At 45.8% G+C, this 107,832-nt stretch overlaps 2 protein-coding genes and 1 long non-coding RNA gene across 7 annotated transcripts; 2 read left to right on the forward strand and 1 right to left on the reverse strand.

The window, feature by feature from the left end:
• Nucleotides 1-1,798: 1,798 nt before the first annotated feature.
• On the reverse strand, nt 1,799-47,676 carry KIF9 (kinesin family member 9; the record flags this gene model as incomplete). Of its 3 annotated transcripts, XM_082663653.1 has the most annotated exons (21): nt 46,379-46,430; nt 42,908-43,005; nt 41,072-41,237; nt 38,875-38,981; nt 36,776-37,000; nt 30,301-30,384; nt 30,098-30,190; nt 29,187-29,334; nt 28,039-28,103; nt 25,935-26,012; nt 20,514-20,582; nt 19,571-19,675; nt 17,931-17,986; nt 17,060-17,150; nt 16,440-16,573; nt 14,687-14,878; nt 13,401-13,615; nt 10,246-10,422; nt 9,702-9,817; nt 9,185-9,289; nt 1,799-2,075 (listed from the first exon to the last, which is right to left on the reverse strand). In XM_082663653.1, exons 1-21 carry the CDS (start codon nt 46,413-46,415, stop codon nt 2,025-2,027), a joined length of 2,412 nt encoding a protein of 803 aa, XP_082519779.1. In that variant the 5' UTR covers nt 46,416-46,430. The 3 variants fall into 3 exon arrangements, with proteins under 3 accessions (XP_082519779.1, XP_082519780.1, XP_082519781.1); XM_082663654.1 differs by lacking the exon at nt 14,687-14,878 and having other exon boundaries at nt 46,397-46,430; XM_082663655.1 differs by lacking the exons at nt 1,799-2,075; nt 9,185-9,289; nt 9,702-9,817; ... (14 more) ...; nt 38,875-38,981; nt 46,379-46,430 and adding an exon at nt 47,584-47,676 and having other exon boundaries at nt 41,055-41,237.
• Nucleotides 47,677-48,033: 357 nt separating this feature from the next.
• On the forward strand, nt 48,034-102,547 carry KLHL18 (kelch like family member 18; the record flags this gene model as incomplete). Of its 3 annotated transcripts, none has more annotated exons than XM_082663659.1 (10): nt 48,034-48,187; nt 78,939-79,069; nt 82,210-82,350; nt 86,871-87,069; nt 89,268-89,428; nt 90,890-91,026; nt 92,548-92,785; nt 96,673-96,777; nt 98,381-98,492; nt 99,228-102,547. In XM_082663659.1, 10 exons carry the CDS (start codon nt 48,059-48,061, stop codon nt 99,612-99,614), a joined length of 1,740 nt encoding a protein of 579 aa, XP_082519785.1. In that variant the 3' UTR covers nt 99,615-102,547. The 3 variants fall into 3 exon arrangements, with proteins under 3 accessions (XP_082519785.1, XP_082519783.1, XP_082519784.1); XM_082663657.1 differs by having other exon boundaries at nt 48,059-48,187; nt 92,563-92,785; XM_082663658.1 differs by lacking the exon at nt 48,034-48,187 and adding an exon at nt 55,425-55,475 and having other exon boundaries at nt 92,563-92,785.
• Nucleotides 102,548-103,734: 1,187 nt separating this feature from the next.
• Nucleotides 103,735-105,934, forward strand: LOC309828694. The gene is made up of 3 exons (XR_014297345.1): nt 103,735-103,895; nt 105,229-105,255; nt 105,855-105,934. It is a non-coding gene; the product is annotated as an uncharacterized lncRNA (long non-coding RNA).
• The last annotated feature ends 1,898 nt before the right edge of the window (nt 105,935-107,832 follow it).

The raw sequence follows: 107,832 nt of genomic DNA on the forward strand, positions 1-107,832 counted from the left end.
ATGTCAGTGGGGAAATTTTTTTAGCTCACCTCTTCATCAGGTGCTACCTTTATGCAAGGGGTCCCATTTCCATCTTCCTATGAGGCATGGGCCATAGTCTTATTTCTCACACTTATGTGGGCATTAACACTCAAAAGCAACCGTCCACTCACACACCTTCTACCAGCCATAGCCGGTTCACACACTGACCACTCTGGTTTTCAACTCTCCAGCTCCTGGCAGTTTCCTTTCTTTCCTGCAAATTTAGCTTTGCATTTAAAAGAATGTTATACTTTAGACAGTATCTCTTTTTGTAGCCAGAGTGTTTTCAGGTTACCTTATCTGTCACATTGATGGAATTGGAAGTCCCTTTAGGGGTGATTGTGATGGTCAGATTAGCTCAGCAGGAACTATTTTCTAGAACAACAGGCATATTTGAGTGGATATCATGCCCCCTAGCTCCCTGTCATGTTGGAAGCATCTGCTCCTGTGAGGAGTTTGCATGGAGGGTGATCTACAGAGCACCGTTTGGCTTATTCCTGTGGCTCTGCCCACGCTGACGATTACTTGTTTCAGTTTGTGCCAGAACTGACTGAGGCGTATGTGGTGACGAATGAGCTAGAGACACATGGGACCAACTGCCATGACAGAGGCCCAGCCTGCCCTGGCCTGCAGGCCCCAGGACTGGCTGTCCAGGAATTCTGTGCAGGGATGACCAGCATGCCACATGCCATTCTAGCCAGTGACAGGGAATGAAGGGAAGGGGGACTGGTTATACCACAAATGGCTGCTTCCTGTGGCTCCAGCAGGATGATGTACTCCTGTTTACTATGTTCTATTTCCTGAGCTGCTCCAAAGACGCGGGAACCCCAAACAAGTGCTGGTAAGGGCAAGGGCAGCCAAGAAGGGAAAGAATCTGAACTCTCTAGGGCCTCCAACTCATCAGCTGGGATGATGAGCAGAGCCTGGCCATATCTGCCTGTTTGGCCACATTTAAAGGAAACATGAGGACTGACCAACAAGGCTGTGTGTACACCATAAGTGCTGATCAGTGACAGCCCCCCACGTGTCATCCAAGGGAATGAAGTCAGGGGACTTCAAAGCTGCTCCGGGAAGCCTTGGCATAGAAGGAGTCTCTGAAAGCTGTTTCAGGACCGTTGTGTATCTGCCAGGCAGTGAAGGAGAAAGGGGGTGGATAGGAGAGAGGGCAGAGACCTTAAGGAAAGCCTTCAGCTTTCTCTCTTCAACAAAACCCCCATCTGGCTGCTCATTGATGGGCTGAAGAACAGAACCATAGGGTCTTTGATTGGAAAGATGCCATTTAGTTCAACCTTCCAGCTAGTGCAGGTTCTGCAATCTCCTTGCCAGACAGCCTCCCACCATGGGGTTCTCACTGCTAACTTCATGGTAGGAATGATCTCATTTTAAGCCTCTTCTTATTTTGAGGTAAAAATCTGCCTTTCAGTCATTTCCACCTACACCGCATCCTCTCCTGGTTGCTGAGGAAGAAGCACCTCCTGCCTTCACTGGCTCAGGAACACAGAGAGGATTCCCTGCGAGAACCTACAGTCTCACCCATGAGAACCAGGGCTCCTCGGACCCAGCTCATCCCCAGGATGGCCATCCAGGAAAGGAAAGAGGCTGACCAGTGGGACAAAGGCCTGCCAGAGGGAGACTGGCTGAGCTACTTCTTCACTTTCTTACTGGAGACTCAGTTAGGACCCCACCTGTACATAGGGAAGACATCCTCCCAGATAGGAAATAAAATAAAGTTCTTGGATGAGCACTGAAAGCCGAACTAGAAAGTTATTTTATCCTGTCCCTGCATATAAGACAGTGAATCGAAACCAAAAGTGTTCTGTGAAGATATTCGAAGGTGTCCTTTGAAGGCTGTTCCTCCTGGCAGGTAGGCCATTGTGTGTTCTCTGGGCTGCGCCCAGCCTTGGAGCAGAGGGATTGGAGTCTGGGCAGGTGCTTTGGCAGTGCCTCTAGAATAGGCAGGAGTAGCTGGGGGTTTCGTCCTTCAACGCACTGTCAGTGAGTCCCTATTTTCTATGTGTCTGCTGGAGGCCCATCATGGTTTTCAAATAATTGTGCTAGACACAGAAAAGGGGAGAAAACAGAAGTTGATTAGGACATGCGGACCTAACAAGGACTCAGAAGCCACACCACTTATATCCACCCCATCATTCTTCCTGCAAATATCACTGTTTGAGGATAAGGATTCCCTTTGACTAGCCCCAGTTCTGTGAGAAATAATGTTCCATTCAATCCCTCTCATTCTTTCATCCTAAAGAAAGTGTGTAAAACTGTTTTTAAATGTTTAAAAGGAGACAGGCATGTTTCAAGGGCCCACTTGAAAGTTTCTGACAAGAAGTAGGTTCAAAAAAAGAAAAGAAAAGGGCTCTTTCTCCAGAGGGATGGGGGCCCATGTATTCCGAAGGGCCTTCCCTCTGCAAATCAACTAGATGTTCGTGAATCCTACCCTTTTAATGAACTGCTAGCCTCTTGGAAAGCATGTGGAAAAAGTAAGCTGAAACAGAATCAGTGGGCAGGGCAGTGAGCAAGAAATTCTAAAACCAACATGGAATTTGGAGGTGAATCCTAGATTCCCCACATGGTGAATCTGAACTGAAACTGAAGCTCCCACATGAAGCTGGAATTATTTTACCCCAATTTTTTATTGTGGTAAAATACACACAACATACAAATTTCCATCTTAACTATGTTTAAGTGTACAATTTAGTGGTATTAAATACATTGATAATGTTGTGCAACCATCACTATCATCTATCTCCATAACTCTTTTCATCATCCCAAACTGAAATTCCATATGCTTTGAACAATAACTCCCCGTTCCCCTCTCCCTGCAGACCCTGAAAATCACCACTATACTTTCAATCTTTATGATTTTTTTAAGTCAGTCATTTAATTTTTAAATTATTTTTTTTAAGTTTTATTGGAGTGTAGTTGATTTACAATGTTGTGTTAGTTTCAGGTGTACAGCAAAGTGATTCAATTATACATATACATATATTCATTCTTTTTTAGATTCTATTCACATATAGGTTATCCCAGAATATAGGTTGTCCCAGAATATTGAATAGAGTTCCCTGTGCTAAATAGTAAGTCTCTGTTGGTTATCTATCTTATATATTATAGTGTTGTCTGTTAATCCCAAGCTCCTGATTTATCCCTCCCTGCCACATTTCCCCTTTGGCAACCATAAGTTTGTTTTCAATATCTGTAAGCCTGTTTCTATTTTGTAAATAAGTTCATTTGTATCATTTTAAAAAATTAGATTCCACATATGAGTGACATCATATGATATTTGTCTTTCTCTGTCTGACTTACTTCACTTAGTATGATAATCTCTAGGTCACACCATGTTGCTGCAAATGGCATTATTTCATTCTTTTTTATGGCTGAGTAGTATTCCATTGTATATATGTACCACATCTTTATCCATTCCTCTGCCGATGTACATTTAGGTTGCTTCCATTTCTCTAATAATTAGTTATGTTGAGCATCTTTTCATGTGCTTTTTGGCCATCTGTATGTCTTCTTTGGAGAAACGTCTATTTAGATCTTCTGCCCATTTTTGTATTGGGTTGTCTGTTTTTTTGATATTGAGCTGCATGAGCTGGTTGTGTATTTTGGAGATTAATCCCTTGTTGGTTGCTTGACTTGCAAATATTTTCTCCCATTCTGAGGGTTGTCTTTTTGCTTTGTTTATGGTTTCCGTTTCTGTGCAAAAGCTTTTAAGTTTAATTAGATCCCATTTGTTTATTTTTGTGTTTATTTTCATTACTCTAGGAGGTGGATCAAAAAAGATCTTGCTTCAATTTATGTCAAAGGATGTTCTTCCTATGTTTTCCTCTGAGAGTTTTATAGTGTCCAGCCTTACATTTAGGTCTCCAATACATTTTGAGTTTATTTTTGTGTATGGTGTTAGGGAATGTTCTAATTTCATTCTTTTACATGTAGCTGTACAGTTTTCCCAGCACCACTTATTCTCTAGTAGGTCTGTGTCTTTATTCCCGTCTTACCCCTTCACGACCTTTTTTTTTTCTTAGATTCCATATATATGTGTTAGCATACGGTATTTGGTTTTCTTTCTGACTTACTTCACTCTGTATGACAGACTCTAGGTCCATCCACCTCACTACAAATATCTCAATTTCGTTTCTTTTTATGGCTGAGTAATATTCCATTGTATATATGTGCCACATCTTCTTTATCCATTCATCCGATGATGGACACATAGGTTGCTTCCATGTCCTGGCTATTGTAAATAGAGCTGCAATGAACATTTTGGTACATGACTCTTTTTGAATTATGGTTTTCTCAGGGTATATGCCCAGTAGTGGGATTGCTGGATCATATGGTAGTTCTATTTTTAGTTTTTTAAGGAACCTCCATACTGTTCTCCATAGTGGCTGTATCAATTTACATTCCCACCAACAGTGCAAGAGGGTTCCCTTTTCTCCACACCCTCTCTAGCATTGTTTCTAGATTTTTTGATGATGGCCATTCTGACTGGTGTGAGATGATATCTCATTGTAGTTTTGATTTGCATTTCTCTAATGATTAATGATGTTGAGCATTCTTTCATGTGTTTGTTGGCAATCTGTATATCTTCTTTGGAGAAATGTTTATTTAGGTCTTCTGCCCATTTTTGGATTGGGTTGTTTGTTTTTTTGTTATTGAGCTGCATGGGCTGCTTGTAAATCTTGGAGATTAATCCTTTGTCAGTTGCTTCATTTGCAAATATTTTCTCCCATTCTGAGGGTTGTCTTTTGGTCATGTTTGTGGTTTCCTTTGCTGTGCAAAAGGTTTTAAGTCTCGTTCGATTCCATTTGTTTATTTTTGTTTTTATTTCCATTTCTCTAGGAGTTGGGTCAAAAAGGATCTTGCTGTGATTTATGTCATAGAGTGTTCTGCCTATGTTTTCCTCTAAGAGTTTGATAGTGTCTGGCCTTACATTTAGGTTTTTAATCCATTTTGAGTTTATTTTTGTGTATGGTGTTAGGGAGTGTTCTAATTTCATACTTTTACATGTACCTGTCCAGTTTTCCCAGCACCACTTATTGAAGAGGCTGTTTATTCTCCACTCTATATTCCTGCCTCCTTTATCAAAGATAAGGTGACCATATGTGTGTGGGTTTATCTCTGGGCTTTCTATACTGTTCCATTGATATATATTTCTGTTTTTGTGCCAGTACCATACTGTCTTGATTACTGTAGCTTTGTAGTATAGTCTGAAGTCAGGCAGCCTGATTTCTCCAGCTCCGTTTTTCTTTCTCAAGACTGCTTTGGCTATTCGGGGTCTTTTGTGTTTCCATACAAATTGTAAAATTTTTTGTTCTAATTCTGTGAAAAATGCCATTGGTAATTCGATAGGGATTGCACTGAATCTGTAGAATGCTTTGGGTAGTATAGTCATTTTCACAATATTGACTCTTCCAATCCAAGAACATGGTATATCGCTCCATCTGTTTGTGTCATGTTTGATTTCTTTCATCAGTATCTTATCATTTTCTGAGTACAGGTCTTTTGCCTCCTTAGGTAGGTTTATTCCTAGGTATTTTATTCTTTTTGTTGTAATGGTAAACGGGATTGTTTCCTTAATTACTCTTTCTGATCTTTTGTTTTTACTGTATAGAAATGCAACAGATTTCTGTGTATTAATTTTGTATCCTGAAACTTTACCAGATTCATTGATGAACTCTAGTAGTTTTCTGGTAGCATCTTCAGAATTTTCTATGTATAGTCTATCTTTATGATTTCTGACTACTCTAAGTACCTCATGTAAGTGGAACCATACAGTTATTTGTCTTTCTGTGACTGGTTTATTTCACATAGTGGCTGTACCATTTTACATTCCCACCAACAGCACACAAGGGTTCCAATTACTCCACATCCTTGCCAACACTTGTTATTTTCTTTTTTTTTTTATTAGTAGCCATCCTAATGCGTGTAAGGTGGTATCTCATTGTAGTTTTGATTTGCATTTCTCTAATGATTAGTAATGTTGAACATCTTTTCATGTGTTTACTGTCCATCTGTATATCTTCTTTGGAGAAATGTCTATTCAAATCCTTTGCCCATTTTTGAATTGGATTTTGTTTTCTGGTTGTTGAGTTTTAGGAATTCTCTGTATATTCTGGATATTAATCCCTTATCAGGCTGGAATTCTTGAAGGAGTTTAAAAAGGTCCTGGGTTGGTAATGCCACATGGCAAAAGCAGGTGCAAACTCTTTCAGGAGGAAAGTAATTTCAGCTTATACATTCAGGACTCTTAGAGCTTAAGTTCAATCACATTTGTGGTCAATTGAATTTCAACAAGGGTGCCAGACAATTCAACGGAGAAAGAATCAATTTTTCAACAATTGGTACTGGGAAAACTGGATATCCACATGGAAAAGAATAAAGTTGGACCCCTGCCTCATATCATATGCCCCCTCCTCTGAGCCCAGAAGGGGTAGGCCTCTCTGTGGTCAGACAAGGAAGCTCCTGCATAGTGGTCACAGTCAAACAATGTCCGAGGCTGGGCTGCCTATGCCTACTTGACCCCACTCCATTCTCTCCCATAGAGCCCTGCCCTCCTACAGGTCTGGGCTTCCTTGATCCAGGGCTGATCTGGGCTTCCCTTCAGGGGCCAGAGTTAATAAAGCTTGATGGCCACAGCATAAGGCTAAATGGATGCCTGGATAAAGCCATCCTCTCTCCTGCTGAAGGAGTGGGCCCAGGCAACTGGGATGGGCAGGTGACCCTTCCCCAAGCCACAGCTGATTGAACCAAGAATGCACACTTAATCCAAGAAGAGTCAGTTAGGCTTCTCCCTCCAGAGAGACACAAAGTAAGTAGTCAGGTGATATTGGGCACTGGGGCTGTGAAGTCTTGGAAAATAAGGGCATGCCAGGGCCAAGGCTGGAGCTAGAAATTGAGAGGTGGGGAGGGGAGAACAGATAGATGAAGGATCAAACCTCAGGGAGAAGCTAAGGTCAGATCTGGAAGAAGAAAGGCCTGGAGGGAGAGGAGCCTGGGCCCTGCTTCCTACCAATGAGTTCTATGGCCTGCTAATCAAAGTGTGGTCTTGGACTAGCTGCATGGGCACCATCTGGGTACTTATTAAAAGTGCAGACTCTCAGATTCACCCTGGACCTGCTGCATCAGAATCTGCATTCTAACAAGACTCCTGGTGATGTATGTACACAGCGCAGGGTGAGAGGTGCTACTATGGAACCTTCAGAATCTGTGTTAACAAACCCCTTCACTCAAGCTTCTTTGAGTGGGCTTTAGCTCCTCACAGCCATCAAAGGTCAGTGAAGGTATCAGTTTAACTATAAATGTAAAGAATGAACTCAATCAGGAGAAGGGCTTTCTAACTGTAACACAAAATCCAGAAGCCAAGAAAGAGAAGACTGATACACTTGATTTCATAAAAATCAGCAAAATAACTACAAAAAAACCATAAGTAAAGCCAAAAGACAAATAGGGGGAAATATTTGCAACTCATATCATAAAGAGCTAATCTCCCCAATGTATCAAGAGTTCCTATAAATTAATAAGAAAAAGACCAACAACCAATAGAAAAATGGGCAAAAATATCAACAGGCAGTTTATAGGAAAAGAAATTAAAATGGCCCTTAAACATATGAAAAGAAGCTTGACTTTACTGATAATAAGAGAAATACAAATCAAGGCTAGACTGAGAGACCATTTTTCACCTTTCAGATTGGAAAAACCCAAAAAGCAGGATACTGCATCTTGCGGGGAGGCTGTGGGGAACTAGCATCCTGTATATGCTGCTGGGGGGTGGGGGGTGGGTGATGGATTCAGCTCTAGGCGGGCAATTCGGCACCATCTATCAAAAGTACAAATGTCGGGCTTCCCTGGTGGCGCAGTGGTTGAGAATCTGCCTGCCTATGCAGGGGACACGGGTTCGAGCCCTGGTCTGGGAGGATCCCACATGCCGCGTAGCAACTAGGCCCGTGAGCCACAACTACTGAGCCTGCGCGTCTGGAGCCTGTGCTCCGCAACAAGAGAGGCCGCGATAGTGAGAGGCCCGCACACCGCGATGAAGAGTGGCCCCCGCTTGCCACAACTAGAGAAAGCCCTCGCACAGAAACGAAAACCCAACACAGCCAAAAATAAATAAATTAATAATAATAAAAAAAAAAAGTACAAATGTCCTTTTGGCCAAGAAATTCACTCCTACAAACTTGCCTTTCACTCCTGCGTGAATTCACATTTGTACAAGGTTAATTATCACAGCAATGTTTGTCATAGTAAAGAAGTGGAACCTCCTAAAATCCCTCAATATGAGATGCATTAAATGCATTCTGATAGATCCTTGCAACGGAGTACTACTATGCAGCTGTGAAAAAGAACACAGCAGCACCAACAGGTTGAAAGGGGACGATCTTCAGGATAGACTGTTAAGTGGAAAAAGCGAGATGCAGAACAATGTGCAGGAGGAACACTAGAAATAAGTGACAGCGGTTCCTTGTCAGAGGGGACTGGTGGGAGCTGGACTGATGGGGGACTGGGTATTAGTATTTTCATGCTTTTTAATGCTTCAATTGTATCATCCTATTGAAAATGTAAATGAGTACCACAAAAATATTTTTGAAACAATGAGCTCACTTGGGCAGTCACCCCATGTGCAGCTGCCACCTGCCGTATAAGAACTGCCTCTGGGCACAGAAAAGCGCACAGCATACAGGCCTTCTGTGTTCTGGCTCCAGGCTGAGCCTCAGCAGAGCGGAGACCCTTTGTTCCAGCCCGCTCAGTGAGGAGAGTACCAGGCCATGTCTAGCTTTGCCTTGGCTGCCTGTGGTCCTCTGGTCCCCTGCCACCTGTGCACAGTGGCCTCCACAGGAGAGGTTCTCCCCAACAGGAAGTGGCCTCAGGGGAGCCCCAGGCCCTGTCCTGGCATGTTATTCACACATGGGCTGTCTTAGCACTCACCAGCCATGTCCAGGCCTGGCCGAAGTCTGTGGGACCCCTATTGGTTCCAGCCCAGCCCCAGGACTCTGGAGTTGGCAGAAGATACCCACTGACTCTGGGTGACTCTGGATTTCCCTGGGCTGGCGTATTCCTCCTCAGCCTCTCTGCAGTGGGGAGTGTAATCCTGGGTGTCCTAGTAATGAGGTCCCTGAGGCCTTGCCTTCCTGGAGACATGAATCCCCCAAGTTACCTTCTGTTCTGTCTTGACTTTGGCATTGTAGAAGGAGACAGAATCAGGGCCCTCTGGCAGCATCGTCTGCTGCAGCCGGCTGAACCTGTCCTGGTCATCTTCTCCCTACAAGAGTCCCAACACAGCACAGTCCCTTAGCCTGACGTTGTCAGGATCCACTCTGACAGGGCCTGTGGTGGGCATTAGGGCAGCCTCTCGCTGGGTCTGCAGACCTCCACCCAGGATAGCTCACAATCCCCCAGCCTCATGTTTTCCAGTGTCATCACGGACACCCTGTAACCACCACCAGGGCAAGATGAGCCACTCAAGAAGGGGTGCAGCAGCATGTGGTGGTTTCTCTGTCCTCATCCTTGATAACAGGGGAGAGACCTGTACCTGCCCACCTGCCTGGGCCAGCTGTAGGAGAGGCTGGGAGCAGCTGGTACACTGCCAAGCTTGTGGAGAGAACAGAGGACAAGGGGCACTGCCCACTGCCCTGTGCTCATCACCATCCCCACCCCTGCCCTGTGCCACTCACCAGAGACACAATCCTGCTGAGAGGCATCATGCCTGGCCGGATGCTGCCACCTGGCTTCAGTGCCGCCTGCAGGTCCTCAGGGACAAAGAAGGACTCATTGTACCAGATGTCAAATTCTGTAGGGAGACAGGGAGATGGCACTGTGAGGGTGGGGAGTCCCTGAGGAAGCAGGTCAAGGCTGTGTGTGTCTGTCTGTCTTGTGCTTGTCACAGCTCACCCTCTCTTCACTTCCTGCTCCAGGGCCTCACCCTTTCCCATCTCCATCTCCTGCCCTCAGAATCCTGGAAACACACATCTAAAGCCCTGTCCAGGGACTTCCCTGGCAGTCCAGTGGTTAAGACTCCACTGCAGGCTTTGATCCCTGCAGCGGGAACTAGGGGAACTAGGATCCCGCATGGCCCAGGGCATAGCCAAAAAAAAGTCCTGTCCAGCCCCTGCCTCTGCCAGAGAAAAGTTCTGAAGCCACTTCTAGAACTCAGACGGTAGCCCTGCCCTGTGCCTCCTGGAACCCCAGGTGGCCAGCCAACCTTCCCAAACGGCACACCCATGAGCAGGCGATGTCGACACTGATCCACCAGGCGCTGGCAGTACTGGATCTCAGCCCTGAGGTCCTGTAGGTCCTGATACTCTGTCCGGTACTGCTTCTTGAGGTCTTTAAGCTTCAAGATCAGCAGGAATTCCTCCTCATCAATGATCATCAGCCCCTTGTTCTCATACTCGCCTGCAGGGGGAAGGAAGAGGTTAGGGAATGAGGTGCCCACCTGAGGTGGTCAGAAAGAGGGGAGAGTGCTGGCAAAGCATGAAGACAGGACCTGGGAAGGGCTGGGGTGCAGCATGGAGGTGGACAAGGCATGAGAAGGCCAGGCTACTAGGATATGTCTCACAGGGAGAGGGGGCTCAGGTCAGAGGACCACACTGGCATTTTTAGGACAAACAGGAGGGGTAGGCAGAGGAAAGGGTAGAGATGGCCCACATTCCACGATTATTTTGATCTTAAACCCCACTAGCCAAAGATATCCAGTAAATACCTCTATTATACAGGTGTTTACCTTTTTTATAAATTATGTAAACAAGCTGCCGCCACTGGCTAGTACCACAAGGCAGTTGGGCAGGGTTCCTTATTAATAACAGTAGATGTAAACCCACATTTCAAATTGTCTTCTTGACGATTTCAGCATTCGCCAGCTACCTTCTTGTCAGAGAACATCAGACATCTTGTCGGATGGCTGTCAGAGGGCTCCAGGAGGAGAGGGGTCAGTCGTGCTATTAGTCATCTCCTCTACTCACTGTCTCTTTGTATGGACCTTTTCAGGTCTGTCAGTTTGAAAGGTTGTTAGGTTAAGACAAAATAACGATATCTGTGGAGCCACTCACCTGGCTGTCTACTGCTCACAGCACCTTGAAAGTTCAGCAAAGGCATCGTGTCAACACCCAGCCCGAGGACCCTTGGAGAGTGAGTCCTGTTTGTGACTGAGGTGTGTGGCCAGGGTGCACGAGGCAGTCCCCAGGCACCAGAGGAAAGCATTAGCACTTCCGCTGATGTTTACAGGGGAGAAGTGAGGCACATTAAGTGTCACTGACACCATTCATGGAGAGGCAAGGGTTCCAATTCAAGGTGTTTGCAGTGTGGTGGGGTGGGGGGGAGTGGTGTCCAGGGTAGCCCTCACCTTCAGTGCAGAGCAACCTGGTTTGCATGCTGTGGGCCTGATGTGGTCACTTTGATACAGACAAATCCGTCAGTCACAGAGTAGAGTCTTTACAGTACTCTGTTGACATGGGGAGTGACAACATCTTTTGTGCTACCCAGAGGTTCTCTGATTATCTCCACAGAAAACACTTATGAGAGCTGAACTTAAGATGATTTTTCTTTTTTTTTTTTTTTTCACAAAAGACTAATTAATGTCTCAAATTCAGTGACTGTTCTGGGCTGATAAGTGGCTGTCAGTCAAGGTACCTAGAAAATATTTTTAAAAATGAATTTACTCGATCTGTTCCCTTAAGATAAAGGTATTTTACTTGCTATTTTAACAACCAATGGGAAGAACAACTGCTTTCGGGGGGAAAGAGCAAAAATGTTTTTTGATACTGATAAAAGTTTAAATATTTTAACATATTGTTTATTTCTTCTTCAACCCATCCTTTAAAAATGTCCATTTTCAGGTATATTGAGGAGTAAGTGATATATCAGCATATATATTATTTAAAATATGTAAATATATAATAAGGGGTTGCATATTCAAAGGAGGTGTGGGGGGACTTCCCTGGTGGCACAGTGGTTAAGACTCCACGTTCCCAATGCAGGGGACCCGGGTTCCATCCCTGGTCAGGGAACTAGATCCCAAATGCGTGCTGCAACTAAGAGTTCGCATGCCACAACTAAGGAGCCCACGTGCCACAACTAAGGAGCCCTGGAGCTGCAACTAAGGAGCCCACCTGCCACAGCTAAAAACTGGTGTGGCCAAATAAATAAATATTAAAAAAAAAAAAAGGTGTAGGTAGAAGGCACAAAGAAGTGCTTGTTCGTCCTGCAAGGCCTTCACTCTAGAGGTTCTGGGTGGGGGCATGTCTGGAGCCATCATCACCCACCTTCCCCTCTGGAACAGTGTGTTAACGCTTGGTCCATAGGGTATGAGCAAAGTAGCCCCAAGAATTTGGAAATAAAGTTGCCCTCTGAGAAATAAGTGAGTAAAATGCAACCTCTGTGAGTGAGATGATCCCCCTGACCTGCAGAAAACCAAGTGCCACCTGGAGATGCCCAGGTGATCAGTGAGATCATTCAAGAAGGCTGGCCTAGCATAGGGTTGTGATTTAGCAAGGGAAAGCCCAGTAACCGGTGGTGTGCCCTGCCTGTGAACAAGAGTATGGCCTCTGAACCACCAGCCTCAGTGTTGGGATGGTTACTCATTAAAATGCAGGTTCTGGGCCCTGCTCCAGATTTCCTGAGTCAGAGCCACTGATTGCAGCCTAGGAATCTGTACTTGACCAGCCCTTCCAAATGAGTCCTCTGCTTACTCAAGCTTGAGGGTTCTTGGTGCCCATTGAAGGTATGGGCAGTGTCTGCCACTGGGACAAGGGCACCAGGTCAGGGTAACCGGGTGAGCACTCTCCCCACTCCCCACACAGGGGTCCCTGCTCGTTGAGCCTGAGGGCTTCCCACACCACCTGCCTTAAGAGACAAGACTTTGCTAGGCCAGTTTGTTGCGGGGTTGGCATGAGGAATGGTCTTAGTGACAGTGAATCACTTGGCCCCTGGTATCCACATTCTCATTCCCTCCTCAGCTTCTCATGTCTTGACCAGCACCCCTACCCCAATCAGACCACTGTGGTCAGTGAGGAGACAACACCAGGACCCATGGACCTTGTGGCGGTCGCCAGCCACCCATCTCCCTGGGGAAGTGTCTACAAGACCAACATTCTGTCCCTCCATGGGCAGAAGCACATATCAGATGGAAGGTCCAGCCCTTAGATCTGAGATAATGCAAGAAAGGGGACGTGCAGGCAGAAGCTAGCTGACAGGGAAGGACTCTGTGGTTCCCCAGGGCTGACTAGAGCCAAGTGATGACCCAGGGATGAAGCCTGCACCCCAACATCCCCTGCTGGCCCCCTTCCAACTCAGTCCTCCAGTGCCCAAGGCTGCCCCATCCCGAGCAGGATGACTCAGATCCCACTGTCCCCCAACTATCTTCCCATCACCTTTACCTTGCTTCTCTCGTAGTGACTTGTGGAAATTTAGTGCCTCCTTGGTCATGTCGATCTCCCGCTTGATGGCATTGATGCGCTGTGTGGTCTCGCTGGCCCTTTTCCTCCGCTCGTTCAAAATGGATTTGTTTTCTTTGAAGATGCGGTTGATCTCACTACCCCGTTCGTTCTTAAAGTCCTCAAAGGCCACAGGCTTGGCGGGTGGGGTGCTGGGCCTGAAGATGGAGGGGAAGGAGGAGGGAGAAATGGTGCAGCTGTCTTGGAGCCACCAGGCACTTCACCTTTCTTCCCTGGGGCTTCCGTAAGCAGGTCAGAATTCCTGGGCACCACCTACCCCAGATGGGAGCTAAACTGTGTAGGAATCATTCTCTCGTCTCTGTTTTACTGAGCACACAAGGGCACGTGACTATTGCAGAAAATGAGGAAAGTAAGGAAAAGTTACACACAAAAAAACCCCAAATACCACTCATTACCTATTGGCAACCACACTTTGGTGTATCTCCTTCATTTCTTTGATAACTGTTTTAATATTTGGAGTCATGCAATATGTATAATTTTACATCTTACTTTTTTCACAGAAGCATTCTTTCATGCTATTAAAAACTCTTTGAGAACTCTAGTTAATAAGATATAAGATGAAGTGTTACTATGGTAACATTAATGGTAGAATCAAGAGGGTGTTCACTATACAATTCTTCCAACTTCTCTGAATGTTTGGAAGTGTTCACAGGCTGGGGAAAAATTCTTCATGTACATCTTTGTACATTTCAAGGGCAGAGAAAATGATTCACTTAGTGCCCTTTCCCTAATGTCAACTATTGAAGGTGTTACCAAAATTTTTTTCTTTTGCTTTTTAAATTAATGACACAATCTTTTTGTATAAATCTTTGTCTACATCTCTAATTACTTCCTCAGGATAGATTCCTAAAAACTCAATCACTGACTCACCACAGAGAGGAACTGGGTGGCTGGAGGAATGGTCTCATACCTGAGAATTTTGTATCTTTTGAATATATTACTTATTCAAAATATGCAAATTTAATTATTCAAATAATTGCTATTTGGAGGGTCTAAAATGATTCCGTGTATAATTGTGTATCTTGGATGACTCCTGAGGTTGAACCATTTTGCACGTGTATAAGCCATCATATTTCTTCTTTTTTGGACTGTGCTCCTAGTCTTTGCCTATTACTCCCATTTTATTTCTCTTCTATCTGCAGGTGCTCTTTCCTTGTCATATGCTGATTTTGTATGATCTGGTGCAGGAGTTACTGTTAGATGGTCACCTGGGTGGGCGTAATTCCTCCTTTGGGGATTCCGAGGCAAGGGGCTCAATACTGGAGGTCTCCCGGTCCTGCAGAAGCATGTCTTTGACATCTCCATCCTTGGAGGATGGGGTCAACTGGGTCTTGGAGGTGGAAGCATCCAACTCCTTGCCACTCACAGGGCTGCTGGCACCCTCCTTTCTTGCCAAGGAGCTGGAAGGAGAAGGCAGGGAGACCCAAGGCTCAGTGTCTCTGATGCTGAGGGGAGTAATCTTGCTCAGCACTCATACACCAGAAGCCCCAGCCCACTCAGCTCCTATCTTGAACATAAACCCAGGCCAAAGGGCAAAGAGTACAACCCTAAGCCATGCAGATGGGGAGGAAGAGGAGAGAATTTCTCTCCCTTTTGTCAGAACAAGAAGTCCTCCTTCCAGCAGTCTCAGCAGGAGACACCTGGGAAAAATGGGCAGTCTCCAGTTTGGAAGCATATGGACATTTGGGGTGGGCCACAGGCTCTAAGGAGCATCATGGCTGCTGAGGTATTAGTCACACAGGCATCCCTGGGAAGGAGTAGCAGAGCCCCCACCCAGGGTGCGTCTGTCTGCAGACCAACAGTAAAGAGAGACACGTCTGACCCGCTGCTCTGATCAGTCCCCAACTTGCTCTCCCACCTCTGTCAGTGCCCACACCAGCTCCCCGGAAAGTAGCCATCCTCCCTCTCCAACTGATGGCACCCGGGGTCCTCCCTCCCAGAGAGGTACATGTGAGCAGGACTGAACTAAAGGGAGGATATACATGGCTCCTTCCACTGTTTCCTTCTCTTTTTTTCTTCTTGCAACAGGTGTGGCTTGGGGGAACCAAGCCTCGATCCATTTGTTACTGCACTAATTACCCAACGGCAGAACAGAGAGGGTGGGGGTGTGACCTCCCTTCCTGAAGAGGCAGGAGGAGGCCAGGGCATCCTCCTACCCGACTCCAATACTGCATGTGACAGTTTTCTACAATCAGCTCTGGCCCGTGTCCTTTTACAAGTGATAATGGTAACAACATATTTGTATTGAGGTCTTCCAGGGACAGGAATTGCACTTACTCACTTATCCTCAAAACCACCCCGGTGACTGATGCTATTATTGTTATTATACCCATTTTAGGGATGAGGAAACAGAGGCAGAGAGGCTCTTACACCTCACTGGGGTGACCCCCGTGGGTGAAAGAACTACTGAGCAGGGAGGTGAGCCCAGGCATTACCTCCAGAACGTGTGCTTTGTCCACCACGACACAGCACTTCCCAGGGAGGCTGGTTCATTAAGGGAACTTGACACCCTGCATCTACAAACGAGTCTTGCCTGAAAGGTGAGCTGGAGTTTTTAGGTGATATGCGTGCCAATTAGCCGGGTCACAGAAGGAACCTGGTGGTGGGAGCTGGGTTTCCACATGAAGTACCAGAGGGCGAGTGCCAGCCTGGCTTCTCACTTCCACTCTACCACACCTTAGCAATGTGACCTTGGAATGAATTCCCCTCTCTGAGCCTTGGTTTCCTCATTAGTTAAAATGGAGACATGAACTCCCACCTTGTGGAACTGCTGTGAGGATGACAGGTGACCAGCCCCAGCCTGGGCCCCACAGATGCTGCTAGTATTGGCAGGAGAGGTCTCCATTGTGACTACCCCATAACTAAGATACCGGGGGAAGGGAGGGACAGCTCATGTCCTCCCTTTCACCAGCCAAGGAGGGCCAGGTGCTGATCAGCTGGAGCAGCAGGAAGGTCACTCACCCGAGCTGCTCTTTGAACATCTTCTTGGACTTGGATTTCTTCCCGGGTCTGGTAGAGAAAGGGGCGACTCCGAGTCCGAAGCCTTGTCCGTCAGGCTCGCCCACTAGGTGGCCGTCATCATCCACGAGCCCTACCTGGACAGAGGCCAGTTGCAGGTCTATGGTTAGATTAAGGGTTCAGGCTCCCTGGGGAACCAGGTGTATATGGACCAAAGGTGGACATGTTCATCCCACACACCGAGATGTGGCTCCTGCTGATGTCACTTCAGGCTGTCCCCAGCAGAGCTGTCTTTGACCACCCCACCCAATGTCCACTTCCTACATCAACTCCTCTCATGGTCTGGTGTCTCATTCCATACGCTGAGGCTCTTGGGGCCCGTTTCCAACCTAACTCTGGGAATTGGTCTTGTTTACTACTAGCCACATCTCCATTTTATGGAGAACATTTTGAACTCATATGCGGTTTACTCCTGCCTGGGTCACCCCATGCTCATGCTGGTGTTACCTTTATCTGTCGCAACCCTAGATCTGCTTTAATGCAAGACACTCACTGTCTCTGGAAAGATCTGGGGATGGAAAAATCTGATGTGAGTCTTGTCGACAAGAGGCAATTGTGCTTACCTTCTGGACAGCAGAGATGGCTTCGAAGTCATTCTTGTCTATGAGGGTGTACTTCCTGCGCAAAGTGGATTCCACTTCCTGTTCCTGTTGGCTTGGGAGAGAGAGTGAAAGAACCCATCACAGCTGGGGCCATGCTGAACCCACTGGGCAAGCACCAACTACTGGAGTTAGAAGTCGTTTGTGTGTGGCCCCTGCGGCAGAGCCACATCCTCATCATGAACCAGATCAGACCAAAAACGCTCATTCCCCTGCTCTCCACTCCCCAGTGTGTGTACCCATTGTCCAGCCCCCAAATCTGCAGGGGCCATCTTATGTGCCAAGCACAACTGCTCTAAGATGACCTTTAACAAGGACTGTAAGCCTACCTCGGCACCATGCTTCCCCACCTGTCTGTCTCTAACAGGCCCTTCAAAATCACATACCCAGCTTCTGTGATACCATCCAGCATCAGGCAGTCAGGCTACAGGTATGTCTGTACCCAAATAAACCACAAATCCCTCCTGAGGTGGGGAGGCGGGTGTGGGGAGTATCAAAGTGTCCTGCTCCGGCCATCTTCAGGGCTGGCACTCCACAAGGACCTCCTGTCCAATTAATAAACTCAGGAAACCAGGGACCGCCTCGTCTCTGAGTAGCCCTTGAATGGAGGGTTGTCCTCCCCACTTCCCCCAGGGGAAGGGCAGGGCAGGAGGATATAAGAGCTCAGGGGCAGAGGCTGTCGGGGACACCCAGGGCCTGCCATACCCAGAGGCCTCTGATCTGGCTCCTCACACACCAGAGAGAAGGCAGTGCACTTGGAGACCGGCATCCATACCATGGGAAATGAAAATGGCAGCCTGACGTAGCAGTGGGGCGGATGGGGTGGGCCCCTTACCTCAGAACCACCCGGAACTGGTTGAACACCTCCTGGATCTGTCTGAGGTTGATTATCTGGAGGGAAGAGAACAAGGCAGAGGTTAGACCAAGGGCACCACGGGACCAAGGCTTTGTCTGTGTTAGTAGAGAAACCAGGACCCCTTGGCTAACCCGTGGACCATCTGTCTCAAGAATGGGACATCTGGGACTTCCTTGGTAGCACAGTGGTTAAGAATCCGCCTGCCAATGCAGGGGACACGGGTTTGATCCCTGGTCTGGGAAGATCCCACAGGCCACAGAGCAACTAGGCCTGTGCGCCACAACTACTGAGCCTGCACTCTAGAGCCTGCGAGCCACAACTATTGAAGCCCATGTGCCACAACTACTGAGCCTGCGCTCTAGAGCCTGCGAGCCACAACTGCTGAAGCCCATGCGCCTAGAGCCCGTGCTCCTCAACAAGAGAAGCCACCGCAATGAGAAGCCCGCACACCATGACGAAGAGTAGCCCCCGCTCACTGCAACTAGAGAAAGCCTGTGCGCAGCGACAAAGACCCAACGCAGCGAAAAGTTTAAAAAAAAAAAAAAAGAATTGGACATCTGCCAGCACCCTCTCAGGAAAGTGGCAGGCCAGCCCTCCTCAAGAACAGAGAAACACCTGATTAGTAGTTTTAAAACTATTTACCACGACTATAATAATCACCTTTTCTGAGTGAAGACCTCTATAAAATTAAAATGACTCTAGTTCTTGAGAATACTAAGAAAACATTTAAATACAATTTATTGTCCTCAGCTCTCTCCTGCTTCCAAAAGGTTCCATTACGAACCTTTCTGTGTGGGCACAGACACACTCACCTGTGGCTGGAGGAAGGCCATCAGCCTCCCTCTTGGGCCTATAGCCCACCAGCATTACCCGCGACGCCTTGGTCAGTCTGGGGCTGCCCTTACTAGGAAGACCAGAGCAGCCTGCCTCTCAGTTGTCCCAGGCTTGCCTCTGGCAGCTGCTCACAGTAACAGGTCGGGCGAGGTTCTGCCCATGAGCTCCCTGATGAGAGGTCTGCCAGCCTGTGCTATAAAAACAATGCATCTTTCCCTGTGTGGCTGCTGTCTCTTCCTCCTTGGCCCACTCCAGCATGGGCCCTGGGGGGTCTGCCTTGTAGACAACCAGCATGACCATCATCCTTTAATGCCCTCACTCTGCCTGGCACAGTGAAGCCCCTGAGGTGCTGCATCTCAGTTCATCCCAGCTCGGTTTCCCTCCCCACCACACCGTACAGGTGAGGCCACCAGAGTACACAAGCTTGAGCATTTTCCTGAGGTCACTCAGCAAGGAGACAGCTGAGCTGAGATTCGATCCAGGGTAGCCTAGCTCCAGGGTCCACACTTGTGCCCCCAGCGATGGACCACCTCCTGTGTATTCAAGGCTGTTTAAGGCTGTCAGCCACTCTGTGGGTCACCCACAGCCCTGCAACCCTAAACATGGATGCCAAGGCCCTGAGGTGGGCTAAAGGGCCCTGAGGCCGGGAGTCCAGCACCACCTACCCTACACCCCCTGTACCCTCTCAGTGTGAGGCTCCAAGGCTAGCACAGCACGCATCGGGGTGTGGCCAGGAGATGGAGGCCCGGGCCAGCTGGACACGGTGGTCCTGAGGGGCTCCTTACATCAATCTCGTCCAGCGTTCCCTCCAGGTACCTCCGCACCTGGGAGTTGATCTCGGCAATTTGAATTTCATCCATGGGGTCATAGTTAACAAGGGTACGGTTGGCCTTGGAGGAGGAAAAGGAACATGTGGTTAAGCTCCAAGCACCCAAGCCCAAGCGGGGTGGCAGGGACCATTCTGAGAACCATAGTGGGGAGGTTGGGCACAGACCCTGGCTGCCCAAGCCAGCTCCATTCCCTTCATCACCACGTCCTGGCAAGGAGGGCCTGACTCACAGGCCAGGTGTTCAGGTCATCAAGGGACAACCAGGTAGGGCGGGGAAGGAAAGGCTGCCCAACAGGGGGCCTGCTACTCCAAACAAGGGGGTTCTGCTGACTGAGTCTCAGCAGACTCTGTAGGATGAGGGCCACAGGAGGGAGGGGGCAGCCTCTGCCTTGAGGCTCCTCTGGACCATGAGCATTAGCTCAGACAGGCTACTGGAGGACTCCTGCCCCCACCCCCTACCTTCATGGCTCCCTGCTGCTGTCCCCACCCGACCATCCAGCCTTGGTCAGGGGCCACCTCTCCTGACCTTGACCCATCATGCTGTCTGCCCCTGTACCCCTGCCAGGCCTCTGGCCCCTGCCCCTCATCCCCCCACCTACTGCCTGACCATCTGACACCCCTGTCCACATCTTCTTGTTTGTCCAGCGTCCCTGCCTACCAGACATTTCTGGTCCCCCAGCACTTCTGCCCCACCCCGGAGTCTCTCTACTCGGCCCCTGACGCATCTGGCCCCCTGTCCACCCAGTCCCTCTGCCCACCGAACTGGCTCTGCTCATCCAGCATCCCTGCCCTGACCCTTTGCCCCCTCCCAACCTAGCCCTTCTGCCCACCTGGTACCCTGACCCTAGTCCCTCTGGCATTCTGGCAACCATGCCCCACCACCACCTCTAGCCCCTTACCAGGCTGTCATGGATGGCTAGTTCCTGCTTGAGCAGTGCCAGCTCCTTCTCCAGGTTCTTGACCATTCGCTGCCAGGGAAACATATTGTGGGGTGGGGGTGGGGTGAGGGGGAAAGCAGGGAGGACAGTCAGAGAAGCCACCCTGCCTCTTCCATATCAAGCCTATAATTCCCCACCCGTGCCTGGACGTCCTGGCTCTTCCAGGTAATCCATGGGGCGTGATCTCAGCATCCGGATGATTCCCTCCCCACTCCCCAACTGGGTAACTTTAGGGTTTGAGGGGGTCTCAGCAGTCCTCTGGCCTCTGCCTCTTACTGCAGAGGAGACTGAGAACAGAGTGAGCACAGGCACCCCTAGGGCCACCTCAAACCTGACTCCCAGGAGCTCCAGTCCAACAGGGTAATGGCCCTCTCAGTGCAGCCCATGCCTCCAGGATGCATTGACCCTCATCCTTCCCAACCACTACACAAAGCATTACCATTCCCCACTGATAATCAGGTGTGCCACCTCCAATTTATTGCTGCTACAAAAAATGCTGCAAAACATCTTTGCACTTACATCTTTGTGTACGAGAACACAGTGATGTATGAGCTCTATGTGATCTGTCCCATTACTTCTTTCCTCCTCTTTCCCTCCTGCTCACTCCATTCCCACCAAATGGGCACATTCCTGCCTCTGCATTGTCTGTCCCCTCTGCCTGGGACACTCTTCTCCCAGGTATTTCCATGGCTCACCTCCCTCAAGTCTTTGTTCAAAAGCTTCTAAATTAGGCGTATCTCTATCACCTCATGTAAAACTGCAATCCCCTCCCCACCCTCACACCACTCTTTTTTAAAATCTTGCTCTACTTTTCTTTCATAGAACATACCCTAGAGCAGTGTTGTCTAATAGAACTTGCTGTAATGATGAAAATGTTCTGTGTTTGTGCTGCAAGCCACATAAAGCTATTGAACACTTAAAATGTGACTGGTGGGACCAAGGAAGTGAAATTTTAATTTTATTTAATTTTACTGATTTCAGGGGACTTCCCTGGTGGTCCAGTGGTTAAGACTCCGCACTTCCACTGCAGTGGGCACGAGTTCGATCCCTGGTTGGGGAATTAGGATCCCGCATGCCGTGTAGCACAGCCAAAAAACAAATTTTGTTTTACTGATTTCAGTAGCCACATGTGAGTAGTGGCTACTGTATTGGACAGTGGAGCTCTACAAGTTACCTATTTTGGTTTTAAGAAAAATTATATATATTTAAGGTGTACAACATGATGTTTTTGTTTTTTTTTTGCGGTACGCGGGCCTCTCACTGTTGTGGCCTCTCCCGTTGCGGAGCACAGGCTCTGGATGTGCAGGCTCAGCGGCCATGGCTCACGGGCCCAGCTGCTTCACGGCATGTGGGATCTTCCCAGACCGGGGCCCGAACCCGTGTCCCCTGCATCGGCAGGTGGACTCTCAACAATTGCGCCACCAGGGAAGCCCCAACATGATGTTTTGATATACATGTACACAGTGAAATGATTACTACAGTCAAGCTAATTAACATATCCAATAATTACCTTTTTTTGTATGTGTGGTATGAGCATCTGAGATCTACTTTCATAGCAAATTTTCAGTACACAATACACTACTATTAATTATAGTCACCATGCTGTACATTAGGTCCCCAGAACTAATTCATCTTAGAACTAAAAATATGTACCCTTTGACCAACATCTCCCCATTTTTCAGCCTGCCCCCACCCCACTCCTGGTAATCACTGCTCTACTTTCTGCTTCTATGAATTTGACTTTGTTAGGTTCCACATATAAATGAGATCATGCAGTATTTTTCTTTCTGTGTCTGGCTTATTTCACTTAGCATAATGTCCTCTAGGTTCATCCATGTTGTTTTAAATAAGCAAATCTAGAAATGACTGATTTCTTATGTTTAGTATATCTATCTCTCCCACCCCCGGCAGACTGTCAGCTCTTCAAAGACAGAGATTTGTGTTTCTGTTGGTACACTGATACGTCCCAAGTGCTTCAAAAAGTGCCTGGCACATAGTAAGTACTCCAGAAATTTTAGCTGAGTGAATAAATGATACATTTCTAGAAGCAGAATTGCTTAGTCATTTTACATTTGATAGATACTGTCCTAGTGTTTTTCATATAAGAAGCACAAGGGACTTCATGCTGAGAACCTTCACTGTGAACAACAGGGCTTCCTTTAGTTGTCAAAAAATGGCCACTGGAGGGAGCCCCTGATAGCTGGTTCTCAGCACTGGTGACCAAAGCTGTGATCAGTCTGTAGCAAGGGGTCCTGGTGTCCTGGTGGCTCAGTGGCAAATCAGGGCACAAAGCCTGAACTCAAGACACATGACCAGCGTCCAGATTCTGACTCTGCCCCTCTGGGCATCCTCAAGATGGTCCTTCAGGTGGACTCCCTGTGAGGCGAACGGGAGAGGACTGGTGGCCGGCCCCTACTCATCTCCATCCCCTCCTCTCAGCTGAGGGATCTCAGCTCTAGAAAATGCACTATGCCCAGCTAGGAAAAGTCAGGCTGAGCTGCTGGGGACCTCCAGCTGGATGACTCTGTCCAGTGTGGCATGAGGAGCCAAGTTAGACCTCTGGGCCAATCTGGTGATGGTGGAAATGAGCCATCTGCTCCCATGGGTCACCAGCCTCTATGCTGCACCCTGAGAGTATGGAAGCCACTTCTCCTACTGCCTGTCAGGCTTAGTGGCCTCTAACTTGCCCTCTTCTACTGACTGGAAAGAAACTGCTTGGAAATAGGGCTGAAGCAGAAGACTCCACAGAATAGGGTCTGACAGCACCTCCTGGCTGACCAACTCCCTTATAAGAAACAGGGGCATTTTCTGGATGGAAAAAAAAATGCCTCAGAGACAGCACAAACCCATGGAAGTTCCTTGCTGGTTAGGTGTTTCCATCATAAATGTAATGAGGATCATTCAGAGAGTTCTGCTTAAGTCCACGCCAGGCTGTGAGCAGCTATCAGCCTAAGAAGTTTCCCTATTTTGACCCCACGGCAGCGTGCAGGTGTGCTTCCTCTTGGCAGAGTAGGGTACCCCAAGTCTCTCTGCTGTCTGTTTATGCCCATGGCTCACAACCCTTACACCACCTCACAGAATCACAGAATGACATAGTGGGAGGGTTGCTGGAAGTCATCAGTCCAACCTCCTAGTTCACAGATGAATATCCTGAGGCTCAGAGCCTGAGCAACTCACCACAGAGAGCTGGTAGCAGAGGTGGATCAGGAACTCAATCTCCCACCTTCCAGCCAGCCCCACCCACCAAGGAAACGCTACAGAAGCTATTCCACCCCCTTGAAAACAGGTATCAGTACTGAAGGTGGTGCTGGAAACAACCTGGGAATACTGGCTACAGTCTAGGAAAGGCAACAACCAAAATAATTTTCCAGGTCTCTCTCGAAAACTCATACATATAAAGGAAAATGTTTATCATAAAGATTATAAACACATTTGCATTTGGTGACATGGCAACTTGGCTGTCCAGGAACAACAGTGCAGATTTCAGAATAGGAATTACATTAAAATGAAAGTCCTCGCTGCCAGGTGCAACGCCCACTCAGCCAGGTTCACAGGTGGTAATGTGGTAGTCCTAAGCTAAGAGAGCACCAAATAAGAAAATAAGAAAAATAAATAAGAAAAGCATAAAAAATAATGCCATGAAACCTTGGGAAGACCACCCTAAAATCTGACTTTAACAGCATGCCACCATATCGGCTTCAGGTGTTTTTGTTTTTGTTTTTTTAAGAAATAAAGCATTTCAGATAAATGTGAAGCCCCTGGCTACCCCACTCCAAATCCATTCCCCACCCTGACATCCAGAAGGAACCTCTGCTCAGTTTGGTCTTTTCACTCCCATACATTTTATCTTTGTACACACATCTATCCACTAATGATTATCAGCATTGCTTTGTATGTTCTTATACTTGGTATAAACGAGAGATGCCACCATTCAATCCCCAAGTTGTTTTCTCACTAGAGATTATCCATGCTCGCAGCTCACTCCCTCCCTCCCTGTGCAACCTACTTAGCTACTCTTCTGTTAAAGGCTATTCATCATGTTCCTAACTTTTCACCATTACAACAAGCAGTGCAGCACCATCTTCTATAAGTCTCTTTATGTGCATATGTGAGAATGCTGCTAGACTATATACCTAGAAGTGATACTGCTGGTCTGCAGAAGTGACTATAGTGCTAGCTAACATTTCCTGAGCATTTACTCCATGACAGCACTGTGCTAAAAGATTCCTACCCATTATCTTGTTCTTCACATCTCTTTGAGAGTGAACTCTGTTACTCCTGCCTTAGAAAGAATAAGTATCTCGCTGAGGTTATACAGCTGACGAAGGAAAGAGCAGGCTGCTGAACCAGGATAGCCCAACGCAGGGGCCAGCGCTCTTAACTACTGTGCCCGTCATTCTCCAAGTGTGGTCCCAGAACAGCAGCAGCAGCAGCACCGGGGACACTCATGAGAAACTTGAATCCTCAGTCCCCACCCCAGACCGATGGAATCAGGAACTCTGGGAACGGGTGCAGTGACCTGTGGTTCAATGAGACCGCAGGGTGATTCTGATACCCACTCAAGTTTTGAGAACCACTGCTCTAAGCTCTACTTCCTCCTCAACCTCCAAACCATGGGTTAGATCCACAGAGCCCCCGGACTGTTATTTTCCTTCAGGATTTAGAATCTAGAAAGTTTAGCTGGTTTGTCATGGGTTTAGGGCATGTATATGCTCCTGTCTCCAGTAACTACGATTGCATAAGCACCTTAAAGGAAAACCAAATTGTTGGTAAATGTGTTTTTACTTTACTAGATGTTGCCAAAATGCTCTCCAAAGTGGCTGTCCATTACACTTAGACCAGAAATAAATAAGCATTGCTGTTTCTGCACATACTCACCATTGTTTCTACATTGTCAGAAAATTTCTAATTTTTGCTAGTCTGAGGGTGGAATTCCACTAAGGTTTTAACTTGCATTTCCCTGGCTAATGGTGAGGCTGATCATTCTTCTGATTGGTCAGCTGTTTGCTGAGCGGGATCGCTCAGGCTGGGAAGAAAGAGGTTCTGTAGTGACCTAACCAGATGAGTCTGAGAGATGGTCTACACTGATTTAGCTCAGAAACAATTAGCTCTAAGGACTCTCATGCAGAAGCCCAGGGGCACTCAGAGGGCTTGAAGCCCCACATATGAATTGGGTGGGGGGCCTGACCTAGCCCTTTCACCTTTGTGGCAGCCCCCAAGGGACTCTAAACACTGGCCTATCCCAGAGCAGAAAGGGACTGACCCAGGATCACATGCGTATCTTTGGTCAAGGCAGGAAGGGAAGCCAGGCTCTTGTGACCCAGGCAGCAAACCCATACACCTTCCCCACAGCGAGATACCTGCCTACAAGCCCCTTAGTACCTCAGCGTCATACTTTTCGTTGATGGCAGGCTCAGTGGTGACCAGCTTCATCCTGCTGGCAAACCGCAGTGAAGACAGCTGAAAAACAGATCAGACAGACCTCTATGTTCTTGGTCAATTACTTGTGAGTAGAGATATGTGCAAAACAGGTTAAAGGATTCCACTAGAAAACAAGTCTCCCTGCAGAGAGGAATGCTCCATGGGCCCATGGAGTGACGTCTGGGGGTCCTGCCCGAGTCCCTCTGGGGGCACAGCCAGCCAGGGGTAATTATGGCTGGGGGCCCATGGGGTGGCCACAGAAGCGGGCACTTGGGAAACAGCCCCACTGTGCTGATGTTCCATGAGGAGTGGAGGGCTGCGCCCTGGCAGTGAGGAGCAGCCAGTGGCACATGAGCTGCCAGTGAGCCCTGACATCCCAGCCTCATACTGTGCTGGGCTGACTCGGAGCCCTGAAACAGGGAAGCCAACTTGGAGGGGGGATGGGTAACCCAGAAGTAGCCTGAGGAAGGCCTGAAAGGGCTCTTCCATTGGACAGTCTTGCCTAGTAGTTAAGAGATCTGCCACCAAACAACTGACTGCACAACCTCAGACAGGTCTTGTAACTTCTCTGTAAAGTTGGGAAGACCTGCCTCATAGGGTCACTGGGAGACTTAGTGCTGAGGTATGTTATGTGCTCTGGACAGAACTGGCTCACAGAGAGCCCTCAGGAAGAGACCCCTGTCATTTTAGTTGGAGTGGCTTCTGTGTGAGGGTGAAATCAGACTCTCCTGCTGTAAGCACAGCAGCAAGTGTGGCCACGACTCCCTCATACACACATGCGTGGTCAATGCATTAAGCAACACGAATCATGATAGGAACAGTTTTAAAGTTTTAAAGCATTTGGAGAAGAGAATCATGAGCTTCTGCACCCCCAATATGCCTTTGTCCCAACCCCCGATACTCTTCCAGCAGCTCCTTAGGGCTCCTGTGGGCTCAGTCCTAATCAGAGATCCCAGGTGGTGTGGCCACAAGCCTCGGGGGACAGCAGGTACCAGGAGAGCTGCTTCCTGTGTGACCATCTCAGGGGTGGGGATAAGGGGAGAAAGGGTCTTCCACAGTCTTGGAAGACGTATTTCTTAACCAGGCAGCCAGGAGGCCCAATATTCATGACTCCTCTTGGGGTTCACTCATGCTTTGTTATGCTGTGAGACCAGTAGGTGCCTGAAGCCTTCCTCTGGGGATGCTGTCTGCACATCAGCTGGAGCTCCCCTCCCTGGCCTCCCAAGTCCCAGGGCACTGGGTATGTGGCCGGAGAACTCCCCCTGGAAGCTGGGATGGTCCCTAATGCACCAAGCTGGGAGGCCCTGCAGAAGCATCTTGCCCTGCAATGTCCCTGGAAATGACCTGTTTCACCTAGTGGATTCTCCAGATGACTGAAGCTTGCCCCAAACATCCACATTTGACCAAAATGTCTAGGGAGAGATTTCCAAACCTATCTTATTTAGGATGGGTAGGGAGGAGAGGCGGGGAGCCCCAGCCTGGGTGCCTAGCTATGTGGACTCACCTGTGTCACTGGCTCACTTCGTATTCCTGCCTCTGGTTCTCATAAGCTTCTTACCTCCCCGGGCCACCTGTTTCCTGCTGCTGGATTAATCTCCCCGAGTCACAACTCTGGCCACAGCCCTCTCCTACTAAAACCCTGTGACAGTCCCTGCCACCTGGAGTAGAATAGCCAAGGCCTCAGCATGGCCGCCAGGGCCCATCCAGCCGCTGCACCTTCTTCTTCTTCCTCTCCTTCCCGAGCTCCTCGCTGCAGCGGCAAAATACTCCTGGCATGGGCCAGAAAACACAGTCCTTGCCCCACAAAGCTGGCTCTCAGCCTTCTCTTCTCACATAGGCCCCCACACTGAGCTTGCCACCTGCCTTGCCTCTTCCTTGACATGGCTTCTGCCCCTTGGTACTTGGTATTTGGATCCTGGCTGGGCCCCCTTCAGCAATTTTGGCTCAGACTCATCCCTGGATCCCTCCACCCTTGACCATGTCTATAGCTACTGTGTCAGTTTACCCAGCCCTGGCATGCATGAGGAGGGATTCCATCCCGGTTGCACTGGCTGTCTTTACATACCGTCTCTTCTAACTGGGAGGCTTCTCCGTAGATGTTTGTCACAAGGATCATATTGCAATTTCCCCCTGCAGAAAGCAGGACACAGAAGGGCCATGAACCATGTGGGTTTTCTGCCAAGAGATTCCTTTGAGGGTGGGAGGTGGAGGGGGTGGGAGGGCTCTGAACATTTGTGTCCCTTCAAAATTCATATATTGAAGTCCTAACCCTCAATGTGATGGTATTTGGAGGTGGCGCCTGCAGGAAGTAATTAAGTACATGAAGTCATGAGGGTGGAGCCCCATGATGGGATTAATGCCCTTGTAAGAAAGGAAAAGGAGACCAGAGCCCTGTCTCCCTTTCTGATCTCTTTCTTTTCTTTCTCTCTCTCTCTCTTTGCCATGTGAAGACACAACGAGAAAGTGGCCATCTACAGGCCAGGAAGAGAGTTTTCACCAGGAGCCATTCCTGCCAGACCTTGACCTGGGACTTCCAGGTTCCAGGACTGTGAGAAATAGGTGTCTGTTGTTTAAGCCACCCAGTCCGTGATAGCTGCCTGAGACAGGGTCAGAGAGGACACATTCAAGCATGCATGAGGCTGGGAGGCAAGGGGAAGAAGAAGAGAAGCAGGAGAGGCTGTCAAATGTACCTAAAAGAGAAGCTGGGGGAAAAGCAGAGGAGAGAAGACCTGGAGTAGGGCAGAGGCCTCTAGGCCAGGGCTTTGCTTATGGGGGGGTGGGGGGGGAGCACTCAGTTAATAATCACACACCAACCACTGTGCCATTGGGCCCAATGCAAAAGCCTGGGAACACAAGGATGACAAGACACAGCCCCAGCTTCTCAGTCAGGGAAGGGAAGACGTCACCGGAGAAGCCCTCCACCTTGGTCTTCAGGGTGATGAAGGATTCTGCCAGCTGGTTCAGGGATGAGGGGAAATGAGAAGGTACTTCCGGTAGAGGCAAAAGCTTAAGCAAAGGTTCTGAGGAGTGAAGAGAATGACATGGGGGACATGAGAGGTCACTGTGCTTGATTCTGCCTTTCCAGGTGTGCCTGAGGTCACTGTGAAAAGGCTGCAGGTAAGTCCATGCCACCAGGAGGGAGCAATTCCATTATCACCAGTAACAGATATGCCAGGCCTGTCCGTCCCCACTGTGCACCAACCATACCCTCACCCAAGGAATCCTTCAGGGCGTGGGTGAGCTTGCACTGCCGGAAGGGGATGTGGTCTCGCTTCTGGTCCCCGAGGGCAATGATGGCCTGCTCCAGGAATGACAGCGACTTGTTGATGTAGGTGGCTTCCTTCAGGACTCGGCCCTCAGACTACAAACCAAAGGTCAGTTCCTCATCAGACCAAGTGGAGAGGCTGCCCCACAAAGAACACTGCAGGTCTGTGGCCAGGCCAGAGCCTCCTTCCCAGAACCAGGTCTTCTCTCTCTGTCATGGGATTGAATTGTATCCGCCTTGGGCTAATGGGAACACTCACAGGAACACTCGTGCAAATATTCTTATGAATGAATGCTCATGTGAATATGAATACTTATGTGAATATTTATATGAATACTCTCTTAAGAGTCACACTATTATGAATACACATGGGAATATTTGTGCAGATACTTGAGCAAATAATCCTGGGAATATACATTCATTCAATACACAGATACAAACATTCATACGAACGCAGGTAGGAATGCTCATCTGAATGCTCTTGTGAATACTTACGTTAATACGCTCACATGAATATTTATGTGAGATGAAAAATTCATGCAAATATTCATTGTGTGAACACTCACACTGATACATAGACGCTAATACGAGCATGGAGCATTGACTGAGCACTGACTGAGTGCCAGGTACTTTGCTAAGAATTTAGGAGCCATCATCTCATTTAATGTTTACAAAAATCCTGCCAGGTAGAAACTGCCTCTCTGTTTCACCTCTGCTAGTTCTGTCCCTCCAGCTCCACTGTGCCTAGCTCGGGATGGTGCTCACGAATGCCCAATGAGGGACGGCCCAGGTGCACAGAAACTAAGCCGGAAACAGAGCTGTGGCTTCTTGAGGAAGAACTTCCTGCTCCCCCACTTACCCTAGACTTCCCCAGCCTCTCCGAGCCTGCTAGATCCACCAAGTTAATTTTGGAAGTGATGTACTTTGCGTCTGATAAGGTCCGCGAATGGGCCTATGAAACACCCAAAAAGAGGTTAAACTGTCACAGGGAGAAGGTTCTTACTGAGCAGGCCCCATGGGAATCGACCGCCCCTCTCGGCTCTTCAAAGAGCTTGCACTTACCTCCACGTAGATTGTGAAAATGCAGTGTGACCTAGATGAGTTCTTGTTCATTGTGTGGGAGGCTATAATCCTGTTGGTCTCTCCCTGAAGAAGACGGAAAACACAGGCAACGTTTTGAAATATTAAAATAACACGGCATTTGGATCATTTTTCAATTATGCAGAAATGATATTTATATCACTGCAATCAGCCAGGCCTTCCAGGGAAATCTCATTTATAAACTAGGAGAATAGAAGACAAATTGGAGTCCAGACCTATACTTTCACTCACTGCTAGAGATGTGTGAATTTGTATAATAGCTTTCTTTCCTTTTTTTTTGGCCACGCCATGCAGCTTGCGGGATCTTAGTTCCCCGACCAGGGACTGAACCCGTGCCCTTGTGAGTGAAAGCTCCAAGTCCTCACCACTGGACCACCAGGGAATTCCCTGTATAATAGCTTTCTGAAAAGCAAAGCAGCAATAAGAATTAAGAGCCTTAGGGGCTTCCCTGGTGGCGCAGTTGTTGAGAGTCCGCCTGCCGATGCAGGGGACACGGGTTCGTGCCCCGGTCCGGGAAGATCCTACGTGCCGCAGAGCAGCTGGGCCCGTGAGCCATGGCCGCTGAGCCTGCGCGTCTGGAGCCTGTGCTCCGCAGCAGGAGAGGCCACAACAGTGAGAGGCCCGCATACCGTAAAAGAATTAAAAGCCTTAAAAATGTTCATGAATATTGAATCATAACCAACCTACATATCCAACAATTAGGGAATGGTCTAGCTGTACAATGGAATGTTATGCAGCCAGGAGAATGCTGACAAATAGTTTGTTGTTGTTGTTGTTTTTAATAAATTTATTTATTTATTTATTTTCAGCTGTGTTGGGTTTTCGTTGCTGCACACAGGCTTTCTCTAGCTGTGGTGAGTGGGGGCTACTCTTCTTTGTGGTGTGCAGACTTCTCATTACGGTGGCTTCTCTTGTTGCGGAACATGGGCCCTAGGGGAAGTGGGCTTCAGTAGTTGTGGCTCGCAGGCTCTAGAGCGCAGGCTCAGTAGTTGTGGCGCACGGGCTTAGTTGCTCCACGGCATGTGGGATCTTCCTGGACCAGGGATCAAACCCGTGTCCCCTGCCTTCGCAGGCAGATTCTTAAACACTGCGCCACCAGGGGAGCCCTCTTCAAAAATTTAAAAATAGAATTACCATATGCTCCAGCAATCCCACTTCAGAGTATTTATAAAATAAATCACGGGGATGTAATGTACAGCATGGTGACTATTAATAAGACTGTATTGCATATTTGAAAGGTTGAAAGTTGCAAAGAGAGTAGATCTTAGAAGTTCTCATCACACAGAAAAAATGTGTAACTATATACGGTGATGGATGTTAACTAGAGTTATTATGGTGACCATTTTGCAATATATACAAATATTGAATTATTATGTTGTACACCTGAAACTAATATAATGTTACAAGCCAATTATACCTCAATTTAAAAAAATGCCTGATCCCATCTGATTCTCATAACAATGTTTTGGGGTAGGTTTAAAAACAGTGTCTCCACTTTTATAGATTAGCAAACTGCAGCTTGAAGAGATTAATGATTTGCTCGACATTAAGGCTTCATAGATTGAAAGAAACCTGAATTTGAGCCCAAGTCCCCAATTCTAAGTTCTACACCTTTTGCACTGTATTACAGCCCAGAACATCAAGGGGGCCTTCCAGGAATACAATGGACTAAATATTCAGAAAACTTCCTACTGCAAAACACCTAAAGATGATAGAATATTTAAAAATTCCTTTTGAATGCATGGCTGAGACTGCAAGAAAGTAAGGCCAGTACCCAGGGCCAGACACAAAGCAGGAGCAGGAATCCAGGAACTGCAAGCTAGAACCAATGCTCTTATTGCCCTGAGGCACCTGCAGACGGATGTACTGTAAGATAGCCCTTGCTGGATCTCTTGGTGATTCTGTGAGCAATGAAATTGACATGTTATAAAGATAGAGAATATCTCCTTTTGCTCCCAAAGCCATTTGCTCTTCACATTCTGAGGGTGGTAGACCTAGAGCCACTTGTATCTTCCCTCACCTCCCTACACTCCCATCCCCCCACCCCCAAGCCATCTGTTACATTCAAAGGGTGATAAGATCTTTCTCCTTCAGAACCAAAAGCTTAACTTCCAGGTAGAGACCTTGCCCTCCTTTCCTAAGAGAGGATTTACTTACATTTCAAAAAAAAAGCACATGCTCTCTCTCATCCTCCCTTTCTGTCTCTAGCTGCACCCCCCCCACCTCTGCCCCACCCCGGGCGCTTCAATCTCTCTCTATCCTAACAGAGGGGAAGAGGAGTAAATGTACCAGCTCCTATATAAGCTCTGAGATTCGTAACTTTGGAATTCCTCTCCAATAGTACAGACACCCTCTCCCCTCTGTAGGGCTTCCCTGGTGGTGCAGGGGTTAGGAATCCGCCTGCCAATGCAGGGAACACGAGTTCGAGCCCTGGTCCAGGAAGATCCCACATGCTGCCAAGCAACTAAGCCCGTGCGCCACAACTACTGACCCTGAGCTCTAGAGCCCGCGAGTCACAACTACTGAGCCCGCGTGCCACAACTACTGAAGCCTGCGTGCCTACAGCCCCTGCTCCACAACAAGAGAAGCCACTGCAATGAGAAGCCTGCACACCGCAACGAACAGTAGCCCCCGCTCGCTGCAACTAGAGAAAGCCTGTGCACAGCAACGAAGACCCAACTCAGCCAAAAATAAATAAATAAAATAAATTCAAAAAATTTTTTTAAAATCTGATTTAAAGAGACCCTGTATTGGTAATGTTCCCTAGGCTCCTGAAAGAAAAAACTATTCTCTAAAGTAATATAGTCTCAACCCAAGCCTCAAAAAAGACCCACTGATAAAGGGCCAAGGGAGTAGAGCTTATAATCAAATTACAAAATATACTTGTTATGGTAAGGTAACATTTTATTTTGATTCATAGAACGTTTGGAAGAAATATACAGGGAGGTCCTCTCTACCTTCTACTCAGCCTCTCCCTATGATTAACATCTTGTAAAATGGTAGTACAATGTCAAAACCAAGAAACTGACACTGGTATAATCCACAGAGCTTATTCAGACTTCACCAGTTATACAACTTATTTGTGTAAGCTATACAACTTATACAACTTATTGGTATGTCTGTATGTGTGTGCATTAACTAACTATGCAAGTTGTTATTTCTAGGAAAAACGAGAGAGGAAATATAAATATGAACGAATATATAACTTCCAAACTAGTAAAGAGGGAAACAAATATAATAAAAAAATATCCAATGAAAAAGAAGGCAAAACAGTTAAGAAAAATAAATGGGAAAAAGAACACACAGTCAAACGACAGATTTAAACCCAGATATTTCAGAAACTACGTTAAGTGCAAACAGAATGAAATGCTTCAGTTAAAAGATAAAGACTGGGGCTTCCCTGGTGGCACAGTGGTTGAGAGTCCGCCTGCCGATACAGGGGACACGGGTTCGTGCCCCCATCTGGGAAGATCCCACATGCCGCAGAGTGGCTGGGCCCGTGAGCCATGGCTGCTGAGCCTGCGCGTCCGGAGCCTGTGCTCCGCAATGGGAGAGGCCACAACAGTGAGAGGCCCGCGTACCGCAAAAAAAAAAAAAAAAAAAAAAGATAAAGACTGTCAGAGTACATTTTTAAAAATCCTCTCATATGCTCTTTACACGAAAAGCCAAAACAAGAAATTTATACACATTCAACTAACCTAAACGTAAGAATTTTTGTTCATCAAATAACACATCAAGAGAAAAAAAAGTCACAGGAAATAGAAAACATTGTAATACACACAACTGAAAAAAGAACTAGTTTTCAGAATATATGAAGAATTTATACAAACAAATAAGAGCGAAAAAAAGACATCTGTAAAGAAAATAAACAAAAGACATGAACAGGGAAATCCAAATGGTCAATAAACACAAAGTAAGGTCCTTAATCTCACTGGTAATCAGGTAAATGTAAACCAATGAGTGGGACCACAGCGGGAAACACTATACACCAGCCAGATTGGTCAAGATTTTAGGGTCAGAATAATGGGAATTCTGATAACGTGTTGTGGGAGTATACCATTATGGAAAATAGTTGGTATCATTTAAGAAAGCTTAAGACACACTCTGTATGACTCAGCAATTACAGTTCTTGATTTTACCTAGAGAAATTCATGCTTATGTGCCCCAGATATACATACAAGAATGTTGCTAGTTCTTGCTCCTAGTGGCCATGTCTGAAATACACCCAATCTAGGAAAACCCAACTGTCCATCAGAAGTAGAATGGATAACTAAATTGTAGTATGTTCACACAATGTAATATGATGAAAGTGAAAAATATACAGTAACATCAGATGAATTACACATAAAAAGTAGATAAAAGGTAAAAGAAATAAGACAGAATTCATCCTACATGATTCCTTGTATATAAATTTCCAAAAAAGTAACTTATGCTGCTTGAGAATACATAGGTAGGATGCTCCAGGTGGTAAAGCTATAAAGAAGACCAAGGAAATGATTACCATACAAGTCAGAAGAGTGCTTACTTCTAAGGGTATGAATAAATAATTATTCATGATTAAAAAAACTCTTGGGCTTCCCTGGTGGCGCAGTGGTTGAGAGTCCGCCTACCGATGCAGGGGACACGGGTTCGTGCCCCGGTCCAGGAAGATCCCACATGCCGCGGAGCGGCTGGGCCCGTGAGCCATGGCCGCTGAGCCTGCGCGTCCGGAGCCTGTGCTCCGCGGCGGGAGAGGCCACAGCAGTGAGAGGCCTGCGTACCGCAAAAAAAAAAAAACCTCTTCACAAACTTGGACGTTCTTTCAACTTAAGCCACCAAAAACCTCCGGCAAACATCATTCTTCATGGTGAAATGTCAGGAACAACAATAAGACGAGAATGCCTCATTGCTGCCACCTGGGAGGCTCTTTCTTCTGTGTACATGCAAGGGATCCAGGTTTATATCACCCCTGAGGACACCTAAATGACGTTTTAAAAAGAAGTTTTATTTGACATAAATATATATATATGTATATATATATATATACATAAATATATATATATATATATTTTTTTTAGGCTGTACCTCGTGGCATGCGGGATCTTAGTTCCCCAACCAGGGATTGAATCCGTGCCCCCTGCATTGGGAGTGTGGAGGCTTAGCCACTGGACCACCAGGGAAGTCCCCGACATATATTTTAAATACCATAATACTCACTGTTTAAAAAAAAAAAAGACTCATTGTTTTAAGTATACAATTCAATGATTTTTTTTTTTTTTTCGCGGTACGCGGACTTCTCACTGTTGTGGCCTCTCCCGTTGCGGAGCACCGCCTCCGGACGCGCAGGCTCAGCGGCCATGGCTCACGGGCCTAGCTGCTCCGCGGCATGTGGGATCTTCGCGGACCGGGGCACGAACCCGTGTCCCCTCCATCGGCAAGCGGACTCTCAACCACTGCGCCACTAGGGAAGCCCTCAATGATTTTTAAAATCAGTAAAATTACAGGGTTGTGCAACCATCACCACAATTCTATTTTTAAAATGTATCACTCCAAAAAGTTCTCTCAGGCCCATTTGCAGTCACTTCCTGTCCCCTCCCCCAGGCAACTACTAATCTGCTTTCTGTCTCTATAGATGTGGTTATCTGGACATTTCAAATGAATGGAATCATACAACAGGTAACTTTTTTATTTCTTTTACTTAGCATTTTTTTTTTGAGATTCATCCAAGCTGTAGCATGTATCAGTGCTCCATTTCTTTTTATTGCTAAACAGTTTTCCGTTGTATGGATGTACCACAATTTGTTCATGCATTCTCCGTTGATGAATATTTTGGTTATTACCAGTCTTTGGCTATTATGAATAGTCTTAATATGAATATTTGTGTTCAAGTTTTTGTGTGCACATTTCATTTCTCTTGGTTAGATTTCTAGGAGTAGAAGTGCTAGGTCCTATGATAAAATTAATGTTTAACTTTTTAGGAAACTGCCAAAATGGTTGCACCATTTTACATTTCACCAGCAATGCATAGAGTTTTAATCTACATGATTTTTAAAAGAATAACATATCCTGGGGAATTTTTTCATTGATTTGTAAGAGCTTTTATAAACCAAGGACATTAATTCTTATTTTTTCTATACCACAAATGCCTGTGATTTAATGTTAACTAAAAAAAAAGGACAATTTCAACTAAGTAAAGAAAAAACTTCACAAGAAAAAAGACTAGAAGGAAATAAGCCAAAATACACATTATTGTTGCCATATGTAGAAAACAGATGAGTGAATTCTTCTTTTGCTTCTGTGTATTTCATTACTATCTGAACTTGCTAAACAAGCATATATTAATTTTCATTCTGGTTATCAAAGTAAGTAAAAAACTAAGGAAGGAGGAAAAGGAAAAAAAAAGGAAAGGAGGGAGGAAAGGTAAGGAGGAAGGAACCCGTAGACTTGATCATCTCACCTCAAAAAGGAGGCTGAACGCATCCTCCTCCTGACTTGTGAGGTGGACTGACAAGCCCTTAATGAAGACCCCCTGAGGACTTTCCACAATGGTCATAGGTGTGACCGAGGGTCCAACGTAAGGCAGAGTAGACAGGAGATCAAACAGGCTCTCATTATAGATTTCCAGGTAGGAAACACGCACAGTGATGGCCTGTGTGGGGCGTTCTTCGATCATCTTAAAAACCTAGATGGGAGATTGGACAGCAGTCACTGAGAGCAGAACTCCAATGGCCAGCCAGTGCTAGGGGAGTTCTTACCTTAGGAGGGAATCCTTGCCCTAGAAGAATTTACAGTCTAGTTGGTGTGATGGTCATCAGCAACAACAATTATTAGTAGTTGCAGTCTATTGGGCAGTATTTATTATCATCTTGTAGTTTTTGTGAGGCCTGACTTATAGATTGGCTAATACTTGTACAGTCTCAAGAAGTAGAGGCATGATGAACAGAAAGGACTCTGGAGTGAAGATCTCTTGTTTTGTGGGGTTTCACCACATAAAAGCTTCTTTCACATCCATTTTTTAATTCTACCCTCATGATGCCACTGCGACTGAAGCAGGGCAGGGGCAATACCCATCTATGGTGGCTCAGCTACTAAGGGAAGAAGTCAAGCCAGAACTCAGCTTTCTCGACTCCTAATATCCTCCCCAGTGCTTATCAGCAGGTGACCTTGGGCTGGTCTTTTCCCCTCTCTAGACCTTAACTTTCTTATCTGTTAAATGGGGAGTTGGGCTGGATGATCCCTGAAGTCCCCATCTTGCTCTAACAGGCTAGATTTGTGCTGTCCAATATGCTAGACACTAGCCACAGGTGGCTGCTGAGCGCTTGAAATCTGGTTCGTGCAAATGAGGAATTGGATTTTAAATTTTATTTAATTTTAACTAAAAATTTAACACTGATACTAAATTCAGTTATTGGTAAACTTTTAAGTATGTTTGGAGCAACTTGGGTTTATAAATCTACCTTTTCAACCGTAAATTTCATGAACTGTAAATACAGAGCAACTCTTTCTGATGAATATTTAGTGTCTTAAATAGAAATGGGTTGTAAATGTAAAATACATACCAGATTTCAAAGACTCAGTATACAGAAAAATAATGTAAACTATCTCAATAATTTTCATATTGATTACATGTGGAAATGCTATTTTGGCTATATTGAGTTAAATAAAATATATTATTATATATTATTTAAAAATAATTTCACTTGTTTTACTTTTTTAAATGTGGCTATTGGAAAACCTAAAATTGCATATGTGACTTACATTATATTTCTGTTGGGCAGCGCTGGGCTAGACTATAAAGTCTAAGATGCTGAGATACTGAAGCGTTGACAGTGGGATGTTAAGGATATTGCTTCAAGAAATTATCGCATGGATGGTCATACACTAGAGGGACATCTACACTTCCTACAGCACAGGGCTATAAAACCTCAAGATGCTTTTTAGGGAAAAGTCCTTTGCCTCCCACCTTCAAAAAGAGGGTCCTCACAGAACGCAGGCTAGCAGACTCTGAAGGAAGGCCCATCTGTCCTGTCTTCAGTCACACTTCCCAGACCCCCAAGGCTGACTCGGTCCTGAAAGCTCATGTCATGCCCTGCTTCTTCCCTTTGCTCTTTCTGGGGCTGTGGTGGTGCAAGAAACCAGAGCAGGCCAGTAAGGAAGCTCTGCAAGGGTTCATATCTCCCTCATTAAAACCAGGAAGGAACAGGATTAGGACCTCTGAATCCTCAATTACAGGGTCACAGACCATCAGAGCAGCAAGAAGCCAGTCAGCACATCTGACTCCCTCTTTATCAAATGAGGAAACAGGCTCAGCATGGGCGTAGGTCAGAGCCTGGAACCTAAACTCTTGGTTTACACACACACACACACACACACACACACACACACACACACACACACACACACCCCACCTGTCTCCCCTACAGGCTGTCTCCCCTACAGGCTGCAACTCCTTTGAGGCTGGACCCCACTGTCTCCAGGAGCTCGCCTGGGATGGGCAGCATGTATGGTAGAAAGAGGGGACCTAAGTGGCATCCCACCCACAGGCCCACTCTCTACCTGTTGTAGGGCACGAGGGAGGATCCCCCGGTGCTTGTAATTCTCAGTTGCCCCCGTCATGGTGTATGTCTTGCCAGCTCCCGTCTGCCCATAACACATGATGGTGCCTGCAAACATTTCAAAACACATCTTGGTGACAACCAGAAAAACAGCTCCAAGGATAGCTCTCCCATCCCCCAGCATGCCCAGTGCCAGCCAGAACCCTAGTGTGAAGGTGGCCATCAGGAGCAGCCAAGGACAGCAGGAATTCCTGCCATGGAGGGTGGGTGAGCAGGGAAACAGTGATATAAATGGTCAAAACACAGACAGCTGCTCTGAATCTGTGGTCCATGTAGTGCTCTACTGCTTCCTCTCCCAAGAGGGGATCTGATCCTAGGGCTTCTGAGGAGAGCAGGGAATTCCAGGGAACAGAGGAACTGGGAATTTTCCTAGAAAGATGAGGGAGATAAGAGCATTGAACTCAGCCCTTCTTTAGCAAGATCATGAACAGCCAGGTTCTCAGGGCTTGGCCTCCCTGCAGGACAGCCCAGGCAGGAGGAAAGAAGGGCTTTCAAAATCCCCAGGAAGAGATGGGAGTCAGAAGGGCATTTTCTGTTAGCGGTGGGAATTCTTTGTAGACTGCAAGTTCCCACTGGACTAAAGGGCTGCTAGTTGGTCCCAGGCCACTTTCAGAAATGGAACACCATGACCAAGCCCTGATCTGTCACATTGCCCTCTCTGGGAAGACTTTCACTTGCACCTCTCGTGCTTTAGGTCTACCATCACCAGGCTCTGGGACACAAACAAGTCACCCTGGGCTCTGGTTCCCATCTGCTCTTCTTCCTGGCTTGAGCAGCCTGAGCCAGACCCAACCCAAAGGCTGCTTCTGGGCATTTACAAAGCAGATCTGCCCGGGCAATGCTGGGCCGTGGAAATCAGTGTTTGCCTTTGCCACGTGAATGCTCTAGTTCCTGGGATTGGTAGGTTTTACACAAGGGTCTTAATTCAGCATCTGAGCTGGAGTCAGAAGCAGTGTCTATTAACCCTGCAGAAATGTGCAGGAAGGAGTCAGTTCAGCTGGGACTCAGAGCCCATTTGTGGCTCCACAGCACTCAGAGCCCACGACTCTTAGCCTCCCCGGGCCTTAGCTCCTTTGTCTCTACTTCCTCAGGGCCACATCCCCTCAGGACCAATGGGGACCATAGCTATATATCACACACAGTATACATTACAATGTTTAGGCATCTACACTCAACGGACTTTTAAGCAGAACACCTAAAACTTGCAAACAGGGAACATTCTAGTCAGGAGCCACCAGACGGGCAAAGTCTACAGACTGTGATATATTTTTTTCTATGGATTTTTTTTCTTTTTTTGGTCACGCCGCGTGGCATACGGGATCTTAGTTCCCCGACCAAGGATCAAACCCGCCCTCCCTACAGTGGAAGCACAGAGTCTTAACCACTGGACCGCCAGGGAAGTCCCTCTATGGATTTTTTAATCTTTTTAAGATTTTAAGGGACTTCCCTGATGGTCCAGCGGCTAAGACTCTGCGCTCCCAATGCAGGGGGGGCAGGTTTGATGCCTGGTCAGGGAACTAGATCCCACATGCCGCAACTAAGACCTGGCGCAGCCAAATAAATAAATAAATAAATATTTTTTAAAAAAGATTTTGAAACAGTCTTAGAGTGAACTAGTTTGTAAAAATTTCCCAATAAATTTTAATTTGTTAAAAAAGCTTTTTAGTTAAGCTTTTAAGAAAGTCAAACTGTACTCGTCTTTAGTGATATATGTAAATAATACTATACTACAATAGAATAGATTGATTGTGCTGGTAGAATAAATGGAAATATCTCCTAGCAGGTAGCCAAGAGAAAAATGTTTTGACTCCATCAAATTTATCATAAAGACATGTTCAAAACTAATACTCAGGGGATTTGAAACAGGATAATAGTTGAATCCCCATGACCTATAGAGAGTCAGGGTCATTTAATCTTCCTATGAAGGTAGGATCCCAGGACCATGGATCAAGCCATGCCCACAGTATCACCAAGCAAATAAGTTTCCCACCATAAGAACATGGAGACAGACAAATAATCAAACAAAAGTTAGTAAGTGAAGTTGTATTTTATTCACCACAAAATACTTGTACCTCTTCCTGGGTGAGCGGGGGTTCCACAGGTTCTTATGTAAAACAACAGTTAATTAACTAAATTACCATTATAGCCATTGAGGGCTTGAGAAACCACATCCTTTGCGACTGTCTCATAAACCAAGTCCTGGGAGGCATCATGGAGAACTCCATCCAGCTTGAATGACCAGTCTGTCTGCTGGTTATTGACAACTCCTCTCCGAGTATCTTTTTTTAAGTGAATATTAATGGTCTAGGAAGAGAGAGAGATACTTGTTAAGAAACTGGTATAAAAAAGTCACTGATAGCCAAGGCCTGACCTGGAGGAAACAGAGGAGGTGAACTTTAGGAAGAACAGGGACTTGCACATATTCTGGACGACCTTTGGGAGGTGGGAAGGAAGGCACTGCAGGGAGGCCACACATCCTCAAGGTGGAAGGATCAGGAGACTGGAGCACTTGCTGGTTTCAGCACATCTCACCCTAGTGTTCAGGGTGCTGTCTGTCTTGGTTCCCCCATTTCTGATATGGGGTCAAGCATATTTATCACATATCAATATTTATCACATTAAACAAGCTTTAGATAAATTCAATAAGCACAGGGAGGCCTTGAATTAGGCCAGAGAGAAGAGCGGGCTTGGTGACGGAGGCCTGGGCTTGAGCCCCATCTCCCTGGTGACTGGCGGTGAGGCCTCCCTCAGCACTGTGGTGAGCACTTACTTCCACACACACGCTATGGGCTAATGTGAGCAATGATGAAATGATAGCCACAGAAAAGGCTCTGGACTCCTCAGACACAGTTACTCACTGGTATTAAATTGAGGGTGACTACCTACTTGTAATCAGCAGATTTTTAGATGCAAAGATTTCTAAAAAAAATTTTTAAAGTTTTAGATCCCTCCATAGCAAGCCACTGTGGCAGCAGCTAGTTTAGAAACATATTGGGTTAGGTCAATGGTAGATTCCAATCTTCGAAATGGGGACTTCTAATGTAAACAGACTCTCACTGGAATCTTATACTGGCTGCCCTAGTCCAGAAGCCAAGACACAGCCACATGCAGAAAAACTAAGATCAACAGAGAAAGGCTTGGTCTATTCATACATTAAATGCTCTGTGCTTCAGTCGTCACTGAATCCGTGTCCATCAGCGTGCACTTCACAGCGCTGCATGTGAGTTTCTTTCTGACTGCTAGGACTTTTGAACCTTGAGAAGTTGGCCTTTGAATTCCTCTCTTAATGTCTCCATGCTACCCATAGTAGATCCACAAATGTTTGCTGAATGAAAACATCCCATAGTCTCGAGGTGTCCTAAGCCTGTCACAGCCTTCAGAAGAGTTGTCAGGACAGTGGTGGGGACAGGGGGATGGATAGATCTTTCCAGTTCTCTCCATAAGAGTTTCTCCCTCCCTTTGGTAAGTTTAATAATAATCATCTGAAGACATTCCTATTGTACTTCCTGGGATATCTGATCATCAGAAAGTTTTATGAGTGTGGACAAATGTCAGCTTCCTGTGTCAGATATAAGAACAAAGGTAAACTTTTTTTTTTAACTTTTTATTTTATATTGGAGTATAGTTGATTAACAATGTTGTGTTAGTTTCAGGTGTACAGCAAAGTGATTCAGTTATACATCTATCTATTATTTTTCAAATTCTTTTCCCATTTTGAGATTGACATGTATACACTGCTGTATCTAAAATGGATAACCAACAAGGACCTACTCCCATTAAAAATGGGAGTTTCATGAGTTTCCTCATCAACAGCATTGTGGGGGAGTGCTTTGGCCTTGAATGACTCTAGATTCCATCTGAACTTTTACCAATTCTGTCTTGGTCCTTAAAAGGTTGCTTGGAAACCTTAGAGGTTGTAGTGAGGAGGGACAGAGAGATGCCCAGGCAGGTGAAGGCAAACACACTGTACTTACTTTGTTGTCATCTCCATATTTGATCATTTCATGAGCAAAGTCATCAGTAGGTTTGACACGGACAAACGCATGAACTTTTTTCCTGGTACCCATTCTAGCTAAAAAGAAGAAAATAGCAAAATTTTCAGTAGTCATCCTCCAACAACCATTAGAATGGAGGTGTCATTCATCAAGATCAGAAAACATGATGTGCAGTCCATGTTTTCCTCTCCCACTGAGAGCCAGTCTTCCTTTTGCCCCCCAGCATTTCAGTGATCCGTCCACAGGATGCTGTTCAACAAGTCCGTGTACTTCCTACTTTACAGGGTGCCTCACCACTCTCCACCAAAAACCCCCTAAGAGACTGAAATACAAAGCAAAAAGAATGCTCCCTTTAGTGGCCTAATTTTATTTTATTTTTATTTTTTATTTTTATTTATTTATTTGGTTGGTTGCATTGGGTCTTCATTGCTGTGCATGGGCTTTCTCTAGTTGCATCAAGCGGGGGCTAGTTTTCGTTGTGGGGTGTGGGCTTCTCATTGCGTTGGCTTCTCTTGTTGCAGAGCATGGGCTCTAGGTGCGTGGGCTTCAGTAGTTGTGGCACATGGGCTCAGTAGTTATGGCTCACAGTCTCTAGAGCGCAGGCTCAGTAGTTGTGGCCCACTGGCCTAGTTGCTCTGCAGCATGTGGGATTTTCCTGGACAAGGGATTGAACCTGTGTCCTCTGCATTGGCAGGCAGGTTCTTACCACTGCACCACCAGGGAAGTCCCTAGTGGCCTAATTTTAGATGTGGTTTCTACAAATGCTCCGTATCAGAGTTTACCTACACTTTGCCTTATTCATTATATTTTCCTCTAAAATACTGACTATGAAATGCATTAGAACTAATTCTCTTTTTTTCATTAATATACCTAACTTCAGATGTAGCACCTCCTTCTCTACCTCCATTAGACTAACTTAGATCAGAAAAAGATTCCCTGGAAGTACATTTAATGTAGCCCATAGTCTAATATTCTTTCTTCTCTGCCACTCCATTGAGAGAAAAATCTCAGTCCCTTACCTCCTCTGCCTCTCCTAAAACGTAATTATGTATATTCTCATCATTTTCTTTCAGGCAGGCACACATATATTTGTATTCCTTCATTTATACTATCACAAGTAATTACCATGTATAATAAAATGTTAAAATAAACATTGAATGTAGCTTCATCGAATAGGTTGAAAGCTTATAGTTATAAATGACAGAGAGGGAGATTTAGGTAAATTAACTTCTTATTATGTGGAGTTTTCCTATAGTGGGAAAGACTTTCTCAAAGTAAGGACCATAAACACTACAAACAGTCAAGCAAGATGCCAACTAGCAGAAATGCTACAAAAGGGATTGTTTGTATTACAGGGAGAGTTAATTGATCTCTAATATCCTGTCCAACTAAAGTATTTCATAAACATTTTTAAAAATTGAATTGTACAGGAATTCCCTGGTGGTGCAGTGGTTAAGAATCCACCTGCCAACGCAGGGGACATGGGTTCAATCCCTGGTCCGGGAAGATCCCACATGCCCCAGAGCAACTAAGCCATGCGCCACAACTACTGAGCCTGCAAGCCACAACTACTGAGCCTGTGTGCCACAACTACTGAAGTCCGTGCGCCTAGAGCCCGTGCTCCACAAGAGAAGCCACTGCAATGAGAAGCCCGCACACCGCAACAAAAGAGTAGCCCCTCTCGCCGCAACTAGAGAAAGCCCGCGCGCAGCAATGAAGACCCAACGCAGCCAAAAATAATAAATAAATAAATTTATTTTTAAAAAAACCAAAACTGGGCTTCCCTGGTGGCGCAGTGGTTGAGAGTCTGCCTGCCGATGCAGGGGACACGGGTTCGTGCCCTGGTCCGGGAAGATCCCACATGCCGCGGAGCGGCTAGGCCCGTGAGCCATGGACGCTGAGCCTGCGTGTCCAGAGCCTGTGCTCCGCAACGGGAGAGGCCACAACAGTGAGAGGGCTGCATACCACAAAAACAAAACAAAACAAAACAAAAAAAACCCAAAACTCATTTAGAGTTAATGCTCCACAAAGTAAAAAACAGACTTTGAATAGAGACAATGCCTGAGGGTCAGGATGTGTGCTGCATCGTGCACTTCTCTTTTGATGTCCCTGACAGGGTTGGGCCAGTTCCATAAGAAATGAGGCACTTGCCCCTAAAATAACCTGTACTTTCATGGGGTAGGACAGAGGACTTGAGGCTAAAGAAAACTCCTGGATACTTCTGAAAAAGACAACCAGCAAAGGAATTGCTGAATTTATGAAGAGGTAGGAAAACATGAGGGATAGGGAGCTGACTCAATTTCATCTTCAAATTGGTAAATAGCAATATCATCACCGTTGTTCAGGAAAAAATAGTTTGTTTGTGCTACTGCAAAGTGTTCTAACAAATAAACTGATCAGATGGTCAATATTTTTAAAAAGCTAATTTTCAAGACCTTGACTGTTAAAAAATTAATGTCCCTCCACATTTCTAGACACAACTTGTGGTGACCACTTGATTTCCTCATACAATTATCTTAGCTATCATCAAGTGGCATTAAGTATCTCTATAGAAGCAAATTAAATAGAGACAGGCCCTGCTCTTTCAGTTTACAGTTTCCATGAAGTGGGCAAAATAAAACTCTAACCCCTATTACAAACCCTTCAGATGTCACATTAAATAAGCAAACTACTTTCACACCTGCCTACTGTAGAGTGTGAGTCCACTTCCCACATTCCTCAAGTAATTATTTCATGGAAGTCTTTTCCTGGCCACTGTGGGATCACTCAGATCTTTTAATTTTTAGAAAGTGAATCTGTAAGGTATTCAGGTGAGTAAGGATAATGGCTTGTCCAATTTCAGGTCTAAGATTTTTGTTTGCAAAATTGAGCTCTAGAAATAAAAAGCCACAAATAGCTCTAACAGGACTCCCAAACTGAGGAAACTTAAGAGATGATCTCATCTCCAAGTTCACTTTGATCTAGGCTTTTGGGAAGTGGAGAGTGGAGAGAGGTGTGCTGACTCAAGCAAACACTTACACTCAATTTCTAAAGTTCTGGGAACCATTCCCCATACCAGTCCGATGGCCCATCCTCCTGCCCAGGAAAGTTAAGATGCTGCCCAGGGTGCCCTCTGAAAGGGACCATGAAGAAGTAGAGGGTTGCTCAAGCCTCCCTCCTGGCAGCCCCTACCCACAGACAGCCCAAGGGCAGCACAGGCCAGCTTCAAGCATTACCCTCCCCTCAGAGCCTGCCCCTTTTCTGCCCAGCAATTTGCCAACATGCACAAGTAGTCATTCTATCTGTGCTTCCCAATTCTCCCCATGCTCACGCCCATGGCTCCAGGCACGCCAGGAGCCATATCCACCTGACACAAGCCTTCTCTATTAACTACATCCCTCCTGCAAATCCACTACCCAGCAGCCCCTCAACACCCAGTCATTTGGAGACCCCATGCCAACTTGCACTTACTGAAATAATCCTTGTTACCGTTCTTACGCCACATCATTTGAGTGGGTTTCAGATCCCAAATTAAGTTACATGCTGTTTGAGGGACAGGACTGTGCCTTTTATTTCTTTTGAGTCCCCCCTCAAAGTCCGGAACAGTGCCCAGCACAGAGTAGGTGCTTAAGAAATGGTGATTGGTGGTGATGGTCATGACTGGAAGTCAGAGGGTGGCGGAATCTCCATATGTGGGTCCATCTTCGGTCACAACTGAGAGAGTCCCAAAGGGCACATGATGTCACTCGCCTCCCTCACCACCTCCAACCCTGAGCCCACAGCCCTTCCAGGAGGACACTGGGTTTCCAGGCCCACTTGCAAGAAGCCATCTTCAGCCCCTCACCACGCTCTCCCTTTTAGTAGGGTCCTTCTCTCTCAGGACCTTGTGGGGAATGCCTCTCCCTCGTGGACACCACCCTTAGATATTTCTGGTGTAAATAAGTGAACCTTTGAGTGGCCACCAAGAGCCCTCTCTGCTGAAAGGCTCACAGTTTCCTCATTTGTTTTAGGGGTGGGAATGAACAGGTTGCCACCAAGCACCCCTGAAAGCTCAACAAAAGGAGAGGACCAGGTGGGTCCCTATCTTCCAGCGTTCCTGTCCAGAACAGAGGCTCTCAAGAGAACACTCATAGCCACCAGCAAGGTAGCAGCATCTGAACCCCCCAAAAGAGGGTCCAAACGCACCCGGCCTTGGACTAAACAAAAGACTCGGACCCAGGCCAAACTGGTCTTTCTCCTTTTTCTAACCCAACATGCTGGACCCCTGTGTGGTGTCTGGGAGGCAGTGGGCCTTGGGACCATTCCTGTGCCTCTCTGGAGCGATTTCCGCATTTGTAAAGCGAAGGGCCGGGATGGCAATCCCGAAACTCCCTCCAGTTAGAAAACTGAATACAGAAGAGTCCAGAAGACCAGAGATCTCTGAACCTCAGGGGCGACGTAGGACCCTCGTGGGGCCAGGGAACGTTAGATCCGAAAACCCTAAGCCGCAGCAAGGCTTAAAGGGTCCCCTCGACGCCTCACCCTCCTCCGCCCGGGTTTCACAGATCAGCGAGCCAAAGCTGGGGGACTCCCGGGTGGAGCGGTGTTCAGATTCCAGCAGCTGCCCGCCGCCCGGGCGGACACCCCCTTTCCGGCCTTCCTTCTCCCCACCCGGACCGCGCGTGACTCCTGCTTACCGCTCCGGAGGCTGGAGCCCTTCCGCAGCCCGACCACTGCATTAGCAGCTACAGAAGAAACCCGGCAAGCTTGGCTGCCGGGCTGTGTACACAGTCGCCGTGGCAACAGGCTGCTTCCGGAGATTCCGGAAGTAGGGGTGGTAGCGGAAATGAAGTCCGCGGTCCTCTGTTGAGATACAAGTAAGGCCAGGGCCGAATTAGGAGGACGGGAGATGGGACCGATTAATCTAAAAAGACTGCGGCAGCTGCAGGCGCGAAGCCAGGGTAGGGGTAGCGGGGGAACGAAGGATGCGCAAGAACCAGGAAACGGGGCAGCCGGGCTTCCGGCGCACAGCAGTTTGAGACTACGGCGGCCGCGCAGCTCCGTCTAACTCCAGCCTTGCGCTCCGAGCTGCCGTCCACAGGCGCCCTCGCCCCGCCCAGTTTAGCTTCGAGCCACCCGGCCAGGCCTGCGCAGTCGCGGCGGCCGGGGAAGATGGTGGAGGACGGCGCGGAGGAGCTGGAGGACCTGGTGCACTTCTCCGTGTCCGAGTTGCCTAGTCGCGGCTACGGCGTCATGGAGGAGATCCGGCGGCAGGGCAAGCTGTGCGACGTGACGCTCAAGGTCCCGGGTGCTGGGCGGCGCGGGGCTGAGGGCCAGGGGACCGAATGGGGAGGGAAGAGAGGCGGGGGATAAGGGAAGAGAGGTCTAGAGCTCAGCGGGGTGGGGAAAGGAGGTTGGAGGGAGAGCGAGTAGGGGAGAGAGGGGTGCTGACTGGGAGAGGGGGATTGGGGCTGAGTGGGGAGACGGACAGGGACAGCCTCTCAGCCGTTAGAAAGAAAGGCTGAGAGGTGCGCCGCTGAGGCCCTCAGAGTGGAGACATTGGGGTGCCCGCCTCCCTTTTCTGTCACTCAGACGAGAGAAAATGGACTTGCAGCTCCTCTATGGACGAAGGGGCTGTGGCTCTCCCTACATTTTGATGGGCACTACGGAAGCCCCTTTTCTTGCCACTACAGACGTTTCTTTGTGCCCCTCGAAGTTAGCTGCGCTGTGGTAGAGGCGTGGGCTTTTCCTAAGGAGTCATTGCTTGCCCTTGACTGATAGATTACTACCTTGTCTCTTAAGAGCTTTTAAAATCGCATCTGGAAATCTTTTGAGGTGGGCAACCACTCTGCCTCGCACTAGAAGGCACACTACCACCACCAGCAGCACCACAAAGGTCTCGGAGAATGGGCTGATGGGCTGCGTGGGGAGAGGGCTCTCTTAACCACCTGTTCCCTATTGGCATTCTGGGCGCAAGAGCCAGGCTTCCTCCCGTGCTTTGCATCCATTCCTGCTAGAGAGGCATGCTGTGCTGCTCCTTGGCCTAGCTGTTGAGCCAGGTGGGGCTCTCCAGGCGGGGAGATGCTGCTGCAAACCCTGTTCCCTGTTGGGCTTTGGCTAGAAGGCTGTCAGCATCTGTGAAGGACCCTGTTTAAAAAATAAAACTATGCAGAGATCTGTTTGCTCTTCTTATTTTCGACAGCGTTAAGGAAACTTCCTCTTCCACATATTTGAGTCAGACCTCTGGAGACAGTAAAGTAGAATGGTTAAGAGTGTGGCTTTGAGAATGGTATATAGTTCAACCAAAGACTAAAAAAAAAAAAGTGTGGCTTTGGAGACAGAAGGATTTGGATTAAAATCCTTGGGAAAGTTACTTAATCAGTCTAAGCATCAGCTTTCCCAATGTAAAAATGGATGATTCCTAATTCTTAGTATTCATACGAGGATTAAATGAGAAAATTTGCGGTATTCTTTGCATAATGCCTGGCCTAAGGTTTTCATCACTCTAAACCCCTCCTGAAGGAGATTAGTTTTCCAGTAGAGGAGTGAAGTGGACTGAGGGGGGAGAGCATCTTTAGTGGGGAACCAAAGGGTTTGAGAAAAATGAGCTGGAAGGAAGCAGAGAAAGTAAATATAAATGAGAGATTTTTGTCCACGGTGATTACATGGTAGTAGATGTCGAGGCTACTAGAGATTTGTAAACAAAAGAATGATCTGGTTGTGGCAGTAACACTTGGGGTGAGTAGAGACTAGTGAAAAGCAGTAATGGGGGCGAATTTTTGGATTAAGATTTAGGCTGTAAGGGTAAGCCAGGGAAAGCTTATACGACACAGAGAAGCAAATAGGGAATGTTAGAGTGAGATGGTCACACTACGTAAGTTAAATCATTGCATTTTGCCTCTGCACTTAATGCACATCTCAAGTATAGCAACCCCGTAGCATAAAAATGCTTGTGTGTTTTTTTCCATTGAAATACTTTTTGTTCACTCAAAGGGACAAGTAAATTATCAGAAGTGATTCCAGCTGAGAATGTCTGTCTAAATTGCTATATTAGTTTCAAGGATCTGGGACATAAGGACCAGTATAAAGGCATAGGCTAGAGCTGGACAGGACTGTAGAAAGCTCTGCTTCATTGGTTTTCTGACTATTCTGTGGAGCCTGAGGAGTAGTTCAATGCCCTGTGATGGTAGGGCCCAGAGAGAGGCCAAGCAAGCCAAGCTCTGCCTCATTTCACTCCCCTTCCCTAGAGCTGCTCTGTGAAATCTGTTTCAGTCTCTCTTTTTTTTCTTTAATTAGTTAATTAATTAATATTTGGCTGAGCCAGGTCTTAGTTGCGGCATGTGGGATCTAGTTCCCTGACCAGGGATGGAACCTGGGCCCTCTGCACTGGCAGCACAGAGTCTCAACCACTGGACCATCAGGGAAGTCCCTCGGTTTCTCTTTTTCAAGATAGAGTCTTTCCTGAAACTTCTGGTGATTCCAGACTTTCTTCCAAATAAATAGAAACTGAAAAGCTGGTTGGAAGCTTTTTGGTGTAGGGTGGGTTTATTGATTAGTGGGCCTCCCAGTGGGGCAGTGGTTCTCAAACTTTAGCAGACATTAGAATCACCTGGCAGCCTTGTTAAAAAACAGTTGTTCAGACATTGTTCACCCCAGAATTTCTTATTCAGTAGGTCTGGAATGGACCTGAGAATTCACATTTCTGATAACTTCCGCAGTGATACTATTCCTGGTCTCGGGCCACATTCTGAGAGCCACACCTGTAAGGTGGTGGACCTGTCCTTTTCTATGGGATATGTTCAGAGTCCATGGATCTTCCTTCAGGCTTCTGCCTACATGGAGTAAGCCTGGCTGTTATTCTAGGAGCTGATGGTGGGAGGGGACTGGGAGCTCTTGCTTCTGTATGCAGACTTTCCCTTAATCCCCCTGAATAGTACCACTTCATGTCTTCCTTGGTGCTCTGGTTACTCAAGTCTGGAGTCTCTGGTTCATCCTGTACAGAGAATAAACCTCCAGACTTCTGCTGGGGCAGTGATGGGGCACTTGCCTGGGGCAGGGAACCAGTACTGCCTGTTTACAGCCTTCCTTATGTTCACACCTTCAGAGGAAACCTGTATCTTCAACAGTTGAGTTTTGGAGGGTGCTCTGGAGTGACTTGCCATCTAGAGCACTCAGTATTCTCCATATAAGTCAGTTACTATCCATTTGTCTGCTTTTCATCTTCCAAAATATGGCGACATTTCTAATCTGTTCTCTCAGCTTCTTTGTACTTGGGAGCTTTGCTATTCCTTGATTGTCAGTCTGAGAGGTAGCACAACACAGACTGGAGCTAGATCGCCTGGGTTTGAATACTGGCTCTGCCACTTATTAGCAGTGAAAACTTGGACAAGTTCCTTAAATGCTGGTGATTCAGTTCCTTCATCTATAAAATGGGGATCATCACCTACCTAGTAAGAGTGTTGAGGATTCCACTAGTTAATGCACTTAAAACAATCATGTAGCAAATATTCAGTAAGTAGAAGATATTTATGAATAATAACTTAATGAGATTTCCTATTAAGGGGAAGTGAAGATAAATGCGTGTGTTCTGCCTGCCATTTTGAATTCGTTTTAGACTGGGTTTAATTCTAGATGGTTTTATCTAAACATTATGTTCATTGCCTTAAAAGCATTTGCAAAGCACTGATCTACTTCCATAGCTTGCATTTTACAGATGAGGACCAAGCCTAGAGGAAGAGGGGACTCATCCAAGGTCACAGATTAAATTGGGCAGAGCTAGAACTAGAGGCTAGACTCCTGGTGTCCAGACTCCAGGTCAGGTGTTCCTTCCTGCTCTCCTGTTGCCTCTTCTATCAGTGACAGGGACTGAACTGATTTCAGCTGCTACCATTTGAATTAATCTACCTCAGGTCAATTGTACTCATCCTTAACAACATGTCACCTTTTCTGTCTTTCCAAGTTTTAGGGAGAGTGTGACAGCATTAGCAAGCATGCCACTTTCTCAAAATTCACTGCCAACTCTTGAACCTTGCTTAATTTTCTTTTTGGAAATATTTGAAATTTAAATTCCTTAGGTCCCTGTTGGATAGTTAAGTAGAGGCATAACAGAAAAGAGTAATTTTATATCTATGGTGACTCGAACTTCTTTGAGAAACTGAAAGCACTGAACTCTCTCCCCAGAAAAATGCACATACTTACATATGTGCAAACTTTTGCATTCAGTCATAAGAGCAGTTCCCCTGGAGCCCATCTTTGGATCTTGGGTTATGAATAGAACTGAGTATTATTCTTTTATCAGGAAAAGCCCATGTCTTTCTCCTTGGCAAATCATTTTATCTTAAAGTTTAGAAGGATAGTGGTGCAAGACTTCTTGGCAGCCTGTAACATAAGACTTAGTCTGGGTAGAGAGGTTTGCAGTCACAGAGGCTCTTATCTCCTCTTCCCAACAGTTGGTTTCATCCCCTGTCCTCTGGGCTACCAGGAGCCCAGTGCTCAGGCCACATCTGTCATGTTCATCTGGGTCCAGCAAATTGGGCAGACTCCCCAGATGCAATGCGTGTTCTCCACAATCTCTTATTGATGAGATTTAGACTCACCAGATTCCTATATTTTATTCTTTCCTCACATACTTCTTTCTTTTTCTTTATTTGTGAGAGCAGAATGGGATCACCGCATATACATACTATTCGCTGACCCATAAGCTTAGAAGAGACAGGAACCTCCTCTACACACACACACACACACACACACACACACACTCTGTTTTGCAACCACTAATAAAGGGTTCCTCAAAGGTCTGCTGGCATCAGTCTTGCCAGGATTTTCCCAAGGCCCTTGCTAAAGTTTTGAACCCAGATCTGAGAATTTAGCCTTCAGAAGGAAATATCTTTTCCATGGGTGAAAGGCACAGAAATACTCTATTTCCTTTTGCCCCACTGAATCCAGGTACACAATTTTCACTGAAACTGACTTCAAGAGCCTCACATTTGAGTGTGGAATCTTGCTTAATTTGCTGTCATGCTGATTTTGTGATGAAAGAGTAGGTGGAGAAGGATCAGGAAGTGAGGCAAGGACTTGTTGATGCATGCCATTTTTATGTTATGTGTAGTGTGGTGAGTTACACGGGTGTAATTATAGAGCTAGAATAATCATATTAAAAGGAGCCATAGAGGTCTTCTATCAAAGCTATCCATCTTACAGGTGAAAAAACACTGAGGCTTAGTGATATTAAGGGATTGCCCAAGGCACAAAGCTATATTATCTGAGATCCAACACAGCTGTTTAGTGGAAGCATTGCTTTTACATCCTCTGTCAGATTACTCACCTGCCCTGCTAATGGTATAAAGCAGAGCAGGGAACAAACACCATCTGCAGTGTCATCTGTGAGCATGGAGGACAGTGATGTGTATGGCCAGATGCAACACCACTGTTCTATTTCAGGAGAGAAGACAGATGCAGGCTTTTTCTGCTAGTTTTCTGGACATATGAATTTTTGACTGTTTCGATTTGGAAATGACACTGTATTGGGAGATATTGTGCCTCTGAATATTGCTCATTCCCGGGGCTTTCTACTGTCTCTTTTCAGGTAATTGTGTTTCATTTTCAGCCTTGCCTCTTTTTTTTTTTTTTTTTTTTTTTTTTGCGGTATGCGGGCCTCTCACTGTGTGGCCTTTCCCATTGTGGAGCACAGGTTCCGGACGCGCAGGCTCAGCGGCCATGGCTCACGGGCCTAGCCGCTCCGCGGCATGTGGGATCTTCCCGGACCGGGGCACGAACTTGCGTCCCCTGCATAGGCAGGCGGACTCTCAACCACTGCGCCACCAGGGAAGCCCGCCTTGCCTCTTTTTAATGAGTAATTAAAACTAAGGGCAAGAATGTGCTCCTTTAGAGCACATGCGCACATATCACAATGTGCACTTGTGATATGAATTCATATTCATCAAAACGTCAGTTTTTGCTCTTTTTTCTGTGAGTTATGTTGTAGGTGATGCTGTTAAATTTGGACACCAATTAGATGAATGAGAGAGTTTGATGTTTCCTGACACGTAGGTGGGGAAAGAGGGTTGGAGATTGTATGGTTAGGGCACTCAAGATGGCTGTTCTCTTACTCTCTGTATATCCCCTGCCCGGCCAGTGCCTGCTTCACCTGTACCCTACTCGTATGACTGACCTTCCTACACTCTTTTCCCCACCCCAGCTGGTGATTGTTCTTATCAAAGGAGCCGGGAGGGGTGTGCCCCTCTGCTGGTTTCCATAGTAACTAATGAGCCCACCAGACGTCAATTCCCCTATAACTAGTAATCTCCCCTTCCATGTGGGAGTGAAGACTGCCACCCTGTCCTGCCCGCTGTCTGCCGCACACGGTGGGGTGTCGCTCCAGGACCTTGCTTCAGACATGTAAGGTCCCCCATCCATTACACCATTGATGTCTCTGTTGCTGCAGACTCCGGGCTCTTTCTTTGGTCTTAAAGCTGGACAAGAGCAGGCCATGTTGCCTGCTGTGTGCAGCCCAACAGAGGTATCTTGGAAAATCAGTTACTAGCTGAGCAACATTCATGGCATTCATCCTGAGGCTTCTGGAGCTTGGCCGGCCAGTTGGGTGAATTTAAGAAGCCTGTGTTTGGGGATGCTTCTTACTGCAGGTGGTTCCTCTATTGTTTTGTGCATGAGATTCCATTGTTTGCCCCTTGGCCATGCCTGGTTCAGCTTGTGGGTTGGTTGATGGAAAATGAGACCACATTGTTTTTCCGAAGATGTGTTCCTGTAGCTCCTCCTGAATTACAAGTATGGCATCTACCTTCCTACTTTTGGTTTGTTGACTGTTGGCACTCACATTGCCTCCTTGGCATAGAAACCAGCCAGCTTCCCCACCATCAGTTTAGGCCTTTTCTACCCAAACAGCTGATCACATCATGACTTGTTTCTAGGTGGAGAGAAGAGAGAATGAACCAAGATGTGTGAACCAGGAGTTGGCAAGCATTTTCTGTAAAGAGCCAGATAGTAAATATTTTAGGATTTGTGGGTCATACAGTTTCAGTTGCAGCTACTGAACTCTGGTGTTATAGCACTAGAGCAGCTGTACACAGTACATAAACGAATGGGTCTGGCTGTGTTCCAGGAAAATTTTATTTACAAAAACAGGTGTGGGCCAGACCCGTTGCCTTACCCATATTGTATACTGATATGGCCTTTGTAAAGTTTAAGGTTTTTGGAGTAGATTACACTTGCTTTATTGCCCCGGCGTATACTTCAGAAATCGGAAGCCTCTCTTGGTAAAGAGTACAGGTGAACCAGAAGTGAAAAACTTTCTTTTTCCAGCTTACCGCAGGTGATCATGGGACTGTCCTGGTCGGTGACTGAATAACTGACATAGGAGAAGTCACTGTTATATTTTGCATCTCATCTTTAAAGTCTTGTAGCTCTGCTGAAGCTTGAGGCAGACTATTCCAAAGCATTAAGACACCGTGCTCCCTTTCTGTCTTAGTTGAAGCTGAGGATGCTTAGCTGCTTGCACAATGGCAGGCCAGAGGAGACCGTGATGGCTCCTGTGTTCCAGTGGACCTGAGCGGCTGTGTGCAGGGCCGTGAAGGTAAGGGCCAGGGTTTGGGCTTTTGGCAGGCAAAGTAGATCAGTAGTTCAGGTATGGCCCAACATGTCTGGGCAGTGTGCTGCATATCTGATGAGAACACAAAAATGCTTTTTAGAAAATAAGCTCAAGAACAGATATTTGTGCAGGCATGTTCATAGCGTTGTTGTTCACAATATGCAAAAGATGGAAGCAGCCCAATGGTAGACTGCGTCAGTGGTTGAATGGATAAAATGTGGCACATTTTGTTCCATATATACAATGGAATAATGTTCCATATATACACTGGAATATTATTCAGCCTTAAAAAGGAAGGAAATTCTGACACATACTGCAACATGGATGAACCTTAAAGACATTGTTCTAAGTTTTGAAATAAGCCAGTCACAGAAGGACAAATATCATATGATTCTTCTTAAATGAGGTAACTAGAGAAGCCAAATTCATAAAAATAAAAAGTAGAATGGAGATTTCGCAGTGCTTGGGAGAAGGAGGGAATCGGGAGTTAGTGTTTAATGGGTACAGAATCTCAGTTTAGGAAGATGAAGACGTTCTGGAGATGGATGGTGGTAATGGTTGTACAACAGCGTGAATGTACTTAATGCCACTGAACTGTACACTTAAAAATGGTTTAAATGGTAAATTTTATGTATATTTTACTACAATTAAAAAAGGAGAAGCTGAAGAAGACTTGTTAGCAAGTGGGCAAATGAGATTGCTCATAGTGCTTTGTGATTGGAGAGACACTAAAAACAGAATTTGTCTCTATCCAGATCCACTGATCAAAAACATTTCATACTAAACCTTTCTTCTTTAGCTTTTGCAGTAAGCTGCTTCAGCTGTTAAGAGCCACATTTTATTAGCTCAGCCCTGTGGCTGCACTTCAAGTGGTCACTTAAAAGGAATTGACTTCTAAGAGATACACATTTAAGTGATGCACACATGTTATAAGCTTATTTTTCCTGTACTGATTTGTAAAATCTAAATGTCATATAACCTTTAACAGAGCTATCCTGAGGATCAGCGAAACATACTATGCCATCCTGTCTTCCACTGAAGGTTTGTTGGCATAGTTTACAAGTTAAAAATGACTTTCAGATCTTTGCTCCAACCGCTGATTTTGGTCCTAAACACTAGACCTGCATTTCCATTTGTCCTATTGATCCTTATGCTCATTAAGTCTAAAATGAAGCCTCTTTCCCTTCTCAACAATCTCTTCTTTTGTTCCCTTTGTGTAAGGATGGCACACCACCCATCTAGTCATGTAGGATTGAAACTCTAGGATTGGCTTTGGCTTGTCCCCTCTCTTTTAGGTGTATTTGTGGCATTTATCATAATGACAGTTACATAATTATTTACAGTATTGTAACTCTGTGAGAGCAGGGGCTGTGACTGAATCATTTACTGAGGTGTCTGCATAACAGGTGCTCAGTAACCCACTGTCCTAATTCAGACCCTCTTCACCTTTTACCTAACCTGGGGTTTCTTTAGCTCTAGCAACTTGCTGAGAATTCTTATAAACCCTTTAGGGGATGATTCTGGTATAGCTAAGGGATTGTTTTTCAGCTCTGATCATGTCATTCTCCTGCTCTGAGTGACTTCCCTTTCATTCTCATTCAGCAGTGTATCAGCAGATATGTCAGCGCCTTCCATGAGCCAAGTACTGTCCTAAGTGCTGGGGCTGCAGCAGCGAGCAGAGTAGGCAGAACCTCTGTGAGTGTGAGCTTACCTTCCAGCCTGGGGGTGTCGGGGACAGGACGACACAATAAACAAATGAATAGATATAAAATGTCCAGTGGTGATGCGTACTATGGAGAAAAATAAAGGATAATAAGGGGACTGAGTGCTGTTTTCTCAGAGGGACCAGAGCCAGTCTCTCTAAGTAGAGACCTGAAGGAAGGGAAGGAGGGATCCATGAGTGTATCTGAGGGAAGAGTATTCTAGGCAGAGGGAATAATCAGCACAGCTGAAGCAGGAGCATAGTTGGCATTTTGGGGAAATAGCAGGCAGCTGGTGTGATAAGAATAACATGACCCAGGAGAAAAGTGGAAGGACACAAGGTCGGAGAGGTAGCCCCCAGGCCCAGCGTAATTCCTTGCACAGTACAGTACAGCTCAGTAGATACTTGTTGAATGAGTGAGTGAATGAATGAATGAATGAAGCTAGACAGTATTTATTTATTTATGAATGAGTAAATGAAGAATCAGGGCAGGGCAGGGTGAGTCTTACGGGTGTATCTAAGAGAGGTAGGATGCATTTTCCATAGTTCATGAAGCAAGCACAGAATATCGTTTCCACTTTCCCCTTCTTGTCTGTTCAGGAGAGATAATGGTAATGGCCAGAGCAAGAGAGACCAATTCTGGCTTGTTGTTGAAGGAACGTCTGTTCTTCCACACCACAGAGAAAATCAGAGGTTAGAAACTTGTCAGGGGAGCAGGAAGTAGAACAGAGCTGCTCAGCTCTTGGTGGTTTTCAAAGGTGGTCCTACCCATGTTGGGTAAAGCTTGCCTTTTTTTTTTTTTTTTTTTTTTTTTTTTTTTTGCGTTATGCGGGCCTCTCACTGTTGTGGCCTCTCCCATTGCGGAGCACAGGCTCCGGACGCGCAGGCTCAGCGGCCATGGCTCACGGGCCCAGCCAATCCACGGCATGTGGGATCTTCCTGGACCGGGGCACGAACCCGTATCCCCTGCATCGGCAAGTGGACTCCCAACCACTGCGCCACCAGGGAAACCCAAGCTTGCCTTTTTTTCCACATGTCCATAGGCTATCACTTTAAGTCAGCAAGACATCTGGGAAGAGCCATGGGGTAGTGGCAGTGCAGGAGCAGCAGCCGCTGGCTGGTTTTCTCTAGGATTAATGGAAGGACTGCTGATTTAACTGAATCTCTGATTATTCTAAGCTGCTCACAGAAATCTGTCACTGCCTTCTGTGAGGTATAAGATGGAGAAGCTTAAGGATGTTCTGTTGGTGTCCACTGCCACTCTGGATGAATTTTCTAGGATCTCCACCTGTGTTCTTTTTTATAAATTAATTTATTTATTTTTGGCTGTGTTAGGTCTTCGTTGCTGTGCGCGGGCTTTCTCTAGTTGTGATGAGCGGGGGTTACTCTTTGTTGCAGTGTGCGGGTTTCTCATTGCGGTGGCTTCTCTTGTTGTGGAGCACGGGCTTTAGGTGCGCGGGCTTCAGTAGCTGTGGCATGTGGGCTCAGTAGTTGTGGCTCACAGGCTCTAGAGCACAGGCTCAGTAGTTGTGGCACACGGGCTTAGTTGCTCCGCGGCATGTGGGATCTTCCCAGAACAGAGCTCGAACCCATGTCCCCTGAATTGGCAGGCGGATTCTTAACCACTGCACCACCGGGGAAGCCCTCCACCTGTGTTCTTGATAGTCCAGTTCCTTCAGACTTGGCCCCTCTCTGCCTTTCTCCCCTAGTTGCCCACAGTCTCCGCCTGCTGGCTGTCTCTAAGGACCTAAGTTCTCCAACTTCTGGGGCTCTGTTGTAGTATTCCTTTGGCTTGGAGTACCCACTCACCTCGGCCAGCAGTCCTACCCATGCTTCAAAGCTCCTTTTGTAGTTTTCTCTTCTTAAGGGGAGAGAAGCGGCCAAACACACTCCTTCCTCTGTTCTCCTAAAGCACTTTGCATTTGTGTCTGTTCAGCATTGTCTTGTGGTTGAAAGTTTGCTTGCCTGACTCCCTGCCAACCTGTGTTTCTGTTGGGCAGAGACCCGTGCCATCTTCTTTCTTTTGCCCTATCACAGTGGAGAGTTGTTGTGTGAAATCCCATCTCTCTGAAGACAGTTTGCTCATATTCCTCCAGGTGCAGTTAATCTCTCCCTCTCCCACTTTAACCCCTCGTTACTCAGAGTATTGTCATTGCATCAGCATTGCCTGAGAGCCTGTGAGAAATGTAGGATGTCGGACCTACTAAGCTAGAATCTGGTGATTCTTACGTCCTGTGCACCTGAAAGTTTGAGAAACATTGCCTTAACACTTTGCACCTACCCCCCTTAGCATACTGAGCAGAATGTAGGTGTGTTAGAGAGTCTTTCTCCACCTCTAGATGTTGAGCTTTGGAAGCATGTGAAGCATCCATTAGTTAACACAGTACTTGGCATGTTTCAGGTGTTGAAAAGTGTTTGCTGAATTACCCTCAAGGGCCCCTGGCATTATGTTCGAGACGCTCCTTCAGTCAACATATTGTTGAAGTGCATTTAGCTGTGCATGGTGCTTTGCTAGGTACGTGAGGCACCCTGCTATGAGTAGGAGTCAGCCCCTAACTTTGGCATTTAAAGATTGGTAAGAGAGAGAGCTACCCATCAGTTAACTATGAGACAAGGCAGAGCGTGATAAATTCCATAACTGCCCCGGTATCACCAGAGGCCTGAGGGAACACCAGAGAGACGGCAGTTGTTTCCAGTTTAGAGGGTTTGTGATGGTTTCATGGAGAGGATGGTGTCTGATTGGTACCTTGCAAGATGAATAGGACTTTGACAGACAGATATGGTAGGAAGAGGCATTCCATGCTGGGGAGAGCCTGTTCAAGGGCCCAGGCATGAAAGTGCACATGCAGGATGTTTCTTGAACAGGTAAGACATGGAGGAGCAAGGTGGAAGGTGTGATTGGGGAGGTGGGTTGAATGCAGACTGAACTCCTTGAATTCTCATGGTCAGGAGTCTGAACTGGTAAGAAACATTTGCAAATCACATGTGGTTGGTACAGTTAGATGTTGAGTGGTTTCTGATGACTCCTCCCTCCTGTCTCCTACTTACCTCCCATTCTACCTTGCTGGACGTGGGTGAGCCAGGGGAGGGTTTGGAAGATGTGGGGACAGGCCTGAGTGTTTAGCCAGCTCTTTACTGGCTCTTTCTGTGGGACCATAGCCCCAGGTCTTTTTTTAGTGCTAGCTGGTCAGCCACTTCCTCCCTCACCCCCTTCCTGAATCACTTACCCCGTGGGGCGCCCTAAAGCAGAGACACACAAGCTCCATCACAGAGGGTTTCACACAGTGTGCTTTAAATGTCATCAAAACCCCAGACCAAACCAATTCCGTATGTTTCATTGTACTTGTCATCTGTTTCCCGGCCCCATGGGTTTGTGAGGACTAAACATTTCTGTGTCGGGTAGGATGGATGAGCATCCCTCTGACCGTGTTCTGGGCTGGCAGGCAAGCTATCCAGCATTCAAGATGAAGTGACACCCCCCACACCCCATTTCATTACATGCCACCTTGTTAGACATGCACCTGAACTAGACAACTGTGGAGTGGCTTATTTCTTCCAGGGTTGAGAATGCACTGTTAGTTTGGAAGGCAAGCCCTCCACCAGTTGGCCCCAAGCCTTATCATCTTTTCCTTGAGGCTTTTACTTCAACTAATAAATTTTCAGATAAGGTTAGAGAGTAACACTCTTTACGCTTTCTGTAGTTAAGGGCCAGTGCCTTCCTCCCACTAGTTCTACCAGCCCTGAGCCAGAAGACCAGGATTCAAAAGAAGAGGTGAAACTCATAGAAGTTTTGTTACTTTTATCCCAGATGAAGGACTGAGAGCTACCTTTTAGATGAAATCGTTTTAGGATTCATTAAGAAGACTTGAGAATGAGGCACTAAGTGCTAGGATACAATCCTTCCTTTCCATGGGAAGAATATTCAGCCTTGATGTGGAGACATTCATTAGGGACAACATAGTGTGGTATCTTGTGTGCTAGAGGCTTGTACCAGGTGCTACAGGAAGGGGAGAGCTGACTGCCTGGAAGTCAGGTTAGCCCCTCAGGAGGGAGCATTTGAGCTGGATCTTCAAGGATGAGGAATAATTCACCAGGCAGAAAAGTAAGGGATAAGGATCCAAGCAGAGGGAATAGAGTGATGTAAGGGAATTGGCAGAGGCTTGGAAGAGAGGCATGGTGGGGAATAAAACTGGTTAGGGTCAATTGGCGCCAGTTTAGAATTTGGATCTGACTCAGGCAGTAGGGAGCTCAACAAAATGGAGACTGACACGACCAGACTCAATTTTAAATCGAGTGGATTCATTCAGAAACTTCATTCATTTAACATATACTGAGTGTTAATTGCTAGACTATTCCAGGAAACATGAAAGATTGCTCCCTTGGTGGGACTCGTGTTTTAGGAGGATAGGTAAGTTCGTTTTGTCAGGCAACCACCATTTGCTCGTCAAGGTTACCAGTGACCTCCACTTCCATGATGTAGAGCTATTCCATGACCACAGAGATCTCCCTTGTGCTACCCCTTTATCATCAGGCCCATCTCCCTCCCACCCACCATCTCTAATCGCTAGCAACCACTAATTTGTTCTCCATCTCTGATTTCAAGAGTGTTATATAAATGGAAACAGAGTATTTGACCTTTGAGATTGGCTTTTTTCACTCAGTGTAATGCATTTGAGGGCCATCCAAGTTGTTGTGTCGATAGTTTTTCCCTTTATAGTTCTGAGTAGTGGTCCATGGTATGGATGCACCACGTTTTGTTTAACCACTCACCCATTGAAGAACATTTAGGCTCTTTCCAGTTTGGGCGTATTACGATTAAAGGTGCTGTGAACATTCATTTACAGGATTTTGTATGAATGTAGGTGTTCATTTCTCTGGGATAAATGCCCAAGACTACAACTGCTGTGCCACATGGTAAATTCATTTTCAGTTTTAGAAGAAGTCACCAAACTGCTTTCCTGAGTAGCTGTACCATTTTACATTCCTACCAGCATATGTGAGTGCGATGGTTAGTTTTGTGTGTCAGCTTGACTGGGCTTTGGTGCCCAGTTGTTTGATCAAACACCAGTCTAGATGTTGCTGTGAACATATTTTTTAGATGTGATTAACATTTAAATAGTAGACTTAGAGTAAAGCAAGTGACCGTCCTTAATGTGATGGGCCTCATCCAATCAGTCTAAGGTCTTAAGAGCAAAAACTGAGGTTTCCCAAAGAAGAAACAGTTCTTCCAGGTTGCAAGATAGAAACCCTGCCTTTATTTCCCACTTGCTGGCAGATTTCAGTGAATTTTTGTATAAACTGAGGTTTATGTCAGAGTTCCTTTTTTTGCTTAAAGACGTCCAATTGCTCCAGTCTTATTTGCTGAAAAGACTGTCTTTCCTCCATTCAAGGTACACAAATGGTTGTGTACCTTTGTCGAAAACCAGTTGGCTGTACCTGTGTGGGGCTACTTCTGGGTTCTCTGTTCTGTTTCATTGGTCAGTGTCCCTATTCCTGCGCCAGTACAGCACAGTTTTGCTTATTCTAGCCATCTGTGTAATAAATCGTGAAATGGGTAGTTACTCCTCCCACTGTACTATTTTATTTTACCTTTTTCCCCCATTGTAACTGTTTTCAATTGTACAATTCAGTGGCATTAAATGTATTTACAATGTTGTATAGCCATCACTGCTATCTATTTGTAAAAACTTTTTCATCACCCAAAGCAGAACTCTATAAACATTAAGCAATAATGCCTCAATGCCCCTTATTTCCAGCCCCTGGTAGCCTTTGTTTTATTTTTTGTCCCTATGATTTTCCCTATTCTAGACCCTTCATATAACTGGAATCATAAAATATTGTCCTTTTGTCCCTGGTTTATTTGGCTTAGTATAATGTTTTCAGGGTTCATCTATGTTGTAGTATGCATTAGAATATCATTCCTTTTTTAAAAAATAGTCTTTTGTTTTGTTAGAGCAGCTTTAGGTTCACAGCAGAAATGAACAGAACACAGAGATTTCCCATACACTCCCCGTTCCCACTGCACACACAGCCTCCCCCACTATCAGTATCCTGCACCGGAGTGGTACATTTGTTACAATCGATAAACCTATATCGAGACATCATTATCACCCAAAGTCCATAATTTACATTAGGGCGCACTTTTGTGATAAATGTGTCATACATTTATCAAAAACCATATTCTGTGCCTAAAAATCTGCCCTAAATGTTAGCTGTGCTCCACCTATTAATCCCTCCCTAACCCCTGGCAACCAGTGATCCTTGTACTATCGCCATACTTGTGCCTTTTCCAGAATGTCATGTAGTTGGAATCATACAGTATGTAACTTTTTAAGATTGGCTACTTTCACTTAAATATGCATTTAAGGTTCCTCCCGGTCTTTTCATGGCTTGATAGCTCATTTCCTTTTTTTTTAAATTTATTTTTGGCTGCATTGGGTCTTTGTTGCTGCGCACAGGCTTTCTCTAGTTGCAGCGAGCAGGGGCTACTCTTCATTGTGGTGCGTGGGCTTCTCATTGCAGTGGCTTCTTTTGTTTCAGAGCACAGGGTCTAGGCACGTGGGCTCAGTAGTTGTGGCTCGTGGGCTCTAGAGCGCAGGCTCAGTAGTTGTGGCACATGGGCTTCGTTGCTCCGCGGCATGTGGGATCTTCCTGGACTAGGGCTCGAACCCGTGTCCCCTGCATTGGCAGGCGGATTCTCAACCACTGTGCCACCAGGGAAGTCCCAGCTCATTTCTTTTTAATGCTGAAAAATATTCCATTGACCTGATGTGCCACAGTTTATTTATCCACTCACCTACTGAAGGACATCTTGTTTGATTCCAGGTTTTAGCAGTAATGAATAAAGTTGCTATAAACATTTATGTGCAGATTTTTATGTGGACATACATTTTTAACTCCTTTGGGAAAATCCCAGGGAGTGTGATTGCTGGATTATATGATAAGAATATGTTGAGTTTTGTCAGAAGGTGCCAAACTGTCTTCCAAAGTGGCTGTACCATTTTACATTCCCACCAGCGATGAATGAGAGTTTCTGTTGCTCCACATCCTTGTCAGCATTTGGTGTTGTCAGTGCTCTGGATTTTGGCCATTCTAGTAGATGTGTATTTTTACCTCTTTGTTTTAATTTGCGTTTCCCTGATGATGTGGTGTGGAGTATCTTAATATGCTTCTTTAATACGCTTATTTGTCAACTGTGTATCTTCTTTCGTGAGATTTCTGTTAGTCTTTTGCCCATTTTTAAATTCAGATGTTTTCTTGTTGGATTTTAAGAATTTTTTGGATATTTTGAATAACAGTCCTTTATCAGACATGTGTTTTACAAATATTTTCTTCCAATCTGTGGCTTCTTTCTTGATTTCATTCTTTTTAAGGCTGAATGATAATCTGTTGTATGTATATACCATGTTTTGTTTATCCGTTCATCTGTTGATGGGCACTTGGGTTGTTTCCATCTTTTGGCTACTGTGAATAATGGTGCTATGAACATGGGTGTAGAAATACCTCTTTGAGACTCTGCTTTCAGTTCTTTTGGATACATACCTAGGAGTGGAATTGCTGTGTCATATTGTTATTCTGTGTTTAACTTTTTGAGAAACCACCAAACTGCTTTGCACAGTGGCTACACCATTTTGCATCTCACCAGCAGTGCACAAGGGTTCCAATATCACCACATCTTCACCAGCACTTGTTATTTCCTGTTTGGTTTTTCTTTTTTTTTTTCCCTTGATAATAGCTATCCTCTTGAGTGTGGTGTGAAGTGGTGTCTCATTGTGGTTTTGATTTGTATTTCCCAGATGATTAATGATGTTAAACATCTTTTCATGTGCTTATTGGCCATTTGCACTTAATTTTTTTAAAGGAAGAGTAAAGGCTTTTTTTTTTTTTTTTTTTTTAATTTTTATTTTTGGCTGTGTTGGATCTTCGTTTCTGTGTGAGGGCTTTCTCTAGTTGTGGCAAGCGGGGGCACTCTTCATCGCGGTGCGCGGGCCTCTCACTATCGCGGCCTCTCTTGTTGCGGAGCACAGGCTCCAGACGCGCAGGCTCAGTAGTTGTGGCTCACGGGCCTAGTTGCTCCACGGCATGTGGGATCTTCCCAGACCAGGGCTCGAACCCGTGTCCCCTGCATTAGCAGGCAGATTCTCAACCACTGCGCCACCAGGGAAGCCCTGCACTTAATTTTTGTTAAAAATTGTTTTAGCTGTTTTAGTTCCTTTGCCTTTCCATATAAATTTGAGAATAATCTTTATATCTATAAAAATCTCGCTGGAATTTTGATAGGAATTGCATTAAATCTGTACACCAGTTTGCAGAGAATTGACATCTTTTTTGTGTTGAGTCTTGTAATCCTTGGACACAGTATGTCTCTCCATTTATTTAGATCTTTGATGTCTTTCATCAGTATTTTGTAGCATGTAAGTCCTCTAAATCAGCTTGTTGGATTTACACTGAAGTATTTAATTTTTTGAACAATTATATAATTATATTTCAAATTCTGGTTCACACGCGTTAATAGATAGTATGTGGAAATACAGTTGACTTTCTATGTCAATATTTTGTCCTGTAGCCTTATGTACTGTGACCTTGCTGAACTCACTCATTAGTTCTAGGTTAGTTCTGTGTGGGGTTTGGTGTTTCTGTGTGGGGTGGGGGTTGGTAGATTGCTTTGGATTTTGGACATAAACTGTCGTGTCATTGGCAGATAGGGATAGTATTATTTCTTATTTTCTGATGTGTATTCCTTTTATTTCATTTTGTTACCTTACTGCACTGGCTGGAACTTACAGGACTATGTTAAATAGCAGTGGTAGGAGTAGACATTCTTGCCTTTTTCTTCATCTTAGGGGAGGGCATTCAGTCTTTTACCAGTAAGTATGAAGTTAGCTAAAGTTTTTTTGTAGACATTCTTTATCAAGTTGAGGAAATTACCCTCTACTCCTAGTGTTTATCATGAATAGGTGTTGAATTTTGTAATATGCTTTTTCTGCGTTGATTGAGAGGATCATGTGACTTCTTTTTCTTTTAACCTGTTATTATGGTGGGTTATATTGATTAATTTTTGAATATTGAACCTGCCTTGGATCCCTGACATAAACCCTACTTGGTCACAGTATATAGTTCTTTTCATGTATTGCTGAATTCTATTTGCTAATATTTTGTTAAGGGTTTCTGCATCTATATTCATGAGGGATATTGGTCTGTCGTTTTCTCTTTTTTTGTATGGTCTTTGTCTAGTTTGGGTATTAGGCTAATACTGGCTTCATAAAATAAATTTGAGTTGTCCCCTCCTCTTCTATTTTCTGGAAGAGATTGTTTAGAATTGGTATTAGTTCTTTTTTAAATGTTTGGTGGAATTCTCTAGTGAAACCACCTGAGCCTGGAGACCTTCTTTTCGGGGGTTTTAAAATTACAAAATCGATTTCTTTATTAGCTATAGGGCTATTAAAATGATCAGGGTCTCATTTTGGAGGGGGAAGGGGAGGGGGAGTGTGAGCTATGAGTAACATTTCTTCAGAATCTACTGTTCACACTTACAGAGGAGGACACTAAGTAGCCCTAGCTCCTGTCCATCTGACCTCAGGCAGGTCACATACCCCAGTTATGATGGGGATTCAGATGCTGGGTTTGGCTATCCCTATCTAATGTTATGATATTTTTCTCAGAAGATAACTGCTAGGAATTCGAAAAATGAGTCATCCATGCAACAGGTATCTGTTGCCCATTTCTGCATCCCCCGCAGTGTTCCCAGTCAGTAAAACACTGTGTTTGCTTTATGCCTATGATGCCTGTAGCAGATGCTGTCACCCTGGTGTTTTCACACATGGGGTCCTTTAAGACCTAACTGTTGAGCAGAGTGGGGACCTTGAGGCACCACCGGGGTGCAATCAGAGCCGAAACCACCTTTAGTTAGAGCCCATCTATTAAGATCAGGAAGGAAGGTCCCCCTTTCCTGCATTTCCCCAGGGCTTTCTCCAGACCACAGTGCTTAGAGCTCTGGCTCTTAATGGCAGAACTAGCCTCAGTAGTCTAGACCAATCATTTATTGGCTCATGTAATCAAACAGGAGAACAGATAGGGTTGATGATGGGCCTGGGGGACTGAAATGCTGCTAAGACTCGTCCCCTCTGTGGTCAGCATCCTTCTCCCACTGCAGACTGCTTCATCACACATGGAAGGGGATGGAGCACCTGATAGCTCCTTGTTACCTGGAGGGATTGTCCCTCTTCCTTCTTCCTTATTTGAAAAATCCTGAGGAAGGGTCTAATTGGTAGGGCTTAGGTCATATTTTGTATAGTGTGGTGGGAATGAAGATAGAAGACATTCCCAGAAGAAAGTAAGGCACACTGAATAGAGCTGACATGAGATAGAGTCCATAGCTAGTCATGTTTGTTTGGAAGGTTTTTAGTGGCATGTATTGAAGCTACAGGTGTTTTCTGTTAACCTTCAAGTAACCTAAAACTGTTAATAGATCATCATCATCGTACTATTATAGATCATTCATGGTTAATATATTATTATAGCAGTATTAATACATAATTAATAGCTATATTTATACTACATAGCTATATAGAGATCATATGATATCTAGTTGATAGTAAATAATAATAATAGATTGTTGTACTAGCCCTCAAGTGTTGTGGTTATTTGAAGATTTACTGTGCCTACTTATATATGTAAGAAAATTTTGAAGGAAATGAGTAGAAAAAAAGTCACAGTGCCTCCTTCTCAGTCTTCCATATCCTTTTCTAAACTTAACTGAAAGAACCTGCAGTCCATTTTGACTATAACTTTTAGTGAAACTGCCTTTTTGTCTACAGGGTTAATTTATTTTCACAGGGAATTGTTGATTTTTCTGGGCAGCTATTAAGGATAGAGTTGGTATTTTAATTTCAATAAATATTTACTGAACTGTTTAGGGGATGTACAAGACCCTTATTACCTCAAAGAGTTTGAAGTCCACTGGAGTAGGTAAGAACAGAAAAGTACAGTTCTTGAGACTGAAGCTTCCCATCTCTAACATGGAGTAGCCTTACTTGTCTCACATGTTAAGATTTTGGTTGCCGTGGAGAGGTGGGCTGAGCTGGCTTTGTGCTGGGTGGTCGCTGAATAACGTGGAGGATTGGTTGATACCTGAGGTTGGAAGGCAGATGCTTCAAGGCATCTCCATGCAGTCCACCTCCTATGTATCTGATGGACAAGGCTGCATTATTTGCTGAGGCTAATTAGCATTGAAACTCCATGGGGGTGGGGGGTTGGAGAAAGAATAATTGTATAACTATGATTAAGAAACTGAAGTTTTGGGCTTCCCTGGTGGCGCAGTGGTTGAGAGTCTGCTTGCCAATGCAGGGGACACGGGTTCATGCCCCGGTCCAGGAAGATCCCACATGCCGCGGAGCAGCTGGGCCCGTGAGCCATGGCCGCTGAGCCTGCGCGTCCAGAGCCTGTGCTCCACAAGGGGAGAGGCCATAACAGTGAGAGGCCCACGTACCGAAAAAAAAAAAAAAGAAACTCAAGTTTTAGGGACTTCCCTGGTGGTCCAGTGGTAAAGAATCCGCCTTCCAATGCAGGGGACCTCGGGTTCGATCCCTGGTCAGGGAACTAAGATCCCACATGCCCTGGGGCAACTCAGCCTGCACACCATCGCATGCCTCGACGAGAGAGAGAAAACCCGCAGGCCACAACTAGAGAGAAGCCCACGTGCTGCAACGAAGAGACCACATGCTGCAGCAAAAGATCCTGCATGCCTCAACAAAGATCCCGCATGTTGCAACTAAGACCCAATGCAGCCAAAAAAATAAAGAAAATAAATAATAATTTTTTTAAAAAAAGAAAGAAACTGAAGTTTTAAAAAAAAGGCATTTGGTGGTTACAGGCTATTCATGACTCCAGAGTGAATGCCTTAGCTCACTTCCTTTTGAAAAGGAGCAAGTGTTGTATAAGACACTTTATCTCAGTGTTGGATTCCACAAAGTGCAGACAGATCATACTGGTTTGGCAAGGGAGTCTGTGAATACCAGCAGAAAATCAGGTGTGACGTGGGTGGAGAATGGGGGTTGGGGGGTCTTAGATAAGTGATCAGCATCTTCTTTCTAGAGAATGTGTTCACATCCCTCTTCATAATATTTCTTCCCTGTGACTCTAGAGCAGAGGTCAGCAAACTTTTTGTGTAAAGAAGCAGATAGTAAATATTTTTGGCTTTGCAGGCCGTTGGTCACTATCACAGCTGCTCAGTTTTGCCATTGTATGGGCATGTCTGTGTTCCAATTAAACTTTATATATGGACACTGAAATTTGGATTTTATACATGTCATGAATGATTAGGGTTGATTTTTTTCAACCATTTAAAAATGTAAAAACTACACTTAGCTCATGGGTCACACAAAAAACCAAGAGGCAGGAAGGCCGGATTTTGGCCCATAACCATGGTTTGCCGACCCTTTCTCTAAAGGTCTTAAAAATGAATTCTGTAAAGTTCTCAATTTAAGGACATTTTTTTAATTTAACAAGCACTTATTTAGCACTTAATATGTGCTACGCACTGTTTTAAATGCCATGCATTAAATGCTAATTTAATCTTCACAGTAACCCCATGAGTGAGGTACTGTTTACCCCATTTTTGCAGATTTCGTGAATTGAGGCACAGTGAAGCTAAGTAGCCCAGAGTTACGCTGCTAGTAAATGGCAAAACCTAGATTTGAACCCAGGCAATTTAGTTCCTGAGTATGTTCTTATCTACCATGATACACTTACTGTCTCTCTTAATTATCGACTTTATAGCCCAAAGGAATTTTAGAGATTAACCCATCGCTACTCATTTTTACAGACTCATTCTTACACACAAGATTCATAGCCTTTATGATTCAAATGTGTGCCTTAGTAAAATTATGGATTACTATTTATGCACTTTCAGCATCTCGTGACTGCCTAAATGCTTAGTCTTAAACCCCACTGATCCCAAGGGTATTCTGTCTGCGCAGGCAGGGCACTTAACTGTTCACTTATTGTTTAATTTATGTTCATTGTGGGCTCCTTGAAGGTAGGAGCAATAGTATCAAAATGTTTTCCGTCAAAGAGAAATAAATTCTGGGTATATCTTTTGCTTTCTTTGGGAACACCTGTCTCAGATTACTTCCAACTCAGATTTTGTCCTGCTGCTTTTCCTGCTTGAATAAGCAACTGGTTGAATCTTGCGCCTCGCCTGCCTGTGATAGGGAACAGAATTTGTGGTGTCATGCTACACTATCCCTGTTGATCCAAAGATACCACCAGGGCAGGGTCAGGAATGGAAGATTTCCCAGTCTTTCCAAGGAAGAAAATGAGAGGAGGAGGAGGTGTGTGTGTGTGTGTGTGTGTTTTAAACCAAGTCAAAACTTAGGTAGACATGAGGTGCTCAGGATTTCTGGTTCCTTTTGCTCAGTCAAGGTCTCAGACACTACTAACTAGAAGGGACCTCCAAGAACCTCTGGTGCAGGGGTTTCTGTGCTACAGGGATTCTGCAATTATTGCAGGGGACCCTCAAATCTATATGTGCACCAATCTGTGGGCCAGATAAATTATATCGTTTAGGTGTATGTACAGTTACTTTTCAAATGCATGTAGATTCCATCATGATTAAAAAGAAAGCTTTACTGAATTCGTGATAGGCTACTGTTAACACAACTACTACCTTTTGAGAGCCCTGATCCAGTTAAAGCCCTTTATTTACAGATGAAGAAACTGAGGCTCAGGGGTAAAGGGAAGAGATTTGCCTGGGTCATACAGAACAGGAAGAGCTGGCCTTGAAATCGGTGCAGTTTATATGTATCATATGGCTTGTGCTCTCTGTCTCCTCTGGCATGGGCACAGGTAGAGACTGGCAAGTATTTTGACCTTTGACGCCATGCTGAACTTTCTAATAATGCCTAACAGAGTGGTTGATTGTGATATTTTTTCCAGTATTTTTGGTGCTGCTTTTAAGAAGTTTTTTTAAACTAGTATATTCCTTGCTGTGCGCCCTGTAAGTAATAATCCTATATTCCAACCTGGAAACCTGAGATATGGTAAAATTAGGCAGCTTGCTTGTATCTGTAGTAGAGCTGGCCCTAAAACTCAGAGATTTAATCTCTCTCCCAGGGTTCTATTAATCAGACTGAACTTGAGAGGATTTCAGATATTTATATCTTGGTCTTTCATGGCTGTTGCTCTCAGCTGGGTGCAACAAAAAACTTTTAAATCTCTGTTAAGTGCCTGACGCTGTGCTGGGTGTTTTCACATGTATTGTATATAACTTAATTTAACGAGACCAAAGTTGCAATGCTGAGGCCCCTCTCAGAACAAGCTAAGTAGCACTCTGGTCCAAAGCCCATCCATCCAGGCATTTATTTATTTATCTGTTCACCATTATGGAGCACTTCTGTTGTTTGCAAAAGTGCCCTTGAATTATTCCCATTGGTGCCCAGGCTAGGACAAATCAGCACAGATCCATCCCTCCAAACAAGACCCAGGATTGACAGCAACATTAGCTTGGTCTGCACAGGACAATACTTTTTTCCCATTGGAGCTTCAGGAATTTGGAGTGTCCCTGGTCATTTGGTCAAATGATGTTCATATCAACCATTCTTAAATTAGGTCTTCTCAAATATACTTGAGAAGTCAGATGAATAGGAACGGTCTCACTTTTTTAGTTGGGAAGCCAAACTTGGAGGGGACGCGTCTGAGGTAACATAACTGGTGAGGGCCTTCTAACTCCAATGTTGATGCCACACCACCTGTCTGGTGGACCACCACTGCTCAGGAAAAGGCTCTGTGTCCACTCTTTGTAGAAGCTAAGTGGCAAGAATGCTCAGTCTTTGCTGCAGTTTTAGTGGAAGTGGTTTGGGCATTCCAGTTTGAATAGATTTTTTTTTTTCTTAGAAGCAAATTTGGCAGTATTGTGTATACCTAGGAAATCTTGTGATTGCCCCTAATTTGCTCCACAGATGCTGGTCATTGCAAATCATCCCACAGTGATTAAGTGGCTGGCGCTGATACACACGTAGTAAGTGGTCCTGTGAGCACGGGCAGTAGAGGTGTGTTGTGTACCTAATATCTTGATCCCACCTGGGTAACTTCCACATGTGTGTTTGTGAGTTTAGCTCTTTCAGTTCAGAGTGTTTCATGATACCATAGATTTGTTTCTTTCCTTCCCTCCTATCTTGTACTTTGAACCTGGGTCTTCCCAATACTTTACTATCTGATTCCATTTAATTCACTAACATTTAATTAAATTCATTTAATTTACTGTCTGATTCAATTGCATTGCTAATACTTTATGATTATAATATTGTTTTATTAATATTTGTAATATTGTTTGTTTAAAGGTAGGTATAGCAAAATGTGATTAAAGGTAGAGGTATATGCCAAATAGCCTTAACTTTTCTGACCAATCAATTATATGTTGCTTATTGATTATTTTTTCCTAAATTCTGTAGCAACAGTTCACATTTCTTTGCCACCTTAGGGATGGAAAAGGGAGGAGATTTGCAGTAACAGTGTGTAATTGAAGATCAGTGGAGAAAGTAGCCTTTGCGTGGACCTGTGTAATTCAAAATGTTAAAATAGGGAACACACTGTACTCCTGTATAAGCTGTAGTTTACAATATTAGATTTATCATTTGGATTTCCCATTTGTCCCTTTTTTTTTTAGGGAACTTTTTATTTTGAGATAATTGTAGATTCACATGCAGTTAAGAAATATTAACAGTGAGATTCCCATGTACCCTTTGCCCAGTTTCCCTCAGTTGTAATATCTTGCAAAATTATAGTACAGCATCACAAGCAGAATATTGACATTGACACAATCAGCTACTCTTATTCAGATTTGCCCAGTTTTACTTTCATTCACCTGTGTGTATTTAATTCTGTATACTTTTATTATGTGTGTTAGTTTATTTTTTAATTCTAAAAATTTCCCAGTTGGCTGAGAACTTGAGCTGGGAGGGGTGTGTTATTTACTGGGTCCCTCTCAAACTCCACCAGTAAACAACTCAAGTATAATTTCCTTTCACATAATAGCTACTTAACTGGGGCAAGTTAATTCTAAATCTTGGTTTCCTCATCTATAAAATGGAATTCACAATAGCTACTTAATGCAGAGGGTTGCCGTGAGGACTAAAATGAGAAAATATGTGTAATGGGTACTTAGCAAAAGGAACTTCATAAATGATCATCTCATTTTCTTTTTTTTAACTAAGAGTACAGTGAGAGTATTTGGGTTTTTTTTTAAGCTTTTCACAAAAGTGTATTATCCTAGGATTGTAGAATTGGAAGGTCCCTTAATAGTTTTAGAATCAGTGAAGGACTTCCCTAAACGTTCTTAGGTAATAAGCTGTTATTCTTTGTGATAAACTAAAATGTGCCTCCTTGTACCTTGCAGATCTGCCCTCATCCACGTGATAGCCCTTCTCTTTGAGGACAGCTATAGTTATCCCTAAATTACCTATCCTTTAGCCATTCCTCGTAAGATGTAGCTTCCAGACCCTTTCCCATCTTGGTCTCACTCTTCTAGATAAAGACAAATTAGTTGTTCCCCTTAACTGAACAGAGAATTCAGATGTAATCTGCCTAGCATATCCCAAGATAGGCCTGTCTTCTCTTTAGCTGAGCTTTTTTGGGAAATCAGGTCACCTAGTTCGTGCACATACAGCTTGTTCTTTTGTCTTCTGTTTACTTTGTAGATGGAAAATAAATGCATAGCAGTGTAACACAGCAAACTGAATGCACATTTTGCCCTCATTTCCTCCTGTAATCCCATTAAAATGATAGTAAGAGGGAAAAGAGAGATCGGCAAATGAGAGGTCAACGGAATGTTGAAGCCAGGAAGCAAGTGTGATTAACTTAGTGGGCCAGAGGAACTGAAGGTGCCTGCTTTGGCAGGGAGTGGTGGGGGGGAACTAACAAAGAGGATTTGTAATGCAGAGCCCTGGAATAGCTCCAGAATCGGAGAAACCAAATATTGGAAACAGGAAGATTAGTCGAAAGTCTATGTGAAAAGCATTTAGATGCCTACAACCCCTCCTCTACTGTCTCAGGAGACAGATATTTTAGTCTTAGATATTGAACCAGAGACACACCAAGCACAGAAGATGAGATGGAATATGGAGCAAAACTGAAAATAGGGGCTTTAAGACAAAGTTCTATATAGTGATTAATAGGACCATTCCCCTTTCTCAGTTTTCAGAGTATCTGCAGGCAGGTGCCGTCATGCAAGAGACTGAAAGATCCTCCTCTGATAAATTTAATCCCAGAGAAAAAGTCTTAGCGATACTGTCTACTTTTGGGGATCCTCAATAAAATGACAGATTCTTCTTGCCTGATCACCCTAATGTGAAGCCCATAAGTTGGCAAGCTTAGCTCCCCTACACAGAGCTTTCAAACAGCTTCTAAAAGTATGAGCAGATAGCCAAGTGTCATGAGACATTTAAAGAACATAAAAGACAGAGTCCAGGGGACCTCCCTGGCGGTCCAGTGGTTAAGACTGCACTTCCAATGCAGAGGGCGCGGGTTCCATCCCTGTTTGGGGAACTGGGATCCCACATGCCGCATGGCCAAAAAATAAAATAAAATAAAAAGTACTGTTCTGAAACTCTAAACAGTTCCTTGGGGAAAAAAAGTCCAAATCAAATGGAGGTGAAAAAAACCTCAGGAAACAGTAAAATCAGGGAGAAGAAGAAGGAAAGATTTTAACTATAATATCTTGAGAGAGATTAGAGAAAATATTGCATGCATAAAAGATGAACTAGATTCTTTAAAAAAAAAAAGAACCTCCAGAAGACAAGACCTCCTAGAAATTAAAAATATGATGACTTCCCCGGCAGTCCAGTGGTGAGACTCTGTGCTCCCAATGTTGGGGGCACGGGTTCGACCCCTGGTCGAGGAACTAGGATCCCACATGCCACATGTCATGCCACCCCCCAAAAAAAAGGAATTAAAAATATTATAGCAAGTATGAAAAATACAACACAGAAATATTGAAAGGTAATGTTAAAGACAACTCCCAGAAGATAAACCAAATGAAAGAGATGGAAATGGGGAGAACAGATAAAATAAATTATAGAGGATCATTCCAAGAGGTCTAACACCTGACGAATGGAAATTTGAGAAGAAATAAACAGTAGAGAGGAGGAAATTATCAAAGAAATGGTATGAAAAGATGTTTTCAGAACTAAAATCATATCTATAGATTGATACAGCACAGTGAATGAAAGAAAACCAACTCCAACTTACAGCCCTGTGAAATTGCAGATCTCTGAGGATAAAGAGAAAGTCCCAAAAGCCTCTAGAGAGAATAGTCATATAATGTTAGTATTCAAAATGGCATTAGCTTGCTCAAAAGCCACAAACTAGGGCTTCCCTGGTGGTGCAGTGGTTGAGAGTCCGCCTGCCGATGCAGGGAACACGGGTTCGTGCCCCGGTCCGGGAAGATCCCACATGCCGTGGAGTGGCTGGGCCTGTGAGCCATGGCCGCTGAGCCTGTGCGTCCGGAGCCTGTGCTCCACCACGGGAGAGGCCACAACAGTGAGAGGCCCGCGTACAGCAAAAAAAAAAAAAAAAAGCCACAAACTAGAAGACAATGGAACAATACCTTCAAAATTCTGACAGAGGTGAATTCCCTGGCGGTCCAGTGGTTAGGACTCCTTGCTTTCACTGCCGAGAGTGTGGGTTCAATTCCTGGTTGGGGAACTAAGATCCCGCAAGCCACATGGCATGGCAAAAAACCAAAAAATTCTGATAGAAAAAAATATTCTCAACCTAGAATTTTACAGCCAGCTAAACTATCACCCAAGTTTAAGGATAATAAAGACATTTTCAGACATTTTGTGCATATGCCCTCTGATATTGTGATATAATAAGAAATATGTTTTTGGTCTTTGTCCCTGATTCCTGGCACAGAGCTCCTAAAATCATTATAACTTCCTGAGTAGTAGGGGTAATAAGACCATCTTTTGTTGTAATATTTGCCCTTTGTTCTCAGTTCCTGACACAAGAGCTTCTAAAAACCTTGGAATTTTCTGAGTGATAGGGGTAAGAGGAGAAGTCAGCTAAGTTTACACTAATGAGGTAACTCTGTGTGGGCCCCTAGATAGCTTCAGGTTGGGGTCTGGTTGCCAGAAGAACCAACCATGTAATCAGAGGGTTGGAACTTTCAGCACCACCTCTCTGCCTCTGGGGAGGGGAGAGGGGCTGGAGATTGAGTTGATCACCAATGAGTTAATCAGTCATGCCTACAGAAAAATCCCATTCTAGCAAATTATCAAACCTGAAGAGGAGGTTTTGGGGACACCTCCCCCACCCTGACCGTCTAGCTGATGGGTCAGAAGTATGAGTGGCCCAGTTAGCATCTGAAGCAGGGGCAGTCTGGTGGGACTGAGTCCTTAACCTGTGGGGTCTGCACTAGCTCTATGTGGTTAGTGTCAGATTTGAATTAAATTGTAGGATACCAATTGGTGTCTGGAAAGTTGGAGAATTGGTTGGTGTGAGAACAAAGCCCACACATATCGTGAAAGAAGTGCTGTGAGTTAAAAACAGTTTATAGTACACCCTTTCTTAGGAAGCTCTGCTAGAAGACACTTTTCACCAGAACAAGGGAATAACAAAGAAGAGGACTAAATGGGATCCAGGAAACAGGAGTTCCAATATAGGCAAGGGGAAAGGAATTCCCAGAAAGACAGAGTCCCAGTATGGATGTCACAAGAACAAACTGATAGGGTACCTGATGGAACATATTAAAGGGAGTTTTACACTTTATTATTATCTTCAGGGAAAACAGAAATTATACCAACAAAGAAATGTAATCATAGTATACATCCTGGCTTGTCTACAAATAGTATTCACATAGATCTAATAATGCAATTCTTAATGTTAATTTGACCAAAATTTGGCATAATTCTATGGGAAAATGGAGATAGTATGTGAAGTAGTATGAAGTAGTATGTGAAGAGAGCATGTCAGAGCAAAATCCTAATCTTCCATCATAAGAATTAAATATGTAACCTAATAGTTATATTTTGCCACATAACAAATTACCCCAAAACTTAGTGACTTAAAATAACAGATATTTATTATCTCACAGTTTCTGTGGGTCAGGAATTCAGAAGCAGGATTTGAGAAGCTCTCATGAGGTTACAGTCCAGGTGTCACCTTGGGCTGCAGTCATCTGGGCCTCTCAGGATATGTTGTTATCTGGCTTCCCTGAGAGCATGTGATCCAGGAGAGACAATTAGAGGAATTTGCAGTGTGTTTTATGACCTAGCCTTAACGTGACATCCCATCATCACTTCTGCTACGTTCCATCAGTCACACAGACCAGCCCTGAGACATTGTGGGAGGGACCTGCACAACATGAATACCAGAAGGCAGGGATGAGTTGGGAGCTATTTGGAGGCTGACTACCACAAGTAATAACTAAAAGTGAAAATTCAAGAAATAATATTAGAGGCATATTACTTAGAAAGATAGAGATAAATACCAGAAGAAAGTGGCTGCCCCAGGAGCAGAAATCAGGGAACCAGAAACTTCTGGTTTTCATTATAAGCCTTGTAAAACAACTTTAAGAAATATTTGCATTTATTACTGTGATTTTTTTTTTAATTATGAAAAACCCTCAAAGCATGCAGCCATTTAATGTCCCCAACACTGGTAGTAGGACAACACATGGATTATATGAGGAACTCCTAGAATCTGAATCTAGTAAGGATCCTTTGGTATTTGGATGGTTGTGTGCTTGATCTTGAAGGACAGTTTACAGATAATAAACCTAAAGTTCAGTGAAAAAGAGGACATAGTGAGAGAACCTGAGCTAGAATCCTTGAATAAATACGACACAAAGAGATGAGCATCAGATAGTGAGATGGCTCTGGCATTTCACTAATGTGGAACTTAGGTGAAGGGGAGGAAAAAAAAGACTGTTTGCTCTTTCTGAAGAGTAGAAAATTCTGAAGTGGAAATGTTTATGTGTCTTGGAGCTATAAATGGCAAAGTTAAAGGGAGTATCCTTTTGGCAGATAGTTGGAAAGCACTTTACGGAACTCCCCAGGCTAAGGATGTGTTCCTGAGCATTTGGTACAAGTTAGAGAGAGTCTGCCTCTGTCCACATGAGCCCTACAGGCCATGCAGAGCACTGGCCAGTCCACAGCCCCAGTCCTTCCAGCTGCTGCTGCCAGGGTCATGTTCCTTAGAGGACTCTGGGCTCCTTGTGGTCTACCACAGCCTGGTTGGTGCCCAGGGACCCCCTAACATCTGTGCCCACAATGCCTCCTCTGTCCTTGATCCCCACATGCACCCCCTATTCAAGCTTGTTTCTCCTCATCTCTTCCTGTCACTGTTTACTCTTCTGGAGGAGCCTACTGTTAGGTGCTTCAGCGTTCTTGGCCACTTTGTCTCTTCCATCTACCATCTAATAAAATTGGAATCAGGATAAAGTGTTCGAGAAATCAGGTCTTTGAGTTGGTGGGGGGAGTTTGGAGAGGTGCAGTGAAGATTGCCATATAAATAAAGACTTTTAACCGTTTTAATGCCTTATGAAAATGTGTTGTCTACATTCTCCTACTATAACCGTGTATGTTGAGTTTAAAATACTTCAAGGTCTCCATGAAAAGCCTCAGCTATCACGTCCTGGGATGCCATCAGTACCACTCCAGTGGGCAGACAGTTGAGCTGTGGAAGGGGCAGGGTGGTTTTTTGTACTTGCATTCCTCAATATCTGTCTTTGTATTTTACTTTGCCTGCAGATTGGGGACCACAAATTCAGTGCTCACCGGATCGTCTTAGCAGCCTCAATCCCGTATTTCCACGCTATGTTTACAAATGACATGATGGAGTGCAAGCAGGATGAGATTGTAATGCAAGGAATGGACCCAAGGTACTAAATTCCTCCATCAGGTTTCACAGCCTGCTTTCTAGGTGCAGTTTCAGCCTTGTGTTTGGTGCCCTTTGAGGGCCTTCCAGCAGGACCCAGTATCAAGCACAGCTCCACACACACAGTAGGTGACCAGTAAACAAGCTAGAACCTCAGCCCGTGGCCTGAGACAGGGTTAAAATAAGGAGGGTTTTGATGTGTTTTAACTCAATGAGAGTAACACGTCTCATAGGAACTAGAGTCCAAGATACGTTTTTAAAACTAGGACTGGGTACAAAGTTGGTGGTATATTATTCTCTTCACTTTTCTGTGCTAACCTTTCCAGCTGGCAGACTAGTCTTTCAAATAAGTGTCTTCATTCATTACCCTTCCCATCAGTCCAGAACAGTGTTGTCCACTGTTGTCCAACTTCCTGCCTCGATGGAGATGTTCTGTTTGTCCTCTCCAAATTGGTAGCCACTAACACATGTAGCTGTTGAGCACTTGAAATGTGACTAGTGGGACTGAGGGACTGAATTTTAAATATTATTTAATTTTAATTCATTTCAATTTAATTTTAGGGGAATTCCCTGGCAGTCCAGTTGTTAGGACTCCATGCTTTCACTGCCGAGGGCCTGGGTTCAATCCCTGGTCAGAGAACTAAGATCCTGTAAGCCACGCAGTGTGGCCAATAAATAAATAAATAAATAAGTAAATAATACATAATAATAAATTTAGTTTTAATTAGCCACGTGTGTCTACTGGCTGTTAATGTGATGACGCAGGTCGAGAAGGTAGCAGAAATCATGGTTATTTGATGGGTGAGAAAACTGAAGCCCGGGAATTCCCTGGTGGAGCAGTGGTTAAGAATCCGCCTGCCAATGCAGAGGACACGGGTTTGAGCCCTGGTCTGGGAAGATCCCACATGCCGCAGAGCAACTAAGCCCGTGCACCACATCTACTGAGCCCGCACTCTAGAACCCAGAAGCCACAACTGCTGAGCTCGCGTGCCACAACTGCTGAAAGCCGTGCGCTCTAGGGCCCATGCTCCGCAACAAGAGAAACCACGGCAATGAGAAGCCTGCGCACCACAACGAAGAGTAACCCCCACACGCTGCAACTAGAAAAAGCCTACGCGCAGCAATGAAGACCCAATGCAGCGAAAAATATAAATAAGTAAAATTTAAAAAAGAAGAAAACTGAAGTCCAAGGAGGTCAAGCCCAGAGTTTATCCCTCTAAACGTCTTTCAGTGTCCCAGAAAGCCCTCCATAATGGAATCATTGGCTCCAAATGTCAGTAGTGCTGAGGTTGAGCAATTCTGCCCTAGATGAGTTTTAGGGTCAGGAGGCAGTACTATAAACCCTGAAATTGCATCATTTACACACTTACTTAAAGTTATCCTTACATCTAGACCCTCTTTACAGAAATACTTTCCTGACTTCTGTATGAAGGCTTTATATAAACATATTCCACAGTATGCCTTTTGGGGCCTTGAAAGGAAAAAGGCATATTTATATGACTTAAAAGATTTTACTGCAAGTCTGTGAACTGAGGCTGTGTGTTTATAACCTAGGCTACATCCAAGGGTCCACTGTGCACCTACTATGTACCTGGCATTGTTCTGGGGTCTGGGCATGCAGAGCAAACAGGACACGCAAGATGATTCTTGTTGGGAGAGAGACAATAAATAAACCGATGACTCCAAAATATTAGCCAGTAAGCTGTCATTTGTTGCCTAACGTCTTAATCTCCCCATGGTGAAAACTTGAAGGAAAGGAGCTAGGAAACTGTATGGTACCTTCCGGTTGATTGAAGGTGATTTGCTCCAGTACATGGAGAGGATCTGTATACCCACTGCAAGGGTGCAATCTCAGGCCAGCTCCTTGTAATGAAAGACATAGAAGTGTGTCTATATCCAAGGGCAGTTGTACACTCTCATCTCTGAGGTCTGTGTCTGACAGAGCCATGCTAATCACCATGCACCATCCAAGTGCTTCATTTAACAGATAGACTGAGAACCTGTGATCTGTGCTGCTGTAGGTACTGAGGTATAGCAGAGGAAATAGAAAGCACCTCTTATTATTCCAACTTGCTAGTAGTGGCCATCTGGCAGTAAACAAATACATACATGATATGGCTGGGAAGTGAAAGTGATGTGAAAAAGGTAAAGCAGAATAAAGGCTAGCGAATGATGGTGAGGGTCTGTGCTATTTCAAGGTGATCAGGAAAGCCCTCTGTGATGAGGTGATATTTGAGCCAAGACCTTAGTTGGAGTGAGGGAGCAAGACATCTGGGGGAGGAGCCGTTCAAACAGAGGGAGTAGCCAGTGCAAAGGCCCTGAAGTGAGAGTGTGTTCAGCATATTGGAATAGAGTGAAGGGGAAAGAGTGGAAGGTGATGAGGTCAGAGAGATGGAAAGGGGCCAGACCACATACAGCCCTATAGACAGAATTTGGATTTCATTCTTGGTGTGAATTGGAAGGCAGAAAAAAATGTTGGAAACCTCAGGCTGGAAACTTATCCCAAAGAAATAATCCAAAAATGTTATTTATAAAAGCTATTATGCTTACCAATAAAGGAAATAAATTGTAGCACATTTACATGTTGGATTACTTTATAGCAGCCGTTGAAAATGTCAAACATGGGGAGTTCCCTGGCGATCTAGTGGTTAGGAGTCAGCGTTCCCACTGCCATGGCCCACATTCAATCCCCGGTCAGGGGGAACTGAGATCCCACAAACCGCGTGGCATGGCCAAAAAAAAAAAAGAAAGTTGAACATGAAGTCAGTGTAGAAACATGGGAAAGGGCTTCATAAGTATTACATGATTATAGCCATACAACTTAAGCATGCAGGCAAATAGGAAATGGAAATTAATCTAGAAAAATGACTACAGTTGACTCAGTAGTGAGATTCTGGGTCATTGCTTTGTCTTTTCAGAACCTTCTATAATAAAATCATTTGGGCAGTAAAGACAACCTAAGAAGTAGAATGATAGCTATGGTGAAGTAATTATTCCATTCAGGTAGATTCTCAAAGAGCATGGGCTAAATGTATTTGAGAGCGGGGCCCATCCGTTCCTCAGGTAACAATGTCAGCTTACTTAGGGCCTGAGTATCCTGTGGGCCGAACACCATCTCTGAAGAGCATCTTTCCTCTCCTCTAGCGCCCTGGAAGCTCTGATCAACTTTGCCTACAACGGTCACCTTGCCATTGACCAGCAAAACGTCCAGTCGTTGCTGATGGGGGCGAGTTTCCTGCAGTTGCAGAGCATCAAAGACGCCTGCTGCACATTCCTCCGAGAACGGTGAGGTGATGTGATGGGCCTGGCCTGTGTCGGGGAGCAGACCGTGTCATTTCTGGGATCCCCTGCCAGTTTGATGAGTCTTTGGGGGCATGGAGAGTCTCATGAAGGGAGTGAGATGGGAAGATAACTCTGAGGAAATGCCCTTTCTTGAAATCAGCATCAAGCAGTACCCAGTTCTTTGGGATGAACCTTTCAGGAACATGATTTATGGAGCCTTGCCTGTACTCTCCCTTGGTCTGACATGCACCTCTTCTTCTGGTCCTCTCTGTCCAATCTAACCAGCCACCACCAGATTTATTCAGTGCTCCCTCACTGTTCCATAACTGTCTCCCTCTTTGTTTAGATCCTTCTCCCTCCTTGAATTTCTTGGCCTTCCTTTTTCCTTCTGCTCTGCAAGAGCCCACCCAAATTTCACCTCCTGGAATTCTCTGTCCCCTTCAGTCCCCTGGGAGCAATCATTATATGCTCCTTTAGAGTAAGGACCATGGATTATACCCCTACCTATGTCCAGTACTTGGCCGTGACCTTTTGAGGACTGAGCAGATAAGAAGGCTCTTCCTCCCCCTCAAGAGGCAGAGCTCGTAGTCACAAGGTAAAAGCTGCCTTTAACCACTAGAGGCTTGGGGGTGTGGGTTAGTGCTGGGCTGCCCACAGGCAGGGAGAAACCAGAACAGTGCCCCTCTGTCTGTGGTCTCTCCAAAGCCTGGCTCCACCTGATCTCCTCTGATTACAAGGCCCCTGGCCTGAAGACCAGCATTCCTCTGCCTCAGACCTGGCCTCCTGAACCTCATCCCCTCTTAGAGCCAACCTCTCCCTCCCCCATTTCTGTTCCACCAGCTCAACTCACTTAGCAGCTCTGTGGACCCTGCCTGAGGTCCACATCCTGCCTATGTGGTGCTCACGGGCATCAGTGAGCACTGCTGTGTGTGCAGATGGTCTTAACGACCGTGGTAATGATGCTAACACGCAGGGGCGCTCTGCTGGTTTCGTTGGGAGGTAGGTGGTCCTGTTCGGGTTTTGCAGCTGGAGACCATGTAGTGAGTGCAGCCCCAGAGCCTGGCTTGACCTGCCCTAGGATGCCTTCTGGGTCAGCCTAGAGAGCTGCGCGTGATGGGCTGTAGGGCACACACTGTCTGTCCTACTCATTTGCGAGCTTAAGGACACAGACTGGACTTGGTTCATCTCTGTATTCCCACAGAATTTGGAGAATGACTAAGTAAGGCCCTGTGGAAAGGGTGAAGTTGGCCATTCTCACAAGGGGACAACAGCTCCACCTAGGGGCTTTTGAGTTCCTCACTGTCAACACTGGATCCAGGCTCTATTATAAAGTAGTGTCATGTAAAAAGATGCTTAGAAAAGTGATTTTTAGACCAGTGCAGTTTTTACATGCACCAGTGACATATTAGGAAAAGGTACTTAAAGCACAAAGCCTGATGTTTTGAGTCTGTCCTTGACATTTTTCTGTTCAGCACTGGGAGCCCCCTTCTGAAGCCTAAACTCACACCTTATTCCTGTTTCTATTCTCTGCCACAGGCCCCAGAGGTTTGGCCTTTCTGTTTTCTTTTCAATAGCTACCATCACTGCCTGTGTTCCTGGGGGTGGTTCTCCCTGAGCCTGGCTGCAGAGTGTAATGGAGTCTCCCAGCTGTCCCCTTCCTGTGTGTTCTTGAAGACAAGCATGTGGGCCCTTCAGTTTCAAGGTTTGATTACTAAAGACTTGAGGGAAACCATCCTGAGCGGTTGTGAAAAGGACAGGGCATGACTGAGCACAGAAAAGCTGCAAAGCCGTCAGAATTCTTAGAGCAGTAGTTCCTGAAGCCATTTTGCCTGTTAGATATTCAGCCTGCTGATTTTTTTTTTTTCTTTTTTCCCATGAGGTTGGGGGTTGATTTTTTTCTGTGGCTCCTTTTCCAGCCTTCAGATGAATGGACCTCCTTGTTTTTAGGTGAGGATTGGAGGTGTGTATTTTCCAAAATTCTTCTCTCAGAACTGGATCAGAACATCAGATGCGTCAATGAACCAAGCCAATAACTTACTTAATTCAAGTCATTGCTTCCTACCTCCGATAAAGCATTACATCTTATCATGGTCAAGCTATGTCAGCAAGGAAGGAGGTTGTGAAGTGGCTATTGACAGATATGGGTCTCTATCTGCCCTTTGGGTTATTGTCCCTCTTGTCTTCCTCCTTCTCCTGAATGGTCCCCTCTCCTGCATGGCAGCTCTCCCTCCTTTTTCCCCACCAGCTGGCTTACAGACAGGCTCCCCACATCCTACCCTCTTAGATGTGAAAGCCCACTTCAGTGGAAAGTGTGTTTTGTGCTCAGTCATTCCAAGCCAGTCAAAGACAACCAAAGGTGAGGCGCAGGAATCCTAACCTGGGAGGGAAAGGATGGAAATGTGTGCCAGTCAGCAAAGTGGATCATCCTTTCCCGCGTCTTTGGACTCTATCCAGTTCCTTGTCCGTGGTATTTGAACCCTCCTCTTGACTTGATGTCAGAGTAGTAGGAATGAGTGAAGCACATGCTGTAGAGGCCCAGGGAGGATCTGTCCTCGTATCTGATCTGCCATACGTGCTTTTAACAAGTCTCAACCAGGAGAAAGGCTAACGTTACTTGACAGATGACTGAGCTGACATTCTGACCCTGAGTCCCGTATTTCTCCCTGGGCCATGCTGCTTGCCCAGGGGTGCTCAATGCTTATGTTTCCTTGGCCTTTGGAAATGGCCTAGGTTTCCAAAACAATGGACAGAGCCAGTTTAGGCTGGAACGAAACAACAGCTATGCAGAATTTAGACTAGTCATAAAACCAGGCTCCTGAGATGCTCTGCCCTTTCAGTCCCTGACAGGTCTGCTACTGGCAGTGGGCAATGGTGAATATTGATTAGTAAGTATAGCTTACTAATCTAATAATCTTACTAATACTAATTATAAGTATAGCTTATAGTAAGTATAGCTTAACCCTTAAATCAATATGGGGGAGAGGGGGAAGAGAAAGCGTTCTCACAAAGAGTAAACCTGGGCAATTTTAATCTAATATGTACCATCTCCCATCACAAGATTGTCAGTCACAAAATCAAAATAAGAAAAGCCATATCCGCCATGGTCCACTGCTGTCACCAAGATTTTGGAACTACATTGGGCTCATTTGGAATTTTCTCAGGTGTAATAGTAGTAAGAAAAACAAACATAATATAAATTAAACCAGAAGCTAACTTCATACCAAGCACCATGTCGGATGCGTTTCCTACATTCCTACTTAGTCATGGCCACAGCCCTAGGAGGTGAGTAGCTGTTGTCATCACCTTTTTCTAGGCAAGGCTATTACTGACACTTGAGGAGCCTAAGGAATCCACCCAAGTTGCCCAGTGTGGCAGGGTCAGAATTTACCCTGGGTTTCCCTGGCCCCGATGAGTGCAGGTCTGTCTCGGGACTGTGGGAATGTGCACAAAAGGCCAGAGTTCAGTCTCAGCACCACCACTTGCTTGTAGAGGGACGATGAGCACATTTCTTAGTTTCTCCGAGCCTCAGTTTTCCACCTAAAAATGAGAGCAATTACTATTGTGGAGCGTTGTTTAAAAAATCCTGGAGAATGTGTCTAGAAACCCTGGCAAAGTACTTGACTCACTGATGGTGCCATATAAGTGATAGCTGCCGCTGTTGACTGAACAGTCGGGCCCATAGAGCCTCTTTTTGTTTAAAAAAAAAGGAAAGAAAAAAGTGTAAGGGTCCTGATATTAAAGAAGTCATTTCTCCATGTGGTTTAAACTCTGATTCTACATCTTCAGGGCCTTCCCGGTGACCAGAGGCGGACATTCAATCAAGAATGTCAACCACTGAAAGAAAGCAAAGTTTTCCAGTATGTGCTCTATTCTTCTCTCCTGAGAGCTGCTTCCCAGGACTTCCCAGAGAACTCACTTCACATAGACACACGGAGCACTAGGCCCAAGAGGCAGGCTCCTTTGAGGATAATCTGCCGTTTTTTTTGTTTTTTGGGTTTTTTTTTGGCAGCGTTGGGTCTTTGTTGCTGCGTGCAGGCTTTCTCTAGTTGCGGCAAGCAGGGGCTACTCTTCGTTGTGGTGTGCAGACTTCTCATTGTGGTGGCTCCTCTTGTTGAGGAGCACAGGCTCTAGGCGTGCGGGCTTCAATAGTTGTGGTGCGTGGGCTTCAGTAGTTCTGGCTTGCAGGCTATAGAGTGCAGACTCAGTAGTTGTGGCGCACAGGCTTAGCTGCTCTGTGGCATGTGGGATCTTCCCGGACCAGGGCTTGAATCCGTGTCCCCTGCGTTGGCAGGCGGATTCTTAACCACTGCGCCACCAGGAAAGTCCCTGCCTTATTTTTATACCTTTACAAGTTGAGTCCCAGAGAAGCTCACCTGATGTCACACAGGGGGTTTCCACTAAAGCTGAGGACAGAGCTTGTTTTTTTTTCCATTCTGTAACTCTACCCAGAACCAACTTGAGAATGATCAAAGATAACATTCTTCCTCTAACTCTTTTCTTTTTATCTTCTCTTACGCCAAAAGGCTTCACCCCAAAAACTGCCTGGGTGTACGCCAGTTTGCTGAGACCATGATGTGTGCCGTGCTATACGACGCGGCCAACAGCTTCATCCACCAGCACTTTGTGGAGGTGTCCATGTCAGAAGAGTTCCTGGCCCTGCCCCTGGAAGACGTGCTTGAGCTGGTGTCTCGGGATGAGCTGAACGTGAAATCAGAGGAGCAGGTCTGTAGAGCAGTCCAGAGGTGACATGGGGGCTGCTGCTCTTTCTCACCTTTGTTTTCTATTTTACTTTTTTCAAAATGTAGATCATGGTGTGTGTGCAGCTGCTGTTTATTATGGGTTTGCTTTATCATACTGTATGCATTTTTCTTGAAAACTTTTTATACATTTTAGTGTCTAAATAATATTCAGCTGATTTTTATCAACCCTGTGACCCTCATTCTTCAATGTTCAGGTTATTTCCAAAATTTACTATTAGAAATAATGTTTCTGTGAACCAGAAATGAGCATAGATAACTTTCTGAAAGAGTCTTACTCTAAAGGAGAGTAGAGCGTGGGGGCAGTTGCTGGGCGGGGGACATGAAGTCAAGAGGCTTTTGTTTTTTTTAAGATGAGAGAAATTACAGTACAGTTGGACTGCTGATGGGAATTTTCTGGAAGAGAGGGAAGAATTGGTAATGTAGGAGAAAAGGGAGAATGGTGTCCTGGGATAAGTGAGAAGAGACAGAGTGTAGGGCACGGGGTGTGTGAGAGGAGCTTAGGCTGTTCACATCCACGGCCACAAGAGGGAGAAGGAGAGCACATGCCCAGCGCAGGGGGAGGATGGGTGGGAAGGGAGATGCCAGAAGTTTTTATTCACACTCTCTTCTTGTTTGTTTCTGTGTTCTCAGCTGAGAGTGAGGATGAGGGAGGAATGTTAGACGTTTGAGGAGAGATGAAAAGGTATGAACCAGTCCTCTAGGAAAGGGGGAGAGTAAATGGACGAAGCTCGGGAAATGGAGAGGGCTGGATAGGAAGCAGGGCCAGATGAGATTTTCAGTCACAAGTTCAGTATGAGCTGGTCAGCCCTGTTGTGTGTTTTCTATTAGCTGCATATACTGGTGCAGGGTAGGGGGTGAATTGGATATAAAGAGCTGGACTTCACCAGGGTACAGATTTTTTTCCAGGTAAGTGTGATTAAGAGAGATAGGAGACTAGCATGGGAATAATGACCCTTGGAATCCGTGTCGGGTGAGAGAAAGGTGAGGAAATAGACTGCAGGGGACCTGAGAGGGAGCCATGCCCAAGGCTAAGTGGAGTTGGTTGCATGGAAGAGGAGGTGAAGCTATTGGCAAGGTGAGGTGTGGGTGATCACAGGGTCCTCTGAGGACAAAGAAGACATCTTCTTGGAGCGGTCAAGAAAAGATTAAATGAGAGTGTAGGGTGTTAGTAGCAGGAGAGGAGTGAAGGACATCCTTTCTGTTCAACAAAAGTGTGGTGCAAGGTGTCTTAAGAGGACAGTGAGTCAATGTTTCTTTGAGCAGAGGGTGACGAGGGCTGGGTGGTGAAGGGCGTCGGATGTGGGGGGAATTGGACCTGGCCCTGCAGGCACCCAGAGCACCACTGCGGCAAGGCCTCTGCTCATCTGGTCAGTTGGTCATGAGTCCTGGCCTATCATGAAGCTGCCTCGGCAGAAGGAGCCCCAGGCTCCAGGAGGCAAGCCGTTGGGATGTTAGTCCCAACTCAGCTCATTTCCTTAATGTCTGAAGAGTCCTCACCCCTCCGTATTAGTGACCGTTAGAAAAGTGAACTCTGAGCTCAGCAGTGTGGACCCTGAGATTTGTAGGAAAGAACCCCGTCCCAAGAGCAAGGGGTTCTGTTCCTGGCTCTTCCACTAGGTAATATGACCCAGGGCAGCTCACATCTATTGCAGTGATGCATTCTACAAGGGCTGTGGGGCTTTAGAGGGAGATATCCTTGTGACCAGAGCCATTAGGGAAGCCTCCTTGGAGAACACGGATCTGGATCCAGGCCTTCAAAGAAATGGGAATGGGGTTAGATGGAAAGGAAGAGATGGGGGCATTCGAGGTAAAGGGGACAGCCGGCCTGGCTAGAGAAGAGGGTGCAGGAGCAGTGGGACGGAAGGTCAACAGCACTTTGTTACAGTACAGGAAGGAAGAAGGAAGCTTTGACAGGTTTTCGTTAGGAAGTCATAATGAAAGCCAGGAAGGTGTTGCAGTAACCTAGGCTTGCCTTTCAAGAGAGTGGGCTGAATGGGGTAGCTGGGGACGTGGAGAGAAAACAGTGGATTCAGGAGACAAGCAGGAGGAAAGATTGGTGGGCCCAGTGTAGGGAGCAGAGGGTTTGAGATTGGAGGGTACAGGGGTGTGGCCTCTGGGTGGAGGAGTTGCCTCCAGAGCTTCCCCTCTCTATTGTGGCAGGTGTTTGAGGCCGTGTTGGCCTGGATCAGATACGACCGGGAGCAGAGGGGACCCTGCCTGCCTGAGCTGCTGTCCAATATCCGCCTGCCCCTCTGCCGGCCCCAGTTCCTGTCAGACCGAGTGCAGCAGGATGACCTGGTGCGTTGCTGCCACAAATGCAGGTGAGCAGAGGTGGGCCTGCACGAGGATGATGCCGAGGGTCTGGACGGAGAAGAGAACTTGGCCACTTAGCTCGGGGGAGGAAGGATTTGGAGTGGTCGTTCTTTTTTTTTTTTTTTTTTTTTTTTGCGGTACGCGGGCCTCTCACTGTTGTGGCCTCTCCCGTTGCGGAGCACAGGCTCAGCGGCCATGGCTCATGGACCCAGCCACTCCGCGGCATGCGGGATCTTCCTGGACCGGGGCACGAACCCGTGTCCCCTGCATCAGCAGGCAGACTCTCAACCACTGTGCCACCAGGGAAGCCCTGGAGTGGTCGTTCTTAATTCACAGCACACAGATTGATCTGCCTTCTGTCTAGAACCTGGAAGAGCCTGAGTCTCTTACCTTTGGGCAAAGAAATGTGCCGCATGGGAGCATCAAGGCAAAAGGGGCTTCCTCCCCTAAGTTATTTGAGGATTTTCTGGCATCTCCTTCCATTGAGCTGTTTGTGGACCTACAGGCATCTATACTGCCTGCCCGGACCCTGTCCACACCAGCAGCTGAGTTATTGGTGACTTCCTGGGGCTCCTCATCCTCTTCAGTAAACATTAGTCAGTGTGCTGGCCTCAGGTGGGTCTGCCCAGCTACAGTGATGGGCAGGGGTGGGGCATGTTTAGCAGCATGCAAAACTGTTACCCAGAGTAAATCAAAAACAACAGGGTGCAGCAGAGCCACCAAAACAGCTCAGGAGACGGCAGCCCTGTAGAAGGATTGTTATAAAAGTAGAGCAGCAGAGGAAAATACGCATCTTCCTTCAAGCTGCTCCTCATATTCACAGCTGGTTCAGGAGGGAGTCAGTGGCGTGGTCCATGCAGCGTGCAAGTGTGTGTGTCAGGGAGGGGTGGAGGTGTGGCTGGAGGTAGCTGAGACCCTGTGAGGAGCAGTCTCAAGGGTGCTGTTGGGGGAGTTTGAGCTTTGTTCTGTAGGCAGTGGGCAGTTATCGAAGGGTCTTAGAAAACCAGCTTGGACCCCAGTGTGGAGGCTGGAATGGAGGGGTGGGGCTGGAGGCAGGGAGATCTCTCAGGAGCAGTTGGCTTCTGCTGCCACAGTCCGGGTGAGATGGTTAACTGCTGGGTGTGTGCCATAGGGATGGAAAGGAAGAGCTGGGTCTGAGTGGCAGCAGGATGCGAGCAGCTTGTTGAACCTCCCCAAGGCTAGCTATTTTAGGGAACACCCTGTTTTTCTTCTGTTAAACTAACAGAGATGGGCTCTGCTCATCTTGCCCCTCCAATGCTGAGCACGTCCCAATAGCTGTGTATAGTTTCCCCTGGACTCACCTGGGTTCTTTGAGACCAAACCTTCCAGAAGGCTTCTCCTCCCATGTTTCCCCTGCAGTTGTGGTTGGGGGAGCCAGGCTCAGACCTACAAATGTGGGCCAAGTGGAGAGAATACCTCCTGTCCTAGCATCTTGCACTTTATTCCAGGGACCTGGTGGATGAAGCAAAGGACTATCACCTCATGCCAGAGCGCCGGCCCCACCTGCCAGCTTTCAGAACTCGGCCTCGCTGCTGCACATCTATCGCTGGGCTCATCTATGCCGTGGGGGGCCTCAACTCAGCAGGTATCTTGCAGCTCCCCTTTGTAGAACCCTGTCTTGGATGCCGTGGTTGAAGAAGCACCAAACAACCTAGCCTGGCCCTCTGCTTCCTCCCCCTTGCATGTCACCACCTTTATCCCTCTTGATTTTATATCATTGTTCTGCAGTTAGCGCATGTCAGATATTAATACCATTGAAGCAGAATATCAACGCAAAAGGGCCCTTTAGAAAACCCAGAGGCCTGGCCCCCTTCCTTCACAATGGGGACGTCGAGGCAGGCCCAGAGAACTTTAGCTATGTTCACACAAGTCCTTTGGCTGAGCAAGGACTAGAACTCAGGTCCTGGTTCCTGAGCCTGCCCTCTTCCCCTAATATCGCGTCACCTATGGGATTTACTCAGCTTTGGATAGGATATAATCAGAGACCCAGTTCTGTTACCAGGCTAATCACATTCAGTCATGTGGATCTCTGGGCTTAGACTGTGAGAGTGTCACCGTAAGAAGGAAGATTCTCCAAATATGCACGGTCTGCACTATCAATACTTTTTACTCTTCACCTCTTACCTCCAGTGAAACCCACATGCCTTGTAGTCCGTGTATTATTGGCAGTTCTTGTATTATACAGTCAAGTTTTCAGGAAACCTCCATGGGGCACCCCCACTCCTGCCCACCCCAGGCACCACTGCAGGGCAGTAGCAATCTAGGAGAGGGCAGGGGAGACACCTGAATCCTTGCAGTGCAGTGGCACAGGGAGTCGTCACCTTGGATGTGAAGGCCAGGCCTTTTCAGAGTCAGCCCAAGCTTGTGGGAGGTGGGGAGCTGGTGGGCAGTCCTGGGCAGTTTCGTTTTTAATTGAAAGTTAATGGGAGGTGGGTACTGGCCTATGCTACTTGTTAACCATATGACCTGGAAAAGGTAAGTCCTCAACTAGTAAATGCTAGAGCGTGGCAGGTGCTGAGTGTCCCAAAGCAGAATAAAACAGGGAGGGGGTTATTTTATTTGATCTTAAAAAACTGATGAAAGCGGTAGAGTTGGAGTTATTATTCCTTGCTTCTGTGACTACTATTTCTTGAGCACTTGGTATACTCTAGAACTGTGCTAGGTGTTTTACATATTATATCATTTAATCCTCATGGGAACTCTGCTATGGAGATTATTTCACATGTGAGAACAGAAGATGGGGATACAAAGCAGCTTGCCCAGGGTCACCGCTAGGAAGTGAGAGTCGCATTGGAAGCCATCTCCTGCTCTATGTCGGGGAAATAGTGGTTCCATTTGCCTTCACCTCTGCCTTTAAGCAGGTGAAGAAACTCCTTGCAACTTAAAACTGCCCTCTCTAGAAAGTAAATAAATGCCTCCTGTCTGATTCTGATTTTCCTTAAAGAATTAAGTTTGAGGTTATCATGGCTGCAGTTTCTTAGTGGGCCCTCCTGGCTTGAGTAATTTCTGCGGGAAGAGCTGATAGGACGAAGTTGAACATTCCGTATAATCATTGCGCAACAGCTGTGATCTAAACGAGCGGTCTCATTTGTTTTAATTTGAGTAGCAAATTTTTATGCAGGTGATTCCCTGAATGTGGTGGAAGTGTTCGACCCCATCGCCAATCGCTGGGAGAAGTGCCATCCCATGACCACAGCCCGCAGCCGTGTCGGTGTGGCCGTGGTGAACGGACTCCTCTATGCCATCGGGGGGTATGACGGCCAGCTGCGGCTGAGCACTGTGGAGGTCTACAACCCAGAGACGGACACGTGGACCCGAGTGGGGAGCATGAATAGCAAGAGAAGGTATTCTGGGAGCCGGTCTGTACGTCCTGAGCATACACACCAGGCATCTGGGGGACACCACGCTAGACAAGCAGGGCACATTATAAAGTAGACGCTAGCTTCATCCTGGGGATCCCCTGCAGCCAGGCCAGCCACTGCCCGTACCTCCTGGAAGCCAGCCCCCATCTGCTTAAAAGTAAAACCCCTGCCTTGTCCTTTGAGGAACTTGGGGAGACAAGACAGGGAAGACAGGGACGTGTGGAAGTTGTATTATTATTTAAGTGCCAGGTAAGAACTAAAGGTTTGTATTATGGAAGACGCGAGGCAGGAGAGAAGCTGGACTGGAACATCTGGAAGATTTCAGGGAAGAGGTGAGATTAAAGTTGAAACCTGAAGAATAAGGAGGATTTAACTTTATTAGTCATAAAAGGGAATCCGAGGTGTTCCTCTTTATACTTTCTTTCCCCCAGGATCCCTGCCCCACATGTGCTTTCACTACCAGGGAGTGTGTGAACCACAACAATGCTCTTTACTTCTGGATGCCACACGTCCCCCAGGCATGAGCACACAGCTAGTTGTGAGGTGGACCGAATTTATGTCTCTTTTTTTTAAAATAAATTTTTAAATTAATTACTTTATTTATTTATTTATTTTGGGCTGCGTTGGGTCTTCATTGCTGTGCACAGGCTTTCTCTAGTTGTGGCCAGCCTTACTCTTCCTTGCGGTACGCGGGCTTCTCATTGCGGGTGGCTTCTCTTGTTGCAGAGCGCAGGCTCTAGGCACGCGGGCTCTAGAGCACAGGCTCAGTAGTTGTGGCACATGGGCTGAGTTGCTTTGTGGCATGTGGGATCCTCCTGGACCAGGGCTCAAACCCGTGTCCCCTGCATTGGCAGGCGGATTCTTAACCACTGCGCCACCAGGGAAGTCCCGACTTTATTTCTCTTAACGCCTTCCAGCCACTTGTCTCCTCCTGCTCACATTTCCTGAGTAAGAAAACATAGTGCCTCCATTTAGTCTTCTTAGTGCCAAAGTGACTGGCAGCATCCTTCCTTATGTCAGCCGTGTGTGGGGTATTGTCATGGTTGGACGGCAGGAGCTTTGGAGGGGGAGAGTGTAACTGGACAGGCTCTGTGTTCTCCTACCCTTGGGGTAGCCGCCCCAGATTGTGGTGTTTTGTTTGTTTGTTTGTTTGTTTTTGGCTGCGTTGGGTCTTTGTTGCTGCATGTGGGCTTTCTCTAGTCGCGGCGAGCCGGGGCTTCTCTTCGTTGCGGTGCGTGGGCTTCTCATTGCGGTGGCTTCTCTTGTTGTGGAGCACGGGCTCTAGGCGCACGGGCTTCAGTAGTTGTGGCGCACGGGCTTAGTTGCTCCATGGCATGTGGAATCTTCCTGGACCAGGGCTCAAACCAGTGTCCCCTGCATTGGCAGGCAGATTCTTAACCACTACGCCACCAGGGAAGCCCCCAGATCATGGTTTCAGATGACGCTCTGATGTTTCTCTTCCAAAACTAACGGAAGATAGGACAGCCATCCAAGGCCCCCTACCCGTTTAACCAGAACAGCTCTGTGTTTATCCCTTTTATGTATTGAGCTTCCTTGACATATGCCCAACTTTAGGAGGAAAAAGTTAAATGAAACTTTTTTTGAAAGGGGAAGTTCGAAAACCACTGGACCAGTTGCCCTTTAAAGGCCTTTCTGCTTTGTAATTCTCTCATCTGAGAATTTGCCTTACAGACCCCTTTGTCTGGCCATGATTTGGGTTTTCTACTTGTAAGATCATGTGACTGCCAAAAAAAGATCAAGTCACTGCATGTGGTCAGGAAGAAGAGTCATGTTGCAGTGTGGAAGTCCTTTGCCACATGAAACTGTCACACATGGTCCGTGATACACATGGTGTATCACGTTCAGTAGTGTTTGTTTGTGGCCTTGAGCAGGGGGGAATCTGCCTTTGTACCAGTAAGATTCACAAAAGGCCAAAGTAGCTTTGTTTTTGGAAGAAAAAATATGTGTATAAGATCTACTCCTCCCGAAGCCGTAAGCTACACTCTCATGGTTCCTTCCTCCCCCCACCCCCCACCTCTGCTTCCGTGCTTCCCCTTCTTGCTCCTTGGATACTTTGCAGCTTTCTGTGGCCTCGAATGACTCACTGCTCCATATATATCACCAACCAGGAGGGCCTTTTTCACTTTGATGTCAATCAGTTGTTCATTGTGTGTCTGCTCTGGGCCACTTGCTAGCTGTGATGTCACAGGGTTTGGAGTGCTGTCTGGGAGGAGCCCTCCGGGTAGCCCTTTCCCTCACTGTGGTTAATGCCCTGTTATTAGTAGTGTGGGCCCAGCTCCATTTCGTCCCCTTTAAATTACAGGCTACCTTAAAATGTTCATAGTCACTTCTCCCCTGATGAACCACACACCCTCTGTCCTGCCAGTTGGTGACAGCCTCCTTTCTGCCGTCATTCCCTGTCCTTCTCCAGTCTTCCAGGCTGCTTGCGTGGAGCCTTCTCCCATGCCTTATCCAGTCCACACTGGTCAGCATTTCTCCCCCTTGTCTCTTCACACTGTCTTTACCGTTTCGTTGATAGTTAATCTCACACAGTTTTGTGGCACCTCTCAATTCTTCCTCACATTTTTGTTGAACTCCTAAATTGTTACTTTTGTCCACTTCTAGAAGGATAGTGACATGTCTAGTGAGTTTGTGACCTTCCCACAGTCCTCTCCCAAGGCAGGTCCTTTTCCTCTTTCAGGCTGGTTCAGGGACATCGTGTGTGTGTATCACTTTGATTTGCTGTGTACATTTGGAAGGGGGCTATAAAGCCTGGTATAGTTTATCTTCCTATTTGTTAGGCACCCAGATTCATTTTTAATCTTCTCCAGCATCAGGTTTGAAAAGAGTGCATCGGGCAGCTTGGCATTCATGTTTAATTTTTCATGAGGCTTTATGTAGAAGATTCTTAGGAGAACTTGGCATGATGAACAGTGTGGGAATCAGACTTGTGTCATTGAAATCTAAGGCATGCCTCTCTCTGGGCAGCCCTGAGAGGATAGCCCAGACTCCCCAAGCCACAGCTACTCATCTATACAGTGGTGATGGTGATGCTTCATGCAGGATGTGGTGAGAGTGGAAAATAGCAAGTGTGGAGCACCTGATGTGTGTAGTAAGTACGAAACAAACAGAAGCTGTTGCCTCACCCACTAAGACAAATTAGGGGACATGCAGGGCCATGTATGTAATGAAAAGATGTCTGTCAAACTTTACAGTGAATTGCGTGGGGAAATCAAGGTAACACAACAAACATATGTTGAGGGCTTGTTACGTACGAAGCACCACATTAAGTACTGTCAGGGTCACACTGATAGAGACCCCAGTCTTCCAGGAGGTTCCCACTTGTTAAGAGGTGACGGGTCGATTCCTGGTACCCCGTGGGCAGGAGTCTGGCTTGCTCAGTTCTCTAAACCTGGTGCATGGGACGGTGTGCCTCATGAGGGCCTGATGAAAACGTGCTGAATGAATGGACGACTGACAGGAGCTGTGATAAAGGAGCTGTTCTGGGAGTGTGGGGTTGGGAGGGAGTAATCCTTGCTGGGCAATGCAGGATGGCTTTTGGAGGAGGAGAGAGAGGAATTTGACCTGGGCCTTAAAGGTAAATCAGACCCTGAGCACGGCAGGGCGGAAGATGAGCATATCAGGGACTGAGGAGGAGGGAGAGGAAGTAACCCCAGGCAGGGGGGCAGGAGGCAAGAGGAATCACAGGGCAGCTCCTTTCCCCTCAGTGTTACACTTTGCTTAGTCACATTCCTGGGATTTAGGTCTGTTCTAGAAAGAGGCAGTTGGGGGCTAGGTTTACTTCTCAGTGAGCGTGAGAGGTTGCCCCAAGAAGTCTGAGGCCCATCGGGATGACACCTCTGTTTCAGTGCCATGGGGACGGTCGTGCTGGACGGGCAGATCTACGTCTGTGGTGGCTATGATGGCAACTCTTCTCTCAACTCTGTGGAGACCTACTCACCTGAGACGGACAAGTAAGGACTCCAGCTCCCCTGGGGCAACTGGAGCTTGCTAAACAGAGTATGAAAAATCAGAACTGCAATCTTTTAATCATGCTTCTAAGGATAGGGAATATCTCACCTACTTAGCCCCTGTAGTACCTTGCATATAATAGGCATTTAATAACCTTTGGTTAAATGAATGAATGATTAAATAAATTCTAAAAACAGTCTGCTTAGATACTTGGAAACAGTTATTAATGCTGTGTACCTCTTAACTAAATCAGCGCATTTTAATAGAAATGCAGGTGAAAAGGGATGAGAAATAGATGAACAGCCCTTTCCAAAGTGGGTAAGATAGGATTTGGGAAAAAAAAGTTACATTTCAGATACTCAGAGAAGCTTGGGAAACATTGATGTCTGTACCACCAGAGGCCTCATCTTCCCATAATGCATATTACTATTTTAAAGACTGAAAAATTATGTGGCAGAGAAACCTCTTTAACTTCATTTTATCTAACACCTATCACCATCTGGTGGACTTATTTTGCGGAACACTCTTTGGAAAACACTGGCAAGGTTAGCCCGAGTTCTTCATTTCAGTATTTGAATCTGCTTTTACTATAACAGTATAAGCACATTAGTAGAATGGATTCATCACAGTGCTTTTAAGCCAATATTCCATTCACTTAACCAACTTACTATGTATCGGGCAGCGAGCAGGGTGTCTCAGATCCTTAAGTAGCACCTAGTCTGTTGGGGCCACAGCACAAGGTGATCGTCCTCCCTTGGGTGCCTATGTCTAGAGCTCTTGGGCACAGAGTGGGGAGGGCTCTCATCTTCCCCACAGCTTGCGGGGAGAGTCAGGTTGCAGAGATGTCTTCTAAGGGGAGACCCATCGTGGATAGTGGGAGATGTGCATCCCAGGTGGGGGGACAGCAGGAAGAGAGGCTTGGAGATAAGAAACAGCTGTGTGTGGTTGAGGAGCAGGTGTGGGTGGCGCATGGCAGGAAGCAAAGCTGGAAAGTGGATGAGGACCAAGTGGTAAAGAACCACATTAAGGAACTTGGACTCTGCCTTAGAGGAAACAGGAGTCCTCACTAGAGGACGTGCTGTGCAGGATCGGAATGGGGATGTTCTGAAAGCCAGGCCACCTGTAAGGGGACTGTTGCAGTGGTCCAGTGAGAGGCCAGACCTAGGGCAGCAGTAGTGGGATGGGGACAAGCAGTGACTAGGAAGCAAACCAGGGGGGTCATGGTGACCACAGAATGTTGAGGATGATGGAGAAGAGGTCATAAAAATGCTGAGATTATAAGTATAGCAACTAGGTAGCTAGTGGTCCCATTATCGAGACCAGGGAGTGTGATGGAGGAGCAGATCTGTCAGAGACGTCTTGCTTGGGCGATGTTAATTTTGAGTGCCAGCAGAGATGACCAGCTGTGGGCCCGAAGCTTAAAGTGAGAGGCGGCAGCCAGAGTGAGCCCTTAGCAGAGGTGGTGTGGGAGGCGATAAGAAGTGGGGAGATTGTCCAGGGTGAGATGGAGCACAGCACAGTTCCCCTGAATCCTTCTAAGCTGTCTTGGGAGGACAGGAACACCAAATCTCATGGCTCCCCTTCTACTTTGCCTCTTTCCTGAAGGTGGACTGTGGTGACCCCGATGAGCTCCAATCGCAGTGCTGCAGGGGTTACAGTCTTTGAGGGCAGGATATACGTGTCGGGCGGCCATGACGGTTTGCAGATCTTCAATAGTGTGAGTCTGGGCTCCTCCTGGGCTAAGGGCACCCACTCTTGTTTTCTTTGAGAGTTATTTTGAAAGGATATTCTTTGGGAAAAGCCTCAGCCTTGCCATTGCTAGGTAAGGTGTCATCCAGAGGCCTCAGGCCATCTGCCACATGCTCCGAAATGCTTCCAAGAATGGGAACCAGTGTGCACAAAGGAGAGAGGTAGGGTGTGGCCATACCACCCACACCCCCACCCTGTTCAGTTCCCCAGCGGATGCTGCGTGAGACCCGGTGAAATTCCTGCCCAAAGTAAGCCCAGTCATATACAGAGGGTGAATTTTCAAATAGTTGCATTCTTCTGGATAATTTGTTTGAAATTGCATTTATTCTTTTAAAAAAATCTCGAGAGCCACTTGCTGGTCACTCCAAAGTCAGTCAGTGCTGTGAGGGAACACGCTGTGCACGGATCTCAGGAGACCCTACTCTCATCCCAGCTCTGTCACTACATAGCAGTGCATCCTGGGCAACTCCTTGATTTGTTTCCTCAGGTGTAAACAGAACTGGTCAGGTTAGGCCATCTCTCTCTCACCTGTCCCTATAAGCCCACGAGCAGGTGCGCAGCTGAGGAAATTGGGCATCCGGGGCAGAGCACACACTGGCAGAGCTCCTTGTCCCCAGGCCTCCCCCTGGGGCCTGATGCCAGGTGGGCCACCGGTGACCAAGCTTTGGCTTTGACTGAACCTGCACCTGTCTCCCCGCTGCAGGTGGAGCACTACAACCACCACACAGCCACCTGGCACCCGGCGGCCGGCATGCTCAACAAGCGCTGCCGGCACGGAGCTGCATCCCTGGGAAGCAAGATGTTTGTGTGCGGGGGCTACGACGGCTCGGGCTTCCTCAGCAGCGCCGAGGTGTACAGCTCTGTGGCGGACCAGTGGTGCCTGATAGTCCCCATGCACACACGCCGGAGCCGGGTCTCCCTGGTGGCCAGCTGTGGGCGGCTCTACGCCGTGGGGGGCTACGACGGACAGTCGAACCTGAGCTCGGTGGAGATGTACGACCCAGACACGGACCGCTGGACGTTTATGGCCCCCATGGCATGTCACGAGGGAGGGGTCGGTGTGGGCTGCATCCCTCTCCTCACCATCTAAGGCGAAGGGTGGGATGTGGTGGAGTAGGGATCTGGTACAAACACAGGCACTTCCTTCCAGGGTTAGTCCCCCTCGGAAGAGGTGGTGGACCAGAAGACAGGGTGAAATGTGAGCTCGCCAGAGGTACAGTTTTCCAGGTGCTTAAGTCCTCCCTCCCTGTGCAGCCCTTGTGACCTTCAGGCCTAGGTCATCAAGATGCACAGCGTGGGACAGAAGCCCCTCTGGGTCCCGCAGCTGGTGACACAGGACTGCTTTGCTGGTCCACATGTCCACAGGCTCCATCCAAGCCCAGCTCCCACCTGCCACAGCTCTGTGGATCGCCCATCTGCAGAGTGTCTTCCATCTGACACTCCTTGCCTACCGCTTGCCAGGTGTGTTGTGGCCAGTTTGTGATGGGGTGGCTTCAGTGGCCAAGCGTGTTGGAAACTGTGGGGTGTGGGTGGGAGAGGAGGGACACAGGCCGGGTTGTCCTCACTGCGAGGCTGCAGCCATGGCAGTGCTGGTTGCACACACGCACCTCCTCCTTCCATCCGAGCGCACCGAGAATTTTGTCTGCATTGCTGAGTAAGCACGAAGAACAGAAGCTTTTCCTGTGTCTAATTTTGGGATTTCAGCGAGGTCTTTTTCATCTTGTTCAGGAGAAACAGAGGGAGAGGATAAAAGATACTTGAAAGAAACTGAAGGAAAGTTAAAGAAACACTTGAAAGAAACTGAAAAGAAAAATAATTTTTTAAAGTGAACATTTTTTTGCAAGAAGAAAACATAAAAGACACTAGAGGCAAATGTGTGTTTAAATGGAAAACCACCCAACGTGAAAAGGGTGGTATCCGCTCCCACATTCGGATCCCAGGGTCCTAAGGCCTCGCATGGCACTCGGGGTTCCCTCTGAGCCCCTGTGTGTCCGGAATCAGTGCGCACTCGACCAGTCCTGTAGCAAGGTGCTCGTGGGGTTTGTCTTCACACCCACTATCAGAGGACTTTTTTAATCGTAGGCTTAGCGAGTTGGCTAAGTTATTGCCACTCTTCTAGGTGGAAGCTCCCAGCTTGTCGCTGGAGGCTCCAGATGCCCCTGTGGTTATCTCCCACTGCCACCATGGCACTCATGCAGATTCCCACCCCACTTTCATTCCTTCCTTATTTGACCAGCAGGAAACAGCAGGTCTGGCCAGATTCTCATTTGCCCATCTATCATTCTTGGATAGTTTTCTTCATCGTGATGCTTCTGAGGTACATTGACCATTTGTACCTCTAGAACCTAACCAGAGACTTGGTCCTTCCACCAGCCACGGCTGGCTTGATCCAGTAACCATATCTACCCTGCCAGTCCGCTGCTCCTCCATCCACTCGCCAATTCCAGGGGTCTGGTCTCCCCTCCAGCCCTTGGCAGACTGACCAGCAAGGTGGACCTTTATATTCTAGCAAAGCTGGCTTTATGACGTAAAGAACTAAAAGCTGAAAGAATCTCTTGCTGCTGCAAAGAACAGATTTTATATTTCTTCCTATGATCTTAGCTAATGACCTCTTGAAGAGACTCCATGCTCCTCCTTCCTCCTCCCTGGATGGGACCTTGATGCTGCACAGTGGGACCCCAACAGGAGGACTCTTCTCTTACCAGTGCACTGGGCAGTGGAGCTGTCCTTCAACTGCTGCTGCCAAAATTTGGTTTTCCAAAATTCTTCCAGTAGAGACTAAAAGAGGATACATTTCCAATGCAAGATTGGGTCTCAGGGTCCCAATCTCTACTTGGTTGGTCTGCCCATCACTGCCTGCCTGGGTGTCCTGGAAGCCTGTTCAGAAAGGCACCATGTGACACCTGAGACGTCTCTCCTACCCTGGGACTGTGAGGTTTACCAGTGTGTGCAATCGCCATGTTTCCAGAGGGAAGTACCTTTGTTACCTGCCACTTAGGAGCTGGGCCTCTGCTAAAAGCACTTGAAAATGATGTTTTTATTTTAAAAGACTTAACAATCTGATATAGTTGAGCCTGGGCTTGTGGTAGAGCTCTGGCATTTCTCGCTCCCTGTCGGTTTGCCTGTTAGAGGTAGACTTGGAAGGAGGGTGGGGTCTGTTATTCCTGTTAGAGAGGAGTTATCAGTGCTTGTCTTCTTATTATAAGCCCCTTTCTTTTGTGAATTTGCAACAGCACTGACAAACCTGGGTTGTGAATGTGTTAAGAATCAACCAGTGGACCTCACCAGGTCCTTAGGATGCTGACCCAGATTTTGCCATTGGGGTTGAGAGATCATTTTCCCATGATCTGCTGCTCTTGTGATAGCCTTCCTACATCTACTCCCACCTCCTGGTGTAGAAGTTACACTGCTCCACCTGGGGTCAGTGTTTCCAAGTAAGGTGAAGCCAGTGCCTTGATCTGGGCTCTGAGCACAAGTGAGCAAACACTAACATTTTCACACTCTCCACAGTTGGTTCCTCAGTCTGACGGCGATGACTGTTTACAGGTGGCTGGTCTGACCCTTTGATGTTGGAGCCTTTCCAGTAAAACCATGAAAAGAAGAGATGCCACCCATAGGTATTGTGAAAAGGGTATAGGGCAGATACTGTGGACAGTGAACCTTGGGGTCCGGCCCAGCTCTGAGCAGAGGACTGTGGCATTCGCTGTCCTAGGGTATTTCCCCTTAGATAACACAAGGAACCTTCTCTTCTGGGTTTCATCCGAGAGCAAAGCCAGGATGGGAGCTGAAGTCCAGCCTTTTGACTTGGCCACAGAGATGTGAGTAGGTAGGAATTCCGATTCCCCCTCCCCCCAATTTATTGTTTCCCAGAAAAATCTTAATTCCTTTTATTTATAGAACGCATGTCTTTTGTGTTAAGAAACCAAAGAGAAATAAAGAGTACACTCCTAATATCTTCTTGCCCTTTCCTGATTTTATTTTTTTTTAATTAGAGGTAAATCATATTTTTATCGTAATTCAGTGAAAAAATATTGGACAAAGTGAAAATATTTCTGTGAAAATAAGGAAAAAGCCCAACAGCATGGCAAAAGTAGTCTTTGGAGAGACGTGTATATTTTATAAGAATGGGTTCTGATGAAAAATATATGCAAAAGACTTCCTGAGCGTGTTGCATATTTGCTCCTGTCCGAATCACCACTTCTCTTGGATTTCCCCCTTTCTTCACTCCCTGCCATAAAACTCCTAGAGTTCCTAAGTGGAATGTGACTGCCTGTGACCACCTGGAGCCAAAACCCCCAGCTCCTTTTTTATACCTCCAAGCCAGAGGTGCTTAGCTTTGGTGCACATAAAAGTCACTGGAAATTTTTTAAACCACAGATTGACTTGTAGAACCCTCCCCAGAGACCAATTCCCTAGGGCTGGGGTGCAGCTCAGGCCCTTGTGCAGGCAAGTTTCCACCATGGTTGGTATGCTCATCCCAGTGTGAGAACCAGACTCCAGTGTTTAGTTTCCTCTTCCAGATCTGCCTTCCAGACTGCATCCTGGTTACTGTGGTGGTGGATTTTAGGAAGCTCTTCATGCACACTTTTCCAAAAGTCAGTTTATGGTCAGCCTCATCCAGTGGGTAATGGTTGTACTCTTGGATGACAACTTTTTTTGTGTGTGTGGCTGTGTTGGGTCTTCGTCACTGCACATGGCCTTTCTCTAGTTGCGGCGAGCAGGGGCTACTCTTCGTTGCAGTGCGCGGGCTTCGCGTTGCGGTGGCTTCTTTTGTTGTGGAGCATGGGCTGTAGGCACACGGGCTTCAGTTAGTTGTGGCACACGGGCTCTAGAGCGCAGACTCAGTCGTTGTGGCTCACAGGCTTAGTTGCTCCGCGGCATGTGGGATGTTCCCAGACCAGGGATCGAACCCATGTCCGCTGCATTGGCAGGCAGATTCTTATCCCCTGCGCCACCAGGGAAGCCCTGGATGATAACTTTTTAAAAACGTTTTTGGAAGGGTGTGTCACTCCCACATACACCCCCTTAGCATGTTTCACATATAAACACTGTTGATTCTCACTTGGTCCTCTTAGTAACCTCTGTGCAATAGGTGACATAGCTCATTTTAACATAAATTTTCTCAGAAGGGCTGAGTAACTGACCTGATTCATCAACTAATTGGTAGTATCGTCAAGAATTGAGACCAGATCTCCACATTCACAGTCCAGTTCACCTGAGGAAAGCAGTGTCTTCGTCCTCTGGAGCAGCTGATTCATCCAGCCTCCATGCCCCGAGTGTGGAGGTCTGCTGCCCAGTACTGTGATGGCCTTCGAGAAGCAGACTGAGCAGCGAGAGAAAGAGAAGAACCCTGTTTGGATTATGGAAACAGGTACCTTTGTGTTGAAAAAGAGGAAACCAGATTATCTGTGGACTCTACTGTGGGAGAAAGGTCAAATGCCTCTAAAGTATTAACAACCCTTTCCATGAACCTACACCCCTTTGCTCAGAACCAAAGAGCTCATGGTAGAGCTCTTTGCTCAGAACCAAAGAGCTCATGGGTAGAGAGTGGACCAGTGAACTTTAGCTAGACTCATCTGCTTGACTTTCCATTTCTTTCCATGTTCTTTGAACTCTGCTTTCCCAACTAGCAGCAGAGCCCACTCCTCTTCACCCCAAAGATCAACAGTACTGGTTTTTACTGCTGCTCACAATAACATAACATTACTCAATGGAAAAATGGCAAGGGAATCTCACAGTTCTTACAGAAATTATCCCAGGCTTACTGTTTCCTATTTCATCTCTAGTGATACACAGATGTTTTCCTCTAACGGAGCTCAGTTCCCTATTTAATTCTCTTTTTCTAGGTTTGCAGTTCAGGATAAAAACCCAAACTACCTAGCATGGCATAGAAGGCTGCTGTGGTCTGGCATCTCTGGTCAGCCTAGTACTTCTCCTCCATGCTTGTCCCTGACTGTATCCCGGCAGGGCAGTGGCCTGTTTGCCTGTCTCACCCACTAGATGGTGAGCTCCTTAAGAGTCTCCACTATTGTGTACCAACACCAGACACATGGAAGAGACACAACCATTATGTTTCTTGACGAACTTGAGGTCAGGTATAGCCAGATTCAAAGTTCTCCTAATCATGCTTCCTAGTTTCCCTTTGTTTTGCATCACTGTTGGTTTTTTTTTTTTTTACCATTTTATTGAGGTATAATTTACATACCTTAACATTCACTCATTGTAAGTGCAGTTCAGTAGTTTGTAGTAAATGTGCAGAGTTGTGCAACCATTACCACTACCCCATTTTATACTATTTTCATCAATCCATAAAGTTTCCTCGTGCCCATACACAGTCCCCATTCTCACCCCTGTCCTTGGGCAACCACAATTTTGCTTTCTGTCTCTATAGATTTCCCTGTTCTAGATGTTTCATATAAATGGAATCATACAATATGTGGTCTTCTGTGTCTGGCTTCTTTCCTTAGAATAATGTTTCTGAAATTCATTCATGTCATAGAATATATCAGTAGTTTGTTCTTTTTATTTTATTGTTCCTGAATAGTATTCCACTGTATGGATATACCACATTTTATTTATCCTTTTTTTTTTATCAGTTGATGAATATTTAGATTGTTTCCAGTTTAGGGCTTTTATGAATAGTACTGCTATCATGTACAAGTTTTTGTGTGACATATATTTTCATTCCTCGAATATATTCCTAGGAATGGAATTGCTGGGTCATACGTACAGTAAGTTTATGTTTAACCTTTTAAGAAACTGACAATTTGCATTTCTCTAACAACTAATGGTTTTTGAGCTTCTTTTCATGTTCTTGTTAGCCATTTGTCTATCTGTAGTAAAATATCTACTGAAAACTTCCCCATTTTTAAATTGGGTCATATGTCTTATTGAGTTAAAGAATTCTTCACATATTCTGGATACAAATTCTTTATCAGATAAATGATTTGCAAATATTTTCTCCCAGTCTGTGGCTTGTCTTTTTATTTTCCTAATAGTGTCTTAATAATGTTGTAGAAGTTTTTAATTTTGATTAAGTTTAGTTTTATCAGTTATTTCTTTTATGGATTGTGCTTTTGGTGTCGTATCTTAAGAGCTTTTGCCCAACCCAAGGTCATGAAGAAATTCTTCTAGAAGTTTTATAATTTTAGCTCTTGTGTAGGTGTATAATCCATTTGAGTTAATTTTAGAATTCATCTTTTTTTGTGCGTGGATATCCATTTGTCCCAGCACATTTGTTGTAAAGGCTATCTCTTCCTCCATTGAATTGCTTTGGTACCTTTGTTGAAATCAGTTAACCATAAATATAAGTGTTTACTTCTACTTCTAGACTCTCAATTCTGTTTCATCGATCTCTATGCCTGTCCATGAGCCAATACCACACTGATTGTATGCTACTGAGTTTTCCAGCTTTAAAGTAAGTCTTAAAATTAGATAATGTAAGTTCTCCAACTTTGTTCTTTTTAAAAATTCTGTTGAATATTTTAGGTACTTTGCATTCCCATATAGCTTTTATAGGTCAGCTTGTCAATTTCTACAGAAAGTTTTCTGGGTTTTTAATAGATATTGTGTTGAATTTATAGTTCATTTGGGGAGAATTACCATACTGACAATACAAAGTCTTCCAATCCATGAACATGGGATGTCATTTGTTTAGATCTTCCTCTGTTTCTCTTAGCAATGTTTTGCCATTTTTGTTGTATGAGTGTTGTACTTCCTTCTGTTAAATTGATCCTAAGTATTTTTGTTTTTATGCTGTTGTGGATGGAAGTGCTTGCTTAATTTTAATTTGGGGTTTTTTTTGGTGCTAGTATATAGAAATACCGTTTTTTTTTGTATATTGATCTTATATCCTGTGACCTTGCTAAACTTATCTATTAGTTTTTCTTTTCTTTTTTTTTTTTTGGCTGTGCCACGTGGCTTGAGGGATGTTCCCCAACCAGGGATTGAACCCGGGCCATAGCAGTGAAAGTGCCGAAACCTAACCACTAGACTCCCAGGGAACTCCCTATTAGATTTTATCTTTTAAAAACAAAAATTGTAGGGCTTCCCTAGTGGCGCAGTGGCTGAGAGTCCGCCTGCCGATGCAGGGGACACGGGTTCGTGCCCCGGTCCGGGAGGATCCCACATGCCACGGAGCGGCTGGGCCCATGGGCCATGGCCGCTGGGCCTGCGCATCTGGAGCCTGTGCTCCGCAACGGAAGAGGCCACAGCAGTGAGAGGCCCGCGTACCACAAAAAAAAAAAAAAAAAAATTGTATATGTGTATTCCTTGGGATTTTCTACACGCATGATATGTCATCTGTGAATAAAGACAGTTTCACTTTTTTTCTTTCCAATCTGGAAGCCTTTAATTTTTTCCTGCTTTGTTGCACTGGCTAGAATCTCCAGTACAGGGAGTTCCTTGGTGACCTAGTGGTTAGGACTTGCTGTGGCCCAGGTTCAATCCCTGGTTGCAGAACTGAGATCCTGAAAGCTGCGTGGCCTGGCCAAAAAAAAAAGAACCTCCAGTACAATGTTGTGTAGAAGTTGCACAAGTGGACATTCTTGCCTTGTTCTCAGTCTGAGGGAGGAAAACATTAAACATTTAGTCCTTCACCGTTAAATATGTTAAGCTGTGGATTTTTTATCAATGTCTTTTTTCAAGTTGAAGAAGTTTCGTTTGTTTGTTTGTTTGCGGTACGCGGGCCTCTCACTGTTGTGGCCTCTCCCGTTGCGGAGCACAGGCTCCAGATGCGCAGGCTCAGCAGCCATGGCTCATGGGCCCAGCCGCTCCGCGGCATGTGGGATCTTCCCGGACCAGGGCACGAACCCGTGTCCCCTGCATCGGCAGGCGGACTCTCAACCACCGCGCCACCAGGGAAGCCCTGAAGAAGTTTTTGTCATGAATGGGTGTTAGGTTTTATCAAATGCTTTTCCTGTACCTATTGAGATCATCATGTGGTTTTTGTCCTTTAAGCTGTTAATGTGTATATAATATTGATTTTCAAGATGCTGACCCAACATTGAATTCCTGCGATAAATCTCACTTAGTAATGGTGTGTAATCCTTTTTATGTTGCTGGATGGTTTGCTGATTTTTTAGGAGTAGTTTCTGCATCTGTGTTCACTAGAGAGCTATTTTCTGTAGTTCTCTTTTCTTGTGATGTCTTTGGCCTTTGATACTGGCCTTATAGAATGAGTGAAGTGTTTCCTACTTATTTCTCTAAGAGTTTGTGAAGAATTAGTATTATTTTTTAAAATATTTGATACAATTCACCAGTGAAGCCATCTGGGCCTGTTATTTGAAGGATGATTTTAAATTTCTTAT

The sequence above is a fragment of the Grampus griseus genome (assembly GCF_964374135.1).
Source record: "Grampus griseus genome assembly, chromosome: 10".
Classification (NCBI taxonomy): domain Eukaryota; kingdom Metazoa; phylum Chordata; class Mammalia; order Artiodactyla; family Delphinidae; genus Grampus; species Grampus griseus.